The sequence below is a fragment of the Hemiscyllium ocellatum genome, chromosome 19 (assembly GCF_020745735.1).
Source record: "Hemiscyllium ocellatum isolate sHemOce1 chromosome 19, sHemOce1.pat.X.cur, whole genome shotgun sequence".
In the NCBI taxonomy this organism is placed as follows: Eukaryota; Metazoa; Chordata; class Chondrichthyes; order Orectolobiformes; family Hemiscylliidae; genus Hemiscyllium; species Hemiscyllium ocellatum.
This window is the reverse complement of record NC_083419.1, coordinates 18945121-19067016: the sequence shown is the minus strand read 5'-3', so window position 1 is coordinate 19067016 and position 121896 is coordinate 18945121. Positions and strand designations below refer to the sequence as shown.

At 43.0% G+C, this 121896-nt stretch overlaps 2 protein-coding genes across 2 annotated transcripts in view; one reads left to right on the top strand and one right to left on the bottom strand.

Annotated features, from left to right (window-relative positions):
• Positions 1-2600: 2600 nt before the first annotated feature.
• On the top strand, positions 2601-116072 carry utp20 (UTP20 small subunit processome component). The gene is made up of 62 exons (XM_060839730.1): positions 2601-2742; positions 3975-4055; positions 5338-5404; positions 7438-7570; positions 8350-8538; positions 10423-10504; positions 10989-11126; positions 14033-14188; positions 16676-16822; positions 17596-17730; positions 20351-20428; positions 21540-21715; positions 22490-22630; positions 27645-27736; positions 28337-28442; positions 28779-28929; positions 30711-30773; positions 31550-31708; positions 33513-33589; positions 34512-34591; positions 37301-37544; positions 38614-38799; positions 46725-46815; positions 46912-46997; positions 49266-49391; positions 50872-51038; positions 53529-53737; positions 55940-56083; positions 56942-57021; positions 57710-57936; positions 60471-60615; positions 62018-62105; positions 63091-63234; positions 66260-66313; positions 66415-66567; positions 67412-67567; positions 68457-68594; positions 71266-71403; positions 74377-74516; positions 75435-75523; positions 77615-77889; positions 78208-78347; positions 78912-79068; positions 79927-80025; positions 80856-81023; positions 82654-82820; positions 83687-83834; positions 87185-87301; positions 89167-89337; positions 96660-96791; positions 98512-98622; positions 99228-99307; positions 100520-100589; positions 101893-102075; positions 103077-103208; positions 104720-104852; positions 106137-106333; positions 108291-108362; positions 109273-109518; positions 110977-111103; positions 112321-112466; positions 115716-116072. Exons 1-62 carry the CDS (start codon positions 2698-2700, stop codon positions 115869-115871), a joined length of 8328 nt encoding a protein of 2775 aa, XP_060695713.1. The 5' UTR covers positions 2601-2697; the 3' UTR covers positions 115872-116072.
• A 3460-nt stretch (positions 116073-119532) lies between these two features.
• The window catches only part of LOC132824647 (thyrotropin subunit beta-like), a gene marked incomplete at its 3' end in the record, with an annotated part of 5567 nt that continues 3203 nt past the window's right edge, over positions 119533-121896 (bottom strand). Inside the window, exons 2-3 of the mRNA XM_060839274.1 lie at positions 121066-121248; positions 119533-119541 (exon numbers count right to left, since the gene is read on the bottom strand). Coding sequence (XP_060695257.1) covers positions 119533-119541; positions 121066-121248 — 192 coding nt within the window. The remainder of the gene's footprint in view (positions 119542-121065; positions 121249-121896) is intronic.

Genomic DNA, 121896 nt, shown 5'->3' with positions numbered 1-121896 from the left:
TTTCAGTGCCAGTCTGATGCTAGTTATGTAGCCTCAAGTTAAAAAAAAAGATTGTATCAAATAGCATATTCCCTGACAGCTCACAACAGGCAAGGAACTAACTGCACCTAACCAGCTTGAAAAACTGAAAACAGTGTCTATCATTACGTAGTTTTCATGATTGGACAGTAATTGCTAAACAATCTGTTATGTACCAGGAATTATGCAAATAAGCAATTTAGACTTGCAATATTATGTGCTGGAAGCTACCCCGGTTCTTTGTAGATAGAAAGAACATGTTCACATACTATTTTGTTTCAACTCAACGAAACAGGTGACAGCCATCCTCTCATTCATTTCTTGGGGCAACCTGCCCAGTTTTAAATGGAAACAAAGTTTGGCAGTTAACTGTCAATCATCATCTAAGATATGATGATGGGATTAATGTTATATTGTGTTACAAATGATGAAGAGTGTTAATCAAATGAATAGACAGAAATAGTTCAAGGCTCTTGTGGTACAATGGTAGGTCCCTACCTCGTGGTCAGAAAACCCAGGCTCATGTCCCACTTGCTTCCAAGGTGTGTGACACATCTGAATGGGTTGATTTGAAAGCATCTCAACTTTAAATATTCTTGTGATGTAGTGGTAGTGACCCCATCTTGTGGCCAGGAGCCTCCAGTTCAAATATGAACTGCTCCAGGGTTGTGTAATACCCCTCCTCTCAGTCTTTTTTCTCCAAGGAGAACACTCCCATCTTCTTCAATCTATCCTCATTACTGAAGTTTGTCATTTCTGAAACCATTCTTGTAAATCACTTCAGCACTCTCTTCAATGCATTCACACCTTTCCTGTAAGTGCCCACAACTGTACATGTTACTCCAGCTGAGGTTTAATAAGTGTCTTCACAAGGTCAACATCACCTCCCTGCTTTCTACTCTACAGCTCTATTAATAAAGCAGGGAGCACTGTATGCTTTATTAGCTGCTCTCCACCTGTCCTGCTACCTTCACTGATCTGTGCACATACACACCTAGGTCCCTCAGCTCTGGCACCCCTTTAGGATTTTACCTCCCACTTTATATCATCTTTCAATGTTCTTCCAACCAAAGTGCATCACCTCACATTTCTCTGTAATGAATTTCATCGTCATCCATTCACCTGCTCTACTTACTTGTCAATGTCCTTTCAGAGTTCCACACTGTCCTCCTCAAAGTTTATAATTCTTTCAAGTTTAGTGTCATCTGCAAACTTTGAAATTGTCACCTGCACACTAAAATCCAAATCATTAAGATATATCAGAAAAAGCAAGGGTCCCAATACTGGCCCCTGGGGAACTCCAGTACAAACTTCCCTCCAACCCCAAAATATCCTTTGACCATTACTCTCTGTTTCCTATCACTCGATTAATTTTTGATCCACATTGTCACTATTCCTTTTATACCTTGACCTATAATTTTCTTCACAAGTCTGTTGTGTGGCTCCATATCCGATATCTTCTGGAAATCCATGCATACAACTTCAGCAGTATTACATCGACCCTTTCTGTTACCCGTTCAATGTCTCCAGCAAGATAGTTAAACACAATTGTCCCTTTAGAAATCCGATGTTAACTCTTCAGAATTGACACATCTATTCCTGTGTGATTATTAATTCCATCCCAAATAATTGTTTCTAGAGGTTTCCCCACGACCAACGTAAACTAAGTGGTCTGTCCTTGCAACCCTTCTTGAACAAAGTTGTAATATTTGCAATCCTCCAGTCTTCTGGCACTTCCCCCAAGCCAAGGGAAGACTGAAAGAATATGTCCAATGCCCAACAAATGCTCTCTTCACTGCTTTCAAAATTGTTGGATGCACTTCATCCAGTCACAGTACCTTGTTAACTTTAAATACCAACAACCTATCGAACATTTTTGCCATACTAATCTTGAACTTTCTAATGCCAAGAGGTTTCTCCACTTCCATAGACTGGGCAGCAACATTCTCTTTTATGAAGACAGACGCAAAGTATTCATTTAACACCACAGCTATGTTCCCAAACCCATTTGATCTCTGAGCAGCCCTATTCCTTCTTAAACCAGTCTGTTGCTGTTTATGTAGAAAACTTTGGGATTCTAAAATACTATAAGACAGAAATGAGGCCATTCAGCCCATTGAGTCTGCTCTGCGTTCAATCATGGCTGATAAGTTTCTTAACCCCATTATTCTGCTTTTTCCGTGTGACCCTTGATCCTCTTGATACTCAAGAACCTCTGTCAGTCTTAAATATACTCAATGACTTGGCCTCCACTGTCTTCTGTGGCAATGATTTCCTTTATGGTGTCGAAGAGAATGGAGGGATACAGAGAGCAAACGGAAAGGCAGAGCTGAGGCCCTGACTTTGTTGAATGGGGAAGCAGGTGTGAAGGGCCGAATGGTTTGCCCAGACTTTGGGGGCGAATAGGGGCGGGGCGAGTGGGGTGTGTGGTGAAAGGGGGAAGGGCTGTTGGGTGAAAGGGGCGGGGCGAGAGCAGGGGCGGGGCGAGAGCAGGGGGTGCTGCGCAAGCGTGCGCGCCGTGAGAACGTGGCCCCTGATTGGTCGAGGGCTGTTGCATCCCACAATCCCACGGTGAAAATGGCGGCGCCCAGGAGTCGGAGACGCGTGCAGTCCCAGTGAAGGGAATCTCTGTCCGCCCACTGACTGTGGTAGAGGCCGTGTCCCTCCACCTCTCTCACAATGAAGAACAAACCCACCCGGCACCGGACTCAGAACACGTTCCGGGTGAGCGGCGCAGGTTGAGGGGGGCCTGGGCTCCTCGGAACCCGTGTCAGCGCCGTCTGCCCGGGGGAGGAATGCGTCTCGATTTCCCCCTCCCAGCTCCAACCTCCTTACCCCATCGGGTAATCTCCCTCCAAACCATCCCCCCCAGAATCTTCCTCCCCCTCCCCATCTCCCAGATCACTCACTCCAAGACGATCCCCTTTCTAATCCACACCCTCACCCATCTCTCTCTCTCTCACTCCGGGACTGGACTGTACAGCGAGGATTTAAACCACAGGGCGACTTAGACGCAAGAACCTCTTGCATCTTCTCAGAGTAATTTCGATAAACTTTTGCCACGGTCAAATAAACCGGAAGAAGACATTCGGGTTGGATTGCTCCAGTGAAGAATTGCCACAGATGTGGGCTGACTGGACTGTAAAAGTCTTTGTGGCTCCTTGCCTCGTGTGGATGCCCCATGATATACCAATTTCTCACAGGAATAGCAGTAACGTTTGATTGGGGGAAGTAATATAACCTGATTAAGCTAGGTTGTTTAGGAAACACGGTTTGCAACACGTGACAATCTGACAAACCAAAATAAGCCAAAGCCCATCATCTTTAATAATGTATTTATTCAGCATATATGGGGGCTGTTATAAAATGAGTTCTATTTCACATTGTCAAATGCAGCCTGAATGTGGAGTCAGGTCTAAGCTAACAGTTGAGTAGAGTTGAACTCCTGAAGAGGATTGTAGCCTGTTTGGCTTTGGAGTTTGTTAAATCTTCGAAATGCACATCACATGGATTTATTCTGAAATTAGAAAAAACTACCATGTCAATTTTATAAATGTTTGCAAACACACTCAACCTATCTCCATGCTGTCAAGCAGTATTGATGTGCAATCTCTGCAACACGCTGTCTCCAGCTGGATGCATCCCACAGTTAAGCGAGCATTGCTGCTGGTTGGCAAACTGATATACTTATGGCCACAGGGATTTTACTAGATGGTGTACAAATGAACCAAATCTTGTTAGGGAACTTTCATTCTTTTGTTTGATAACTTTGAAATAAATTAGCATGTTGATTGAAATTGTAATGGGAGATGTTGATAACTGGCAAAAACAAAATGAGTTCTTTCAACCATTTATTACCTAAGTCAGAAAAAGGGTCTTTTTGTGCTTTTGTGTGTAGGATTGATTTAGATGATGTGTGTTTGTGATTAATAAAATTAATCTTCCTCTATTTACAGTTTCTCACCTTCTCGGAACGGTTAGCGAATGTGAATATTGATATAATCCATCGGATTGATAGAACTGGGAGCTATGCTGAGGTAAAGAGAACCTGATAACACAAGCATAAAGCTTTTGATACTCAGTATGTTTTAAATTCTGTCTGCCTTAAGTGCTGCAATAGTTGGAATATTTCTCGAAAAGAGAAAGGGTTTTATAATTATTTCCCATCAAATATTATTCTGAATTGTTTTAGCTGCAAGAAGCAGTTGAGGCAAAGCTTGAAGCCTTGGACTTAGATTTTAAGGAGAAATAAAGGAGAAATGGGATCAGCTGTAACATTAGCATTGAATTGATGGGCAGAATGGCCTCCTTAGTGTGTAATTGCTGTGATCTGCGTGGTGTTATTTTAATATAAATCCTATTCTTGTATGATGGCTTTTTTTTTTCTTTTTCTAAATGCCTAAGGTTAAAGTAGCTAGTAGCACATTGTAAAAGTAAGGTATTCTTTAAATGGTGTCCTGTAAATAAATTCTTATAAGCATTAGTGAGATGAATTTTTACTTTCTTGATTCGCAGTGAAGCAATGTGACTAAATGCTAATGCATTGTAACTGAAATGGAACTTACACCTGCGTAGCAACTTTTATGTTACTGAAATGCCACAAAGCAGTTGATTTTTTTTTGGTTTGTTACATGCAGCTACAATTGTAAAGTATGAAAATGCGGCAGGTAATTTCTGAGTAGCAAACTCCCACATATAGCAGTGCTTTAAGGATTTTTGATTGTGGGTTAATTGGAGATCAGGAATCTGGGAAGAGCTCTTCCAGCTGTTCTTTTGAGTAGTGTCATGAGATTTTTTGCATCTATCTTGGAGTTCAAATGCAGTCTCAGTTTCGCATTGTATTTGAGTATGGTACTCCGACAGCATGCATTGTAAGTGCCAGCTTGGATTAATTGCGGGTGGCTTGGAGTGATACTTGAACTCTCAAGCTTCTAATGTTGACATGAATGCTTTTGAACTGAGCTATGGTTGACATTTGTAGATCTCCAGAGCAAGTGTGAATCCATGTGGATATCCTAAATGTGTCTCCAGTGACCGATTTAATTTGTTTTCCCAGTGGCTGTGATTTAACCTGCTGAACAATCCTTTGCAAAGAATCAGAGTCAGACAGAACAAGCCAAGTGAGTGAGAGGTATAAGCATAGAACGCACTATTACCTGGACTTTCAAAGCTTGTCTCCAGAATTGGAAGGTCTGCAGTTGGATTGTTCCTGTAGTAGTTCCAGTGACTAGGATTGAGATTCCAGTATGTTTTTTGTGCACGTGGTCACATACTCATTGCTCTGCATGTGCAAGTCAAAACCTGCACTTCTTTTCTCAGGAAGTTGAAACCTACTTTTATGAAGGCCTGGAGAAATGGAGAGATCTTAACTGCACGGATCACTTTGGTATGGCTTTATTTACACAGTTGCTCATTAAAATTTGTCACAGAAATTTTGCATTGGATTTGCTCCAGTTTACGTTTAATTGATCAACAGCCTAGGAAAGTACGATATAATGTGCTCAGGAGTGGATATGGTTATGAAAAAGATAAGCCTTCCGGGCTGTGGGTAAAGAGCAGGCTGAGGTCAGAGCAGGACTAGACACTTTTTAAATTCAGTCATGGAATATGGGCATCACTGGCTAAGCTGGCATTTATTGCCAGAGGGCAATTAAGAGTCAACCATATTGCTGTGGGTCTGGAGTCACTAGACCAAGTAAGAATGGCAGCTTCCCTCCCTAAAGAACATTAGTGAGCCTGATGGGTCTTTATGACAATCGACAATGGATTTGTAGTCACCATCATTATGTTTATTCCAGGTTTTTATTTAATTCAAATTCCACCATCTGTTGAGATGGGATTCAAACCCAAGTACCCAGAACATTATCGGAGTCTCTGGATTAACAGACCAGCAATAGCACCAGGCCTTTGCCTCCCCATTACTGATTTCCTTCAACTCTGTCCTTTCACCAAACCCTTGGTCCTCCTACATTTCTGGGAAGTTATTTGTCCCCCTTTTGTGAAGACAGAACCAAAGTTTGTGTTGCATTATAATTTCCCTGTGTTCTGTCTGTAAGGGAGCTACACTTGTCTTTTCTAATCTTTTACTCTTCGTATATTTAAAGAAGCTTTTTACAGTCAGATTCTACATTTCCTGAATTTTACTCGTGTACTGTATTTTCTCCCTGTTGAACAACTTTTCTTGACCTCTTTTGCTGAACTCTGAAGTGCTGCAATCTTCAGGCTTGCTGCTCTCTTTTTTTGGCAATTTATATGTTTCCTCTTGGATTGAATATTCTTCCTAATTTCTTTTGCAAGCCATGGTTTAGCCATCTTTTATGAATGCTGCAGACAGGAATGAATAACTGTTCTAATTCATGCACACGTTATTTAAATATGAACCATTACCTGTCAATAGTCAACCCTTCAATAAGATTCCCCAATCCATCTCACTAATTTGCCCCTCACGCTCTCATTGTTCCCTTTTACGATTTCAGATTTGATTACTTCACTTTCCATCTAATGAAGAATTCTGTTGTGTTATGATCATTCTCGCCCAAGGGATCTCATACTGCAAGATTTTCAATGAATCCTTTCTCATTGCACAGTACCCAGTCTAGAATAGTCTGTCTCTGATTCATTTCTCAATGTGTTGGTCTAAAAAAAAACCATCACATAAACACTCCAAGAAATCCTCCTCCACAGTACCATTGCTGGTTTGCTATGTCCAATCTAAATGTAAATTAAAGTCATCCATGATTACGGTTGTATTCTTATTACATTCATCTCTGATTTCTTGTTTATTGTGTTCCCTAACATCTCCAGTATTGTTTGGGGACCAATAAACAACCCTCTACCCCTTGATGTTTCTTATTCCATATCATGATTTTCTGAGCCACTATCATTCCTCGCTATTGCACTGAATTACTCCTTTATTAACAGGAGTTAATACTCCTGTATTAACTATCCCATCTCCTTTTCCTTTTTTGTTTGCCCTTCTTCAAACATGATTACCACTCATTGCTGAGAGTCTGGAGTCGCAGGCCAGTCAGACAGGGTAAGGACAGCAGATCCCTCAAAGGCAAGGCCAGATTGGTGTTTACAGTAATCAATGATAGTTTTGTAGCCAACATTACTGAGATGAGCTTTCAATTCCAGATTTAATTATTAAAGTTAAATTCCAGCAGTTGCTGTGGTGGGATTTGAGCCCAGGTGCCCAGAACATTAGACTGGGCCTCTGGGTGTCTAATCCATTAACATTGCCACCACATTACTGTGATGGAAATCCTCCCCATCTCCTCGACTTCTAAAATGAGCTTGTATTCACAACCTTGAAATGTGGAGACAGCCAAACTAATGAAAGGCTATGGTAAAGAATCAAAGACTGCGCAGTTGAAACTTGATTCTTGACTGGATTCTAACCTGTGTTTCTCTTTCTAGTTAACTTTTACAAAGAGGTATACGGAAAAACCCAATCTTTTAATCAGTTGGTATACCATCAGAAGACGGTGGTAGAAAGCTTGAAAAGTCATCTTCAAATCAGGAGCAGCCTGGCATACCAACCTTTACTTGAGTAAGGATTTGAAGAGGTTGATTATGTTAAGGGGAACAGTCAACGAATTAATCCACAGCTGTATAAAGATGTTCCTAAACTTCTGTCTTATTGTAGACAGAAAACCTGCAGCATACAGGCGGCATGGTGGCTCAGTGGTTAGCACTGCTGTTTCACAGCGCCAGGGGCCCGGGTTCAATTCCTTGTGCAACTGTCTGTGTGGAGTTTGCACATTCTCCCCATGTCTGCGTGGGTTTCCTCCGGGTGCTCTGGTTTCCTCCCACAGTCCAAAGATATGCGGGATAAGTGAATTGGCCATGCTAAGTTGCCTATTGTATTAGGTGGATTCATCAGGGGTAAATATGGGGGGGGGGGTGGGTTTCTCTTCGGAGGGTCGGGTGGACTTGTTGGGCCGAAGGTAATCCAATCTAATCTAATTGTGTGCTTGCTTCAGTGAGCAATCCTTTAAGATCAGCATATGATCTATCAAGCCCTGTCTCAGCCTGAGATCTGATTTGTCCAATAGTAACAGCTGCTGGGATAAGATGCTGTGATCTGTTGAAGTTTGGCATTTTTGCATTTGTCCTAATGACTGAGAGATGAAAAGCTCAGCAACATGCCTCTTTTTTTTCCCCCCATCATATTTTGTACGTATTTAAAACTGTAGTCCGTTGACGATGCCACGTATCTCTTTATTTGGCACATTGCAAAATTTTGTTCATGTTTCTGTGAAATGCAATGCTCTGTCTTTGCTATGTTAGCAAAGTGTAAAGTGACATTGTGCGATTTGTGAATTACAGCCTCGTGGTACAGCTGGCCAGAGATCTGCAGGGGGACTTCTATCCACACTTCAGAGAGTTCTTTATAATTATAACCTCCTTGCTGAACACACAGGACACAGAACTGTTGGAATGGATCTTCACCTGTCTCTCCTACCTGTACAAATACCTCTGGAGACTTATGGTCAAGGACATAACAGACATTTACAGGTGCACAGTCACTTTTTTAAGTTTGAGTCATTAAGAATCTGCTGTTAAGCTTCTACTTGGAAAGTTTTCTTAATTTTTATGTGGGAGTTGCATGCTTTACCTGAAACAGATTGAAAGTAGGGACAATGTACATTCACTTCCTATTTTGTGCTAATATATTTTCAGGTAGATATGCTGTTTTATAAAGGATTAGTAAAGAATTAAAATAGAAGGTTCTTTTGCACCAAGAACCTGACCATTTTTAAATAGTGCGGTGATGGAATTTCTTCCTTGATCAACAGCAATAATTGCTTTTGAGCTGGGGAAATAGTTGTTTGAGTACATCTGTAAATTGTGCTGATCAGAAGTTACAGCACAAAACAAGATTAAAATCAAGGTTTGCGTAAAGATTTGTAGCTCGGTTGCCATAGTTATGGGTGTGTTCACCGAGCTGGGATGTTGAGCTGTGGAGGACAGCCAGAGAATTTCTAGAAGCATGGCACTCATCCACGGACGCTATCAACAAACACATTGACCTAGACCCAATATACCGGCCACTATGACGAGCAGCTGCCAGCAGCAGGAACAGAACCAAATACATTTCAGAAGAGACAGTACAACAGCCCTTTGCAGAAGGCTCCAAAGCACTTGAAATGTCACCTATGTAGAGGATGAAATGTCTGCAAGTCAACTTCCCAGCTCGGTGAACATACCCAAATCCTACAGCCTGCACTAGCTCTTAGCATCCTATTAGTCCTTCTGTCCACTTTAGCATACCGGTTTCCTCTATTTCAATTGTTAATCCACAAATTCCACATTTCTTTCAGCTAACATCTTTCTCAACTTGTCCTACCACCTTCAAAGATTTATGTATGTTAAACCCCTGCCTCATCTTTGTTCCTACATCTCTATGTAAATCGGCATTTTAATGTTTATTTTGTCTATCTTATTCCTTCCATTAATGTACAGTAACCCTGCAAAATCATGAATGTGAATTTGCCTATCTGTTCCAAAAAACAAGTGACAGTAAAAACCGTGTACTACAATTTTTAACGTATTTTTAAACAAACTCCACAGTCACGAATTTGATAATTTGTGGGGTTCTCAGGGACAGAACCCTTGCAGACACAGAGGAACAGCTGTATCATTTCAACATCTTTCTGTGTTAATTTGTATCAGTCAATGTCTTCTAACTTATTTTTCCTGTTTAATCTATTTAATAAACTGATTCTGTTGAGACAATCAATAACTTTTCCTGACCATGAGTGTTACATTTTTACTATTATCAGCCTTAATTAAAAAACCAACTTGAAATTAAACATACTTTTCAGGATGTCCCAAAGTGTTCTACAGTTAATGAAATACTTGGTAAGATGATTAGATTAGATTCCTTACAGTGTGGAAACAGGCCCTTTGACCCAACCAGTCCACACCGACCCTCCGAAGAGTAACCCACCCAGACCCATTTCACTCTGACTAATGCACTTAACACTAGGGGCAATTTAGCATGGCCAGTTCACCTGATCTGCGCATCTTTGGATTGTGGGAGGAAACCGGAACACCCAGAGGAAACCCACGCAGACACGGGAAAAATGTGCAAACTCCACACAGACAGTAACCCAAGGCTGGAATCGAACCCAGGTCCCTGGCACTGTGAGGCAGCAGTGCTAACCACTGAGCCACCGTGCTGCCCAGATGGTGGGAAACATATCAGGAGATCTTTGCGCAGCAAAACCTCTCAAACAGCAAACAAGCAAGTAACCAGGTCTTCTATTTTCTGGTATTAGTTGGAGAATAAATGTTTTGGGAAATACCTGCTTTCAGACAGATGTGTTTTATGAAATTCACTGCATTGAATTTTTAATTTATCCTTATTATTAAAGTGTTTCTTGTTTTTTTTTGTAGTTTGTATAGTTCACTTTTGGGCCACAATAAGGAGCATATCAGACGTTTTGCAGCTGAAAGTTTTGCTTTCTTAATGAGAAAGGTGAGTTTATTTTAAAATTATTCATTCTTGGGATTAAGGTCTTCAGTTAGTGAGGCCCTTCAATTAAGTGTTCATTGTTTTCAGTGTATGAGCGGATGCACACAGAATGCAGTGTGCTAATGTAAATAACAGTTTGGAACTGAATAAAAGATAAGCTAGCTGAGCTTTGAGCTTTTGAAATCTCATGGCCTCTCCTTTAAGATGCTGCTTTCTCTCACCAAGCTTTTGGTCACCTGTCCTAATATCTCCACCCGGGTTCTGTCACTTTGTGTCTGATACCATTCCTGTGAACCTGCTTGGGATGTTATGCAATGTTAAAATTGTGTTGTAAATTCAAGCTGTTTGTAAACTGTTTTCTTGTCATGCTGAGGATAAAACGTGTGCCGGGGGTCCTTTTTTGCAGATTCAGTTTAATTACATTGATGTGGCTTTTTTTTTTGTTTCCTCAAGTACCCATTGGTGATTGTTTTCTGTGTCTTTGCAGGCTCCTGATCACAATGTCCTCTTCAACTTCATGTTTGCTGACCTGGAGCAACACTCTGAGAAGGCCGAGGGAGTGGGCCAGCTGCTTTTCGATGTGTGCAAAGGAGTCCAAAATACCTTGCACTCATGTGCAGCCAAAGTAATATTTTAATCATTTGACTATTGTTGGTAAAAGACACATTCTGTCAAAAATGTTGGCTTGCACTCACCAGGACATTTGCAAGGAATAGCAGAGTCAAAGAGAGCAGTGTTTTAGAGAGTAGATATTCGTTGGCAAGTGTTGCTATGGAGAAAGCACTTGTTAAGTGAAGACTGACTGGTTAACTGTCGAACTTTGACTCTGATTAGTCATGATGCCCTGAGGAATGAGCCAGAGGATGTCTTGTCACCTGTTTTGTTCAGTTGAATTGAATTGAGTGCAGTATATGTATGTGCTCTTTCTGCCTCTCACTGTGTGCAGAGGCGATGATATAGTTGTGCTGTTGCTGGTAATCTTTTGGGGATCAGGGTTTGAATCTAAATGTGATAGGTGGTGGAATTTAAATCTTTTGTTAAAAAAGAGATGATCAAAATGAAGCCATTGTTGAACACTGCAAAACCCCATCTGGTTCACTCATGTCCTTTAGGGAAGGAAATCTGTTATCTTACCTGGCCTACCTGGACTCTAGACCCATAGCAAGGTAAATGACTCTAAACTACCCTCTGAAATGACCACTCAGTTGTAACACTTGTTAGAATGAAAATGAATGAAACTGGACAGATGACCTGGTATTGACCTAGGCACCAGAAATGACAATGGCATAAACAATCCTATCCTCCTCACTAACATCTGAGAGAACTGTCTCACAGCCGAATCAAGCAACAGCTTGACATAGACAACTCGGAATTGTACCTCATGGATAATGTCCCAGAACCACTACCACCATCCCTGGTTATGTCCTTTCCCACTAACAGAACAGACCCAGCAGAGGTGGTGGCAAGGTGGTATACAGTTGACAAAGAATTGCCTGGGAATCCTCAATACTTACTCAAGACATCATGAAAACTTGTGGTTTCAGGTTAAGCATGGGCAAGGAAATCTCCTGCTGATTACCACGTTGTCCTCCCTTGGCAGATGAATCAGTACTCTTCCATGCTGAACAACACCTGTAGGAAACACTGAGAGTAGCAAGAATGCAAAAATTACTCTGGGTGTGGAATTTCAATGTCCCTTATCAAGAGTGGCTCAGCAGCAGCAGCAGCAGCACTACTGATTGAACTGTTTGGGTCCTAAAGGACATAGCTACTTGTTGGGTCTGCAGCAGATGGTGAGGGCACCAACAAGTGGGAAAAACATACTTGACCTCATCCTCACCAATCTACAGGTATATCTGTCCATGACAGTATCAAAATCTTGGCTTCACATTGAAGATATCCTGTGTTGTGTGACACTACCACCCTGCTGAATTGAATAGTTTTCAAGTAGACTTAACAACTCAAGACTGGGCATCCACGAGGCACTGTGGGTCATCAGCAGAATTGTACTCGAACACTGTCTGCAACTTAGGGCTGGTATACGCTCCATTTCCATCAAGCCAGGGGATCAATACTTGGACAGTGGGGCATGCCAGGAGCAGCACCAAGCACCTCCGCCTCCTCCAGAATTGTCCAGCATCACAGATACCAGTCTCCAGCCAATTCGATTCACTTCATGTGTTATCAGGAAACAGTTGGAGGTATACAATACTGCCAACACAATAGGCCCTGACAACATTCAGGCAATAATACAGTAAACTTGTGCAGAACCTCCTGACAGTTCTGTCCCAGGCCCATCTGTTTTCAGTTGCTTCATCCATGTTCTTCCCTCCATAAAAGGGTCAGAAGATCGAATTTTGACTGATGACTGTACAATGCTGAAGCAGTCCTTGTCTAAACATACGATGACCTGGACAACTTCCAGACTTGGACAAAAGATGGACAATAACATTTGTGCCACACAAATGCCAGGCTTCTCCAACAAGAAAGGAATCTAATCATTGTCTCTTGATATTCAGTAGTGGTTACAAAAATCCCCACTATCAACAGCCTTGGATTACCATTGACCGGAAGCTGAATTGGACTAAAGCGCAGCAGGTCAGGCAGCATCAAAGGAGCAGGAGAATTGATGTTTCGGGCATAAGCCTGAAGAAGGGCTTATGCCCGAAATGTCAATTCTCCTGCTCCTTTGATGCTGCCTGACCTGCGCTTTTCCAGCAACACATTTTTCAGCTCTGATCTCCAGCATCTGCAGTTCTCACTTTCTCCTGAATTGGACTAGCCAAGTAAATGCAGTGGCTACAAGAGCAGGTCAGAAACTAGGAATCCTGCAACAAGTAACTCCCCTCCAGACTCCTCAAAACCTGCCCACCATCTACAAGGCACACGTCAGGAGTGTGATAGGATACTCCTCACTTGCCTGGATGAGTGTAGCTCCAACAACAATCAAAAAGCTTGACAACCTCCAGGACAAAGCAGCTGCTTGGTTGGTAATACATCCACTCCCTCCACCACTGACGCTCAGCAGCAGCAGTGCATACTATCTACAAGATGCACTTCAGAAATTCACCAAATGTCTGTAGACAACACCATGAAAATGCACAACCACTTCCACCGAGGACAAGGACAGCAGTTACATGGGAACACCACCACCTGCAAGTTCCCCTCCAAGTCGTTCAGAACCTAGACTTTGAAATATATAGCTGGTCGTTCAAAATCCTGGAACTCTGTCCCTAATAGTGTTGTGGGTCTACCCTCCAGCACATGGACTGCAGCTGTTCAAGAAGACCTGTCGCCATTACCATGGGGACAAACAATACACACTAGCCCAGCCAGCGATGACCACATCTATGAATGGACTATGCACCTATGAATAAAAAACATATAGTGGTCAAGGTTGAATGCTTGTATTGTGTCGAATCTTAGCAGCTGATTGTGCAGCGTGCCTTCACAATGGAGACTGATGATTTACAAAACAGAATATAATGATTTGTTGTTGAGATTTATAAAGTTTTATTTCCTGTTTTATAGATCTTTCCCGCTGTCTTACAAAAACTGGGACCTGTCACAGAGTTAGAGGCAGTGTTACCATGGGATAAGGTTGGGCAAGCTGTTCACCACATGGCCAAGTCATTTGCATCCTACGTTGACAGGGAACATTTCGATTTAGTCTGGAGCTGCTTACAAGTAAGTTGATTGGTATTGAAAGATCTGACCGATCTCTCTGGCATTACCTGTGGCAGCTTGCATGATGTGTTGTTTAACATGGACGACAAAGAGCCAAGGGTTTAAAGAATTACATTCTGAAGGCAGGCATCACAGACTAAGGTGTACATTCCGTTGTATATAGACAATGAAGGAGCAACCTTGTTGAAGAGCTAATGATGTTTAGAAACATTGATGGGTTTGAAACTATTTCTTCTGATGGGGTGGGGGCGGGGGGGCGTTGAGGACAAGAGAACAGAATATTCAGTGACAGCCAAGTCATTCAAGGTGTTAGAAAACCCTTCGCACAGAGAGGAGAGTAGAAATCGAGAACTCCCTTTCCATAAAAGAGTTGTTGAGGCTGAAACTTAATTTAGGAGTCTCAAAACTGAGATTGATATAATCGGGCATGGAATTTAGTTTTATGGCAGTAAGCCTGGTAAATGGTGTTCACATGCAGGCTCCCATGCACTAGCTGGTGAAACAGGCCTGGGTACTTCATGACCTTCTCTCTTCCTATGTAATTTAGTGTAGTGTCTCTTTAAGAATGTCAGACGCTTCAGACAGAGAGTCAGAATCACAGTGATATGCCTGACTTCATTTTTGCTTTCTTTTCTGCGTATGATTATCAAGATTAGTCAGGCATCGCAGCCATGTTCTCAAACAGACTCGTCCTAACCTGCAATCCTCTTCCTGACCTCTCCGCCCCCACCCCACTCCGGCCTATCACCCTCACCTTGACCTCCTTCCACCTATCCCACCTCCATCGCCCCTCCCCCTAGTCCCTCCTCCCTACCTTTTATCTTAGCCTGCTTGGCTCTCTCTCTCTTATTCCTGATGAAGGGCTTATGCTCGAAACGTCGAATTCTCTATTCCTGAGATGCTGCCTGGCCTGCTGTGCTTTGACCAGCAACACATTTGCAGCTGTGATCTCCAGCATCTGCAGACCTCATTTTTTACACTAATTGCAGTTATTCTGACTCCTGTGTCAAGGAGATATTTCTTATTGCTGGTGTTGGTACCTATCTCTGCTGTACAGATGTGGCTGTACATCCCACTTCAGAGACTCCAGCACTCAGTTCACACTGGCAGTACTGAGATAATGCTCAACTGTTAGAAGTGCCATCTTTCAAATGGACCTGATTCTGACCTCTTGTACTCAATCCTCTTCATCAGAGGAAACCAAATCAAATCGATTAACTGAGGATCTCCCTGCCGTCTTGGGTGGATATAAAGATCCTGTGAAGAAAACCCAACAGGGTTATAGAATCATACACGGCTGAAAATGTGTTGCTGGAAAGGCACAGCAGGTCATGCAGCATCCAAGGAGCAGGAGAATCGACGTTTCGGGCATGAGCCCTTCTTTAGGCTCATGCCCGAAACGTCAATTCTCCTGCTCCTTGGATGCTGCCTGATCTACTGCGTCTTTCAGCAACACATTTTCAGCTCTGATATCCAGCATCTGCAGTCCTCACTTTCTCCGATAAAATCATACAGCACGGAAACCGACCCTTCGGTCCAATTTGTCCATGCCACCCAAGTTTCCCAAACTAGACTAATCCCATTTGCTTGAACTTGGCCCATGTCCCTCTGAACCTGTCCTATTCATGTATCTGTCCAAATGTCTTTTAAATGTTGTAACCTTACCTGCATCGTCCACTTTTACTGGCAGTCCACTCCCCGTACATACCACCTTCTGAATGAAAAAGTTGTCCCTCAGGTCCCATTTAAATCTTTCCCCTCTCACCATAAAAATATGCCTCCTAGTTTTGAACTCTCCCATCCCAGGAAAATTACCTTTGTGTTTCATCTTAACTATGCCCCTCATGATTTTATAAACCTCCATAATGTTACCCTGCATCCTCCTGCGCTCCAGTGAAAAAAGTCTCAACCAATCAGCCTCTCCTCTTAACTCAAACTCTCCAGTTCTGGCCACATCCTGTTAGAATTTTTCTTTATGTCATGATCAATATTATTTATCCTTCGGTCAACATCTCAAAAGCTGATAATCTAGACTTTCTCTTGTGCTGTTTGTTGGACCTATATCATTTCCTAGATTACAACAGTGACAGCATTTCAGAGACACACTACGTTGACTCTACAGCACTTTGGGACATTCTGAGATTGTGAAGGTCCCTACATAGAGTGATGTGGCACCATAGTTTGATGGACAGCGCAACCAGAATTAGACCCATTGATTGTGTTGTGTTAAAATTGATAAGTTCTGAGAGCATAATTCAGTCATGCAGACTACTGGTAGTCCCTGTTTTTGATGATATATGTTTTTATGTTTAGGAAGTATAATACCGAGTGTGATTTATTTTTGTAAGTGACAAGAGACAATAGCTGCAGGGTCCAGTGACTGACAGGGGATAGATTATGTTCCTTTTGGGAATGTGTGTCTGTCCCATTGTAAGAATGTTTCATCTAAGTAAAGAGCAAAAAATTAGCTTTTTTTTTCATTGGTAGAGATGTGTCCTGGGGCTCTGCGACCAACTAAACTGCGGGGACAGGCAGCAAGGCTCTGATCAAATCCAGAGGATACTGCAGATATACCTGGTGATGGTGGAAAGTGGACAGGGGTCAAAGGTTACTCATCCAGTCGAGCTTTGTGAGGTGAGTCCTGGGATCATAGTGTCGCAGACTTTTATAGGACAGAAAGGTTGCCATTCAGTCCATTGTGTCTGTATCTGCTATCCAGTTAGCTACATATGCTAGCCATTTCCCCATAAGTTTTCAGATTAGTCCTTTTCAAGCACATATCCAAATTTCACTTTAGAAAACACCGTGCAATCGGTTTCCTGCAGGTACTGTGATCAAGATCATCATTACCTGTGAAAAAAACATTTCTCCTTCCTTCATTCTTTTGCAGTTTACGTTAAAATGACTTTTTATAGAGTTACCCAAAGTGTTACAATGCAGAGAGGATTGTGTGGCCCATTGTGTCTACACTGACTCTTTAAATGAGCTTCATTACCTGGTCTTGGTTACAGACCAGTTCGCCAGTCGGGATGTTTTTCCCTTCCTGTTCTATCAAAACCTGCTGGAATTCTGAATATCTTTCTTAAATCTCCTGTAATTTCCATCCACTGTAAGGAGAGTAATCCCACATATTCTGGTCCAGAACTGTCAGCTGGTGAATCCAGGATTTTAATATACTTTTATTTATGAGGGCAAATATTACAAACATGTACCTCAAAACCCAATAAGAGGAGCACAGTGAACTCCCAGTTAATGCAAATTGTCTGATCACAAGTCAGTACTTCCATTTCTGTACAGTTACTACCATGTCTACAAACAATGTATTGAAGGTGATTTCACTCACCACACACTGAAACCAGACGTACTGTTCTAATTACCCTCTCAGCCCAATATGCTTCTTCCTTTAGACCTTGATCCAGATGCTGCAGGCTTCACAGATGACCACATCCTGCTGTGAGGCTCTTCTTGAGGTATTCTCCACCCTCCTGAAGGCTCAGAATATTACTCTGCCAAAAGCACTGATTGGAGAAGCTTCTAGGAAGGTAATTGATGCATTTTTTTTTTGCTGTACAATATACTGACAATGTGCTGTTGTTATCATGCTTGTACCTGTGGAGGGATTTCTAGTTTTAAAGATCGTTATGTGCTTTCCAAATGTTTAGTCACCTCAGGATTCTGCATTGATTGTGCAACTTTGTTTTTCTTGTGTCATAAATCGAGGTAATACAATGTCTTGCTGAAAAGTGAGACTGATGTTGAAGCTTTTCATCTTGAAGTCATCAGGACAAACACAAATACAGGTACACAATCCTTTATCTGAAACACTTGAGACCAACTGGTTTTCGGAATTTGAAAGTTTTTGAATTTCGGAATAAGTGACGGTTTGATGGTGAAATTTAAAAAATTTTTGTTGAACAGCAGATGCACAGTGAGTACTATGGGCCCTGAGACAGAATTGAGGCCTGTCAGTGCTCTGCCACGCCCCCCTACACCACATCTGAGTAACATGCATCGACTGGGTGTGGAATTGGGTTAACTGTTTGTATGCCAAACAACCTTGTTAATGAGAAAAAAACTACATGAGAAAACCTTCAAATTTTGGAGCTTTTTGGATTTTGGGATTTCTGATAAAAGGTTGTCTACCTGTACCAAATTTCTAATGATCGCTGTAGAAGAAAAGGGTGATGATTGCTTGACAAATTGATGCTGGCTGAGGAAGCAATGAGCTGAAAATGTGTTGCTGGTTAAAGCACAGCAGGTCAGGCAGCATCCAAGGAATAGGAAATTCGACGTTTCGGGCATAAGCCCTTCATCAGGAATTGGGAGGAAGAGAGCTTCTTCAAGGAAGGCATCCTTGTAAGAGGATTCGCAGTAGGTTAAAATCTTCGGGTAAAAAATGAGGTCTGCAGATGCTGGAGATCACAGTGAAAATGTGTTGCTGGTTAAAGCACAGCAGGTCAGGCAGCATCCAAGGAATAGGAAATTCGACGTTTCGGGCATAAGCCCTTCATCAGGAATCGGGAAGCAATGAGGCATTATTGACTCCTGAAGCCAGCAGTAAGTCGATAAAGGTACAGGCCTGAATAAATTCCTTTGGTTTGTGAAGAAATGCCCATTGCATACGAATGTACCACTTCCAGCTATTGTAAATAAGGCATATGACAAGCTCAAATATCTTTAAATGAGTGTCGCGATTAACACAGCCAGGATTGTTCAGCAAAATACTGCGCATGTGCAGAATTCCATCTAACAGTGGACATTCCTCAGTCAGTTGGAGTGGACTGTTAATACTCTTTTTTTTCATTGTCAAATTTCACAATATTTATTACTTTCTTGTATTTGTCCTGATGAATGTAAGCTACAACAAGACATCTCTCTATTCAGTAAGTTTCTCTTGGTTTTGCGATCAAAAAACAATGCTAGGTTATCACAATTACATGTATGTCTATGCCCATTCATCTTAAAAAAAAATGTTTATGTAATTGGGTGTCTGTCCTCCACTTGCCCTACATCCACGACATCTCATTAAGAATGCTGAAATTAGCAGGAGACCATTTGGCCCATTGTATCTGTGTTGGCTTTTTGAGAGAGAGTTGATTAATTCTACTTTCTTAATGTTTCCCCTTTTTTCCATACCGATTTTACTGTTTGAGGTATTTAAAATTGAAAATTACTGTAGAATCTGGTTCCACCACACCCAGGCAGAGCATTCCAGATTGCAACAATCCACTGTTAAGAAGGAGTTTTTTGTTAGAAAGGAATTTCTTCATGTAGTCTCTGTTTTATTTTTGCCATTTGCCTTTTCTCTGTATTTTCTGGCTATCAATCCTTCTGTCAATGAAATCGTTTTATCTTTATTTGCAAAGCTACAACAATTTTGAGCATATCAACCTTCTCAACTTGAAGGGTATTGTCCCTGCTCCTCCATTATCCATTCTCCCCAAACTGAAATTGTTCTTTCTTGGAATTGTTTCGATAAACCTTTGTTTTCACACCCTATCTTAGTTCTTGCATCTTTGCTAAAGTGTGTCCAGACATGGTCCCAATCCTGCAGTCAATGCCAGACAAGTGCTGCTTCACACCTTGAAGCATTCTGCCAATGTGTGTTTGCTATCTTTAACAGCTTCTGAATTGTGTCTCTTGATTCATATATTCAGTTTCCTGTCTTGGCTACTTTATAATTCTTCTGACAGTCCAATCCTCTTAGGTTTGGAATGCTGAAAGTGCACCAATTGTCTATGTTATACAGCAATGATGGTGAAAGCCGATTACTATTTGGGCGGCACGGTGGCACAGTGGTTAGCACTGCTGCCTCACAGCGCCAGAGACCCGGGTTCAATTCCCGACTCAGGTGACTGACTGTGTGGAGTTTGCACGTTCTCCCCGTGTCTGCGTGGGTTTCCTCCGGGTGCTCCAGTTTCCTCCCACAGTCCAAAGATGTGTGGGTCAGGTGAATTGACCATGCTAAATTGCCCATAGTGTTAGGTAAGGGGTAAATGTGGGGGTATGGGTGGGCTTGCGCTTTGGTGGGTCGGTGTGGACTTGTTGGGCCGAAGGGCCTGCTTCCACACTGTAAGCAATCTAATCTAATCTACTGAAGATATGGGGCATTTGCGCACCTTGTCAAAAGCTTATTAAAAGAAAAGAGATTTTCTGTTTCAGATTTACAGCTGTGGGTTTGAGAGAAAATTAATTCTGGAGTTCTCTGAAAAGATATTTAACATGTGCCAGTTTGAACAGGTAAGCTTGAAATGCACTTGTGCTGTGGAGAGGTTTAATATTTTATTTCAGAAGTGAATTGCTGATTCCAAATACAAAGCCAGAAATCTGTCCCATTTACACTCATTAGACAGGATTACTGATAGTGAATCTAACATGGTGAGGTCTGTATTGCTACACTCACCCAGAAACAGACGCCTGCAAAAATTTGACATTCATTCTGAGATGCAGATAACTTGCATGGTAAAATGTGCAAAAGGTACTCTGAAAACCCAGGCACTCTGGATGCTCTTTGATACACCAGACTCTTTCACAATTGAAGCCACTGGACGTCAATGTTGCTGAATCCCAGAAGTGCTGTGGTACAGAAGGAGGCCATTTGGCCCCTCTGCAGTAGAGGGTTCTATGAAAAATGGCATTTGTTTGATGATGGGAATTTGTACTTAGTGAAACAAGTGGAAGTAATGGCTGTTCTCCTTTATCTTGAGTGGTGTCAAAATATTTGATAGGGATTCAATACCATTATTTCTCTGTCCCCAAAGAAAACACTTTACAAATAGAATAAACAGCTAAGAAAGTACAGAAACTTAATGAATTTAAAATTACTGGGAAAGCGTTGCTGAGTAACCTGATGGAACTACAGGCTGACAAGTCCCCAGGTTCAACCTAGTGTCTGAAGAGGTTGCGAATGAGATAGTACATGTTTTGGTGTTAATTTTCCAACATACTTGATTTTAAATAGCTGCAAAGGAAGTTGTGATTGAATTGCCTTGGGATGGTGGGGAAACCCCTCTGACCAGCTTGAGTTAATGTACTGGAGGATGCTGTAAGCATTCACCATGATGTAATCTGATAAATGTTACTCTGGCAAATTAGGAGCATTTCTGGCAATTTACTCACTGTGGCATTGGTGACAGTGCTAAAGAGGCAGGATGCAGAAACAATCATCATTGACTTCTGTGCACAGTCGTATTTTGTCCAATGAAAAGAAAATGGGAAGAAGTGGTCTTTAAAGTTTTTTTTAAGCTTCAATGAAAATTAGTCTCATGTACTTGGAATAAGTCGATCCTGAAACTAGGATGCCATGAGAATAAACTTGTCTTTCAATAAACGTGTTTATTGTTGTTTATAGCTGTTTCTGCCAAACTTGCTGCAGTATGTGGAGGAACAGTTTGCACTTGATCTATCTGCTCGGGAAGAAACTCTGGGAATTTTGGTGCAACTGATTCTGGTCAAAGCTGAGCCTCCGACTGTCGGATCAATGGCATTTGAAAAGTATCCTCTTCACTTTGCTGGGCCGGTGCAAGTGTGAGTAGAGTGATTGCATAACTCATGGTGACATACCTTATCGAAACGGGATGAGTCAGGGATTTTCCTATTAGTTAATGAATCATCTATAAGGGGCTTTCGAGGCTGGGTCATTAAGTATCTTCAAGATTGAAATAGATTTTTAATCAGTAAGGGATCTAGGGTTATGGAGTCACGGCAGGACAACGGAGTTGAGGATTAGCAGATTAGCCATGAACGTGTCGAATGGTGGAACTAATCTGTTTGGCCAGATGGCCTACTTCAGTTCCTATACCTTGTCCAAGACTGCCATCAAAAATATGCTGTCCATGTGTGAAAAAGGCACATCAGGAAGGGAGAAACCACATAAAAAGTTCAGGCATTTTTACTTTAGGATGGGTGACATGGTGGTTCAGTGGTTAGCACTACTGTCTTAAAGCACAAGGGATCTGGGTTCGATTCCAGCCATAGGTGACTGTCTGTGTGGAGTTTACACGTTCTCCCTACATCTGTGTGGGTTTTCTCCGGGCTCTCTGGTTTCTTCCCACAGTCCAACGATGTGTAGGTTAGGCGGGCTGGCAATGCTAAATTGTCTATAGTGGCTCATGTGAAGTAAAAGCATCAGCGCAGACTAGTTTTTCAACAAATTCAGTGCAATAAGTAATTGATCGAAAGTGTAATTTTGAAATTGGTAAATGTCAGGATGCTGGGCGTTGTTGCACATTTATTCTTGTTCTATCTGCTGATGAAAAATTTTCAACAAGCATTTTCTACTTCTTGTTTTATTGATGAAAGCAATTCGAGTGGAGTGGAGAATGGTGGGCCGGTTGCTTTGGTGTTAGACTTCATCCTTTCATTGCTCCACATACCTGAAGCTGGAGAGAGATTGGATCTTGCACATAGTTGGGCTGCTCTCGTCATTCTTCCCCATGTCAGGTGAGAAAAATATTTGGTTTTGACACAAAGAATGGATGTTATTGCATTTAACCTTCATGCACTCCTTTGACAGCCCAGTTAGTATTGCTGTCATTAGTTAGATATTGTCAAGTGGAGACACCATACAATCCATAGCTGTTAGATGTTTTTAATTGGACTGCAGATGCTGGAGATCAGAGCTGAAAATGTGTTGCTGGAAAAGCGCAGCAGGTCAGGCAGCATCCAAGGAGCAGGAGAATCGACGTTTCGGGTATGAGCCCTTCTTCAGGAATGAGGAGAGTGTGCCAAGCAGGCTAAGATAAAAGGTTGGGAGGAGGGACTTGGGGGAGGGGCATTGGAAATGCGATAGGTGGAAGGAGGTTAAGGTGAGGGTGATAGGCCAGAGTGGGGGTCAGGGCGGAGAGACCACTTCCTCTGTGACTCCCTCGTCAGGTCCACACCCCCCACCAACCCAACCTCCACTCCCGGCACCTTCCCCTGCAACCGCAAGAAATGCAAAACTTGCGCACACACCTCCCCCCCCCTTACTTCCCTCCAAGGCCCCAAGGGATCCTTCCATATCCGCCACAAATTCACCTGCACCTCCACACACATCATTTATTGCATCCGCTGCACCCGATGTGGCCTCCTCTATATTGGGGAGACAGGCCGCCTACTTGCGGAACGCTTCAGAGAACACCTTTGGGACACCCGGACCAACCAACCCAACCACCCTGTGGCTCAATACTTCAACTTCCCCTCCCACTCCACCAAGGACATGCAGGTCCTTGGACTCCTCCATCGCCAGACCATAGCAACACGACGGCTGGAGGAAAAGCGCCTCATCTTCCGCCTAGGAACCCTCCAACCACAAGGGATGAACTCAGATTTCTCCAGTTTCCTCATTTCCCCTCACCCCACCTTGTCTCAGTCCCAACCCTTGAACTCAGCACCACCTTCCTAACCTGCAATCATCTTCCTGACCTCTCCAACTCTTCACCCCCCCCCCCCCCACTTCCACTCCGGCCTTTCACCCTCACTTTAACCTCCTTCCACCTATCGCATTTCCAACGCCCCTCCCCCAAGTCCCTCCTCCCTACCTTTTATCTTAGCCTACTTGGTATACTTCCTCATTCCTGAAGAAGGACTCATGCCTGAAACGTCGATTCTCCTGCTCGTTGGATGCTGCCTGACCTGCTGCGCTTTTCCAGCAACACATTTTCAGGCCTGATCTCCAGCATCTGCAGTCTTCACTTTCTCCTCGAAGATTTTAACTTACTGCGAATCCTCTTGCAAGGATGCCTTCCTTGAAGAAGCTCTCTTCCTCCCTCTACAAGGATTTCAGTGAGTCCTTCTCTCACTGCACACCCCAGGTCATCTCCTCTGCACCGGATATAGGTCAAGTGTTGGCAAATGGGACTAGATTAATTTCTGATATCTGGTCGGCATAGATGAGTTGAACTAAGGGCCTGCTTCCATGATGTACAATTCTATGACTCTGTGACGTGTCTAGATCAGGTGGGAGTTAAATCCAGGCCTTTTGGCTTAGAGTTAGGGACATTACCACTGTGTCGCAAGAACGCTATGTCTGTTGCACAGGTACATAGGATTAGGATCTTAATGGCGTGTTTATTTCAGATCAGAATTGTAGGAACATAGATCATAGATTGAATAACTTGAGCACAGATGAAAACTGGTTGAATAGGCTTAAGTACTGGATTTAGCTTCCAGTCTCAGGTGTAGTTTAGAATCCCAAGATCACAAAATTCACATTCACCTTTAAGGCTTGAAACAATGAGCCTGAGAAAAGGACCAAAGAAAGCAATAACTAACAAGTAGACTGAAAGTAAGAAGCAGAACAGGGAGGAGGGTTATAGGAAAGTGCTGAAGGGGGTCAATCCCAACATGAACATTGGCTGTTCATCCAGGTGTGTCGTCATCTCCTTCCTCATCAAAAACTTGGAATGCATCACCCAGGAGGTTTCCACCTGATCCGGTAAAGCAAATGTCAAGGCCATCTCCGCCAGGGAGACATTTGTGACCTCCTGCCCGGGAGAGCTGATCACACTGTACCCCCATGGGTAAAATCTACCAGCTGCAAATAAAGTGTTCCAACAGACAACTTTGTAAAGAGCGACAGCTGGGCACTGAGCGTTAGTGAGGAGAAAGCCAGCTTACATGATGCTGCATTCTGTGAATAAATCAATTAGCAAGGAAAGGATTTGCGTCTGCTTTCATACCTCACTATCTCATTAACAACATCGATCGCTGTCTGTCATCTAGAGTGCGATACCTGACTGATCAGAGGCTGACTTTGTCTTTAATCCAGCAGATTATGACATCTCCAACTTTTGACTCAAACGACACTATTTTAAAAGGAGAGGGTTACAGGAGTGGGAGATCTGAAGTGTATATTTATAAATCCTTGATAATTGTAGGGCAAGTTGAGAAGGCAGCTAAGAATACCAAGGGGACCCTTGGCTTTGTAAATAGCAACACTCAATACGATAGCAAGCACATCATACCAGACGTTTGCAAATCGCTGCTTCGAACCTGCCTGGAGCACTGTGTCTGCTTCCAAACACCACAATTTAACAAAGATTTCAAAACCTTGAAGAGAGTGCTGAGGAGGTTTACAAGGATAATATTAAGGTTGAGGAAGTTGAGTCATGGATTATGAAGGTGGGATTATTCTCCCTGGAGAAAAGGAAACTCAGGAGATTTATTAGAGGTGCTCGAAGCAGTGATGAGGTCTGATCGAGTAAATAGGCTTGCACCAAGTGCAAGTTAGCCTTTGGTGATTTATTGACAGTTGTACTAAGGTCTCTTTGTACATTTGCACATGTTGCCCTCTTAACATTTAAGCAGCTCTTAAATGATGAGAGATTGGAAAGTGTAAAAGTGCAAAGGAACTCTCCCTGTCAATAAGTCACTAAAGGCGTGGGTACAGCAGCTTATTAGGAAGGCTAATGGAATGTTAGTGCCATCATGGTAAGAGGATATTAATACAGATGTAAATGCTTGCTTCATTTCGGTTGGACAGCATCTGGAGGACCGTGTACAGATTTGGCCTGCCTACCTTGGGAGGAGATTATTGAGATTGAGGGAATTCCCCAACTTATTATTGGGATGGCCAGGACTGTTCTATGAAGAGAGATTGGACAAAGGGCAGCACGGTGGCACAGTGGTTTGCACTGCTGCCTCACAGCGCCAGAGACCTGGGTTCAATTCCCGACTCAGGCGACTGACTGTGTGGAATTTGCACGTTCTCCCCGTGTCTGCGTGGGTTTCCTCCAGGTGCTCCGGTTTCCTCCCACAGTCCAAAGATGTGCGGGTCAGATGAATTGACTATGCTAAATTGCCCGTAGTGTTAGGTAAGGGGTATATGTAGGGGTATGGGTGGGTTGTGCTTCGGCGGTTCGGTGTGGACTTGTTAGGCCGAAGGGCCTGTTTCCACACTAAGTAATCTAATCTAATCTAAAGGGTGGTCTGTATTCTCTACAGTTTCAAAGAATGAGGTAACCTCATTGAAATCTACAAAATGCTTAAAGGGCTAGACAGGAGCATAAGAAACGTTTAGCCCCTCGATCCTGTTCCACCTTTCAGTGAGATCATGGCTGATCTGTAGCCGAACTCCATATACCTGCCTTTAGCCCTAATCCTTTAATATTTGAAACAAAGCATTATCTATCTCAGATTTAAAATTAACAACTGAACTTGCGTCGTCTGCTGTTTGTGGAAGAGAGTTCCAAGCATCTAACGCCCTTTGTGTGTAGAAATGCTTCCTAACATCTCTCGTGAACAGTCTGGCTCTAATTCTCAGACTATACCCCCTAGTTCTAGAATACTCAATCAGTGAAATAGTGCATATTTTCTATCTTGTCTTTTCCTGGACTTCGATTAGATCATCCCTTGAACTCTTTTTGAGAGAAGATAGGCCTAATTTGTATAATCTTTCCTCAAATTTAACTCCTGAAGTCCAGGTATCACGGTAAATGCAGGTAAAATGTTTCCCCTGGTTGGGCTCAAGTTGAGAGAGGATGGGGGAGGCCATTTAGAACTAAGATGAAGAGTCTTATTTCCTTAGTTGTGAATATTTGAAATTATCTTTGCCAGAGGTGTTTGGTAGCTCAGTCTTTGAGTATACTTAAAGTAAAGACTGATAGATTTCTGACTACTACCAGAGTAAAGGATTATGAGGATAGTTGGATAAAAGGCATTTAAAATTTTCAGTTAATGATAGTGTTAAATGGTAGAGCAGGCTTGATAGGCTGCATTCTTGTCCCTAACCTGCTTGTTTTAATTTTTCTAGCACTTGAGTTGGTAGCCAGGCATCATGGATTTAAAATAATTGGGAGAATGAGAAGTGAGAAAGATTTTTTTTCGCGGAGGATTGCTAAGTTTTGGACTTTATCTCCAAAAAGAAAATAGCGGAATGACATTCCATGGGAAGTTGGGTCCTGTATATCAGGATGATGAATTTGCAGTGTTACAGGGGGAGAAAAAAAGCTGGTTGTGGAATTAAATTGAAGATCTCTGTTTAACAGAGCTGCCACAAGCTTAATGGGCCAAATGGTTGCTTTATTGCAAAAGCAAAATACTGCAAACTCTGGAAATCTGAACCAATAGCAGAAAACTTCCTGAGAAAAGGTCATTGATGTGAAATGTTAACATTTTCTTTCCTAGGTGGGTGCTGCAGATTATATACAGCATTTTCTGCTTTTCTTTCTGACTGTGAGGCTTTGTGAAGATTCTCTCATCGCTGAGTCGTTTTTAATAACAGAATGCAAGTTTTGCACAAGTCATTAGCGCGATTCATGGCTCCCAATGGTGCAGTGTTGACATTTTGACTTATTCAGTAACTCTCAGTAACACAGTGCCAGGTTAATTGGCTAATCCATTGGGCAGTGTGGGCTGTAACTTGTACTGTCTCTTTCCATCATCAGTGATGCATTGTCCCAGTTTTACTGTTTTGCTTCAAATCTGCAGTACATTATTCTTTTAACAACTGGCACCATTCCAATTTTTCTCACAGGCCTGTGCAAACAGAGGAGGTGTTGGACCAGGTTCAGTTATTTTTTAACTGGCTACTGGTAACCCTTGAAGAAAATGATTCCATTGACGAAGGTCAGTGCACTTCTCCAACAATGGGGGTTGGCTGTTTATAGCATTTCAACCATTGCTTTTCTAAAGTACATTTTTGGTTGCAAAGCTTTCTCTGAGAAATTTTGAAGGGGGTTGTATAAATCCAAGCTTTATTTCTCTGTGGCTTGTGCTCACTCTTGCTGACATAGTCTCTTCTCTTTCTTTCCCTCTTCCCCTCTCCCAATATGTCTACCCCTCTTCCACTCCATCATCCCCTTGTGTGCATTTGCTCATTTTCACACTCCCAGCTCACATTTTCATTCACTTTCCTGGTCTCTCTCTTTCCTGCTATTTCATATGCTTTCCCTGCTGTCTCTGTTTGCTATGCACTTGTGCTGCCTCTCAGTAGAATCCAATAAAATCCAACTATTTTCCCAGAACCATCAGTGCTAGGTAATAAAATCGGAGTCATCCTGGCAGAAACAGCTAATACATTGTGATGGAAGACTTCCATTGTGCATCTGGTTGGATATGCTAAGGTGGTGTTATCTGTACTGTGATTTTGAAAAACAAACTCTTTGGGTAAGGGGCCATTATTTCTGAATAAGTTGTCAATGACTGGAGCCTTTCTTATTTTGATAGGATGGATGTATGTTGCTCGTCAAGCAGTCAGCACCATTCTGAGTCTAACTGAGTCTTCAGATGTTCTCAGCATTCTTCCAGTGGAATGTGTAAGGAATTTGATTAAGTAAGTATTTTTTCATAAATTGTGACGTGGATTGAAAACCGTACAATGATTTGCATTTTGTGATTGAGAATTTATGGAGTCCATCAGCAAAGTGAGCAGTGATTACTTGTGGTAATGTGCTGCTTCATATCTCTGCTGGAGCTGCTGGGAGGCGAGTGCAGTATTTGCATAACTTGATACTTCTCATTGCAAAACAAACACAATAACAAAGTGTTGTCACAGTCCATTGAAGTGAATTGCACGTTGCAGCAGGACATTGTTTAGGATTTCTCAAAAGCTGTGTTGCTCTTAACCCAAATGAATTGACCATTTTTAATGTTGGTTTCATGTTTGCAGGAAGTCACCATCTAACCCCTCTGCTCTTTTGCTGGGTGATCTGTACTATACTCGGTTAGCATTATGTGGCTACAGTGATCTCCTTTCACAAGACTCTCTGCTTGACCTGTTCACAGAACTTCGGCCAAATCTTTCCACATCTGTTTCCAAGGTATTTTATGTTTTTCAATTTTTTTAGTTTGACTGTCCATGTTAGAATCTTCTTTGTCCCTGATATGTGATTTTGCATTAATATGATTAAACAAACAACCACTTCACTTCTACAGGGCAATCCGAACTGCCTCGTAGCGACTGAAAATTCTTTTGAAGTGTAGTCATGACAGATTGTAACTACAAGAGTCTAGAGTCAGTATTTAGATAGATGGCCAATTTACCTCCACCTGTCTTGGTGAGGTGAATATGCGAGGAGAAAGTGAAGACTGCAGATGCTGGAGATCAGAGCTGAAAATGTGTTGCTGGAAAAGCGCAGCAGGTCAGGCAGCATCCAAGGAACAGGAGAATCGACATTTCAGGCATAAGCCCTTCTTCAGTCCTCATTCCTGAAGAAGGGCTTATGCCCGAAACGTCGATTTTCCTGTTCCTTGGATGCTGCCTGACCTGCTGCGCTTTTTCAGCAACACATTTTCAGAGATGAATATGTGGCATGATACCAGGGAGAATATCCTGCAGTTTGAATCACAATATCCAGGGAGATGCAAATGGTTATTCATTTTTAATGTCTTGCCCAAAATACAGCAGTTCTGGTAATGAAGTACTGCAGTGGACCATTAGCTTGATTAATATTCATGTTAAACTGAGGGGAATTCACATAATTTCTGTGTTTTAGAAATCGTGTCCTGTAGCTTATCTTAAACATTTACTCACTCCATCACCGATGCACTGTGGCAGCAGGGTGTACCATCTACTAGAGCGAATTGTTAAGGCTTTTTTGACAGTTCCTTCCAAACCCAGGACCTCTACCACCTAGAAGGACCAGAACAGCAGATGTGTGGGAGCACCACCAGATGCAAATTCGTCTCCATGTCCCACACCCACTACCCTAACTTGGAATTGTATCATTGTTCCTTCAGTCCTGATTTCTCAAAGTCCTGGACTGCCCTCCCTTAACAGCATTGTGAGTGTTCCGACACTAACTGGAATGGTCCAGGTGATGGCTCACTATTACCGGGGCAGTTAAGAGTGGGCAGCAAAATATGTATATCCCAAAAAGAAGTTTTAGAAAAAAAAAACTTGACCTTTAGGTTAGGAGGTGGCAAGTTTATTGAAAATATTTATAGCTGTTACCAACCAGAGCAATCCTTTTGTCATTTCACTTTCCTGTGAATTCCACATTTTTAAAGGCATCGTTTTTTTCAAACAACCTTCAATTTGACCATGATCTGACAATATGAAAGTAAAAAAACTGTTAGAAGTTTGAAATTAAAGCAGACGCTGCTGCAGAAACACATCAGGTCTGATAGCATCTATGGACAGAAAGACAGAGTTAATATCAAAGCAAATGACTGCGAATGCTGGAATCTGAAACCAAAAGAGAAAATGCTGGAAAATCTCAGCAGGTCTGGCAGCATCTGTAAGGAGAGAAAAGAGCTGACATTTCGAGTCTGACTGACCCTTTGTCAAACAGAGTTACTATTTTGGCTCCAAAATGTCGCCTCTTTGAAACGGTCAAGAAGTGTGACTATTATGGATTCAATGCCATCGAAACAAAGCTGCAGTCAGATAAAACAAAACTGAAGGCGAGAGATTTGTTCAAAGACAGGAGAGATTAACTGACAAACTTGTCACTAAAAGGAGAAGGAATGGCAATAGCTGTTGGTAAGGAAGCACAGGATTAGTTTCTCTCTGACTAGCTTAACTGACAGCTTTTTTTATTTATATTGCTCTTGCATTTTAACTGTTCACTTGATTGTCCATAAACTTTCTGTGAAATAGGTGCGACTTCTCTCACTGAGGATTATGAATCACTTTAAAGTGCAGCTACGCGAAAGAGTTGAGGTATGGCATTTCTGGCATTTTCCCTGTGTGCAAAACAATGGTGGCATTATGTTTAAATAAAAAGTGAAGCATAGGAATTAGTCACTTGGGCCAACCGGTGGTTGAATTTCAAATAAGTCTCCTCCTGTCTCCACCCAACCCCCTCCCCACTCTCTATCATAAACAAATCCCTATCATTACAATTCTTCCTTGAGACTTTTCCCTGTCTGCTTGATACTCTGCTGAGAGAGCTTTAAAATGAAATATTAAGAGCTTCCATTTTACTGAGAAGGCTTCAAACTGATCCGACAACCTGCTCTGAAAGCTCTGCTGATATTTTGACAGATGTGTCAAATTCCACAGCAGCTGAGACAATCCACGACATTCCAAACAAAGCATTGCTCGGAAAAAAAGTTTTGAAAAATCTTCAATCTCCAATTTTAATGATCTGTTTAGAAGAAACTATCCTGGATTTGAATTTGCATGTTTGCCAAAATTGAACCAGTCCTTCCTTGGGTCATACTCTGTTGGTACACTGAAATCTGCCCAGTAGTTTTTGAGGTATATTGTTTACAGAGAAACAGACTGACATATGGACAAAAGAATGGCCTGCAGTTCTCTATGGCAGTGGTGACTATAGTGTGATTTATGTACCTGCATGATTTCAATTACAGTTGTGGAAATAGGAGTTTCTGATGGTGAAAGATGGACAGAAATTGTGACAGAAATAGACCCTGGAAGTTGAATTGCAAGAGTACTATCAATGTTCAAGCTTTGCTATTTGTTTATATTTACAGGATGAGAGTGATGGAGATCTTCAGTCTGTCTTTGCCATCTTACTTCAAGCTGAACTTGTCCCTGCCACTGTTCATGACTACAGAGAGAAGTTACTGCACCTGAGAAAGCTAAGGCATGATCTGGTGCAGCCGTGTCTCCCTGAGGGGCCGTATGACGAGGTAGGGAATAGGGCAACTCTTTTACATTTCCCAGTGTAAACAATAGCAAGGGTTGAAAATCATTGGACTGAAAGCAGCAACAGAGTAAGCATGGGATGCTTGTATTGCCTCAAATAACATTTGTAGCTGCTTGAGCTAATTTGAGGTTTGTCCTGTGCTGAATTTTTTTTTTGGAAATAATGAAATGCATTTTAGAGACCTCATCAACCAGAAAGATAAAAACGGGTGAGCATTTTGACCCTAGACTCTGTTGGAATTGATGACGAATTATACTTGATGCATTAATGTGTTTTTTCTCTTTAATGATATTAAGTTGACCTAGTTAGAATCCTAGCATTTTCAGCATGTGTTTCCAGTTGTGTGTTTGTTCTGTTTCATTTTTGGACATTTGCTTCAGAAGTGTTTTATTTTAACCCAATGTTAATTTTAGTTTTGGCATATCGAAGATCACAATACAAAGTGTAGTTGCTGGGTGGTACTGAATTTAAATCTTTCTGTAAAGAGAGTCGTGTTGCCAAAGCTTACCTTCATCGAAACAAACTTTGGCAATCTTTGGTTTTATTCTGGTGAATGCAAGATGAAAAGCTTTGTGTAAGTAACATTTGTACCACACAATTGTCCGGCAAACAAGTGAAAACCTAACCATCTGATTTTGACACTGAATAACATCACTGTTGCTGAAACCCCCACTATCAACATGCAAAGGGTTACCATTGACCAGAAACTGAACTGGGTAAAAACAAGGGCTGCAGATGCTGGAAACCAGATTCTACATTAGAGTGGTGCTGGAAAAGCACAGCAGTTCAGGCAGCATCTGAGGAGCAGGAAAATCGACATTTCGGGCAAAAGCCCTTCTTCAGGAATAGCGACCAATATTGTGCCTACACAGAAAGGTTAGAGACTGGGGCTTGTACATTAATTGATACACTAAGTGATGAACAGAGCCTATTCACCAGCTATAAGGCATAAGGCAAGAGTGTGGTGGAATATTCTCCTTTGGGCACAATACGTGTAGCTCCAACAATACTCAAGCTCAACACTGTCTGGGATATAGCATCCCTCTAGACTGGTGTCCAACCATCACCTTCAATGTCCACTCCCTCCACCACTAGCATAACAACAGTATGTACCATTTAATTCATGCACTTCAGGCATTCACAGAAATTATGTCAACAGAATCTTCCATACCCTGTGACTTCTCTCACTTAAAGGACAAGGGCAGCAAATTCCTGCAAGTTCCCCTTCAAGCCACTCACCATCCTAACTTTTAAATGTAACTGTTCCTTCAATGTCACGAGGTTAAAATGCTCAGTCTCCCTCCTTACAGCACTGGGAGTGTTACTTGAACTACTGAGACTGCAGCAGTTCAAGAAAACAGCTCATTGTCACCTTCTCAAAGTAATCAGGGATAGGCAAAAAACACTGGCTTAATTAGTGAAACTGCTCTGAAGAAATAACAACAGTCTCGACTTCACCAGTTTACTTCTTTCGTTAAATGCCTAGAAGGTTGGTGCATAAACCCAAGTTTCAGAACATGGGAAGTGGAAGTGGGAGCCCATCAAGAATGTTATGCCAATCAGCTGGGTCATGGCTAATCTTCTACCTCATGTCATTACTATCCCTGTATGTCACAATATGCCTAATATCCAGAAATCTAGTGATCTCTGACAGAGCCTCCACAACACATTGGGGTAGAAAGTTTCAGAGGAGTTCTTCCTCAGTTTGTAATGGATATTTTCAACAGGTTTGTGGCTGTGCTGAATGTTCAGTGCTCCTCTTCTCTGGTTTGTGTACCCTTTTCCAGGTTCCTCTTCAACATTTGATAGGAATGCTTTATATAAACTTCAGTGCACTGTGGGACCCAGTGATCGAATTAATTGTGTAAGTATCACCTAAGTTACAATGTACATGATAATAAGAGGGGAAAGATTTTAAAAGAAACAAAGGGACAACTTTTTCATGCAAAGGGTAGTACTTGTATGGAATGAGCTGCCAGAGGAAGTGGTGGAGGCTGCTACAATTGCAACATTTAAGAGGCGTCTGCATGGGTATGTGAATAGGAAGGGTTTAGAAGGAGTTGGGGCCAAGTGCTGTCAAATGGGACTAGATTAATTTCTGATATCTGGTTGGCATGGACGAGTGGGCTGAAGGGTCTGTTTCCGTGCTGTACACCTCTATGACTAAATGAATAACTCAAACTGAAAAATAATTAGTCTCAAAGGTTTTACATTTAGTAAAAAGTAAAGTTTCAATTTTCTCTTCAATACTGAAAATGGGTGTCTGAAATTGGATTTTGCAGGTATGGTAGGATAATATGAAAGTTTATATTTGTTCAGTTTCTGTTTTACCCAAATTAGTGTTATCTTCATGTGTATTATTTAATTCATTATGCGATATCAAGTTTGATCAGCTGACTTTGAAAATACTTAGTATAATCTAGTGTGTTGTACAATCTTAGAGTCAAACAGCATGGAAACAAACCCTTTGGTCCAACTCCTCCATGCTAACTATGTTTTCCAAACTAAATGAATCCCACATGACTGCATTTGGCTTGTATCCCTCCAAACCTTTTCTGTACATGTACTTGTCCAAATGTCTTTTAAATGTTGTAACTGTACCTGCATTTACCACTTCCTCTGGCAGTTCATTCCATATACGAACCACTCCCAATGTGAAAAAGTTGCCCCTCAGGTCCTTTTCAAATCTTTTTCCTGTCACCGTAATGATATATCCCCATGACCTCGAGATAATCCCAGAATAAATTAATTTTTATAATTTTAAAACTTTGTGCCTTTTTTTCCAGTTCTCATGCACGTGGAATGGAAAACAAAGCATTCTGGTCTATCTATTATGAACATCTGGACCAGGCAGCTCGTTTTACAGGTAAATAAAACTAAAATATTTTGCAAATTCAAAGTAATCAAAGTCATAGAAAAGTCACTAAGTTAGTCCGACCCTCAAGGAGAGTTGGAGAGAATCTAATCTGGTTTACTGTTTATGACATCTTTCCAAATTGTCTTTTTTTTGCCTTTTGTGTGATGAACTTGTACCTTTCTGTAAAAAGTACATTGGCAGGCTCTTGTAAACATAGTGACTAACCACTATGGTAACGAAATTGCACGAATGAAGCCTATGATCTATCAAAACAGGTTTCACTCTGGGACCTGGCTTGTCCCAGTACCACCAACTGGGATTATAGCACTTTCTAAACCCCCAGCATGTGCATTATTGTGGCCTTCTGTTGGAGCAGACTGACTTTATTGTTGCTAATATATAACTTGATTTCTACAAGTCAGAGAATTTCCAAGTGTTTTGTAAAGAAGAACATCACACCATAGATGTTTTTCTCCAGCACCTCTTGCCACGTCAATATGTCCAAAGTGTTTCAAAGCCAATGAAGTGGTTCTGAACTTTGTGATGGCTGTTGTAACGTAGAAACTATGGCAACAAGTTTGTGAAAAGCAAGATTCCACCATCAGCAATGTGGTGACGATCAGATAGTCTGATCAGGATAGGAATGTCTTAGTGCATTTGTACACGGCTTTGTTAAGACCCTACCTGGAGTATTGTGTGCAATTTGGTCTCCTTATCTAATGGAGGAGGATATTCTTGCCATAGTGGGAGTGCAGTGAAGGCTCAGTAGGCCTTTTCCAGGGAATGACAGTACAGTCCTACGCGGAGAGACGGGTTTGATTAGGTCCATAGTCATCTGAATTATTAAAATGAGTATGGATGTGAATGGAACTTATAAAATCCTAATGGGGCTAGGCAGACTAGATGCACTGAGAATATTTCCCCTGGTTGGGGGAGTCTAAAACCAAGGGTCTCAGGATATGAAATCGATCTGATTCAGTTGGAGGGTGGAATTCACGACCACAGGAGATCAGGATACTGAGTATATTCAAGAAAAGCGATTGGTAGATGTTTAAATTTTAAAGGTATGAAGAGGTCTGAAGAAAAAGTGGGAATCTGACATTGAGATAAAGGGTCAGCCATGATCAGAATGCATGGTGAGTAGGCATAAAGGGCTGAATGGCCTACTCCAGCTCATAATTTCTGTGTTTCTATTCTGTTCTGGTTGTGAGATGAATATTGGCTCTAGCAACATACAGCACTTCCTAGTTCTTCTTCAGCAAAGATGTTTTCTGCAAATGAGGCCCTTGGTTTAACATTGCAGCTGAAAGAATGTTATCGCTGGTGGGTGGTAAATGGCATTGTTTTGCTACTACAGTGAAATGATCCATTTATGGTTAACAGCCAAATTGAGAAGATAATAATGGGTGAGCTCATTTGAAAGTTAGTTATCCAGCCAGTTTCACTGGGGAACACTGATGCCACCTCTCTCCCCTCACAGCATCTCGAAGTGCATCACACTTGGTGGTCATTGTGTTTCTAATGCTCTTAATCAGTAAAGGTCCAAAGCTGCCAAGATCACTTAGAGCTGTAGCTGCTCTAGGCTCCAGCTGATTGCCTAGTTTTCTCACTTTCAAAAAAAAAAGCCAACACTTGACAAGTGATAGGTGGAATGGAATAGGTGTGTAGTATGGTGTAAGATAACATCAAACTGCCATTTTTAAATTCTTTGATGGTATATGACCGTTGCTGGCTAGACCAGTATTTTGTTGTCTATCTCTAAATTTCCTGGAGATGGTGGTGGGTGTGTGCGCGTGTGCGCGGTTACACCCACAGTTCTGGTAATGGACTTTAGTGGTTTGATAGAGTTGAGATTACCAAGCCATTTCAGAAAGCACAAATTCACCAAAGATCCTCACACAGCACCTTCAAAGCCCACAGCCACTTCCATCTAGATGGACAAGGGGAGCAACATCGACTCCCTCCAAGCCACTCATCATCTTGACTTGAAAACATATCATCGTTAATTCACTGTTGCTGGGTCAAAATCCTTGACCTGCTTCCCGAAGGGGATTGTGGGTCTACCTGCAGCACATAGACTGCAGCAGTTCAAGATGGCAGCTCACCACCACCTTTTCAAGTGCAACTAGGGACGAACAATAAATGTTGGCCCAGATAGCGATGCCCATGTCTCACGAGTGAATTTTTAAACAAAAAGTTGAGTCAACCACATTGATGTTTACCTCAAGTCACATGTTGATAGAACAGATAGGGAGAGTGGTTTGCCTTCACGAGAGAACATTAGTGAATGAGCTGGGTTGACAATGATTATCTGGTGGTTTCACAGTCATCATTACCAGCTGTCAAGGACCAATTTGATCCCATTTCCCCGGAGTTCATTGACATTATTGCACACCACTCTCCTGTAATTATCGAGTTGCGATTAATTAAACTTATAAATGGATATGTCATAGAATATCCACTCAGTTGAGCTTTCTAGACATGCTCATGACTTTGAATACATAATTATCCTTAAGCATGGACAAATGTTAATTAATGATACGATGCATATCCACCAGTCAAAGATAAATTAATTAAAAGAAAACAGACAGCTGGAAAAGCTCAACAATTTTGGCAGCATCTGTGGAGAGAGAAAAACAGTTGATATTTTGAGTTCGATATGGCTCATCTACATCTTAGAATCTGTGTTTAATATGATCTACCTTGTGTTTTAACCAGAGAAGGAATTGAAATGTGAATTGGGAGAGGAAATGAAAGACAACATTACATCAGACACTCCGAATATTCTGCCAGATATAATCAGAGGATTGTACCAGGATCAGCTTAATTTGGCAATGAAATCCAATGAGAGGACAGATCGCACCAACTTCCGCTTCTTGCTTTGGAAAGCAATGGGTGACTTCGCTGACAGAGTAGAACCTCGGTCACGGGAACTCTCTCCTTTGCTTCTAAAATTTATTAAGTAAGTCAGGGTACAGCTTTGCACGTCTCAATGCAGTTAGCATAGTCCCAGTAGATTTATCTTTTCAAATTCATTGAGAGCTGGGAATCAGTTTGTGGTTGTAGAGAATGTGACCAGAACATGGTAAGCTACTGTCCATTGCTAGACCAGCAAGGCAGAGGTTCAGGGATCAGAAACCAATGTCACATCAGGTTTAATAAAATATATAACTAAATATGGGCCTTAAAATCCCAACTGGTTCAGTGACATCCTGCCTAGAAGGCAATGCGCTATGCTTATGTATATTCTGTATGTGACCTAAGTCTCTTGTTTACGGGGTTGTGGTCTAATGACCTTAGGGTAATTGAATATAGGCAATAAATGCTGTCCTATTAAATGCCTCATGCCAAGAACAGATAGTTATAGCAAAAGGACAATAATTCTTTTATGTTAGCAAACTTTGGACATACATTTTGCTGCTGAGGACGGTTACTAGCTACTAGTTTAAGTTAAGTTACTAGGTTAAGATTTGGCAGCAATTTGGAGCAATGCTGTGAAAGTTGAGGCTGTGACGGCACAGTTTTGTTCACTTGTCTCCCGCATTCCAACGAAATGGTGTTTGTAAAAGTATATTTACTGGAAAAAAAACAGTCCCTCTAGTCAGTAACCAAGGAAGTAAAATATTCAATAATCAAATAACACTTGCACACTATCATCTCGACATTTTGCAGTGAAACAGTGAAAACCTCAGTTTGCTTCCATGCACACACGCACAAGCTCACTCTCCAATGTGAACACGTGCCATGTTAATAAGCATTGATCACACTAACAGTGTTCAGTCACATTTAGATTAGCAGCATATGGTTGGTGATTAATTTGTGACCACACTGATTTGGAAAGATTTAGACCCATGAACACGTTTTCAGTGCGCAGAAATTTCTTTAAATGCAGTTTAGTGAAATCCCTTTAACTATTTTATGCACGCACATTTATATAAATGAACCAACTTGTGCGCTATACACTTGGTTGCTGCTTGACTTCCACACAGGAAACATTGTTCGCAAGTGACCTGTCTCTTTGCTTGGTTTAGCAATGAATATTACCCAGCGGACTTGTTGGTTGCCCCAGCTGAGGACATCAGGAAGAAGCAGGGGGCTGATGAGAAAGTGACTGCTGTCGAACTGCAGGATGGGTGCAGTGCAGTCGCTGATGGGATTGAAGGTCCTGACGAACTCCAGTTTGCTGTGGGGAAGAAGCCCAAGAGGGCAGCTGTAAAGTAAGTACCAGACACTTTTCCTAAACTCTGAACTCATCCAAATCTCTGTTGCCTATAGCTGATTGGAGTAGATTGTTCCCCCATTGCCAAATTACCTGTGGCATTTTCCTTTAGCTGGTTGTAAGTAATTGGGTGTTTAATTGTATTCAAGTGATGGACAGTAACTGCAGATTTAATTGTGTTCTGTATCAACAAGCAGATTGATTGTTGGATTTGGGAAGTCTATGCTTATAACTGGCGTCTTTGTCAATAAGTAGTTTCCACCGTTTAAGCATAGGCACCCATTCTGTCTTTGTGGCATAGTTGTTTTGAAGTGTGACCCCCATTTTCTAACTTGCACCAAGTTCCATTTGCATCAGAGGCTGAGGGGGTGACCTTATCGAGGTTTTTAAAATCATGAAGGACATGGATAGGGTGTATAGCCAAGGTGGTCTTCCTAGGGTACATGTGTCTAAAACTAGAGGGCGTAGGTTTAAGGTGAGAGGGGAAAGATTTAAAAGGGACTTAAGGGAGATTTTTTCATGCAGAGGGTGGAATGAGCTGCCACAGCAAGTGGTGGAAGCTGATACAATTACAACATTCAAAAGGCATCTGGATGGGTATGTGAATAGGAAGGGTTTGGGGGGTGATATGGGCCAAGTGCGGGCAAATAGGACTAGATTAATTTAAGATATCTGGTTGACATGGATGAGTTAGACCAAAGGGTCTGTTTCCGTACTATGCAATACTATGACTATGACTGCATGATACCCATATTAAAATCCTCCACCTTGACCTTAAGGCCCTTTGTGGCATTGTCCATGCTGATATTTGTATCTTGCTCGAACCATGTAGCCCTCTAGATGTTTGCTGTTCTCTTATTCTGGCATTTTGCACATTTCTGATTCTGATTTTGGTGCCTTTAACTGCTTGGTTCCCATCTCTGGAACTCCCACTCCAATTCTCTCTGCCTTTAAGGCAATGCTTTGAATCTGTTTGACCATGTTTCTACTCTGATAGTTTGTTTCTTAAAAGATACAGTGTTGTATTTCATTTGATAACCCTGTTTTATTGCATAGTATAAATGGAAGTTCTTATGATAGTACTTCAGTAAGCCATCCTTCTCAGATTGCAAGAACCTGCATCTGTTTTGCAACTGAACTGGTCTCCAGAACCTCCCCAAGTTCTGTGCAGCAAATGTAGTATCTTTGAAATACAGGAAATTGAGCAGCTCATTCGTGTGCGCTTCAATCACAAGAACATGGTGAACCAAGACTGGGTTCCTGCCTATGAATATACAGTATGTCACTTCCAGCAAGTATAAATATGCAATGTTATCAGCTCGACTGATTATCTTAAATTGGTTGCTGGAGTAGTTATTGGCAATTTAAAACGATCAAAGACCCTCCTTCTACAAGCAAATGGAATTTGTTCAAGCCTTGCTTTTTTTTTAAATTCCCCAGAAGCTTGGGATGCCTCTCTTTTATTTGCCATGATAGCGCCTCAGCCAATCAGAGCCAACTTGTCAACCAATCAATGTCCTGTGGTCACAGAACATAACATTGAACATTACAGCCCAGTACAGGCCCTTCGGCCCTCGATGTTGCACCGACTTGTCATACCCATCTGACCTATGCTATTCCATGTACATCCATATGCTTGTCCAATGATGACTTAAATGTACTTAAAGTTGGCGAAGCTACTACTGTTGCAGGCAAAGCATTCCATATGCTTACTACTCTCTGAGTAAAGAAACTACCTCTGACATCTGTCCTATCTATATCACCCCTCAATTTAAAGCTATGCACTCTCGTGCTCGTCATCACCATACTTGGAAAAACGCTCTCCCTGTCCACCCTAACTAACCCTCTGATTATCTTATATGTCTCTATTAAGTCACCTCTCAACCTCCTTCTCTCTAACGCAAACAGCCTCAAATCCCTCAGCCTTACCTTGTAAGACCTTCCCTCCATACCAAGGAACATCCTAGTAAATCTCCTCTGCACCCTTTCTAAAGCGTCCATAACCTCCTTATAATACGGTGACCAGAACTGTACACAATACTCCAAGTGCGGCCACACCAGAGTTTTGTACAGCTGTAGCATAACCTCATGGTTCCAGAACTCGATCCCTCTATTAATAAAAGCTAAAACACTGTATGCCTTTTTAACAACCCTGTCAACCTGGGTGGCAACTTTAAAGAATCTGTGTACCTGGACACCGAGATCTCATCTACACTACCAAGAATCTTACCATTAGCCCAGTACTTTGCATTCCAGTTATTCCGACCAAAGTGAATCACCTCACACTTGTCCGCATTAAACTCCATTTGCCACCTCTCAGCCCAGCTCTACAGCTTATCTATAACCTACAACATCCTTTGTCACTATCCACAACTCCACCAACCTTAGTGTCATCTACAAATTTGATAATCCACCCTTCTACGCCCTCATCCAGGGTCCGCCCCCACCCCACTCCGGCCTATCACCCTCACCTTGACCTCCTTCCACCTATCCCACCTCCATCGCCCCTCCCCCTAGTCCCTCCTCCCTACCTTTTATCTCAGCCTGCTTGGCTCTCTCTCTCTTATTCCTGATGAAGGGCTTATGCTCGAAACGTCGAATTCTCTATTCCTGAGATGCTGCCTAACCTGCTGTGCTTTGACCAGCAACACATTTGCAGCTGTTTATAAAAATGACAAACAGCAGTGGACCCAACACCGACCCTTGCGGTACACCACTGGTAACTGGACTCCAGGATGAACATTTCCCATCAACCACCACCCTCTGTCTTCTTTCAGCAAGCCAATTACTATTCCAAACTGCTATATCTCCCACAGTCCCATTCTTCCACATTTTGTACAAAAGCCTACTGTGGGGAACCTTATCGAATGCCTTGCTGAAATCCATATACACCACATCAATTGGTTTACTCTCATTTACCTGTTTGGTACCTTGTCAAAGAATTCAATAAGATTTGTGAGGCACGACCTACCTTCACAAAATCGTGCTGACTATCCTTAATCAAGTTATTCTTTTCTAGATGATTATAAATCCTATCTCTTATAACCTTTTCTAACACTTTACCAACAACTGAAGTAAGGCTTACTGGTCTATAATTACCAGGATTGTCTCTACTCCTCCTCTTGAACAGGGGAACCATATTTGCTATCCTCCATCCTCTGGCACTATTCCTGTAGACAATGACGATTTAAAGATCAGTGCCAAAGGCTCGGCAATCTCCTCCCTGGCTTCCCAGAGTATACTAGGATAAATCCCATCTGGCACAGGGGACTTACCCATTTTCACACTCTGCAGGATTTTGAATACCTCTTCCTTGTGAATCTCAGTCCCACCTAGTCTAGTAGCCTGTATCTCCGTATTCTCCTCAACAACATTGTTGTTTTCTAGAGTGAATACTGTTAAAACATATTCATTAAGTGCTTTCCCTATCTCCTCTGACTCTTGCCACAACTTCCCACTACTATCCTTGATTGGCCCTAATCTTACTCTCGCCATTCTTTTATTCCTTAAATACCTATAGAAAGCCTTAGTGTTTACCCTGATCTTATCTGCCAACAACTTCTCATGTCACCTCCTGGCTCTTCTGAGCTCTCTCTTTAGGTCTTTCCTGGCTACCTTGTAACCCTCAAACGCCCTAACTGAGCCTTCACATCTCATCCTAACATTAGCCTTCTTTTTCCTCTTGACCAAGGATTCCATTTCCTTCATAAACCACTGCTCCTGCGCTCTACAGCTTCTTCCCTGCCTGACAGGTACATACGTATCTAGGACACTCTGGAGTTTTCCTTGAATAAGTTCCACATTTCTAATGTGTCCATCCCCTGCAATTTCCTTCCCCATCCTATGCTTCCTAAATCTTGCCTAAATGCATCATAATTGACTTTCCTCCAGCCGTAACTCTTGCCCAGTGGGATACACCTATCCCTTTCTATCACTAAAGTAAACATAACAGAATTGTGATTGCTATCACCAAAGTGCTCACCTGCTTCCAAGTCTAACACCTGGCCGGGCTCATTACCCAGTGCCAAATTTAATATGGCTTCGCCCCTTGTTGGCCTGTCTACATACTGTGTCAGGAAGCCCTCCTACACACACTGGACAAAAACTGACCCATCTATAGTACTTGTACTATAGTGTTCCCAGTCAATATTTGGAATGTTGAAGTCCCCCATGACAACTACCCTGCCTCTCTCACTCCTATGGAGAATCATCTTTGCTATCCTTTCCTCTACATCTCTGAAACTATTTGGAGGCCTACAGAAAACTCCCAACAGGGTAACCTCTCCTTTCCTGTTTCTAACCTCAGCCCATACTACCTCAGTTGACGAGTCCCCTAACATCCTTTCTGCAACTGTAATACTGTCCTTGACCAACAATACCACACCTCCCCCTCTTTTACCATCTTCTCTGTTCTTACTGAAACATCTAAATCCTGGAACCTACAACAACAATTCCTGTCCGCGCTCTATCCATGTCTCCGAAATGGCCACAACATCAAAGTCCCAGGTACCAACTCATGCTGCAAGTTCACCCACCTTATTCCAGATGCTCCTGGCGTTGAAGTAGACACACTTCAAACCAACGTCTTGCTTGCTGGTGCCATCTCGTGTCCCTGAAGCTTGATTTTGGACCTCTCTACTCTCAAACTTTTCTATATTCGAACTACAATTTTGGTTCCCATCCCCCACTCCAATAACTTTTAACGAATTTCCCCATAGGATATTGGTACCACTCTGGTTCAGATGAAGACCATCCTGCTTGTAGAGGTCCCACCTACCCCAGAAAGCGCCCCAATTATCCAAGAATCCAAAACCCTCCCTCCTGCACCATCCCTGTAGCCACATGTTCAACTCCTCTGTCTCCCTATTCCTCACCTCACTAGCACGTGGCAGGGGCAACAAACCAGAGACAACAACTCTGCTCATCCTAGCTCTAAGCTTCCATCCTAGCTCCCTGAATTTCTGCCTTAAATCCCCATCTCTCTTCCTACCTATGTCGTTGGTGCCTATGTGGACCACGACTTTGGGCTGCTACCCCTCCCACTTAAGGATCCCAAAAGCACGATCAGAGACATCACGAACCCTGGCACCTGGGAGGCAACACACCAACCGTGAGTCTCTTTCATCCCCACAGAACTCTTATCTGTCCCCCTAACTATGGAGTCCCCAATGACTACTGCTCTGCTCCTCTTCCCCCTTCCCTTCTGAGCAGCAGGGACAGACTCTGTGCCAGAGCCCTGTGTCCCACTGCTTTCCCCTGGTAAGTCATCCCCCCCCAACAGTATCCAAACGGTATACTTATTGTTGAGGGGAATGGCCACAGGGGATCCCTGCACTGCCTGCCGGTTCCCTTTCCGTCCCCTGACTGTAACCCGTCTGCCTTTTTCTTGTACCTGAGGAGTGACTACCTCCCTGTAACTCCTCTCAATAACTCCTTCTACCTCCCGAATGATCCGAAGTTCATCCAGCTCCAGCTCCAGTTCCCTAACCTGGTTTTCAAGGAGCTGGAGTTAGGTGCACTTCCCGCAGATGTAGTCAGCAGGGACACTGGTGGTGACCCTTACCCCCCACATTCTGCAGGAGGAACATTCAACTGCCCTCGCCTCCATTCCCACTATTCTAAATTCCCAAAGGGACTGTTGAAAAATAAGGAATAATAAAAAAAACCATTACCGTACCAGTTTGGCGCACAGAACTTTTTTTTTGGTTAGAGGAGGAGGAGGATGGGTGGGATACACTACCCGAGTAGTGTTTCGGGTAACGCAACCACACAAATATATGACTTTCCAGAAGTCCTTCGCTCCTCTCTCGCACCTCTCAGCAAATGGAGACCCGAATCCCGCGGTAAGTCTCTTTTAATGCGGGAAAACTCACCCTTCCCGGCAGCCCTCGCATGTGTTTGAAATTTGCCATTCTTGCATTGGTCCTGAAATGTGTGAGAGCTCAGCCAATGTGTTGTTCTCTTCAGCAAGATTCTCCTTGCTTGCTAGTTATTTGCACATCAAGCATAATAATGTTCGTCTGGATATATTTGAAAGGGATGAAGTTAAGAGGGCTGTGAAGATGGGGCTGGAGGATGGGACTAGTGGGGTAATTGTTTCAGGAACTGGTATAGACACAATGGGTGGAGTGGCCTCCTCCTGGCTGTAAATTTCTATGATTCTGTAATTTTTGCACTTTTTCTAACTGCACCATTTGAAGTTCTGCCAATAGCAGTCTCATGTGATGTGAATAGCATTTTGTAAGCATGCTTGGAAATGGTGTAGATAAATGCAACCCAAGTAAATCACTTCTTGTCACTCTGGAGTTAGGAAAAATAGCTTATCCCTTTGACTTTATTGCGTGATTTGTAATCAAGCTGGCATGGAATTGTTTCAACTGTACTCGTAACTCCAACCAAATATTCTCTCGTAGAGATGTGGGTGTAGTCCATATCTGTGCAGTTAGGGCTATAAGAACTGCCTGATAAGAGAACCCAGTGAGTCAAGGAGGCTCCTTATCACCACCATCATCACCTCACTATTAGGGATGGGCAGCAGACACTGGCTTTGCACACATCCTGAGAACAGATTTAAAATCAATGCAAAATAGTTACTAATAAGATTTTTTTTAACCTAATGAGTGGTGAGAATTGTGGAACCTGCCACTAGATAGTGTGTTTGAGTTGGATAGCATGGGTATGTTTGAGAGGAAGCTGGAGAAACAGGAGGCTATATAGAGAGAGAGAAAATGGGAGGTGGTTTATGTGGGGCATTAACATTATATAACATTAATTGTATGGAATAAAAACAGTAATGCCACAAAATTTGCCATTGCTTATCAATTGTTTGAAAATAGAACTCAGGAGCCTATTATCCTCTCATGAACTCTTTCAAGCATATGCCCACATTCTCCACAATGCTTTGTGGGCGGCACAGTGGTTAGCACTGCTGCCTCACAGCACCAGAAACCTGGGTTCAATTCCCGCCTCAGGCAACTGTCTGTGTGGAGTTTGCACATTCTCCCCGTGTCTGCGTGGGTTTCCTCCGGGTGCTCTGGTTTCCTCCTGCAGTTGCTCTTCGGAGGGTTGGTGTGGACTTGTTGGGCTGAAGGGCCTGTTTCCACACTGTAAGTAATCTAATCTAATCAAACCTAATCTCCTGAGATCTCTGTGCTCAATTTCTGATGTCTCAAGTAGTCTGATTTTAATGCCTGTGCCATTGGTGGTCCCCTTTCAACTATTTTCCTGGTTTAGCTTCCATCCGCCTGCCCCAATATCTCCTTAAATGACACTGCCTAATTTCACATTTTAGCATTTCTATGAGGGTTCATGGAGTGTATTTTAATGTAAAAGTAGCTGTATAAATGCATGTTGCGGTTGTACTGAATGATCCTCCATTTAAGTTTATCAGTATGCAGAAATCCAAAGCTAGTGTGTGGCAGCACCTTCCAAGACTGGAAGGCAGTGTGTCTGCATGCCCACCATGGTGATCAACGTGTGGAGAACCTCGGAGCGGCTGCGCAGCTTTCAGGGAACTGGGCCACGCACTGGGGCTTTGGTTTACCGTCTCATTCAGAGAACGGTACCTCTGGCAGTGTGGCACTGCTTCTGTGTTAAACCGGAATGTCAACCAAGATTATTCACTTGCTCATGGACTGGCACTTGAACCTGCAAATTTGTAGCCATTACTGTTTAAGCCGAGCAGTTCTGTAGCAGCACGGTTCGGTGAGTAAAAAGGCTGTTGGGCAAAATGAAAAGGCAATGCATTGGAGCATGTGAGTCATCACAAGATGAGTTTGTGATGTTGCTGTGGTCCTCTGGGACAATTTTGGTGATAGAATGCAGGTTGCATTGTAAAGATTATCTGGGACTCCTGTTTTGATATGAGTTACCTTGACCTTGTTTCATGTCCTGCAAATTTTAACGTGTTCTGTGTCATTACAGGCAATTGATCGCTCACCTGAAAGTTTTCTCCAAGTTTTCCAACCCGAGGTCGCTATACCTGGAACCCAAGCTGAAGGAATTGTACATACAGGTAACAGTCGCGTGTATAGCTGTGTTACCTGTCTCTTTCTCTGCCTGTCTCTTCCTGTGGTTCCTCTTTTACACTGTTCTTTCTCCCCCATTTTAGCTGCTGTGCCATCATTGCCAGGATGTGCAGAAAATTGCCTTGGAATGTCTGCTCACCTACAAGCACCCACACATGCTGCCCTACAGGTAATGTTAATCTGCTCCATGCCTTTGTAATAAATCTCTGTAAAATGTGTAATTGTTTATTTGGCACAAATTAATTACCATTACATTGCTTACTGCCAGCAATTAGCAAAATGTTGAATCTTTGCAGACAGAGTTAGTCATGCACTGTACTTGTTCCCCGTCCTAAAAATAAGTGAAAGCTATTTGCTGGTTCAATTTTCAGGGCAATGTCTTGACCAATCAGGGTCATCCTGCCTGGTTTAAAATTTAACCAAAGCCTGACAGTTAACTGTTAATCTGCCACCTTCATGGCAATGCCTCCACCTATCGGTGCCCACTTGCCAACCAGTCCGCACTCACCTGCAGTTGGGTCTTCCCTTAAATTGGTTATGTGAATTGTCCAGATGAGTACAAGGTGAAAAACTTGGAAAAAATAATATTTTTTTCAGTAATGTAAAGATAGCTGTGTAATTGTGTCTTTCCAGATTTTCTGGCAGTTTGTCTCTATCTCTGTCCCTTCTTCATTCTGTTTATGAGAGCTGCTGTGTTGTACTATTGTGTTCTGCGCTCTCATGCAATCATCATAGAATCCCGACAGTATGGAAGCAGGCCACTTAGCCCATTGAGTCCATACCATCCCTCTAAGGTGCATCTCACCCAGACTCCCCTCTCTATTCCGGTAACACTGCATTTCCAATGGCTAATATATCTAACCTATACTTCCTTGGATACTACAGGCAATTTAGCATGTGCCAGTCCACCTAACCTGCATGTGTTTGGACTGTGGGAGGAAACCTGAGCACCTGCAGGAAATACATGCAGACATGGGGAGAATGTACAAACTCCACACAGACAGTCGCCCAAGCCTTGTATTGAACCTGGGTCCCTGGCCCTGTGAGGCAGCAATGCTAACCACTGAGCCACTGTTTGGCCCATATCCCTCTGAACTCTGTCTATTTATATACCCATCCAGATGTCTTTTAAATGTTGTAATTGAAGCAGCCTCCACCAGTTCCTCTGGCAGCTCATTCCATACACGCACCACCCTTTGTGTGAAAAAGTTGTCCCTTAGGTCCCTTTTAAAACTTCCCCCTCTCACCTTAAACCTATGCTGTTTAGATTTGGAATCCCCTACCCTGAGCACCTTGTCTATTTACACTATCCATGCCCCTCATGATTTTATGAACCATCCCTCAGGTCACCCCTCAGCCTCAAGGAAAACAGCCCAGCCTATTCAGCCTCTTCCTATAGCTCAAACCTTCCAACCCTGGCAACAGCCTTGTAAATCTTTTCTGAGCTATTCAACTCATTGTGTCTGAATTATTGACTAATCATGACTTGGTACCTTTTCCCATTACCCTATACATTATTTCAGGTTAAATAAGCATCCAATTCCCTCTTGTTTGCCTCAGTGGAATCTACTCATTTCCAGGCAGCACATTCCACACTTTAATGACATGGATGCTTTGTGAAAATGCTTTTTCTCATCTCACATTTGCTTCATTTACATAACACTTTAAAACTGTGCTGTCTGGTTCTTAACCCATTTGCGAGTGGGAACAGTTACTCCCCATCCACTCTGTCTTGACCCATCATATTTGGAAAACTTCTCTCAAATCTCCTCTTTCTCTTCACCTTAGTTTTGACCCTAGTTTTCCCCCTGATTCCCATGGACTTTGAGATACTGTATCGAATATTAAGAAATCATAAATTGTAAGAAATAAGCACAAAAACTGGAAATTTAAACCTCAAAGAATATCAGCGCATTCTACATCTAACGTTGCTTCTCCATGTGTTAAAGAGTATTTAAGCAGGATTGAACTGTGCTGTCTCATGAACGACTGGAAAATTACTCAAATGAATTTGACGAAGTGAAAATATTTTTGAATCAACATTTTAGCACCTTAATTATTGCTGAAAAGTGAGATGTTTTGTCAAAACTTTTTAACTTGTGCTTATGCGGACAAATGCAAGAATTACTAAATTTCATCCAATCACAGTTTACTCTCCAGTGAAAAGGATTCTGATTGGTTGGCAAGTCTACTCTCGTTGGTCAAGGCACTACTCTTAGATTCAAATATTCAAATGAGCATCTAGTCTAAACCACGTTTTCTGGACCCGAAGACAGAACCTGCCTTTAAATATTTAATCCACTGACTGCAATGTACATGATTCCAATTACTTTTTACAGAAAGTTTACAATCCAATTTCTGAAGTCAGTGTAGAAATTTATGTTTTCATTGACTTTTGTGCATCTGTAAAAAACTGAATCTTGGTTTTTTGTTGCAGGGAAAACCTCCAGCGACTGCTGGAGGACAAGAGTTTCAAAGAAGAAGTCATTCACTTTAGTATTGCAGAAGAAACGACCATCGTGTCAGCCGCACACAGACCTGAGCTCATCCCAATTATCATGAGGTAGGAGTAGCAGAGCTTGTAACTTCTGTAAATGATCCCAAATGGTACAGCATCGAACAAGTACAAAGTGAAGACTGCGGAGTCTAGAGTGCGGCGCCGGAAAGGAAAGCAGGTCAGGCAGCATCTGAGGAACAGGAGAATCGACGTTTCGGGCAAGAGCCCTTCATCAGGAAGGGCTCCTCCTTGGATGCTGCCTCACCTGCTGTGCTTTTCCAGCACCACACACTCAGCATAGAACAGGTGTTAGGCGTAATGCTGGGTGAAGGAGAGAGAGGGAAATGGATATTGTGGGCTGTCAAAAAGTTGCTAAGCTTGACTAAGCCAAATTAATTGGGCTATGCTGCTGGACTACGAGTGGGGAAATAGATTCACCAGTGTTCCCATTCTTAAAGGTAGCTCATTGACAGCCTGTTCAACATTGCTCTGTGAGTATGCTAAGTGGTCAGTCAGCTGCTGTTAGTGCTAGGTATAAGTGCCCCTTAACATACTTGATAATTGATTTTGTTGCCTAATTAAATATTGGCAGGACAATGGGGAGCACTGACCTGTCTATTTCAAAATAGTACCGTGGAGTCTTTTAGATTTGTCTATGGGACTCCAATTTGGTGCCTTATCCAAGTAAATGGCATCTCCGACAGTGCAGCACTCCCTCAGTACTGCATCAGTGTAAAATTTTCATAGTCACACCAGATCATAGGCTTGTTCTGTCAGTGGAGAGAGACAACTGATGGTGGTTTAACCTGAGGGTTACCACATTTCAGATTACAGTAAAGGGCAGTCCGTCATAGTAACTTCTCCTGGTGTGGGAGGTGAGCCCACACTGTCAGTGTCACTTTGCATTGTAAACTGGCTGACCAGGCAACTGGAGTAAGTTAATGAGTGCACTGACTGAGGGGACAGTGTCATATAGTCATACAGCAGAGAAATAGATCCTTCTGCTGAAGTCTTCCATACCGGCCATGTTTCACAAACTAAACTAGTTCCAGTAAGCTGTGTTTGGCCCATATCTCTCTAAACCTTTCCTATTTATGTAATTCTCCAAATGACTATTAAATGTTGTAACTACATCTGCATCTACCACTACCTGTGCTCAAAAGGGACTTGTCAAATTTCGGATTTGGCCAGCAGGTGTAAAGATGAGTGCAGGCAGACCTGGGGATCTTTGGAGCTGCCTGGTTTATCTGCTTCCAAAGATAAAGGTTTAAGCTGCAGATGAGAAGAGATTGGAAACACAACTGGATAGTTATCACCTGAGCAGGAAATTGGCAACTTTGTTATTGTAGCAGAGGCAAAGACTTTGTAGGAAATGTGGATATTATCATTTTGAGGGAGTTTGTTTGATACACAGGTGGGTGACCTGATTAGAGTTGAGCTTTTAATTAGTTGCTATTTCCTGTTTAAAAGTTGTTGTTATGTTCAAAAACTTCAAAAGAAAGTTAAAATTCTTCTTTTTAAAATTCCCACTCCTTTTGTTTTTAAGGATTCTTTACGGACGCATGAGGAGCAAAACAGGGAGCAAAACCCAAGGCCGAGCAGCAGCAGGGACCCGCATGGTCATTGTTCTAAATTTCCTGGCTGGCTCGTTACCTCAGGAGATACACCTCTTCCTGGATCTGCTCCTTGAACCAGTACACCATTTTACTCAGGGTACGCACAGGGGAGACTCTGCAACGCTTATTGTTTACACTGTTCGCTTTCCCTGCCTCTGTACTCACTTAGGAACTGTTGTCATTGCACAACTTTCTCCAGCAGTAATGGATGGTCTTTAGCATGAAAGGTTACTCGTCTCTATCTTTCTCTTGTGACCTATTGAATGCTTCCATTATCTTTAGCTTACATGTAGTGAGTTCCAACTGCCTCAGTACTTTCCTTTAGTTGTGCTGCTCCTATTGCCAAGTATACAAGGAAGTCTTCAGTCTTCATTCCTTTCGTATAAAGGGAATATAGTATGCATGTGTTTTAATTATTTCAATCACAGGCTTTGCAAAACAAATTTAGGATTTCCAATTTAAAACCATCAAAGCTGATATGTGTTGCCTTCTTATCTTTTATTTTCTCTTTCTCATATATCAAAATCATGATAACATCAGATAATTGCACTGATAATTATCTAGTGATCTGCTGTGATGTTTGTGTTATATTGTTAGGTATGGACAGCTTAAGCTTTAAAGGTAACATCCCATCAGACAAATAGTTAATGGTGGCTTGTCTCTACTGATGAGAATCCTGCTTCCCCTTCTCCCCATCAATCCCAAACAAATCCTACTGCCCTGCTTTCAAACAAAACCACGTATCAATCCTGGACTTTTCCCAGTGTCCCTTTCTCTCTCTCTTCTGATGTTTGTCCACATCTTTGTGGGAGGCACAAAGTGTCTTGTTCACTTGATAAAGTCTCTGATTTATTCGTTAAAAGCCACTCATTAAAGCGACTAGTGAGGGAAAATTGCTTCAGGCTTTGGGTATATTTTTAAACTGCAGAGAAAAGGTCAACCCCCTCCACCTCCAGTGGTCCGAACTCTTCTGGCTACATCATTTTCAACCACAAACCATTTAGCTACCTGGGAGCCAATCGTGTAGTTGGTGGCAGGCAGAAAGCCTTTGTCATCAACAACTAGTCATCAATTCACAGTCCAATAGCTATTTATTGCTGGATGAATCCCACTTTTGAAAGATCTTACAATAAGTGCTCATAGCCTATGTTTAAGGAGTGCCACAATCCTTAATTTTTAAAACAGTCTTTTTCGCCATTTCAGTCCATAATCAAAAATAAAGAAAAATAAATAGTTACAGTCTTTACACAATCCCAGACTAGTGCCCTGCGCTCTCCCAATAGCCTTAGGTCAGTCTGATTTTAAATTCGCTGTTCTGACGTCTCTCCACTCTTTGGATTGAAATTGTTTGTTGGATTGTGAGTGCCACATGGACTGCAGTATTTCTTTACTTTCCCTGTCACATGGTGTAGAGCTGAAGCAAAGGAAGTCAGACTGGGGGAAGATACCAGGCTTCGTTCACTAGCTGACGTTTGTGAGCCAGGAAAGTTTTGAATGGATGTGAAAGCCTTTGTCATTAAATGTGGCTACGGCCACAAAGTGCCATTTTTGATTAAATTTGCTGCCCTGATGGGACTGGAACTTGTGACCTTTAGATTTCAAGTTGAATGTTTTTCTATATTGAGTTTGAGTGGTGTGAAAGCACTGTAGCAGCATTAAAGCTATAACATGCCTTAGGCTTTAGCTGCATTGTGTTGTCCACTCTCCCTGGAAAGTTTGGATTGTAATGTTCAACTACGGGCTCAAAGATTGATGTGATTGCAAGAGAGGCCAATCTAAAAATGTGAAAACTAAAGCAAGATGCTGGAAATCTCAAATTAGGTGAAAATACTGAAAGAACTCAAACAGGTAATACAGATGTACAGCACGGAAACAGTCCCTTTCGTCCAACTCGTCCATGCCAACCAGATATCCTAAGGTAATCTCGTCCCATTTGCCAGCATTTGGCCCATATTTTTCTAAACCCTTCCTGTTCATATACCCATCCAGATGCTATTTACATGTCGTAATTGAAGCAGCCTCCACCACTTCCTCTGGCAGCTCATTCCATACACGTACGGCCGTCTGTGTGAAAAAGTTGTCCATTAGGTCCCTTTTAAATCTATCTTCTCTCACCTGAAACCTACGCCCTTTAGTTTTGGATTCCCCTGCCTTTGGGAAAAGACCTTGGCTATTCATCCTGTCCACGCCCCACGTGATTTTATGAACTTCAAAGGAGACAAATCTACTAGTTGTTTCAGGTCAATTATGTTTTGTACTTATTTACTTAAAAACACTGTTGTGTGACCTCAGGAGAAAATGTGATGGGGTATCTTGAGCTTGGGGGCGAAAGTGAGGATTGCAGATGCTGGAGATCAGAGTGGTGCTGGAAAAGCACAGTATGTCAGGCAGCATCCAAGGAGCAGGAAAATCGACATTTTGGCCAAAAGCCCTTCATCAGAAATGAGGCAGGGAGCATCCAGTGTGGAGAGGTAAATGGAAGGGGGTTGGGGCTGGAGAGAAGGTAGCTAAGAGTACAATAGGTGGATGGAGATGTTTGGAGTTTGTTTTGTTTGTATGAGTAATCATTTTATCAATCTTGTTTCAGGATCCTGTCTATGTGCAGTGTTACAGTCGGTAAAGACTTTGGATATGTCAAAGATTTTACCCCTAGGACGTCAGCAAAGTCTACTGAACGGCATTGATGTGGTGATGAAAAAGCTGGGCCATCTAATCCAAGACTATCTGTCGAAACTGCTCCAGATCACCTTGTGCATGTGTGCGTCAGTGTCTCATATTCTTCAGCAGCGAGACCAGGTAGGTGTAACTGCGAGGTTAATGCACTCTAACCTGAGTCAGAAGATGTGTGTGTAATCCAGGCTGACATTCCAGTACAGTGCAGAGGAAGTGCTGCATTATCAAATGGTGCTACAACTCCAATAAGACAATAAACACATCTGCACAATAGTCAAAGACAACATTCCTACTGTTTTCTGGCTAATAGTTATTGCTCAACCACAATCACAGTAGTCGTTATTATTTTCCCAAATCGTTAATTGTCAAATTGCTGTTTGTAGAATTTTGCTGTCTAGAATTTCCCATGTTTCCTACATTGTAAACAGTGACCGCACTGTTTTTCATTGGCTGTTGAATGTCCAGAAGGTGGAAAGAAAATTCCTTTTCAGTGTCACCAAAAATTGAGACAACTGTTCCTAAAACAGGTTAGTCTCCCTTCCCTCACATTCTGCTAATTCCCACACCGAGATTGAAATTTCTTCTGGCATATTTAGTGGTTTCAGACTTGTCACGATGTTCTTGTCTGCTGTGAGTCAGGTACTGGCTGAACTCTGTCTCTGGTTACTTGGCATTAAACTAAAGCTCAGGATTAGCATTGCAGGCGTATGCAGCAACCAACTGCTGGGTGAATCCTGAGAAGGAGCACTTCTGTGAGGATTATGGAGTAGAGAGAGAGGAGCCGTGGGGATAACTTGATAGTCACAATAGATAAATTGAACTCTGTCCTGCTTAGCATGGTGACAGTGCCACACCAACACGATGGAGGATATTCTCAATGTGAAGGTGGAACTTTGTCTTCACAAGGATTGTGCAGTAGTCACTCTTACTGACACTGTCATGAATAGATGCATCTGCAGCTGACAGATTGGTGAAGATGAGGTCAGGTGTGTTTTTCCATCTTGTTGGTTCCTTCACCACCTTCCACAGACCCAGTCTAGCAGCATTATTCTTTACACCCTGATCAGTTTGATCAGCAGGGCTGCTGCCAAGCTACTGTTGGTAGTAGACATTGAAATTCCTCACCCAGAGCACGTTTTGCACCCTTGACACCCTCAGTGCTTTCTCCAAGTGTTGTTCAACATGGAGGAATATTGTTTCATCAGCCGAGGGTTGATAATATATGGTAACCAGCAGGAGATTTCCTTACCCGGGTTTAACTAGAAGCCCTGAGACTTCCTGGGGTCCAGAGTCATTAGTGAGGACTCCCAGGGCAATTCCCTTCCAACTGCACCCCACTGTGCTACCACCTCTGCTGGGTCTGTCCTTCTGATAGGACAGGTCATATCCACTGGTGCTTTCTGGGATATTGCCTTACTGAACCATTCAAGATTCTGAGGGTTTTTTAAAAATTCATTTATTTGTGGGGTACAGGTGTTGCTGGCTGCGTCAACATTTATTCCCTACCCCTAACTGCCATTAAGGTAGAGGTAAGCTGTCACCTTGAATCAGTACAATCCCTGTGCTGTTGTTAGACCCACACTGTAACATGGTGGCTCAGTGGTTAGCACTGCTGCCTCACAGCGTCATGGATCCGGGTTCGATTCCCGCCTTGGGCAACTGTCTGTTCCTCCTGCTCAGCATCTTCATTCCTTTCATAAATCACCCAGATTCGATTGACCTCACAGTTTACTGCGGCAGAATAGGAGCATAGGTCTGCTGGGGCTCAGAGGGTAGCGTTCTCGCCTCTGACTCAGAGGGCTTGAGTCTTGCTTCAGAGACTTGAGGGCAGAAATTGGAGGTGACCAGAACTGTTCTGAGAGAGAGCTGCACCATCAGAAGTATGTCTTCTGGGTGACCTATCAAAACGGGATCTTGTCTGTCCTTGCAACCAGTGAAAAATCATGTGGCATTGCTTTGAAGAGCAGCAATGGAGGTACTCCAGTATCCTGGCCAACACTTCTCCCCTCAGTCAGCATCCCAAAACCGATGCTCTGACATTATCTTGCAGCTGTTAGTGTACTCTCTCAGGTTAAAAGTTGGCTGTCACATTGTCTAAATTCAACCAAGATGATGCATTTAAGATACTTTAAAACACTTTGGAGTATTGTGAAAGGCATTATATAAATGAAGTCCTTGTCTTTTCATTTTCTCTTGGCATCTCTTCAGGAACAGAAGTATAGTACTGCTGAACCCTTTGTTTGTGATGTGGAATATTGGTCAGAACTGGCAAGTGTTACAATTAAGGATTTACATTATTTTTTGTTTGCCTTTTCTTGATTTCAGATCCAACCGCGGTGCATAAACCAGCTAAAATATTTGAGACGTCTGGGAATAAATCAGATTGCTGCTTTCTTTTCTGACTTTGAGTCCTACGCTTTCACAGCGGAAGAGATTGACGCTTTGTTTCACAGTGTTGTGTGGCCACAGGTAACAGTCTCTCCATTGCTCTCTGCTTTCACCCTGCCCATTCACACCAAAGACATGCCAATGTGACCCTTACAAGTTTTTGTTAGTGTTTTACGAAGAGACAGGTCATTTTTCGACTGTCCAATTGTTTTTGCCTTTATTCTGTCACGGCATGTCGGTATTGCTGGCAAGGCCAGTATTTGTTGTCAATTCTAAGTATCTATGAGCTGATTGGCTCTCTCGGATGTTTCAGGGAGCAGTTACATTGCTGTGGGTGTGGAGTCATGTGTGGACCAGATCAGTGAGGATGACAGATTTCCTTCCCTGTAGGGCATTTGTGAACCAGATGGGTTTCTGTGATAGTCAGGACTAGCTTTATCATCCAAAGTGAACTTCAGTCCCAACATGCTGGCACAGGAATCTGAGCCTGTGTCCCCAGAGCATTAGTCTGGGCCTCTGGATCAATAGTTGAGTGACACATGCCTCAGTGGTTAGCACTGCCACCTTAGAGCTCCAGGGACCAGGTTCAATTCCACCCTCAGAAGACTCTGTATGTAGTTTGCACATTCTCCCCAAGTTTGCACGGGTTTCCTCCCACAGTCCAAAGATATGCAGGTTTGGTGGATTGGCCGTGGTAAGTTGCTCATCGTATCTAGGGATATGTATGTTAGGAGGATTAGCCACAGGATTTGCAGGATTACAGGGATAGTTTGGGGAGGGTGGTTCTGGGTGGGATGTCCTTCAGAAGGTCAGTGTGGACTCAAGGGGGTGAATGGCCTGTTTCCACACTTTAAGGATTCTATGATGTCACTATATTGCCAACTCTGCAACTGTCCTGATGCATTGTCTGTTTTCACCTTCACCTTGTCTGATCTGCAGATCGGGAGACTCGCTTCTGAAGGGCAATATGCACCAACCCCTCTCCTGAAACTGATTCATATCTGGAGCAAGAATTCCAGGTGAGGAACGCTTCAAAAACTTTCTGCACTTTGTTCATTGGGCTGCTGTGCATCGGTTTACGTTGTGGACTGAGCAACCCTTAGGAGTTCCGATATGATACTAAAATACCTCAAAATTTGCAAGGGAACAATATGACTCAAGTTATACTTGCTAGTTATTTGACACTGTTGTGTGATAGCTCCTCATCATTGGGTATTCCTGTTTCTTGCTGCCAACTGAATCTGGAATCTGTGGGTACTGCCAACTCCTATGGTAAATCAAATGTCTGATTTTAAAATCAGCTCATCTGGAGTTTAATTAGGGCATTGCTCCTGATCAGCAACTAATGACCTATCCTCAATGGAGGCCTCTCCTGCTTAGTAACTAACTGATGACTATAATTGTTGGTAACTAACTGTCACATCAAAGCCTGTTCTCAGAATATAGGAATTCTTACAGGAACATAAGACTTTGGAGTAGCAGTCGGACAGTCAGGGCTTCGAACCTGTCCCACAATTCAGTAAGATCACGACTGAGCTGGTTGCAGCCTCGACTCTAATGTCCTGTCTGTACATCTACTCTCAGATTCCTAGTACTTTGAATGTTGTATTCTATTTTATTGTAAGTGGGCTGGCAGCTCCCCCAGCTGGTGTGCTGGCTACACTGCACTATGTAGTTGAACAGCCTTGCTCTATGCGTATTTTCCAGGTTCTTCCCACTCCTTGCAAAACAGCTTCCTGATCACCCACAGTTGGATGTTCTGACCAATGTCTTTGCCTTGCTGTCATCTAAGAGCATTGCAGAACCCACGGCGGCGGTTGTCATGGATATCGTTGACAGCCTGCTGAGCATGCCTGACTTCTCGCCAACAGCGCAAGCAAGCGTCCTGACTGTGAACGACACAGCCTTTCCAGAACCTTCCACCTTTGCAGGAGGTACTACAATTCCCGTTTGTTGTGTTGTCATGTTTTATTGTAGATGTTTGCGTTACTGGGGTTAATCATGCAGAAAGCACGAATTCAAATCCTGCCATTTGAGTTTGATTTAAAAACTTGAAGGGAGCTCTGGAAGCTGAAATTTGGTTTCAGTAACAGTAATTACGAAGTTATTGTGTTCTCGTGTAACCCACACTGGTTCACTAATGTCCTTTTTAGGAAAGGAAGTCTGCTGTCCAGTTCCACACCAATATGATCTATTCTGAAATGCTGGCTGAGTCAAGCCACTCTGTAATGTCAAACACACTGTCAGGGGCTCAAGAAAACATCCCCACCCCTCGTCACTCCTCTGGATAACTTGAGAGGAATTTAAATGTTTTTAGCCCTTAGCTCCCTTACTCCCATCTTCTGAAATGATTCAAAATGAAAAGCTTTAGTGGCAAGAGTGGTAATGCTGTACCCTGTGAACAGCCGGAATCTGAACAATAGCGCAAACAGCATCGTTGTACCCTAGGCACGAGAGCGATCTCTAGGTTACTACACCCTGGTCATGCCCCAGGTATTGTTGTGTCAGTCAGTGTGAGGGACAGATGAAGGACCCTCTTCCAGGCTCCATGTGCAGGATGGGTTCAAACCTCCTCTGGCCAAGGGGAGGGAATTAAACACTTTGTCTTTCCAGGGAATTGCTTATGTTTCCTTTTCAGGCATCATTGCCAATGAAGGCTGAGTCAACCTAATCACTTCATGTGCCTTGACTTGACTGACCCAATTATAAGATATACAAGTTTCTGATTTGTCCATTAGACCCATGTCCACCTCTCTGGATTTCCCACACTTGGCCACCATCAGCTGGTAAACTCGTTGGTGCTGAGAGCTAGCCAGAGCAAGTGGCCCCAGCAGCCTGTTTGGTCATCTTGACTATGTCTATATCTGAGCCTCTAAGATCCCACTCTGGTGGTGATAATCTCTTAGCTCTCACACAGCAAGCTGCTGGTTTACAAACTTGTTTAGATTTCTCCTGAAGGTTTCCTTCAGTCACTGTCGTACAGCACAGCAACAAACCCTTCAGTCCAACCAGTCCATGCTGACCATGATCCCAGTCGTTGAGTTCCTCTGGGCCAACAAACACTTGACCAGACTGGGCCCAGACCAAATATGTCACGTCTTAGCAAGCTTTTACCCAGAGCATCGTGCAAGTAGGATTAAAAAATTATACTTCAGTATAAGCAACATTGTATCACAATCTGTGAAAGCACGAATTTACAATTGATTAGTGCTTAAGTTAGTTTTTTGTTCATGCTTTCTAAGGGTTGTTTGCTCATGTGAGAGAATCGACAATTAGTGGTCACTGTTTAAAAGCAAATGGTCACCCATTTTAGACAGAGATCAGAATTTCTTTAAAAATCTCGCAGAGGGTCATGAATTCCCTTCCTCAAGGGGCAGTGGAGGAAGAGTCTCTTAATATTTTTAAGGCAGAGGTGTATAGATTCTCAAGAAATAAGGATGTGGAAAGTTATTGAATGGCAGGAACATGAATCAACCCTGACCTAATCGAGTTTCAGAACAAGCTCGAGGTCATGTGACTTATTCCTGCTCCTAATTTGTATATTTGAATGTAAGTTTGTAATTAGCAAGAAAACTTAATGTTGCACTTTTCCAAATTCCATTGAAGTCGACATCACCTGATTGTGTTTAAGTGTTTCATTGAATTCCATTCGCAGAGTTCAGAATGTAAGAAACTGGAGTTAGATCGGGGCCTGGCAACTCTGTTCCACCGTTGAGCCAGATCACATCTGATCTCCCTAAACTCCGCATTCTCACCTGATCCCTGTCAAGAGCAGGAAGAAGCCTGTGTCCAGTTCTCCAGATGTGTTTTCCCTTTCTAATCGATTCAACCTCACTGTGTTGTGTGTCGGCTAACTGAATGTTTGGGCAGGAGACGTCTAAGAAGTCTTGTTGGTTTTACAAGATAAAGGAACAGGTTCTGTCAGAGAATGTGGTATGGTAATGAAGCCCCTCCCCCCCCACGTTCAGTAATGCCCATCACAACCTGAGGACACCCCACAGTATCTATATGAAATCGAATATTTCTGAAGAGTGATCGCTGTTGTAATAATGGGAACCACAAGAGCCAATAGCATGATCTTACAAACAACACAGAAGTGGCTGATCTTCACACCCAACCCCTACTCCTGCCCCATTGTAACTTTTTATTTTGTTGATAAAGATTGCTTTATAAATCAGGTGTCCCACTGTCTCCCTTCATGTTAGAGTCGAGAGTGTGATGCTGGGAAAGCACAGCAAGACAGGCAGCATCTGAGGAGCATGAGTATCGACGTATCGGGAATGAACCTCATTTCTGACGAAGGACTTATCCCCGAAATGTTGACTGTCCTGCTCCTCGGATGCTGCCTGACCTGCTGTGCTTTTCCAGCACCACATTCTTGACTTTGATCTCCAGGCACCTGCAGTACTCACTTTCTCCTTCATGTTAGAGCCTATTAACTTAAGTATCCTCCCACTATTTGTCATAGAATCGGCAAGCATGGGGATATGTCTTATTCTGCCTCATATTTCCACCATCCTCCGGCATCTTAACAAAGCTGTTGGAAATACAGAACGAATGAAGAAGAAAAAATTCCAAATACAAGTCAGTAAAGATTTGAGCATCCTTTCGAGGTACAGTTTTCTGTCTCATTTACACTTTTGTACATTACAAATTATTACACTTCCATTTCCTACAAGAAACTTATTCTTGGGAGAGCCATGGACCTGACCAGCATTTATTGCTCACCTTTAAGTTTTTTTTAAATTAGATTCCTTACAGTGTGGAAACAGGCCCTTTGGCCCAACATGTCCACACCGACCCTCCAAAGAGTAACCCACCCAGACCCATTTCCCTCTGACTAATGCAGCTAACGCTATGGTTAATTTAGCATGGTCAATTCACCTGACCTGCACATCTTTAGACTGTGGGAGTAAACCGGAGCACCTGGAGGAAACCCACGCAGACACTGGGAGAATGTGCAAACTCAACACAGACAGTCGCCCCGCGGCTGAAATCGAACCTGGGACCCTGGTGCTGTGAGGCAGCAGTGCTAACCACTGAGCCACTGGTTGAGAAAGTGATGGTGAACTGCTGTGGTCTGTTGGTGTCAATAGATCCACAATGCTGTTAGGGTGGAAGTTCCCAAACCGAGTGACACCAAAGGAATGGTGATGTATTTCCAAGTCAGGATGATGTACGCCTTGGTGGGGAACTTGCTGATGCTGGTGTTTCCATGTATCTGCTGCCCAAATCCTTCTAAGTGGTAAAGATTGCAGATTCAGAAGGTACAGTGTTGGTGAATTTCTGAAGTGCATCTTGTAGATGGGCCGTTCTCCTCTCCATTCATGAGCTCAAGGCTACTTGTCTTCCTCATGCCTCTCTGACAGACATCAGCAAACTTCACACAGATCAGGAGTCAAATTGAGGAGTTTTTAGCAGTGAAGACAAACTGCTGTCTGCACCCCAAGGTGAGGGCAGTGTGTCTGTGCACTTGCTCTGCCTGCACACTGCTGCTTTTGTCCATCACCAAATTTATCTCATTGCATTTGAGGCACTGATTGATTTCCAGGGGAATTAATCTGAATGTTGAGCTAAGATGCCCCAAAGCAATTCCTCAGTGAATTTTCTAAATTACATTCCTAAATTATTTTCATAAATGGTGTGAGTAGTCCATTTTGTGAAATTACATTGTGTGTTGTGTTGAATTCAAAAATCTTTGATAAAATGGGCATGTATGGTTAAAAAAAACTCATCAGGTCTTGGAGCATCTGTGGAGAGAGAACGTTTTGAGTTGATTATGATTCTGTTTTGAAAGATCTCTCTCCACAGATGCTACGTTCACTTTTCATAGATGCTATTGGATCTGGTGAGTTTCTCCAGCATGTTTCTGTTTTTATTTCACATCTCCAGCATTTTGCTTTCATTTTAGAAATCCTAAACTTTTTTATAAACCTGTGCAAGAAACCTTGATAAATATGCAGTTTCGTGGAGTTAAGTTTTCCACATCATTTCTATCTGTTGGTTGCTTTCCAGGATAAGTCAGTTTGTACAGGATAAGGAACAGAGCACTGTTCTGATCAATCTCCTGATGCCGTATCTCTTTAAGCCAAACACACCACAGGTAAATGATGTTAACAATGGACTGCTGTGTTAAAATATATCTATATATATATATATATATATGTGTGTGTGTGTGTGTGTGTGTGTGTGTGTGTGTGTGTGTGTGTGTGTGTGTGTGTGTGTGTGTGAGTGAGATGTGGTGTATTGTCAAAGCCTACCTAGGAAAGGACATGAAGACAACCAGATAGACTATGAAAGAGACTCAGAATTGCCTTTCTGTTCAGGATCTTTAATGACTGTGTAACAGCAGTGCTGAGGGTTCGGAGGAGGTTGTGCACTTCCAAGGGGGACTTTGAACAAGTCCCTTAATTCTTCTTCTTTTGCCTACATGTCAGTATGGTCAGGAGATACAGCTTTAATGTGACTGGAAAATGAGCCAAAGGAAAGATGAGTATTGAAAAAATAAATAGGGCTTTAAGTTAAGATGATCAGGAATGGACAGCCTTAGAAGACAGTGGAAGCAAATTCAGCAATGACTTTTGACAGAGAGTTTGATAAACACTTGAAAAGAAAAGATTTCCAGCAGCAGTGGGAAGAGAGTAAGGAGGTGGGGCAACTTTGATAGCTCTTGGTGGGTTGAATGGCATCTGATTGTGTTTGATTCTCTAAATTGGTGGCGCGATTTGTAACTGAAAAATGTATTATTGGAAAAACGCAGCATCCAAGGAGCAGGTTTTTAACTGGTTTGGAATGGATAGGATTTCTGTAACCAGTTATTGATAAATGGGGCCAGTCTCCTGGACAACTAAATAGTGTTAGCTGTACGCTTTTGTACCATTGCATTGGCAAGTATTTGGTTCTGATTTCTTACATTGGACCAGCTACTGGTGATCAATATTTTCATTGTGATATCTGGCTGAGAACCATCAGCAGCTCCAGGTGATTGACCAGGGGAATGGGGTACAGTAAAATGTGAGTTGTGTGTAACAAACCTCCTCATGGAGTAGAAAAATATAGAGTCTCATCATTTTCTGCACTTCCCAAAGGATACTGAGATTGACATCCTGAAAACCATTCAGAACCTCCTGCAGCATTGCTCTGAGCCCGCCACGTTCATCAAGCCACTGGCTGCCCTTTTCTCTGTCATTCAGAACAGGCTGTCTCGGCAGACTCTCTGCTCCATCTTCCAGGTATAGTTACACAGCAACTAAGTAATGGATCTGGATGATTGTTTGTTTTTCAAAGTTGTTTCTCCATTTCTTTCGAAAAATTGACTTTGTGTCATTTTGCTTTTATAACTTTGTCTATATTCTGAACTGCTTAGGTATCAGTTATGTCTTGGAGGGTATGCCCTCCTTGAGGTCAAAGGCCATGGCTCAAGTTCCCCTCTAGACACTTGACACTAAGTCCAGGTTAACTCAGCAGTGCTGAGGGAGAGCTACACAGTCAGAAATACTGTGAGGTGTTAAACTAGGACCCAGGCTGTTTGCTTGGGTGTGTGTTGAAGATCCCATGATCACTATCCCGAAGAAAAGTAGGTAGATGTGCTGGCCAATAATGATCAGTCAACAGTTGTCACTTTTCGAAAACAAAATGCTCTTTATCTAGTGATATTGAATTGCTGTTTATGGGATCTTACTGTGTTGAAAACTAGCTGCATCTTTTTTCTTAAATGTCACTCACTCTCTCCTCTTGCCTTCTCCCCCTCTCTGTCTCTCCCTCATTGTAATTACTCAATGGTTTTGTCAAACAGTGTTGTGTATTATGTTCTTTCTCCGTCTCCTGCTCAGAGTAAACAACACTGCTTCCTGTTAAGGTAATAACATTCACGTAGGGAGGAAATCCATGGGCAGAGCTCTGAGCCGATGTTGGGTCTAGGCTGTGCAGCTGCTTTCAGGTTGTCAGTGCTGTTTGATCACTCAGTGGTAACAGTTCACCTGCTCGTGAAACTAGTTACGCAATTCCAATTAATGTGGAAATTGAAATGGATTAGCTTTGATGTTGTTATGTTGAGTAATAAAGAATGAACAGATTAAAGAATCACCATTCATACTGCAAAGCAGAAAACAACTGCGGATGCTTGACATCTGAAGCAAAAGCAGAATTAGCTGGAGATGCTCAGCAGGCCTGACAGTATCTGTTCTGGACTCAAAATGTAGACTGCTTTCCCTCCGCAGATGCTTCCTAACCGCTCATTTTCCCGCTTGGTAAATTAGTTATTTCTGGGAAGAGGTATACAAAAGTCTGAAGCTGAAACCCCGATATTATTGAGATTAGACAAATGCCAGTTTCCCTTTGCAGTGGAGTCCCCAGGCATTTGTTGTCCACAGTGTCCCAGGAGTGGCTCAGGGGCTGTGATGTTGCAGTCTGTGCTCCTGATCTGACTCGGGAGTGCTATTGGCGTGTGCCAGGCTTCCAGCTCCGTTTTGTTCAGGACCCGGCTTGCTAACCGGGAAGGGAAACATCTTCACTTTGGTGTTGATAACGAAACCATAGAAATGTTCTGGTGCAGAAGGAAACCCACTTGGCTCATCTTGTCTGCACCATCTCTTCAAAACTGGCATCGTTAGCTCATGCCAATCTCCTTTTTTTCCCATAACCTTACGCATTGATTCTATCCGAAACATCATCCACTCTCTGCTTTTTCTCACAAGTACAGTCAGTTCTCCTATGACGCGATGGTTGCATTTCTGAACTTTAGAAACAGTGCTTAAAGTGTTGGCATTATAATCACATTACAGCCAACACACGTTTTGAAAGTTCACGCTTTAGAAACAGCGTCCCTAATTCATCAATTGTGTTACATTGACTTCGTGTTGCCAAAATGTGGGTTATAGCAGAACGACCTGTAGTTGCAAGTCAGGATACTGTGTGGCTTGGAGGTGGTCATACAGGTGGCATTCCCATGCATCTGCTGCCTGTGTCTTCTGAGAGAAAAAAATTCCTATCATCTGTCTCCTAAAAGGATGATCCTTAAGAGTCTCTTTAATTCTGCACTTATCCACAAGAAGAAACATCCATTTCAATTTACTTTGTTAATGCCATTCAGGATTCAGTCAAATTATCTCTTGCTCTTCTAAACTCCAGAGAAAACAAACCCTGCCAGTCCAGTTTTTCCTCATAAGGCAACCCGTTTATTCCAGGTATTAATCTAATAATCCTCTGAACTGTCCTTGGCATGTGCATTGTAGATGGTGGACAGGCTCAGGAAGTCAGGAAATGAGTTACTTACTCCAGGATTCTTAGCCTCTGGCCTCCTGTTGTAGCCTCTGTATTTATATAACTGGTCCCAATGGACTCAATATCTCAAGTTCCAAGATGAAAGAGAGCTTAAGATAGATTTGCCATATTTGTTCATTAATGATGTTTGAAAGGTGTTTACAGAGTTATTCCTGCAGTTTTTAGTACTTTATGGCATTTATAATCTTGTTTAGATGAATCTTGTTTTTAGTGAGTGCGCTATTTAGATGTCAGATCCAGGCTTTGGGATCTTCAGCCTGCTTATCCACAGAATTAGACCCAGGAGTAGTTAAATTAGATTAGATTAGATTCCCTATAATGTGGAAACAGGCCCTTTGGCCCAACCAGTCCACACTGACCCTCTGAAGAGTAACCCAGCCACACCCATTTCCCTCTGACAAATGCAAATAACACTACAGGCAATTTAGCATGGCCAATTCACCTGACCTGCACATCCTTGGCCTGTGGAAACTGGAGCACCCGGAAGAAACCCACACAGACACTGGGAGAATGTGCAAACTCCACACAAGACAGTCACCCAAGGCTGGAATCGAACCCAGGACCCTAGTGCTGTGAGGCAGCAGTGCTAACCACTGAGCTGCCCCAAAGGGGGAAAGCACTTTCTCACTTAACGGGTAGTGGAAACTTGAGGGACCCCATACCACCTCAAAAAAAAAAGCTGTTGACGTTGGAGAAAAAAAATGGGCAATTTCAAGCCTAAAATGTATACTTATTTGTTAAATGAGAGTATTGGGGTTAGGGAATAGAGACTGATCAAAGACGCAGACTGGATATGATATAAAATTAAATGGCCGAATTACCTTAAAAGGCTGAATTGTCTTTCCTGTTCCACGACATTTCAGATTATGTTGAATCTCATTTTGCACTGAGAACTTGCCTGATTAAATGTAAAATTATTAACTCTGTTGTACTTTATTTTATTTGTTTATTGCCTTTTCTTTATTTTAAACAAAGACCTTGGCTGAACTGGACAGCAGACTGGTGTACATTACAGAAACTGTCACTAAGGTAAGATGAAGTTTACCCCAGACTTTCTTCACTAGCTAGCAGAAAGCTTATGTTTCTTTATGCACACTTCCTAGTTCTGACCTAATCACTTTTTGTTTCAGTTAAATGCCTTTGATCGACAACATCTTGACGACATTGATTTTGATGAGCGCCTGTCTGCATTCCAACTTACCACTAAATGTATCCGAGAGATGGGAACATTGGATATGGAGTATCTGATTGCAGTCATGCACAACTGCTTCCATTCCATTCAGGTTAGTATAGACCTTCCCAACGCGCGTTCACTTAGACACATTCTTCATTACACAAAGCCAGAAGCTTGAAGTTCATAAATCTGTTGAGTAAATTTATGCAATGAATTTTTCTATAACATGGAAAATGCAAAAATAACTCAGTGATATTTAAGTTCTCATTTTCTAGGGTGTTGACTTTCTCTGTCCTTGTAATCTCCTCCACCTCTATTACCCTCTGAGATATCTATACTCCTCCAACTCTAGTCTCTTTAACCTCTGATTTATCACGGTCCATGCCTTCAGTTGCCTGAACCCCCAAAGTATGGAATTTCCTCCCTGCACCTTGCTTTTCCCCCTTAGATGTTCTTTAATGCCTCCCTTTTTAACCAAGCCTTTGGTCATCTGTGTAATAACTCCTTATGTAACTCAGTGTTGAATTATGTTTGATTATGTTCCAGGGAAGTACATAGTCATGAACTGTATAAATTACAGTGCTTTGAGCAATTAAGTCACTAAAATCCATCCAATGTTCACAAAACCACCACATGCTTGAGAGTTTGAGCGTTAGAAATGATGTTTTTACTCGTTTTAGCTAGGTCATGAAGAGCAGAGGAATCTGATTGACCTGATCAGCAGATGGAGCTGGGATTTAACGGTCAGCTGTGCTTGTCAAAAACTTTAAGCTGTTTTCCTTGCAGCCAAACTCTCCTCCATTCAAATCATCAAACATTCCCCAGACACAAAAGCCAGGAACATCAGCAACACCCCCAGCTCCAATGTGCCCTATTTGTACATCAGTAAGACAGTACTGACTGGTTCTACAACAATGTGGATGACAACTATTTGCCTCTAATTTTTCTTCTAGCTGGGGGAGATGACTCTTAGTGACAGTGCGACACTTTGCTTGACTGAGATTATCCGAAGAGTGGCTTCTGTTGACTGCTCAGAGGAGGAATATAAGGAAGTAATCAACCGCACTTTACTGGAGACCTTACGGAATTGTCTCAAATCAAAAATTGAGGTAAAAGATTGTAAAGAGAGTAACCTAACATGAGCATTATGGCCACAGCGTCGGATGTGTCCCATTATTCACATGAGTGATTCCTGGCCCTTGTTCCAGCATGATAGAGGAAACAGCTGTTGAATAGATTAAAATAAAATCAGAAGAATCTGGAAATACCCAGCCCTGGCAGCATCTGTAAACAGTGAATCTGAATTCGTGGTTCAGATTGATGGCCTTGCGTCCCCATGGAAATTCACAGACCTGAGAGGTGACCTGATAGAAGTTTATAAAATAATGACAGGTTTAGATAGAATTGAAGGCAGTTGTCTTTTCCCTAGGATGAGGGATTTCAATACTAGGGGGTACATTTTTAAGGAGAGAGATTTAAAAAAGACAGAAGAGGCAATTTTTTTTACACAGAGTAGTTCACATATAGAATGAACTTCCTGATGAAGTGGTAGATGTTTAATTACAATGCTTAAAAGACACTTGGATGTGTACATGAACAGGAAAGGTTTGGAGGGACATGGGCCAGGAGCAGGCTGGTGGGATTAGTTTATTTTAGAATTACATGTGGAGCAAACTGGTTGGACTGAAGGGTCTGTTTCTGGCTGTATAACTCTGAGTCTAAATGAATATTTTAAAGAAGAACAGTATCTTTATCAACTTTATTGATCCACGATTTATAAAGGGACGTTAAGATTCTGGAGCCAAGATGAATAGACTCCGATGCATACAGCTCAGTTATTACCTAATTGAATGGCAGAACAAGGTCAGAAAGGGGCTGAATGACCTCCTGTACCTACATGTGTGTATTTTGACAGAATTACACCACCGTTGTGCTGAATTCACTTTGCTCCATTTCAGGCCTGCTTCCCTTGCTCCATTTCTGTTTGGTTTATTGCAGAGTGTTCAACAGGAATACACAACGCTACTTTGCTGCTTGATCCGGACATTCCCCCAAAGACCAGAATTCCAGGACCTGGTGCAGCTAACAGACCATGATCCGGATATGGACTTCTTTGAGAATATGAAGCATATACAGGTGGGTAATACAGAGCATTTATTTCTATACGTTCAGAAATTGGCAGTAAAATCTACCCAAGAATGGGGTCTTTATTGTGGTTGAGAATTAAATTAAATAACTGAATATTAGCTGTGATTTTAAATTAATTGGGCATTGAGGTTAAATAGTTCGAATGATAATGGCAATTAAAATAAATTGAGAGGTGTGCCTGGGCAGCAGGTATTTCATTAAACTTGCCTTTCATCAATTGACCTTTATGTTAGCATGAATATTGCAGTTCCTAAGAACTCTAGCATTTGACTCTGTGACTTTACATAGTCAATGCTTAATGTATCTGTAAAAATCTCACCTCTTGCAGTATTGAAATGGGTAAAAATTAAATGAATGTGAAATGGTGAATGTTCTAAATAGAAGTAAGCTTAACAATTTCCAGACTTAAAATACAAGAATCCTGTTTGAAGTTGTACAGTTCTATAGAGAGGTTTGTTACGCTGCACAGCAACATGCAGAAAGTGAAATAGTGACAATACGTGAAATATTTAACTCTGATATTAACCAACTGTGGACTTCTTCACTTCAAGTTAATGTTGCAATTGTTAAGTGATGACTTGATCATTTCCTAAGAGATACATTCACCAAATCCCATACATGTGTATGTACCCCTGTATATGTGTGTATGTGTGATATATATAATATATGTAAAGATATGTATAAAATATAGAGATAGAGAGGGAAGACTGATGGGATTATGACCCAAAGATGGATACTATAATTTTGCCCTGTAATGTCTGCTACTACCAACCAAAGGACAACTGTTTAGTGTTCTAGTAGTGCTCCAGCAACTTAAGCAATTTACTGTTCAAATCCCATAAAGGGAAAGTTAAGTGGAAACACAAGGAAGCTATAGTAGGGAAGAAGGCCATTCACCCCAGCCACGCAATGATGTCATTTACCCCAAACAAAACCTTCTGCTCCCATCTTTCTTTCTCTTTGCACAAGCTTTCAATCCCCTTTTCTCATTTTTACCTATCCAATCGAATCTGAATGGTTGACAGTGTCTCTGTCTCAATCATTGGGCCGGATTAGATTAGATTAGATTACTTACAGTGTGGAAACAGGCCATTCGGCCCAACAAGTCCACACCGACCCGCCGAAGCGCAACCCACCCATACCCCTACATTTACCCCTTACCTAACACTACGGGCAATTTAGCATGGCCAATTCACCTGACCCGCACATCTTTGTGACTGTGGGAGGAAACCAGAGCACCCGGAGGAAACCCACGCAGCCACGGGGAGAACGTGCAAACTCCACACAGTCAGTCGCCTGAGGCGGGAATTGAACCCAGGTCTCTGGCGCTGTGAGGCAGCAGTGCTAACCATTGTGCCACCGTGCTGCCCACAGGATTGCAGCATAGCTGTCTATCTGTGTGTGTGTGTGTGTGTGTGTGTGGTCTGTCTGTCCGTGTCTGTGTGTACACGTACGTACATGAAGGTATTTCTTTGTCCTGAAGCTTACCTCATTGCTACCTGATAAAATGATCATGGAGCTTCTGGATTTTCATAAAATACTATCAGCAATTGGTCCTGTTCTCCTTATATATGCTGGATTTATTTCTATCGGACACAGTTCAGAGAAGGTTCACTTTCCTGATTGCTTGGGTGATTGAGGAAAAGTTACACCCACTGAGCCAAATTTATTGGAGTTCAGAAGGAGGTGGGTGCTGAGTGAATCATAGAGTAATCCAGAACTAGGAGGCCCGATGTAAAATTCATGATGGAAATGAGGAATGTCTTCCCTCAGAGGGTCCTGAATCTGCAGAATTCCCTCCCCCAAAGTGCAGTGTGGAATGATTATTGATTATACTCAAAGCTGAATTTGTCAGAGTTGCAATCTGAAAGGGAATTGAGGATTACTGAGGGTGTGGTGGGAACTGGAGGTAGGATATAAGGCTATGATCAGATCAGCTATATGAGAGGCTTAACAGCCTATTTTTGCTCCAGTTTCCTGTGTTCTTATATTATGTTCCAAGACCCAACTGCATCACTAATATCCTTCAGGAAAGGGGAACTTGTTATCCTGGGTGTCATCTCAGTTATGTGCCAATACGACTGGTTTTTAATGTTCAGAGGACAACGATCATGATGTTACCAAGATCACACCAAACAGCAAAGCAAAGCTCTAGGTGCCATCATATCAGCTAATACCATTTGAGTTTACAATGAGCAGGATTTGGCAAAGTATAGGCTCACCTGGTCATATTTCTTTCCTTCTGTCAGTTGTGTTTCAGTGGGTCATGTTCTCACCTCAGATTCAGGGTTCTTAGTTTGAGTCCTAATCCAGGTTTTGAGCACCCAAAACAAAACTGATTCTGCAGTGTAAAAGGGAGTACTGTATTGTTAGAGGTGATGCTCTGTCTTGGTGTGGAAAATCCCGTAGCATTGTTTCTAAGCAGGCGAGAGGGTTTTCCCTGAAGTCCTGGCTAATCAACTTCACAGAAATAGATTATCTCCTCATTATCAGATTACCATTTGTGGGAGCTTCCTTTGAGCAAATTGACTGTCACATTATCCACACAATACATAATGACCATGCTTCACAAATATTTAATCGGCTGTAAGCGTGTGGGATGTCTATTGATCATGAAAGGATCTATATAAATGCAAGTCTTTTTCTGTTCGGTATTCAGATCCACAGGAGAGCTCGTGCCCTGAAAAAACTAGCGAAGCATCTTGATGAGAAAAAGATTACGTTGTCCTCAAAATCTTTGGTGAATTACATCCTGCCATTTGCTACTTCAACACTGTTCAGTGAGAACATGCTGAAGGTAAGAACTGCGTTTATAAAACATTGGGACTTGAAGAAGCTGATTGGAACCTGGTCTGTCATGCTGCCGAGACCAAGGCAAAGTAGTAATGTCATTAGTAATTAGGAGGACCAGGTTAATGTTCTGAGGACACTGGTTTGACTAACAGCTGATACATGGGAACACCATCATCTGCAAGTTCCCCTCCAAGCCACTCACCATCCTGACTTGGAAATATCTCGCCATTCTTCAGTGTCACTGAGTTAAAAACCTGGAATTTCCTCCTTAACGGAATTGTATGTGTGTGTCAACACCAAATTGTCTGCAGTGTTTGATGAAGGCAATTCCTCACCACCTTCCTTAGGTATGGACAATAAATGCTTGCCCAGCCCAGCAATTCCAGGTCATATGAATGAATTTATTATTTTTAAACATCTCAGTCCGATCCTTTTGGGAGGAACTAAGTCAATTCAAACTCCCTTCATTTCACCTTTTCAGCCCCATTGTTCTTATGATCATCTGGATCTAAATAAAGGGATCTGTGAGAATATGAAGTGTGAATTGGTAAAGATAGATTGGGGCACCTAACTAAACAGCTGGCTGGTGTGTAGGCACTGTTCATACTTAAAGAATGTGTGTGTGAACAATTGTTCATTCCTAACAAAATCAGAAGTTGCTGGAGAATTAATGTTTCTGGCTCAGTGACCCTTCTGACCTGATGGTAGCTAGGAGAAGGTTGATATGCAAGACTAAATGATAGGTCCCAGAGAGAGAGAGAGAGAGAGAAAAACAGTCAGGCAGACAAAGAAATGGGTACTGGTCGGCCTGAGAGAATGACTAACTGCTAATGAGGAGCATTAGTCGCTGGCAGTAGGTTATTTGTGTTAGCAGCCCATGTGATGACAAGGCCTGGTGTGTGGAAGTTGGGTTAAGGAAATGGGAGAAAGTGCTCAGGCCCTAAAATTATTATAAAGGAAAGTTGGGGCAACCATGAGTTACAAAAGGAATTGGGAGTAATATTAGATTCAGAGAGGAGACATATAAAACTCCCAGATAAAGCTGCAGACCTGAGGATGGAGAGCATTTAGAATTGAGGAAAAGAGGGTGAAACGTTTGATCAAAAAGAGGAAAATAGGCTTGAGAATTTCAGGGAACATAGGAACTGACTATAATAGCTGATATAAAAATGTGAAGAGAAAACATTAGTAAAGCCAATTGTAGATCTCTTACAGTCACTCTTTATTGGAGAAATTATAATGGTGAGCAAGGAAATGTTAGATAAATTGAGCACAAAAGAGTGCAGAAAAAATCTCCCAGAAATGTTTGTGCAGAGTTTAGTGAGAGGGATGTATTGAAGGAAATCAAGATTGATAAGGAAATGGTTCTGGGGAAATTAATGGGGTTGAAGGCTGATAAATTACCAGGGCCTGATTATCTACAGACTAGCGGGTCGGAAATGTAACCCCACTCTTTAAAAAGGGAGGAAGAGAGAAAACAGAATTGCCTTCCAGTTAGCCTAACATCGATAGTGGGGAAAGTGCTAGATTCCTTTGTAAAAGACATGATAGCAGAACATTTGGAAAGCTTTAACTGGATTAGACGAAACCACTGAGTTTATGAAAGGCAAGTCATGCTCAACTAATCTACTGGAGGTTTTTTGAGGGTGTAGCTCTGAATTGATCGGGGAAGCCCAGTGGTTGTGGTGTATTTGCATTTTCAGAAGGCTTTTGATCAAGTCCTTCATAAGTACTTAGAAAACATAGTTGAAACTCATAGGTTAGGGGATGATATATATTGACATAGATTGATAATTATTTAACACAGAAACAGTGAGTGGGAATAAAGGGTCTTTTTCCGAGTGATAGGCATTTAGTGACTAGTGGAGTACCACAAGAGTACTTGAGCCGCAGCTGTGCACAATATATGTCAATGACTTGGATGATGGAAACAATGCAACATTCCCAATGATGATGGCACAAAACTTGGTGAGATTGTGAGCTGTGAGGAGGATGGAAGGAGGCTTCAGTGCGTTTTAGACAAGTTGAGTTTGCAGGTGAACTTGGGGCTGGACAGTCTAAATGTAGGGAAGTTGTTTTCCCTGGCTGTGGAGTCTCGAACTGGGGACACAGTCTCAGGACAAAGGGTGTGCCGTTTCAGACTGAGATGAGGAAAACTTTCCTGTGGAATTCTCTACCACTGAAGTTTGGAGGCTAGGTCACTGAATGAATATATTCAAGAAAGAGATCCATTTTTAGATTTTAAAGACATCACAGGGAATGGGAAGAAAGTGGGACCAGCATACTGAATTGGATGATCAGCCATGATCATATAGAAAGGTGAAGCAAGTGCAAATGATCTTGCTTTAGTTTCTGTGTTCCTACGTAAAATAAATAGGAGCAAGATTAGGTCATGTGGTTCATCAAGCCTGCTCCAGTGTTCAGTATGATCACAGCTGATCTGGTTATGGTCTCAACTTCACTTTCCTATTGTATCCTTTGTTGATTAAAAAACTATCCAACTCAGTCTTGAATGTATTCAGTGACTCATTCTTCACTAGACCCCATGGAAGTGTACTCCACACAAACCCCTCTCAGAGACCCAGAGAGCAAACAAATCTCTTATTTTTAAACTGTGACCCTACTTCTCGACTTGGAAAAATCATTCTCAGTTTTCACTTTCTCAGAATGTTGTATGTTGCGATAAGATTATCTCTCATTCTTCTGAACTCCAAGCAGTATAGGCCAAACCTGCTTAATCGTTCTTCATAAGTCAAGCCGTTTCATCCCAGGAATCAACCTTCTCTGTGCTGCATCCATTGGAGGTATGTCCCTCCTTGAATATGGAGATCAAAAGTGTATACAGTATTCTAGGTGTGGTCTCACCGATATCCTGTGCAGTTGTAAGAAGACTTCAACTAAACGTGAATTGGCTTAAATGGGTTTGTTTCAATTTTGTTTCACTCTGCTCTGCTTATCTTTCCATGACATTCTCTAGTACGAGAACATGACCACGGCATCTGTGGAACTTGTTGGAGCTGCCTGCAAGCATCTCTCATGGTCACCATATATTTATTACCTTAAACGATATATTCACGTTCTGCAAACTGGACAGATCAACCAGAAACTTGCAGTCAGGTGTGTATGTGGAATAGTGTGCAGTGATGATTGTGCCAGCAAGCTAATGATTGGTTCTTCAATTAGAGTCATAGAGATATACAGCACGGAAACAGACCCTTTGGTCCAACTCATCTATGCTGACTAGATATCCTAAACCAATCTAGTCCCACCTGCCAGCGCCCGGCCCATCTCCCTCCAAACCCTTCCTAGTCATATACCCATCTAAATGCCTTTTAAATGTTGCAATAAATACTTTTTTTTTACACAACACGCCAGCTCTCACTCAATCTGAGGCTCATTCTTTTTAAATATAGTAATCAAGATCCCAAATCCTGTCCAGAACAGAGCAGCCTATTGATAGTCCCCCCACGCTGTCTGTTTGCATCCTCCTCCGTGGCAGCAGTGTGTATTGTCTCCATGATATATTGTCGAAGCAGCTTTCTAGACAGAACCTTCCAAACCTGCACCATCTCCCATCTGGAAATGATGAGAACACCACCGTCTGCACATTCCCCTCCAAGCTATTCTCTTGGAAATGTAACTCTTTTCCTTTGGTGTCACTGGTTCAAAATTCTGGAACTTCCTTCCAACAGCACTGAGAGTGTCCTTTCGCCCCAAGGCCTGCAGCTGTTTAAGAAGACAGCTCACCACCACCTTATAATCCCTGCAGTGCAGAAAGAGGCCATCAGCCCATCAAGTCTGCACCCACCCTTTGAAGAGCATCCCACTCAGAGACAACTGTTTGGAGGCCACTCCAATCCTAAATGTTAGTCCACTCCAATGTTTTGCCAAAGACGTGTGACACTCTAAACTGAAGTTCCGTCAGTGCTCTGCACTGCCCATAACTAAGGATGTTAAATCTTGATCATTTTCAGTTTAGCTTTTGAATCTTTAAAATATTGCTGTTCTTAGCGTTGTTTATTTGCTCTCCTACAGTTTGCTACTCTCAGTGTTGCAAGCCTTTCACTTTGACCCAGAGAGCCTACGGAAGGAGTTTGAAGCTGTTCAGGCAATTGAAAATGCAAGTAAGTGCCTAAACTCTGCCTTTTAGGATGGAGTTCCTGCAAAGAGTACACGTGGTGCCACACTTGAGCTGCATATTGCACTACTGGACGAGAACATCCTCATTCTCTTATTACTCTGTCACATTCCATGCGAGTCGGCACTCCAATTTCCCCATGCGTGTTTGTGTACCCGCAGGGAAAACCTCCCGTGGGCGAATGTAATCGCTTGATTGGTGGCTGGAACAGGGTACCCACCTAATTCGCATCGAGGAGTGGGACTGTCGAACACTCAGCCATTCTTCGGCTAATTGGTCGATAAGCAGAACAGGGTAGGGCAGATCAGATGAAAATAAAGTACTTGCAGCACTAGCAGGAACAATAGACCTGGGCCACACTTCACTTGACTGCCCCGTCAGTGTAAGTTGTCATGAATGCTATTTGTGATGATTCTGGGTGAAAGGTGATAAACTTCTCCGAAATGCAGCAAATGGCAGAACCTGGTCATTTCAACCCAAAGGGGTGACCGTGTGATGCCTTGTCCACAACCAGGATTCAAAAAATTGTGCAAACGCCAGTGAAACTGGTATCTGTAATTCATGACCTTAAAATCATGTAATTTGTAAGCACAGTTTTCACTTAATTCTGCCTGGACTGCAATAGTATTTTGGTGGAAATTAGGGTTGAATCTCCAAGCCATGCATAAAGAAGTTAACCTCAGTAATGCTGACCATGATACTACTAGACTTATAAAAACCTACTGATATCTTGTAGGGAAATAAACCCACTGTCCTTACCTGGCTTGTCCTATATGGGACTGCATTCCGATCTGGGGATGAACAAGCCCCTCAGTTACATTCAAGAATGTGTTCCTGAGATCAATTAGAGATGAGCAGATCCACAAAGAATCTTGCTAATGTAACTCAATGGTGCACAGAGTCCGTGATGAATCTTTGGAGGATATAAATGTGGCGATGAAATGGGCAGAGAAGTGGCAGGTGAAGTTCAAAGCAGAGAAATGTGGAGTCACTCGTAGGTTGCTAGGAAGAACGTGTAGAGAGAATATGAAATAAAGGTTGCAACTCTATTGCGAATGCAACCTGGGTGTAAATGTACAGAAGTCATTGAGGATAGCAGGACAGGTTGAAAGAGTGGTTAATAGTGTACACTATACCCTGGGTTTATTAATAGGGGTTAATGATGCACACTATACCCTGAGTTTATTAATAGGGGTTAATGATACACACTGTACGCTGGTTTATTAATGGGGGTTAATGATGCACATATACCCTGGGTTTATTAATAGGGGTTAATAATAAACCCAGGGTATAATGTGCATTATTAACCCCTATTAATAAACCCAGGGTATATGTGCATCATTAACCCCCATTAATAAACCAGCGTACAGTGTGTATCATTAACCCCTATTAATAAACCCAGGGTATAATGTGCATTAATAGGGGTTAATGATGTACACTATACCCTGGATTTATTAGTGGTGGTTAATGATGCACACTATACCCTGGGTTTATTAATAGAGTCTCAGTACTGCCTCCTGGGATCTCCGCCACAAGCCTTCCTCCATCTTGACTGTTTCCTGTCATCCAACCAATTACCACATCAAAACTCTCCAGCAGATTAGTTGAACACTGTTTTTCCTTAACAAATCCAGACTACGTTTCCTTAATTATCTTGAATTTGTCCATCTGACTCTAACTTTACTCCCAAATTATTGTTTCGAGATGCTCCCCCTTCTCTTTGTCGAAACTTGGACTAGTTTTCCCTCACTGTTGCTACAACTGTGTGTGGTTGAGTGGATAGCAGAGATGGATTGAAAGTGAAAAGGATGAAGAGGGGCAAAGGTTTAGAAGGATGTGTTGATGGGATTGAATGAATCTGTGTGGGAGAAGGTTCATGTGGAAATAAATAACAGACAGATGGACAGAATGGCAAATCGCTCTGATTTTGATTGACTGTGTTGTCTTGCAGTCCAGATAATGCTGTTGTAGTTTTGTAAGCTCGTTGTTAAGTTGACCCGACAACTGCATTGTTTTTTTTTGTTGACTGCATCCTTCAACCTGTGTTGACCATTGATAATCTCGCTGTATCCTGTAGATATGGAGAAAGGAGATGAGGGAAATGTGGCTGAAGCCATGGAATTGGAAGGTGATGTCGATGAAGAGAAGGAACAATCTGCAGAAACATTAAATGAAGGTAGCACAGTGTGTGATGAAGGTGCAGAGGGAGAAGATGTCCCTGTGAAGCAGGTGAAGAAGCCTGTGACCCCTGAACCCAAAAACAACGAGGAGCTGCAAAATCTGATTGAACACATCCAAGTGACTGTCACCAACAGCATCCTACCTAAGCTGCAGAAATGCTTGATTGCAAAGGTCTGTAGGTGAAACCCTCTGATAAACTTGCATTCTCTCACTCTTTACCCATCTCTACATGTTACTGTCTAACTTCTTCCCTTTCTCACTTATCTCTGTCCTTCTCTCCTCTCCTCATTCCAAGCCCTTTTTTCATCCCCTCTGTTTTCCCTAAACCTACCCTCACCCCTCCTCTCCTGTTGTCATTAATATCTCTCTTTCCCTGCTTTCTCTCTCCCCTCTACCCTATTTATCTCATTCCCACTTATTCTTGCCCCTCTCCCTTGAGCCCCCTCCACCTAACTCCTCCATCACTCGAGTTTATTTCATTGTAAATAGGTGCAAAGAGATGAACAACACAAGTTGGTGAGATCAAAAATAGTCAATGATGAGGAGTTGGTGCGTATTCCGCTGGCTTTTACGATGGTTAAACTGATGCAGACTCTTCCCAAGGAAACCATGGACTCCAATTTACCAAGGTATTGCAATACAGCAGTGACTGAGAACCGTTGTATTCACAGTGGCACTTTGGGATTAGGAGGGGTCTTGTCTATTCAGTGAAGTGGCTATTTCTGCATTTTATGGGTTTGTTTTTCCTCTCTGTCTTGAGTCAGCTGTGTCTCAGTTGCATTCTCGCTTCTGATTCACAATGTTCAAGTCCGAGTCTGGGATTTGGGTGTAAACTCATCCCCTGACACTCCAGTGCAGTAGGTGCTGTGCTGTCAGAGATACATCGTCCGGATGACACATGAAGCTAAAACCCAGTCTAGCCCCTCAGTCAGATGTAAAGATCCTGTGGTACAATTTTGAATAAAACCTTAAGAACTATTCCCAAAGTCCTGACTAAATTTACCCACGACCCATTCTCAAAAAAACTGTAGTAATATTTTTGTTTGTTAGAGCTTATTGTGTGTAAATTGGCAGCTAATTTTTCCTACACAATAGCTGGGACTAAGTCTCATTGACTGTAAAGGATATTGAAGCATCAGGAGGTCATGCAAGGAGCTACATTAACACACACCTTTTTTGTATCCTGTTCGCAGCATCCTCATCAAAGTCTGTATGCTGTTGAGAAACCGAGCGCAGGAGATCCGAGATGTTGCTCGCAACACCCTGACTAAAATCATTGAGACTCTGGGCCCAGAATACCTTCTGTATCTCCTCAAAGAGATGCAGTCAGCTTTAACCAAGGGCTATCAGGTAATTTGCCACAATTGAATGCCATTGAATATCAAGGCCAGGCAATAGTTATATATTTTTCTTGGTGGAGATGGCCATTGCCTGGCGTTAGTGTGGCGGGAACGTTACTTGCCACTTACATGCCCAATCATGTGTGTTGTCCACTTTCGTAGTATTTGTTTTTGCACCCCAGGGTCAGGTCATTCAGGGTGACAACTCGATGCTGCTGTTTGTGCAACACATGAACCACTCCCAGACCTTTTCATCTCAACCTACTTCCATATTATTACATTCATTTCTCCCTTATTTTTCTCTAGCTTGCCCTTAAATGTATCTGTCACCCAGCTCAACCACTCACTGTGATAGGTCAGCATGTAAGAATCGACTGCCCAGATAATGTGCCAAGTTCAGTTTGGGGTTTTCCAAAGATTAACAGCAAAGTTTTCTTTTAATTGGGATGTATGTGTTACTGGTGAGGCCAGCGATTAATACCCATCCCCAGTTGCTGTGGGGAAAGTGCTCTTGAGCTCTTAGTTTGAACCACAGTGATCTTTGGGGTGTAGGGACACCTACAGTACTGTTAAGGTTCCAGGATTTTGACCCAGTGATGTCATTCCAAGTCAGAATGATGTATGATTTGCAGGGGAACTTGCAGATAGTGTTCCCATGTTTCTTCTGCCCTTGCCCTTCTATGTGGAAGAGATCGCTGCTTTGGAAGATGCTGAAAATGAAAAGAATTAGAATGATAAAATAGTAAATTTTGCTTGATATTACTAAAATTCTCACTTGTGTTGACTATTGCGCGATAATGTACTCCCAGTTCCAAAACGCTTCTGGGTAGTTTCTGTTCACTGAGCCACCTCCTTATCACCTTGCTAGGTTCATGTTTTGACCTACACGGTCTACATGCTGTTGAAGAGTCTCGTACCCAGACTTAACAGTGGAGATTTGGACCCTTGTATGGACATTCTCATTGAGGTAAGGGTTTACCGTCTGAAATTATTAATGATTTACAGATCATTGTTTGCAAAAGAAGGAAACCAAACCCACCCTTTTCACCCTCCGAATATCGGAAAGTGCTTGAGAAGCAGTGAAGCAATTCTTTTTATTGTAATGTAGACAAAGAGCAGTAGCCAGTTTGTGCTCAATTGAGTTGCAACAATGTAATGAATGACTAGATCATCTCTTTTAGGTGCTGCTTGAGGAGTAGATATTTCATGAGGACGTAGGGAGGAGGGATTACCCTAGTGCTTATCGCAATAGGTCATTTTATGTTCATTTGAGAACACTGTAAGCCTTGATTTAACTCCGTGTGAAAATCGGTGGCAGTATAACCCTCCTTCAGAATTGCACTGAAGTCTCAGCTTGGATATTTTCGAAGCAACCTACTCAGATGTTATGACACAATGTTGGAGCATGTGAGACTTGAACCTGGGTCTCCTGGCTGAAAGATAGGGACGCTGCCAACATGCCACAAGAACCCTCTCAGTCTCAATATTTATCATGGCTTGAATATCTGGTCTGGGACTAGAACCCATTTGCTAACTGGGTGAAATGCTACCGACTGTACACCACCTCCTTAAGAATCAGTCCTAATTATAACAAGTCTATTTTTATAAGATGACAGTGTTCAGTCCGTTATTCTGGTGCTGATTCTAAGCTCCATTACCCCTTTCCACCAATGTCCTTTGAATCTTGTTTCTTCAAATATTTATCTATTTCTTGGTGATGCTATTAATTAAAAATAATATTATGCTGAATTGCAACAATCTTATCAGTGCAAAATAATTCTCTCTCTCTCTCTCTAGATTTTTAACCATGAACTGTTTGGTGAAATTGCAGAAGAGAAAGAAGTGAAGGGAATTATAAGCAAAGTGATGGAAGCGAGGACAAGCAAGAGCTATGATTCCTATCAGATTCTGGCTCGGTTTGTGGGAAGGGCACAAGTTACTAAGCTGATCCGTCCACTTAAAGAGGTGAAGTCAATGCCCCATTCAGTAATACGCGCCACTAACTTTCAAGAAAGCTAGCCACTAAGATCTAGCAATCTCTAAAGCACTTGTGTTCCCTTTTTTCCCGGCACCATTCCGAATCTGCTGCCAAGTCAGGCAGATTTCCAGGTGTCCGACAACATTGAGGCAGGTTAAGCAGCCAATTGTAATGAAGGACTTTCACAGCAAACCAGCGAGTCTAAGCCACCAAAACCCTTTTTATTTTAAAAACAATTACAGATAGTGAAATAAATGATAGGGAGATCCATGTAGGATTAAAATGGCTAAAAGATTGTCAGTAAACATGTTAAACAGTTTTAATACTTCAAAAATATATGGATTTTATTGTAATAATGGAAGAATCTGACATTCAACAAATTTATAATAATATCTCAGGATCAGTAAAGATGTTTTAAGTAATTATGAACTTAGAATGCGGTTTATAAAACTGAAACAAGAAGCAACTTTTCAAGGGTTTTTTTAAAAAAGTGAGACAGTTGGCTGAAGTGATGTTTAAGTGATTGCACAGTGTGGGTCTTCAACAGCAACATCCTTACCCAGGCTGTCCGACATGTGACTCCACACCCACAGGAATGTGGATGTTTCCTAACGGCCCTCAGAAATGTCTGAGAAAGACACTGTCTTTCAAGGCACTTAGGATTGGGTAACAGATGCTGTCAACTGATTTGCCAGTAGACCAAGAAAATTAGTTTCATAGACTGATAAACATCTACAGCACAGAAGATGGCTATTAGCCCCATCTTGTCCTGGCCAGTCTACAAAGATCTATTAATCCCATTTTTCAGTTCTTGCTCCAAAGCCCTGGGGCCAATAGCAATGTAATTAAATATCTAAAAGGTAAGGTCATCATTGTCCTATCAAACCATAGGGTTGCTCACTCATTAGAGGGAGAAACAACTGGGGAATGGTTTAATCTAAGAACCAGCAGAATTCAGGCAAGGGGAGAGGTTGAGAAGGAGAGTCTTTGTGGTAGCCTCAGCCAGAGTGGGAATTGAACCCATGCTGTTCCAATCACTCTGCATCATTAACCTGCTGTCTAGCCAACTGAGCTAACCAACCCCATGTAATTATCTAAATAGGGCACTCAACCACTTTTCCAGACAGTGATTTCCAGGTTACCACCAATTGGATGAAAAGCTTTCTCCTCAGCTGTCCCCTTCAGCTCTACCTCTTAACATAAATCTGTGCCCCAATGGTATTGGCCCCTCTATAAATAACGAAAAAGCCTTCCTATCCACCCTCATAACCTTATTTGCCTCCAGCAGATTCCCTCTCAACTTTTGCTTCTCCAAGGAAAACAGACACAGCCTATCCAGTCTTTCCTCCTAACTCCAGCCCTCCAGCGAGGGCAGCATTCTGAGAAATCTCCTGTGCAATGTCTAGTGCAATCAAGTTCTCTCTATAATGCAGTGACCAGTACTCCAGCAGTGACCTTATGCTGTGCCTCAACTAATGAAAGCAAGTCTTCCAACTGTCTTCCATTGTTTTCTGTGTTCCTATGGAGCATGTGGGGGAATTTGATGACAGTGTAGGTGTGGTATAAATGGAAGCTGCTGTTGGTGCAGTATGGTTAAGTGCCATTTTACGTTTTCAGATATTAGAGAGTACAACCATCCTTAAGCAAGCTCGCAAGGTTCAAGAAGCATTTCGTCGCATTGTGACTGGTCTGTTACTGAATAAGGAAATGACAGCCGACTCCATTCTCTTATTAAGCCACGGTCTGGTGACAGAGAGCTTGCCATTGATGACACAGAGAACCAAGTGAGCAGTCATTCATTTGGATTACTATCTATTGAAGTATGGCAGATTAAAATTTATATTGAGACAGTATTTTCCACTGATCAGGTAGAATCTGGTATTGGTCATGAGCAATCAAAGACTTAACCCTCTTCTTCTGTACCTTCCCCCGTTTCAGTTTCTTATCCAGTTCACAAGACCAAATGATCACTGCCTCAGTCACTCCCTGAGGCAAAGATTTCCACACTCTGAATGGCTTCTCTGTTAAGGTTTTTCTTTTAGTCCCCCATTCTGTAGCACTGCACCTTTGAAGAAATATTTACTTAAGTCTTTGCAACTAATGTTCTGAACTAAGTAATTGTTTTTGCTCCTAAACATTTGGTTAGCTTTTCAGTATCACTGCGTAAAACCTGGTTTGGAATATTAGGGGTCCTGGGGATTTCCCACTCTTTACTTAGCACCGACAGTGCAAGGTTTAGTCTGTGCCGCAGCTGGGGACCTGCGTTTGTGCGGTACCCAACAATCTTAAATTGTAACTGCAGCAAAAGTTAACCAGAATATGATCAGTCAGCCCACAACTCACTAGTTAAACCCATCCCTGCATTTCTGTGTATTTCATGAGTCGATGTTTTATCCAGCTGGTTTTGGTAGATGCTGGTTGGTGGTTCATGGTGGGAGTGTGGAATGCACTATTGTGTGGGCTGGACTGAGGTAAATAGCATGGATGTCCTTAACGAGAAGTTAGGTAACTGCATGAGGACGAAAGAAAGGTGCCTGATGGGGTGAGATGGGAGGAGGCTTGTCTGGAGCGCGGGCCTGTTCAGTCGAATGGCCTCTTTCTGCGCTGCATTCTCTGTTTCTTTATAATGCTGCCACTTGTTACTTTAAAGAGGTCAACACAAGAAACCTGAAGCATCCCGTGTTGGACTGAAGCCCCAGAGTTGCCTCTTGCTGCCCCCCACCCCAAGCCGTACGGGTGAGAAAGCAGCTACCAGCACCAAGACCAACATGCACATTCTGGTCAATACCGGGTTGAGGGTAAGTGATCAGAGTTTCTGCTCATTCATTGATTTCTGAAATGCCTTATTTTTCTGTTTGGACACATGGTTACAGGTGTTGCTGGCTGGGCCATTTATTGCCTGTCATTTGTTGCTGTTGAGAAGGTGGTGGTGAGCTGCTTTCTTGGACAGTTAGAGTCCATTTGCTGTGGGTTCACCCACAATGGTGTTCCAGGATTTGACCCAAGGTCACTGAGGGACAGATGATTTATTTCCAAATCAGGATGGAGAGTGGGGCTGGGTGTACACGTGTTTAGGGATATGATCATTCACAATGGCCTTTGAAAAATCTACAATTCCTCTTTGCTTTTTTAATTTGCCAACGATTGCAAGGCCACAGATTTTGCCTATCCCAGCTTACACTGAGGATGTGACATAGACTTTCTCAAGCTTCTAATATTGTTTACACAGTGAGGTCAGGCAGCACATTTCCAAACGTTTGACTCAACTGGGACGAAGAAATAAGAGCATATGTTCAAGTCAGGCTTGGTGGTGATGATCCTTCATGTTGTAGTGGTCAAGGGGCTTAGGTGCTGGAGCACTTGGAAATGCAAAGGACGATGTTTGGAATTATACTGAGGCCGTAAGGATTAATGTAAGAGCAGTGGTTGGGAAGACGAGGCTTGTTTAACTTAGATAAATATGAGATGCTCCATTTTGGAAAGGGATATCAGGGTAAGACTTATATGCTAAATGGTAGATTGCTGGGAAGTGTTGCTGAACAAAGAGACCTTGGAGTGCAAGTTCATAGTTCCTTGAACGTGGACTTGCAGGTAGATAGGATAGTGAAGAAGGTATTTGGTGCGCTTATCTTTGTTGATCAGTGCATTGAGTATAGGAGTTGGGAGGCCATGTTGCAGCTGTACAGGACATTGTTTAGGTCACTTTTGGAATACTGCATGCAATCCTGGTCTCCCTGCTTTTGGAAGGATGTTGTGAAACTTGAACGGGTTCAGAAAAGATCTCCAAGGATGTTGCCAGAGTTGGAGGGTTTGAGCAATAGTGAGAGGCTGAACAGTCTGGGGCTGTTTTCCCTGGAGCATCGGAGGGTGAGGGGTGACCTTGTAGAAGTTTATAAAATCTTGAGGGGCATGGATAGGCTGAATAGCCATTGTCTTCTCCCCAGGGTAGGGAAATTCAAAACTAGAGGGCATAAGTTTAGGACGAGAAGGGAAAGATTTAAAAGGGACCTAATGGGCAGTGTTTTCATGCAGAGGGTACTGTGTGTATGAAATGAGCTGCCTGAAGAAGTGGTGGAAGTAGTTATAGTTACAACATTTAAAAGGTGTCTGGATGGATATATGAAAGGAAGGGTTTAGAGTGATCTGGGCCAAATGCTGTTAAATGGGACTAGATTAAATTAGGATATCTGGTCAGCATGGATGAGTTGGATTGAATTGTCGTCTTCTGTGCTCTACATCCCTAGGACTCTATGTACATCCTAGGCTTTAGAAAATTCAGGGGTGATTAAACTGAGTCGCTTATGATGATTGCACATTTGCCAGAGTAGCTGATTTGAAGAAGTCCAGGTTGCTTGTATCCATTTATGATCTGCCGTTCTTGGCTGCCTGCTGTTGGCAGGAAGTTAGCTGGGGAAATTGTAGCATTCAGGTTATTATGATTACTCCATGCAGTACTTCCTTGGAATAAGGGTGGGCCTGGTTGTGAGATTTTCGATAGTCACCTAGAACAATTCTGTGGACACTGATCAGTTTCAGATAGTTGGAGTCAATTGGATAAAAGTAATGGAATAGACTCCATGTTGGAACAATGGTGCTGTTAGCTGTACTGATGACAAGGCGATTGAAAGGCACTGGCTATGTTTAGTTAGGGTTCAGGAAAACGTCCCAGGATCCATTTTTTTGACAGCTCCGTGTAGGTAGGATTGATGAGTCTTGGGGAAGCAGAATTGAGTGATCAGCTTCAAAGAGTCAAGCTTCTATCCTAAAAAGGGTGCTGCTGTAGGTAGGCGCTGAAGAATTAGGACTCAGTACAGCTCTAGGAGTCATTAGTTGCTGCTAAGTGTTATGGCTGGGCCTTGAAAAGTCCGGGGAGCTGAGCATGATTGGAACTTTGAGAACCCCATGGGGATTACAGTCTTATTGGCAACGACCTGTCTGCAGACAATCTGGAATTGTGCCTAAAAGTGCAGTTTGAAGAATCCAATCCTGGTTGTCCCAGGAAAGGAGCTTGATGTACCAGAGCATGAACAAGTACTGAAGCAGTCCACAACGGAGTGGCTTTCAATGAAGTTCTGAATTTAGATAAACTTTTGCTGGTGAAGAATTGAAATTTCTTTTGAAATTTTAGTGTGATTTGGAGACCTACAGACTAGATGGTTTTCTGAAAAAAATCTGTGGAATCTATCTTGGCTATTTCATCTGCTCTGCGGGGTGTTTGACCACTGTTAGTCCATTACCCATACTTACCTCCTGTTACTTCTGGATGTTAGAGTATAAGTTGCATTGACATTGTAGATTGTTTTGTTTCTCTGCTAACTTTGTTTAGTAATGTTTATTGTTGCTCATTCAAAGCAGTGGAACCTTGTGGCTTTATTTTCTGAGTAGGTAGCTGAGGTCTTACACTTTTGCCTACTCTATATGAAAAAAATTATTAATCTCCAGCCAAATTGTAAATCAGAGAACGGTGGAGGTATGCAAATAAAAATTTGGAGTTTATATGGATTTTTGTTGGGCAAGAGTTTAAGGATTATGGAATCAAACCAAGTGAATGGAGTGGAAGTATAGATCAGCCCTGATTTATATATACTACAGGAGTTGATTGGCTCCCTCCTATTCCAGATGCTGAAAGGGTTATTGAATTATTCTTGGAGGATTGCTCTGGTGCTTGCTGTCAGTGGTACACAGTGCAGCATCAACAGCTGTAAGTTGGGTGCTGCTTGAGCAGACTCACGTTTGTTGGGTGGAATTGTAATTCTTGGGTGGTGTGCTGAAGTGTGAAAATGGAAATCAGTAAATTGGATTGTTTTACTGGTGCCAGGCCACAAACAACCTCGAAATCTTCCAACTTGTTGGGGGAAATGGATCCAATGGCTCCAGTGTTACCCATCTGGTGCACTCACTGTTCTTATCTCGTTGAAAGCCACTCTGTTGTGGACTGCTTCAATACTTGTTCATGTTCTGGTACATCATCTGGTCGCCATACATGACTCCAGTCTCACGCCCATTGTGGTTGTCAACATATACTGTGTTCTGTAGAAATCTTGTAGTCTGGGTGCTTTCATATGTGTTTGTGGTGTAAGGATGGGCTTACCGTTTCGTTTGTATGAAACAGCTGCACACAAGTTTATTTTTGTTAATCTTCTCCCAGTTGCTGCATATGAGCTTGAAGAGATCGAAGGTGAATTCTTCAGAAGATCACATTTTGGGAATGCTTGACCCATTTGTGCAGCTATTGATTGACTGCCTCCAGTCCATGCATGTAAAGGTGAGCACCGTCTACATCTTTACAGCTTTACCTTCTGATGTTTAACATTCAAATCGACAAGCTAAGTAGACTATTGTTATTGAAGATGGACTAGTAGTACTGTTCCAGCTAGCAACTTTGCTGTGAAAGTTTTTTTCCAAATTCTCATTATTTAGGTTTTCTTTATAACGGTTTAAATATTTTACCTGCAATATTAAAAAAAAATTTAAAATCCTTTCAGTGAGGCAAAGCTTTCCTGCATAAAATCTCACAAATTCTGTGTGGCATGGTGATTTTTTTCAATTTTAAGGCAGAACGATATCAAAAGTCAAGAGTCTAAGATAGTCACCAATAAATCCAGTTAGGCATTCATGAGGAACTTCTTCAGTTTTTGGAGAGTGGTGACAATTGGGAGCTCTCTCTCCCAGGGAGTGGTTGAGGTACATAACATACGTTTGAGGGAAAACAAAGTTGACACAAGAGAGAGTAAGGTATTGAAGATTTAGAAAGAGGATTTTGAAGAAGAGCTAAACATGAGCATCTGTAAAAATCAGAATTTTTTAAATGGTGAAAATATACTCAATTCATCCCACCCCCCCCCCCCGAAACCTCCAACCTCCACCGCAGCTGCTTCGAGACAAACCGGACGCCACATCCAGATTTCTGGTGAAGGCACCAAGTGCAGTGTAGATACACCTGGTCAATGCTAGACGGGCCTAACCACTCCAGGATAGATTTCCTGTTTGTGTCTGGTGTGTTCTCGGTCAGATTCACCAATGTCAAACTGGTGTTTTCTCTGACCGCTGCCTCCTGCTGGCTGACTGTCACCTACAGGATGACCAGCGGGCCGGCAAGAGTACGTGGAAGCTGAATATGAAACTTGACCCCAGAAAATATTCAGGCACTCAAAAAGGAGTGACATGAAACCCCTCTTTGAGTCTGTTGCAGACTAGTGGGAAAGTCAAGGGGAAAGGAGATGTGGATAGAATACTCCAGACAGTACAGGAGAGGGTTGATCATGTAGGGTGGTTTCTTGAGCAGACTGTCTGAGTTATTTGGCAGAATGCCTCATGGCCAGAACTTTCCAACAAGCACCAAGACGTTGCTTGGCTGGTGGTGAGAAGGACACCAGCTAGCAGAACCTTCATTGGCATCCAGTCTGTGTTGTCCACTGCAGACCTGTAAGAAGACGAAATCAGCTGGAGTGATCTGTTTCTGTACTGTTTTATTTCCTCTGTTTGATAAGTATTTTTCATTCAGCAGAACATTCATGTGTAGATTTTATAAGAACACAAATTTATGCTGACTGATCCTGATGGCAGTACTGAAGGACTGCTGCACTGTCAGAGGTGTTGCCTTTCAAATCCAGCATTCAGCACAATGTCCTCTCTCCCCTCCCGGGTGAATGCAAAGGGATCAAACAGCATTATCTCAAAGAAGAGCCAGATAAGTTCTTGCTGGTGCACCCCTCCTCCACCATCACCCTAAACCCAATTGTATGATCACACATTGCATTGCTGTTTATGGGAGTTATCTGTGTGTGAAGTGGTTCACATGTTTCCTCCTTTAACACATCAAACATGGTTCATTAGTTGTAAAGTTCAGTAATGAAAGGCACTCAAGTCTTTACACAGCAGAGTTTAACACTTTGTTTATAAGGAAGACACATTCATATCCTAAAAGTGCATCTCAGCTGGAAATCACTTGAAAAAAATAATTTGATATTTCCTTCCAGCATTGTAATAATGTGGACAGGATAGGCATGGTTTACTAAGGTTCCATCAGTGAAATTGACGTTATTGCTTGCACATTCAGTGCGCTGGGTGTGGTGTTGAGGTTTCTGCATGAACATTAATTGCTGAGGTGTCACTTCTTTTTGTCTACAGGTGATCACTTCTGCCTTGCAGTGCCTCACCTGGATATTGAAATTCCCATTGGTGTCCACGGAAACTCTGGCTGATCAGCTGACCCAGCAACTTTTTGTGTTACTGAAGGATTATGCTAGGGCTGGAGCAGGGAGGGGAGACAACTTCCACCTGGTGGTGAATTGTTTCAAGGTAACAGTTTAAATCATTAACATCACCTTCCGGTGGTTGTGCCAGTCATTTTAAGTTATTATCCTGCAGCCATTGGAATATCCTTCTCCCAAGAGAAAGTGAGGACTGCTGATCTAGAGATCAGAGTCGAAGAGTGTGGTGCTGGTAAAGCACAGCTGGTCAGGCAGCATCTGAGGGGCAGGGGAAACCCTTTATCAGCCCTTCATCTCCTCCTAGTTGATTTCATCAAACACCTCATTGATTGGATCATTCCTGTTGGATCTCCTGAGCTTCTCCGTTTGAAGGAGAACATGTGGATTGGGTTGGACAAAGTCAGAGGTCGCATGACACCAGGTTATGGTCCATCAGGTTTATTTGAAATCGCAAGCTTTCGAAGTGTTGTTCCTTCACCTGACAAAGGAGCAGTGCTCTGAAAGCTTGTGATTTCAAATAAACCTGTTGGACTATAACCTGGTGTTGTGTGACTTCTAACTAAGGAGAACAATCTCATTAAGGATGTCAGACAGGCTTTCAGGGAGCTAGGTTGGAAGCTCAGAGTTAGAACAAACAGAGTTGTAGTCTCTGGTTTGTTACCCGTGCCACGTGATAGAGAGTCGAGGAATAGGGAGAGAGAGCAGTTAAATGCGTGGCTACAGGGATGGTGCAGGAGGGAGGGATTCCGGTTTCTGGACAACTGGGGTCCTTTCTGGGGAAGGTGGGACCTCTATAAAAAGGATGGGCTACACCTGAACCTGAGGGGCACCAGTGTCCTTGGGGGGAGGTTTGCTAGTGCTCTTTGGGAGGGTTTAAACTAACTCCGCGGGGGCATGGGAACCAGGACTGTAGCTTTAGGGTACAGGACCTTGAGTGTAGGGAGGTTAGGAATAATGCAGCGATCTCTAAGGAGGGTGCCTGTAACCAGAAAGGTGGATTGAAGTGTGTATACTTCAATGCCAGAAGTATAAGGAATAAGGTAGGTGAACTTGCAGCGTGGGTTGGTACCTGGGACTTCGATGTTGTGGCCATTACAGAGGCGTGGGTAGAACAGGGACAAGAATGGCTGTTGCACGTTCCAGGGTTCAAATGTTTTAGTAGGATCAGACGTGGGGGTAAAAAAGGGGGAGGCGTGGCATTACTTGTCAAAGACAGTATCACAGCAGTGGAATGGACGATGGAAGAGGACTTGCCATCTGAGGTAGTTTGGGCTGAGGTTAGAAATAGGAAAGGTGAGGTCACCCTGTTAGGTGTTTTCTACAGGCCTCCTAATAGTCCTAGAGAAGTAGAGGATAATATTGCGAGGATGATTCAGGAAAAGAGTGAAGGTAGCAGGGTGGTTGTTATGGGGGACTTTAACTTCCCAGATATTGACTGGGAGAGCTATAGCTCGAGTTCATTAGATGGGTCGGTGTTTGTACAATGTGTGCAGGAGGGTTTCCTGACACAATATGTCGACAGGCCAACAAGAGGGGAGGCTATATTGGATTTGGTTCTAGGTAATGAACCAGGCCAGGTGTTAGACTTGGAGGTAGGTGAGCACTTCGGGGACAGTGACCACAACTCGGTGACTTTTACTTTAGTGATGGAGAGGGATAATCGTGCGCCGCAGGGCAAGAGCTATAGCTGGGGGCAGGGAAATTATGATGCATTGAGGCATGACTTAGGTTGTGTGGATTGGAAAAACAGGCTTCAAGAGAAGAACACTAATGAGATGTGGGGATTGTTCAAGGAGCAGCTACTGCGTGTCCTCGATAGGTATGTACAAGTCAGGCATGGTGTAAAGGGCCTTGTGAGGCAGCCGTGGTTTAGTAAGGAATTGGAGTCCCTTGTGAAAGGGAAGAAGGCGGCATATGTAAAGATGAGGCGTGAAGGTTCAGTAGGGGCGATTGAGAGTTATAAGGTAGCCAGGAAGGAGCTAAAGAGGGAGCTAAGAAAAACGAGAAGGGGACATGAAAAGTCTTTAGCTGGTAGGATTAGGGAAAACCCAAAGGCTTTCTATAGGTATGTCAAGAATAAAAGGATGACTAGGGTAGGTATCGGTCCAGTCAAGGATAGTAGTGGGAAGTTGTGTGTGGAGGCGGAGGAGATTGGAGAGACATTAAATCAGTACTTTTCATCAGTATTCACTCAGGAACAGGACACTGTTGCTGATGTGAATATGGAATCACAAATAATTAGAATGGATGCCCTGGAAATATGCAGGGAAGAGGTTTTGGGAATATTGGAAAGGATGAATATAGATAAGTCTCCTGGGCCTGATGGCATTTACCCCAGGATCCTATGGGAAGCTAGGGAGGAGATAGCAGAGCCATTGGCCTGGATTTTTATGTCGTCATTGTGAACGGGAATAGTACCAGATGACTGGAGGATAGCGAATGTGGTCCCATTGTTCAAGAAAGGGAGTAGGGATAGCCCTAGTAACTATAGGCCAGTGAGTCTGACTTCAGTGGTGGGCAAAGTCTTAGAGAGAATGGTAAGGGATAAGATTTATGAACATCTGGGTAGGAATAACGTGATCAGGGATAGCCAGCATGGTTTTGTGAAGGGCAGGTCGTGCCTCACAAACCTTATTGAGTTCTTTGAGAAGGTGACTATGGAAGTGGATGAGGGTAAAGCAGTAGATGTTGTGTATATGGATTTTAGTAAGGCGTTCGATAAGGTTCCCCATGGTAGGCTAATGCTAAAACTTCGGAGGTATGGCATTGAGGATACATTAGAGGTTTGGATTAGGAATTGGCTGGCTGGAAGGAGACAGAGGGTAGTAGTTGATGGATTATGTTCATCTTGGAGCGCAGTTACTAGCGGTGTACCACAAGGATCTGTTTTGGGACCATTGCTTTTTGTTATCTTTATAAATGATCTAGAGGAAGGACTTGAAAGCTGGGTAAGCAAGTTTGCGGATGACACGAAAGTCGGTGGAGTTGTGGATAGTGAGGAAGGAAGTGGTAGGTTACAGCGGGATATAGATAAGTTGCAGAGCTGGGCGGAAATGTGGCAAATGGAATTCAATGTAGCTAAGTGCGAAGTCGTTCACTTTGGTAGGAATAACAAGATGATGGATTACTGGGCTAATGGTAGGCTACTTGGTAGTGTGGATGAGCAGAGGGATCTTGGTGTCTATGTACACAGATCTCTGAAAGTTGCCACCCAGGTAAATAGTGCTGTGAGGAAGGCATATGGTGTACTGGGCTTTATTGGCAGAGGAATTGAGTTCCGGAGTCCTGAGGTCATGTTGCAGTTGTATAAGACTCTGGTGCGGCCTCATCTGGAGTATTGTGTGCAGTTTTGGTCGCCATACTATAGGAAGGATGTGGAAGCTTTAGAACGAGTGCAGAGGAGGTTTACCAGGATGTTGCCTGGAATGGTAGGAAAATCTTATGAGGAAAGGCTGAGGCACTTGGGGCTGTTCTCATTGGAGAAGAGAAGGTTTAGGGGAGATCTGATAGAAGTGTATAAGATGATTAGGGGTTTAGATAGGGTAGATACTAAGAACCTTTTACCGCTAATGGAGTCAGGTGTTACTAGGGGACATAGTTTTAAATTAAGGGGTGGTAGGTATAGGACAGATGTTAGGGGTAGATTCTTCACACAGCGGGTTGTGAGTTCATGGAATGCCCTGCCCGTATCAGTGGTGAACTCTCCTTCTTTATGTTCATTTAAGCGGGCATTGGATAGGCATTTGGAAGTTATTGGACTAGTATAGGTTAGGTAGGACTCGGTCGGCGCAACATCGAGGGCCGAAGGGCCTGTACTGCGCTGTATCCTTCTATGTTCTATGTTCTATGTTCTAATCCTTGCTTTTCCCATCTCCCCCATGTGACTGAATTATCTCGGTTAAAATACCTTTTTGCAAGTTGCTTCTGCACCTTTTTATGTAAAGTATGCTTGTCATACTTTCTAAAGTCTGGAATCCAGTCTTGGTGATACCTATGCATTATTTTATGAGGATTGAATGTAATTTTGTTTGTGCTGAAATTTATTTATTCACTCATTGTTCAACATTGATTGCCCATCCTTAGTGGCCCTCAAGACGGCAGTGGTGAGCTGCTTTCTTAAAATGGGCGAAAGTGAGGAACACAGATGCTGGAGATTAGAGTCTAGATTAGAGTGCTGCTGGAAAAGCACAGCAGGAGAGGCAGCATCCAAGGAGCAGGAAAATTGCCGTGAATTCTGATGAAGGGCTCCTGCCTGAAACGTCGATTTTCCTTGGATGCTACCTGACCTGCTGTGTATTTCCTGCACCACTCTAATCTTGACTGCTTTGTAAAAATGCTGAGTCCAAGTAGTGTAAGGTAGAACCATAATGCCACTAGCTTCAGGATTTTTATCCACTGACACTCACGGAGCAGCAATATATTTTCAGGTCAGGATGGTGAGTGGCTCGGAGGGACTCTTGCAGGTGGTGGTGTTCCTCTCTAGTCAGGTCACAGGCACGGAAGGTACTGTTGGAGGGACCTTGGTGCATTGCTGAGTTGCATATTGTAGAAGTTGCACATTGCTGCTGGTGTCTCGTGCTACTGGATGAGATACTCCATCAGCCAGCTGAGCAGGGTTGTTTCACTAGCTGCTGATGGTGATAATTGTCCACCTCTACCTGGTGACTTCAAGGATCACACCTCACCTTGATTGATCTCTTCATCAAAGTGAGTTTATAAAGTGTGATGATTGAACCCATTTCCATACCTCTGCAAAGCCAACCTAGGCCCCCACCTCCTAACTCCCCAGAGCCTGCCAGAGTCATAGTCCTAGAGATGTACAGCCCAAAAACAGATCCTTCAGTCTGACTTGTCCATGCCAACCAGATATCCTAACCTAATCTCGTCCCTTTTGCCAGCACTTGGCCCATATCCCTCTAAACACTTCCTATTCATATACCCATCCAGGTGGGTGTTTTAATTGTACTAGCCTCTACCACTTCCTTTGGCAGCTCATTTCAAACATGCACCCCCACTACATGAAAGAGTTGCCCCTCAGGTCCTTTTTAGAATTTTCCCCTCTGACCCTAAACCTATGCCCTCTAGTTCTGGACTCCCCCACCCCAGGAAGGAAAAGACTTGGTCTATTTAACCTATCCATGCCCCTCCTGATTTTATAAACCACTATAAGGTCACCCCTCAGCCTCTGTCACTCCAGGGAAAACAGCCCCAGCCTGTTCAGCCTCTCCCTATAGCTCAAATCCTCCAACCCTGGCAACATTCTTGAAAATCTTTTCTGAACCCTTTCAAGTTTCACAATATTCTTTCAACAGAGGGGAGACCAGAATTGTACGCAATATTCCAAAAGTGGCCTAACCAATGTCCTGTACAGCTGCAACATGACCTCCCAACTCCTGTACTCAATACTCTGACCAATAAAGGAAAGCATTCCAAGCACCGCCTTCACTATCCTATATACCTGAGCCTCCACTGTCAAGGAACTATGAACCTGCACTCCAAGGTCTCTGTTCAGCAACATTCCCTTACCATTTAGTGTATAAGTCCTGCTCTGATTTGCGTTTCCAAAATGTAGCACTTCACATTTATCTAAATTAAACTTCATCTGCCACTCCTCAGCCCATTGGCCCATCTGATCAAGATCCCATTGTACTCTGAGGTAACTTTCTTCGCTGTCCGCTGCCCCTCCAATTTTGGTGTCATCTGCAAACTTACTAACTGTACCCCCTACGTTCACATCCAAATCATTTATATAAATGGCGAAAAACAATGGACCCAGCACCGATCTTTGTGGCACACTACTGGTCACAGGCCTCCAGTCCACTCTCTATAAGTCAGAAGTCAGAAGCCTGATGGAATAATCCCAATTTGTGTGCAGCTCCAACAACTTTCAAAAGCCTGTCAACACTATCAAAGACAAAGCAGCCTGCTTGATTGGTATCGCACCCTTCACCTTTACCAGTCACTTCCTCCATTGCTGGTGCATTCTGGCAGCAGTGTCTATCATTTCATAGCTGCATTGCTGAAATGAACCATTGCTCCTTCAGCAGCATCATCCAGACTCATGACCTCTACCACCAAGAGGAACAAGAGCAGCAGGTACATGGGAACACCACCTTCGGCAAGTTACCCTCTAAGCCACTCACCGTCCTGACTTGGAAATATGTCTTTGCTATTTCAGTGTCGCTGGGTCAAAATCTTGAACTCTATCCCAATAACCCTGTGACAAGCAGTGCATCCGGCTCATACTCTGTGACAGAGGAGGTTGAAGGGAGGTTTTCAATGTGATGGATTTTGTGGGACGTCTGGTAGAAACTTACTTCCACAATAGTTAGTGCGTTGGCAATAATAACTGACAGTTCTCAATCAGAAATTGAACTTGTTTTCAGAGATTGAAAGAATGCTGGAGATCACAGTGAGTCAGACAGCATCCGTGGAGAGAGAGCAAGCTAATGTTTCGAGTCTAGATCACTCTACATCCATCCAGGACAAAGTATCCCATCCACCAGCGACAGACACTAGCAGCAGTATCTACCATCTCCAATATGCACCTCAATAACTCACCAAGGCTTCTCCAACACTATCGCACATGCCTGTGACATCGGCTATCTGGAAGGACAAGAGCAGCAGATAGAAGGGAACACCACCACATACAAGTGCCACTCTAAGCCACTCACCATCCTGATCTGATGAAGAGTCATTTCGACTCCAAATGTTCGCTTGCTCTGTCCATGGATGTTGTCTGACTCACTGTGATCTCCAGCATTTGTTGTTTTCAGTACAGATTCCAGCATCTGCAGTAATTATGTTTTCAAAGATGATCTGAATGGTTAGTGCCTTACCACCAGGGGGCAATGCAACACAGACCGGAATGCCACTTAAAATAAGAAGTTATTAAATATTTCTCAAAGATATGGGAAACATGCAGTGAAGAGAGTTAATGTCCATGGTCCAGGTGAAGAGCTAATGTTGTGACAGACACCCAGTCGATTGAAAGGTCATCCCGATGCCAACTTGTGCCAATTTCTCTGCATGTGGCCTACAGCACACAGAGTGGGCATGTTGATGCCAGTGTGATTTGCAGAGGCCAAAGAAAGCTGCTCTGGACTCTGATAAGCTGCTTGCAGGCTCCAGTGAGTGAGTTCACATCAGCCTTTACTGCAATGTCCTGGTTCAGTAGGTTTCTCTGTGGCCCTAGCTCTGGCTCTGGTACAGTCTCTGTGCGTGTTGCTGATTGGATCCATCCATTTAAAGAATTGTTCTCTTAAAATAACAGTAAGTATTGAATCAAATGAAATGGGTAGTGAAATTGATGCTTTATAAGTCTTTAATATCAGTATCACTGATGATGGGAAGTAGTTTGCACCCTTTCCCAGTCTGTGTATTAATATTTTGTTTTCAATCATTCCACAGTCAATTACTATCCTCGTGAAGAACATGACAGGACACATGATAACTGGCAAACAGTTGCAGATTCTGTTGGGATATGCTGAGGAAGATATTTATGACTCATCACGTCAGGCAACAGCATTTGGTCTTCTGAAAGTGAGTAAAGGAGGCAACAGCTACCTGAGTTTTTATAGCACCTTGAAGCCAGATGGGGAGATGATAAAGAGTAGTAATGCTATTGGACCCGTAATCCAAGATGAGAATTCAAATCCCACTCCTCAGCTGGTAGAATTTAAATTCAATTAATTAATCAAATCTGGAAGCAATAACCAGTCTTCATAACAGTGATCACAAAGCTACCATTGGTTGTCACAAAAGTCAATGTGTTCAGAGAAGGAAATCTGCCATCCTTACCTGGTCTGGTCTACATGTGACTCCAGAACCGCAGCAGTTCAATTGACCCTTGACTGGCCTCTGAAATGGCTGAGCAAGACACTCAGTTCAAGGGCACTTAGAGATGGGCAGTGAATGCTGGGCATCCTATAAAAGAATGAATTAAATACCCCAACACACATCCCATGAGAATAATCAGGCAAAATATGATACTGAGCCACTTGAGATATTGGAAATGAAAGTTTGAAGGAACAGTTTCGGGAACAAAAGAGAGGAGGAAGTTCTAGAGCTCCGGGTCTGGGCAACTGAGGGCACATGTGCCGGTGAAGGAACCTGTGAAATTGGGCAAGTCAAGAGGACCATTGGCGGAGCACAGAGATCTTCAACTGGAGCTGAAGAAGATTTGGAGATTAGGGTAGGGCCGAGGCATTAGGATTTGAAAATAAGGAAAGGAATTTTTCAATCCAGGAATGTGTTGAAAGCAGTTCAGGGAAGATTTACCCTGGAATGTGAGCAAGGATTAGACAGGCGCAGTTTGAGTTGGATCTTTTGAAGCGTAAGAAGCAAGTGGATTGAAACATGTGATGTGAAGGATGAAAATGAGAGGAAATCTCTCTCTCTCTCTCTCTCTCTCTCTCTCTTTCTCTCTCTCTCTTACACACTCTCTCTCTCTCTCTCTCTCTCTCTCTTACTCTCTCTTCCTCCTTCTCTCTCTCTCTCTTACTCTCTCTTCCTCCCTCTCTCCCTCCCCTTCCCCCTCCCTCTCCCTCAGAGTTTAGAATATGGTCTCCCTAGGCACCACTTGTTGAATCAGACTCAATGCCTTCCCTTAAAGGTGACTTTGTGTGAGAAAGGAATGTTTAAAGTAAGACTACATCCAAATGGCATGTCTCTCAGCCTCGCGTTATCCCACGGAGCCTCAGGATATGGGACAGTACTGAAGGAGGCCATTTGGCCAATAATGCCTGTGCTGCCTACTTGAAAGAGTTTTCCATTTAGTCCTACACACCCTGCCCTTGTCTCTAATTTAGCCCCGTATCTTTTGCCTTTTGAGCGGAGATCTGATTGCCTTTTAGAAGTTGCTGATTCGGTTCCCACCTCCCTTTTCTTTTGTCAGAAGTTGGTATTTCACTACTGTGCAATGTTTTCAACTTAAATTGTGGACCCATCCATGTGAGGGCTGCTGGGTTAGCAGATCAATGCCTCTTTGCTGCATTTGCTATGGCAACATGACAATCCAACTTCAAACCCTTGTTACCCAGTTCCCCCTTACCCTTCCTTCAGACTCAGCAAAGACACAGCCTCTGTGATCATCTCAACCCTCAATACCCCTAATCTACTCCGTCTTCTGTGGGTGTCACCTCCAGTTTCCCAAGTACTCCAGGAAGTCCCTTCTGCCCATTCAGAGTCATGATACATGTTTCAACTCCCTTCATTCAGTTTTTGTGGTTCAGACATTGCCTGCTGCTTTTTATCCTCACAGGCAATTCTCTCAAGAAAGCTGCTTGTTCCAGAGATGGACGAAGTGATGCAGAAAGTGGCCAAACTTGCTGTGACTGGACAGAGTGACCAGGTCCGAGTGCAGTGTCGTCAGGTCAGTGTCAGGCCCAGCACAACCAGGTTTGGAGTTTCTCCATCCTTTACTACGGTGTATGCTGTAGATCTCAATCCGTTGCGCTTGTCATTCCCATGAACCCAAGTGTTTTTTAATGTGTTGGGATTCTGTATCTGTGCATCTGGGACTTCCAAGTCAAAGCAAGATCAAACTCGCTCTTGTTCACCTTCCAACATTTTGGTAATCACATGAAGCAACGAGAATGGAATTACTGACCAATCAGAGTGATCAGTTTCTATGACTGGTTCTCTTGTAGACTCGGACATGCGGTGTGGTACAAATGAAAGTGTATGTTGGTGTTTTTGACGAGTGCTCAGTGTACAAGTGTGAGTGCGTCAGCGTATGCATGCAGGTGTCTGTGTGTATCGGGGAAGTGAAGATATGGTTGGTTTGAACTGCTGTGCTCTTCCAGCACCACTAATCCAGAATCTGGTTTTATTACATGTGTGGGCATACATCTATGTGTGTGCCTTCCCCTTTGTTTTTCTGTGTCTCAAATGTGTTTCTGCATAAATGTTTTTTTTAGTATATTCAGTGCCCCCATTCTGTTGTAATCATTTTATCTGTTTGCTTCTTTGTGTCAGGTTTATTTGAAGTTTGTTCTTGATTATCCCCTGGGAAGTAAACTGAAGTCTCACCTTGAGTTCATTGTGGCACAGCTTTCGTAAGTCATGTTTCATCTGGGACTGTTATTTCCTCAGAAATTTGTTTCTTGAAAGAATGGAGTCCATTGCAACAGATCCATGAGGATGGCATCCCAGTCCAGGGATTGTTGAATTGTGGCTCAGTGGTTAATTCTTAAGCTTGGAGATTCAAGTCTCATTCCACAGACTTGGAACATACGATCAAGGTGGCCAGACTGGAGTATTAAGCACTTGCAGGGCATGGAAATGGAACCAGCTTAGTCAGAGTGTGAATACTGAGGGAGTGCCACACCGTCAGAGGGTCAGTACTGAGGGAATGCCACACCGTCAGAGGGTCAGTACTGAGGGAATGCCACACCGTCAGAGGGTCAGTACTGAGAGAGTGCCACACAGTCTGAGGGTCAGTACTGAGGGAGTGCCGCACTGTCTGAGGGTCAGTACTGAGGGCATGCCACGCTGTCTGCGGATCAGTACTGAGGGAGCGCCACACTGTCTGCGGGTCAGTACTGAGGGAGTGCCACGCTGTCTGCGGGTCAGTACTGAGGGAGCACCGCAATGTCTGAGGGTCAGTACTGAGGGAGTGCCACACTGTCTGAGGTCAGTACTGAAGGAGCACTGCACTGTCCAAGGGTCAGTACTGAGGGAGCACTGCACTGTCCAACAGTCGGTGCTGAGGGAGTGTCACACTGTCAGAGGATTAGTACTGAGGGAGTGCTGCATTGTCTGAAGGACTGTTTTTTGATGAGATCACAAAATGAAGCCCTGCCTATTCTCTTGAGTTTGTGTTCAAGATCCTAAGATAATATGTTCGTCTCAATGACATGGAAACGAATTAAACTTTTGGTCTTACTGTTACTTGTTGTGAATTGGCTGCTGAGATTACAGCAGGCTTTACTGCAGTGCCGATGTGCATCTTTCTTGAGGGTCTTGTGATGCAGTGGTAGTGTCCCTACCTTTGAGCTACGTCCTGGTTCAGGTTCCACCTATCTAGAGGTGTGCTATGAAAGATCCGAGCAGGTTCATTAAGGAAGTAATTGTGCGTTCACTGGGCGGGACAATGCTGTTCTATTCAATCCACCCTCTGTGTACACTAAAAACAGAATGGCCATACATGGTGGTTGGCTTGGAGAAATCCGGACATAATAATTTAAGAGAAAGCATCTTGTAAAATAATAGTGAATGAAAACTGTATTAATGTTTTAAAAAATCTTTTGCTTCTGTCCTGTGTTTAGCTATGAACATGATATTGGAAGAGAATCTGCATTGGAAATGCTAGCTTACATCTTCCAATCCTTTCCACAGGTTGGTTCATAAGATATTAAACATATATTTTATACCGGGCATTGTGTGCTGATTAGTTGGCAAATAAACTCTGAGGGACTGAGACGTTGCTAAATTGAACGCAATGGGATACCGTAGGCTTCCCAAGCTCAAAAAAGGCCAAGATGTGAACCTATTCCTTTTAGTTACAGAGAATGGGTCCTTGTATATCAATTTGTGTCATTTCTTGTGAACCTGAATGAGCCATGTTAAATTGGTTCTTAGTGTAGCTATTGGCACATTCTGGATTATTCAGCATGTGTTGACCATTCCAATAAACCCAATGAAGATTTCAGGAGGAACCCCTTCAGTCATAAGATGAAAATGTGAAATTTCTGATCACTGCGGCACAGTGGCTCAGTGGTTAGCACTGCTACCTCACAGCACCAGGGACCCAGGTTCAATTCCTGTGTTGGGCGATTGTCTGTGTGGAGTTGGCATATTCTCCCCATGTCTGCATGAGTTTCCTCCAGGTGCTCCGGTTTCCTCCCACAATCCAAAGATGTGCAAGTCAGGTGAATTGGCCATGCTAAATTGCCCATAGTGTTAGGTGCATTAATCAGGGGTAAATACAGGGTAGGGGAATGGGTCTGGGTGGGTTACTCTGCGCAGGGTCGGTGTGGACTTATTGGGCTGAAGGGCCTGTTTCCATACTGTAGGGAATCTAATGTAATCTAAGAAGTGGTTGTGGTGAATATCAAAAGATAAAATGAAGGCAAAGCCAGTTGAAACACAAGGGGGAAAGAGATACAGGGATACGCTGACAAGGCAAGATGAAGAGGGTCAGGGGGACACTTACTGTTGAAGATTGTCACTGTTGGATCGAATAACCTGTTCCAAACCTGATGAATCTCTCTGAACTCTGATTAAATCTCCTCCTTAATGTTCCCAACTCTGAGAGGATCTTTCGCAGCTTTTCAACTCAAAACTGAACTTGTTGCATCTTGAGCATTGCAACAAAATCAGAAATAGCTGGAGAAACTCAGCAGATCTGGCAGCATATGTGAGGTGAAAGCGGGGTTAATATTCCAAGTACTCGAACTCCTCATCAGGCAGTATCTGATACTGAGCTGCACGAGGTTTTGGAGTTATATGAGGTGCATTCTTCTGATGGAGTCACTTGGCTCAAAATGCTAATTCTGCTTTCTTACCACAGATGCTGCCAGACCTGCTGAGATTCTCCAGCTATTTCTGTATTTTGTTTGAGAGCTCGAGCATCGGCAGTTCTTTGTTTTATTAAATCCACATCTGACATGTTTCTGAATGTCTTTTTGTCTGTCGGCAGGGTCTGCTTCATCAGCATTATGCCCTTTTCTTCATCCCTGTCACTCTGATGATTGTGAATGATGATTCACCGAGCTGCAAGAAGATGGCAGCTCTGGTAGCTCAGTCGTTGTTGAGCAAGGTGGACGAGAAGCACAAGGACCTGATGTTTTCGTTGGTCTTGACGTGGTTCCAAAGTGAAAAGGTTGGAGCTTGGGTCTGCAGCAGTTTGAGAGGATCATTAATGTTTGGGATTCACTTCCCTAGGAAGAGGGTTCTTGAATTTATTCAGAGCTGAGGTGATGTTTGCTCATATCCTTCTAAACCTTTCCTATTAAAAGACATTTGGAGAGGTATTTGAAATGTTGAAACTATACCTGCATCAACCACTTCCTCTGGTATATACACACCACCCTCTGTGTGAAAAAGTTGCCTCTCTCAACTTAAAATTATGCCTTCTAATTTTAAACTGCCCCTACCTCAGGAAAAGACTTTTGTTGTTTGCCTTACCTATGCCCCTCATGATTTTATAAACTTCAATATGGTCACCCCTCAATCTTCCTATGCGCCAGGGAAAAAAGCCCCAGCCTATCCAGCCTCTCAAACCCTCCAGTCCTAGGAACATCCATGTAAATTTTTGTATCCATTCCAATTTAATAATATCCTTTCCAGTAGCACAGCAACTAGAACTGTATTCCAAAGTGGCCTCACCAATATCCTGCACTGCCACAACATGACATCCCAGCTGCTGTACTCGATGCTCTGACTGTTGAAGGCAAACTTGTCAAATGCCTTCTTCCCTACCTGGTCCACCACTTTCAAGGAACCTAGGTTTTTCTGTTGGACAACACCAAGAGTTTCAAAGAGGGAATTGCAAATCTTGGGCCAGTGCTGACTCATGGAATAGCTGTCTGTAGTGAGTCTAGAAGGCATGGGAAATATGCCAGGGGCTAGACCTGGACAAATTCAGGATTGCGAGAGTTCTTGGCCTGAAGGATATTGTATATTTGGGTGCGTTGGCAGGCTTTATTTGAATGCAAAGAGATTTTTTAAATGTGACAGAGCAATGCCGATTAGTGTGATGAGAGCAAAATCTGAAGTAAAACCAAATAATGCTGTCTCACAGTATCTGAGAGAACATCTGAGTTACCATTTCAGCCTATGACCTTTTGTCAGAGCACTTTTTCAGTTCTGTCCCTGTTACAGATCTCTCACCGTCGACTGGCTGCCCATACTTGTGGGCTTTTCGCTGAAACTGAAGGAATCACCTTTGAGAAACGTCTTGGGATCATTCTTCCAATCCTTGAAGCCGCAATTGATCCTGGAAATTTCCAAGATGTGAGTCCTGCTCATGCACCGTGCAGTTTTTATTCAAACTCCGTGTTGGATTTGGGGATGGGGCTGGTCAGCTCACACAACAAACTTATTTTCTTAGCGAGTTTTGAGAAGATTTGTAGCTCAGGCTGAGGTTTTGGATTTAGGTTTGCTCGCTGAGCTGGAAGGTTCATTTCCAGATGTTTCATTACCATACTCGGTAACATCTTCAGTGGGCCTCAGGCGAAGCACTTATTGATAATTCTAGCTTTGTATTTACATGTTTGGGTTTCTTTGGGCCTTCCAGTTCAGCTATATCCAAAACTTATTTTCTGTGTAAATGCAGAATTGCAGTACTGTCTCATGAATTGAGCTCTAGCAGTATTGATCAAGAGGAGCTGTGTTAGTGTCTTGGGTTTCGACGGTCAAGGTGTATCTGTTAAAGCTCACGGGCATTAATGTGGCACACAGTTGCCCCAGTATGCGCTCTCATCATTCAGGGCTCGATACTGGGGGAGTCTGGCTGTGTTTCTCTAAGCCACTCTCGCATGAAGAGAATACAAGAAACAGAGAGATGTAGACAGGTTAAATAAATGCACAAAAGAGTGCCAGATGGAGAGGAAACGTGAACTTGTCAACTTTGGCAGGAAAAGTAGAAAAATGACATATAATTCAGCTTGCAGAGCCGAAGTACAGAGGATTTTGCGTGAATCTTGCGAATCACAAGAAGAATGTAAGTGCAGCACCTGATTGTGAAGTGAAATTAAATGTTGTTTATTGCCAGGGAATTTGAGTATAAAAACAGGGATGTTTTGCCATAGTTACATAAGATGATAGTTTTGTGAGCAGTTCTGGTCTTTTATTTTTAAGCAAGGATATAATTGCCCTGGGAACAGTTTGTAGGGGGCGAAGAGACCGGGCACTGACGAGAGTTCTATTTAACGGTGAGATGTGGTGATCTGGAATACACAGTCTGAGAAGGGAGGAGGAGGGAAGTTCCGAATAGAAATTGGATAAATAGTTGTGAAGGGGATTACTTGCAAAGCTACGGGGAAAGAGCAGGAGATTGGGACTAAATTCCAAAACTGGCTGCCCCCCCGGCTTTGCTGGATAAAGTGTGGAGATGAGACAAGTGCAGCAGGTCAAGGAGAAGGGGAACCGACATCTTAGGTCGGAACCTTTCATCAGGGCTGGGGGAGGGGAGTGCGAAATAAATGGGGGGGTGGGGCTGGGGGAAAGGTGGGTGGGATGGCAATAAATGGGTGCAGGTAGGAGGTGGATGTGATTGGTCAGTGGGAAAGGTGGAGCCGATAGGTGGGAAGGAAGATGGACAGGTAGGATCAGGTTACGGGGACAGAGTGGAGAGGAAGGGCTGGGCCTGGGATGAGGTGGGTCTCCAGCTCTGCTGTGCAATTCTGATTAGAACATTTACATCTCTGACCTTGCTCCTGACAAAGACAAATCTGATCCTGGATTCATTTCCGATCTAAGCTGGATAGCCATGAGTTTACAGTCTGTTTCTGGTCTTTGTTCAGATCCATGAGGAAGTGGAAGAGAAAGCCACGGACCGTTTGCTGTTCAGCCTCTTGACTCTGATTGTGAAACTGGTGAAGAATTGCAACTTGGTCCAGCTGCTCAAACCAAGCCCCGTTCTCACCACTATCTGGGGTAGGTACAGTCCTTCCACTGCTGGTTAAACACCGGGCACTCCTCAAAAGTCTCATTCCTGATGAAGGGCTTATGTCCGAAAAGTCGATTCTCCTTCTCGGATGCTGCCTGAACCTGCTGTGCTTTTCCAGCACCACACTCTCGACTCTGATCTCCAGCATCTGCAGTCCTCACTCTCTTCCCCCTGCTCAGGAGTGGCGAACAAAGTAGTGCTGCTGTCGTCACGTTTGTGTGGGGCTGGATGCGTGGGAGGGAGCGTGAGGGTGATGATGTTTAACTGTTTAGGCCATGTCTCATCTGCTCTGAACTTTTAGAGCCCAGATCTTTGTGATAATGGCTAATCTTTACACTCGAAAGAACCTGATAAATGAGATCTGGGCATTTCGCCCCTTGAGGCTGCCACTCCATTCGGATATCCTGTTGGTACTGAACCTCAGTTTCGCTCTCCCACTTAATTCTCTTGGTGTCTAAGAATCTGTCGACCCCAACCTCAAATGTACTGAGTGATCAACCATCAACACCCCTACATTTTGGAGATTGACAGCCCTCTGAGTCAAGATTCCCCTTATCTCAGTCAAAATGGCTGACTCCCTCGGAACTGCAGGTACCCGTTTCCTTTGGTGGTAGGTTAGCGGGTGTAGTGATAATATCTCTGGATTAGGAGGCCAGAGGACCAGCTAAATACTTTAGAGACATATCATTAAATTGTACCATGGCAACTAGTGGAATTTAAATTCATTTAAAAGTAAGGTTCAATTAATAATTGAGTGGTAGTCTTGTAGGGGGTGGGTTAGCTGATTTGGCTGGATGGCTGGTTTGCGATGTGGGTTCCATTCCTACACCAGCTATAGTTACTGGGAAGAACTCCTTCATCTCCCCTCACCTGAGGCATGGAGGTACTCAGGTTAAACCACCTACAGTCGTCCCTCTCTCCCGAATGAGAGAGCTACCCTAAAGCAACTTTATCTTTAGATTTGTTCTGGTGAGAATGAGACTATCACTGATTGCTGTAAAAGGCCATCTGGTTCATTATAATGCCCTTCACAGGGGGAAATCTGCCATCCTTACCCAGTCTGACTCCAGATCCACAGTAATGTGGTTGACTCTTAACTGCCCTCTGAAACGCCCGAGCAAGCCACTCTGTTCAAGGGCAATTAGGAACGGGCGACAAGCTCTGGCCTTGTCGACAATACCCGCATCCCATCTAAGAATTTCTGAAAAGTACATTTGAAGGGTTCATAAACTAGGACCCCACCAAACTCGAATCTGCTAACTCACCACCAGGTCACATCCAAGCTCACCTGTGGCACCCTCACTCCTGGGTGTGGCTCACTTCCGCCCAGCTGTTCGGATTGCTGTTCGCCTCCTATCAACCTGAAGAGCTGGTGGCCAAGTGGAACACTGGCAAGGCACTGATCACGGCACAGAGTTCCATGGAGACGCCAGCGGCACAGTTCCTGCTGGAAGAGCTGGGCAGAAAGGTAGGCCCCTCCCGGAGAGGGAAGTGCTTTGATTCATGCCGTCCAGGCAAGACTGCAAATGTTGGTGAAATGCTGTCCACTCATTGATTCTCCATAAAGGGGCTAAACCTCTTCTCCTGTACAAAAGAGAGCTCAACAGTTGCCTGGGGAGATTTGGAAATGAAGGATTTGACAAAAGAGTCATAGAGACCTTCTCTCCACTTAATGATGACACCAGGTGTACAGGCCTTAAAAAGTAGAGGGTCACAAGATAAACATCCTTGCCCACAGAAGGAAGGATATGTGGTTCATTAAATGAGGAATGCTCTTCTTCAGCACTGGCATTCTGACACTGAGGCACTCCCTCTGACAGTGCAGTGCTCCTTCAGCGCCAACCCTCCCACACAGCGGCAGTCCCTCAGCACCGACCCTCTGACAGGGACCGCTCTCTCAGCACCGACTCTTTGACACTGTGGCACTCCCTCAGCACTGACCCTCCGACACTGCAGCATTCCCTCAGCACCGAGAGTGCGGCACTCCCTCAGCACTGACCCTCCGACAGTGCAGCGGTCCCTCAGTACTGACCCTCCGACAGTGCAGCGCTCCCTCAGCACTGACCCTCCGACAGTGCAGCGCTCCCTCAGCACTGACCCTCCGACAGTGCAGCGCTCCCTCAGCACTGACCCTCCGACAGTGCAGCACTCCCTCAGCACTGACCCTCCGACACTGCACTGTCTCCTCAACGCCAACCCTCCGAACTCCCTCAGCACTGACCCCATGAAAGAGTGGAGTTCTCCTTGGACTGGTTGCTTCAGTTGTTTGATGGACTGATGTCCCTGAACTGAAACCACAGCCTTCTGGTTCAGCCAGTTGTGCTTCACACGGAACCAACTGCACTGTTGGTTACAGCTCATGTTACTGATCTGAATGATCTGAATATTAGTACACCTCTCTGTTTACCACATATGGGAAAGTGGTATATTGCGACGTTACTGTACTTGTCATCCAATTTTATCAGATTTCTCTTGCTGTTCTTATTTAGCAACACGCTGAACAGTCAGTTACATTGTCATGGCAACAGGTGACCACTATGCAGGATGCAGTTGTTTCCTGTCGGTTCTGATATAACGCGATAGTTTCATTCTTGTGTGACTCCGGGTTATAAGAAAATCACATAAATGCAGCATAATTTAAACTAATGGGGTTAGAAACACATTATAACTGAAACAGGTATGACAAGTTTGCGTTCCACAAACAATGATCTAAATTCTCGAATAGCGTAGCCAGTTTACGTTGAAGAAACTCGCGTTACTGCAGAACCGAGTGTAATTTGGGAATGTAGTCCTTGGTAACTACTGAGGTGGCTAAAAATGAGCCTTTGTGGTTCTGTTGCCTTTAACCAATGGCACAGTGTGGAGGTTCATGTTACTGAAGTTTGGCCTCCAGCCTTGTGCTGAGTGCGAGCAGGAGGGGACCAGCGCGATTGCAAAGTGTCCGTTCTGTGACAGGTTCAGGAAGACCTCCTCCTAAACTTTGGCTGCTTGGAGTTGAACTCGATGCACTTATTGCATCCTCATGACATTCCAGAGAAAAGTGCTTTCTGAAATGCAATTTTAAAAATCTTACAACGCCAGGTTATAGTCCAACAAGTTTAATTGGAAGCACTAGCTTTCAGAGCGCTGCTTCTTCATCAGATGGTTGTGGATCCAAATCTCCAAATCATGAAATGCAATTGTTCATGCAGGAAATGCAACAGCCACATTGTGCATAGGGAGATCCCACAAACAGCAATGTCTAGAGATAGCTGTAATAGATAGGCCAGCGCGGGAGCAATGGGCTAAATAGCTTTGTTTGCTGCTGTTTCATCCTAGATTTGTTGACTGACTGAATGGATTATCCTTGTGTGTTTTGATTTTCTGTGAAGCGTCCCCTTGATTTTACATCCTAAATTTCTCAACATTGGCAATTTGTCTTTCAGACCAAACTCTTGGCTTTAGCCTTTTGTCATCAGCTGCAGTCCAAGTTCCTGGATCTCACGCTGGGTGAACAGGTATGAAGAGGTATTACTGTTACATCACAAATGCAGAGAAGACTGAAGAAGTTCAGCAGATCTGGCAGCATCTGTGGAGAGAGATGCAGATAATATTTCGAGTCCACATCCTACTCTCCACAGATGCTGCCCAACTTGCTGAGTTTCTTCAGCACTCTCTGCATCGATTTCTGATTTCCAGCTTGCACAGTATTTTGCTTTTATTAATGTCCTGTTACCTGGGACTGCAAGACTGGGTCTGGTTAGAACTGGAAACAGTTATTGAGTCACCAAAGGAAAGCATCTAATAGCCCGGGTTACATTTTCTCACAATCATCATTAAATGTTTATTCTGCTGATGCCAAATTTCCTTTAGCTGCACTGCTCACATCCTAACATCTCCTATTACTTCAGAATGTTTTTTGTCAGTTTGAGAAGCCAGTGAAGATGGAATTTTTAAGGGAAGTAAAGACCTGTACATTTAACTAAATCTTATACCTTGCACCTGCCAAAGCACTACAGCTTTATTCCGCACCTCAGTGAAACACAGCCACTGTTGCAGCTTGGGAAATCTGGCTGCCATTTTGTGCACAGCAACACAGCAATGACCAGGTAGTCTGGCTTCACGAAGTTGGTTGAGAGTTCAACAGGGCACTGAGGGGTGGTCACCTGTCTCTGCATAATAACACAGAAACTTTCATTTATATCCACCCATGAGGATAGACCTGAGCTTCAGTTTAATCTCTTATTTAAAAGATGCCCCTTCCAACTTTGCAGCATACATTCAGCGCAAAGTCTTCTCACCACGTAACATTTAAGTGCGTTAATATATCAGTGGGTGGGATCGTTTAGTTTGGCTCGCACTTGCTTGCACATCCCATTTGAGAGTCAAACACAATCCTTGACATTCAGCCCTCTCGTTGCCAAACAGGTGATAAAGAACTTGCTGTTTGTGGCCAAAGTCATCTTCCTCTTGGAGTCTGTTGACTGTGGAGATGGAAAGGTGGATGAAAAGACAGAGGAGAGCGAGGATGAAATGGGAGCCGAGGAAGAGACGGCAGGAAAAGTTGTGTCTGATGGTGCCAAAGGGAAGAGAGCAACCCTGATGTGGCTGATCAGGAAGCTCTGTACTCTTGCCAAGAGAGAAGCAGCTCATTCCCCGAAAATACCTTTGAAGGTACTGATGGTCTCCTGTTTGCGTTTCTGTGGTGGTCCAAGTCATAGGATACCTCAGGCTGTTTCACAACAGACACAATGGTGATGGAACGAATGGTGGGGAGGGATTGTTGATAAAGAAGAACGTTAGAAAATAAGACTTAAAAACCCAGAAAGGGGGCATAATGGGGTTTTGGAGGGTAAATGAGATTACAGAATTGGGAAGAACCCATTTACATCTCTAGTTTGTTCCATGATTCACCAAAACATTGGCTGATCTCTCTCCTATTTACCTTCCTTTCCTCCAAATCTTGTAATACCTTCGCCTAGTGAAAATCTAATATTTAAAATGAATAGGTTTATTTACAAAATGCAACATTACAGAATTTTACCTCTTCCTTACTGCCCTTGTGCCCCAGCAGTATGTCTTTATAAATTGTTTACTGAGTTGTTTATGTTTGCACGGGCTGCTGGTGTTTGTGGGAAGTGCAGCACTTGTTGCCAATCCCAATTGCTCTTGAACTGAGTGCCTTGTTAAGTCATTACGGAGGGTGGTCCAAAGTGAGCCACATTGCTTTGGGCCTAGACAAGGTAAGGGTAGCAGATTTCCCTCCCTAAAGTATGTTTGAGGGCAGCACGGTGGCACAGTGGTTAGCACTGCTGCCTCACAGCGCCAGAGACCCGGGTTCAATTCCCGACTCAGGTGACTGACTGTGTGGAGTTTGCACGTTCTCCCTGTGTCTGCGTGGGTTTCCTCCGGGTGTTCCGGTTTCCTCCCACAGTCCAAAGATGTGCGGGTCAGGTGAATTGGCCATGCTAAATTGCCCGTAGTGTTAGATAAGGGGTAAGTGTAAGGGAATGGGTGGGTTGTGCTTCGGCGGGTCGGTGTGGACTTGTTGGGCCGAAGGGCCTGTTTCCACACTGTAAGTAATCTAATCTAATCAGATTGGCTTATATGGCAATTGAGAATGGTCCCTATTAGATTAGCTTTTATTTCTAGACTTTATTGTATTGAAGTTTTGCCATTTACCACGGTGGGTTCGAATCCGTCTATCTGGAACATTGGATTACTAGTCCAGTGACATTACCACTATGCCACCACCTCCGTTTAGGATTCCAGTTGGTGAACAATGCCCTTCACCTTGTGAATCTGAACGCAGTTAACATATAATTAGCAAACCATCTCAAAATCCTGAAATGAATCTCCATTAACTCACCACTTCTCCTACAGGACCACAGTAGACTCCTCTGGTGTCTTTGTACTTGGGTGAAGTTAGCAAAATAAACATTTATTGCCATATTCCCCAAAGCTGTGACTGGATGCATCAGTAATTCCCATTTGGAATGTGTATGTTGTGGCCTTTCAGGTAAATGGTCTCCTTGACTTTACAAGGTGAGCTCTTTTCAAACTCCACCTGCCTTAGGCAGCGGGGGTGGTTAAGAGACTAATATTTACTTTCATTCTTTTTTTTCTCTCCAGAGGACATGCGTCTTTAAGTTCCTTGGAGCAATCTCCGTAAACCTTGGAATGGAAGGAGTGAAGCCTTATCTCCCAGTAATTATTGCACCTCTTTACAGGGAATTGAACAGTACTTATGCAGAGCAAGGTAAGCTTCATTATTGGAGTTGACCAACCATTCCCGCTTATCCGGGTATTCAATCTCTGACAGTGTCTCTTTACAAAACTCCCCAACTGGCTCCGTTGCTAAAGAGATGGTTGAACTCTTGGTGATCTACAATTTCATGACACAAAGAGACCATTCAGCCCATCATGCTTGTGTCAACATCCAGTTGATCCCAATCCCTTGCTCTTTCCCCATGGTTCTGTAAATATTTTTCCTTTTCAAACATCCAGATTTAGCTGTTAGCCTCAGTTGGGTTAAATTTCATACGGTGAAATGGATAGGGTGAGCTGGTATCAGCCTATGTGATAATGCAAATGTGTGAGCTTATGGTGCATCTTTTAACATTTTACACATCATTGGAGGTGACACTTAGCACTGTGAAATGCAGGTCAGGCTAAGATTGGAGGTAACTTTTTAAAAATTTACGCAATAAAGGGAAACTAACAACACATCTGATCAGCATTTGCAAAGCATGAACTCCAGCTTAACCAATCTGCCTCGTAGAACGTGCAGCTAGGGAGCAGGCTATTCAGCCCCTCTGTTCCATGTTGGGTGTTGTGCTCCTCTCAGGCCTTTCTTCATCTCCCATTCCGTAAACATACTTTTCTCCCTCATGCACCTATCCACCTCCTCTTAAATGTATTTGCTATTTTCCCCAGCCTCTCTTTGAGGTAGTGAGTTCCACATTATTAATTGCTACAAAAGGAAGAATTTCAGTCACTTATTGACTGATTCCCTGAGTTAACCCAAAGCCTAGTCAGTGACTTTTAGAAGTTGAACACCAAACAAAAAAAAGCACAAAAAACTGCAGATGCTGGAAATCAGAAACAAAAACAGAAATTTCTAGAAAAACTCAGCAGATCTGACAGCATCTGTGGAGAGAAAGCAGAGTTAATATTTGGGCCCAATGACCCTTCTTCAGAACTGAAGAAATGTTAACTGTGCTTTCTCTTCACAGATGCTGTCAGATCTGCTGAGTTTTTTCCAGCAATTTCAATTTTTGTTTTTGACTTTAGTGAGTTAGTTGCTTCATTAAGGTGGGAATGCTGTGGTTTGTTTTTGTTGATGTGTTCCTGGTTTTGAAAATGCCTTTAGGTTCAGTGAGCTCTGTCCCTGCTACATACAGGGCCTGGTATTTACAGTTTAGTCTTTGGAATGACCCAGCCTGCTGCTGCTGCTTTGTCCTCTTCCCCTTTCAGACTCGACATTGAGGAACCTTTCCCAGGAGATCATCGAGCTGCTGAAGAAACTGGTCGGGTTGGAAACGTTCTCTCTGGGCTTTGCAGCCGTGCAGAAGCAGGCCAGCCAGAAGAAAGCTTTGCGGAAAAGACAGAAAGCTCTGCAGGTTGGGACAGAGTCAGGGCGGGCTGTGAAATGGCTGCTTCCTCATACTCCCTACAGCGGAGGATTTCCTCAATTCTCACCTTTCAGTCACTTATTAAAAGTTACCTCCTTCACCAAGCTGAAGGTCACTCCTTGCTGTTGAATCTCTTGTTGACCTCACTACATCCTGTCTTTGTAACCACCTCTAGCTCCACAGCTCCCTTTGCTTCTCTGATTCGGGCCTCTTGCATAGCATTTCCAGCAGAGAAACAGGTCCCTCAGCCCAGCTGCCCTGCCTCAGTGCTATAGCACACAGTCCTAACCCCGTCCTCTCATCTCATTCTACAAACACACAATTTTATTCTCTTTGTCTTGTGCTGATCTATTATCCCCTGAGTCTACACTCTTTCTGAGTTAAAAATCATACAACACCAGGTTATAGTCCAACAGGTTTAATTGGAAGCGCACTAGCTGAATCACCTGATGAAGGAGCTTCACTCCGAAAGCTAGTGTGCTTCCAATTAAACCTGTTGGACTATAACCTGATGTTGTGTGATTTTTACCTTTGTACACCCCAGTCCAACACCGGCATCTCCAAATCATGACTATTTCTCTGAGGTGGTGAGTTCCACATTCGAACTAATAAAAACGAAATTCTGCGTATGCTGAAATTCTGAAACAAACACAGGGAATGATGGAGTGACTCACCGGCTCTGGAAGCATCTGTGGGAAGAGAAACAGTTAAGGTTTTGAATCTGATATGTTCTGAAGAGTTATACTGGACTCAAAACCTTAACTATTTCTCTCTCCGCAGATGCTGTCAGACCTGCTGAGCTCCTCTAGTGTTCTCTGTGTTTCAGATTCTAACTGTTGACCTGAATTTTCCTTTTCAGAAACATTAAAGCTCTCTTTCAGGCCTCACTGATTTTTACATAGCTTCTCACTTTCTGCCACTCGAGGAATGAAGGAAAGTGCCTCATTGGCTCTTCTTAACTTGTCATTGTTATTTTCAGTTGTATATTTGGACCCCCCGATACTGTACTCCCACATCCTTTTGACCATCTTGTTTTCCAAGAGAGAATTTGGCTTCATACCAGAGTGCACCACTCCACATTTAACTACATTGCACATTCCCAGTTGTCTCCTTTCTACCGTTGCACCACGCCTTTAGCTATTTAAGCCCTGAGCTCTAGAATTTTCTCACCTCATCCCTTTCTTTCATCTCTTAAGATGCTCCATAAAATCTACCTCTTTGACCAAGCTTTTGGTCAGCAGCTCTAAGACATCCTTTGTTTCTTTATTCTGTTTTTATTTATAATTAAAACAAAAGTTAGCCGCATGATGATCGCTGTCAACTGTTGTTTTAGCTAAGGCAATCTGCCACACTCACCTGGTCTGTCCTACATATGACTCCAGACCCACAGCAATGTGTTTGACTCTTCACTGCCCTCTGGGCAAATAGGAATTGCCCGTTAATGTTCACAATGATGTTCTCATCCTACAAACAAATATAAACATTGCCCACCACTGTACACTGTTGCATGAAATCGTGTTATATAATCTCCCCTGGTCTTCCCCCTGTTGTAGACCTGCCTTTAGTTCATGCTACTCCCTTTCACTAACACACAATTACTTGCATGTATACCTATTTTCAAATCTGAGGAAGGAATTCTTTCTCTGCATCGATTCTGCTGACAAGAATTTTGCTGTTTTTTTTTGTTTTTTTAAAGTCTGTTTCTTTTTTAAGTCATCTGTTCTGACTATTTCAAATGCAAGATTAGAATCGTAGAATCCCTAGGGTGTGGGATCACCGAGTCCACACTGACTCTCTGAAGAGCATCCCACCCAGACTCACCCTATCTCTGTAACCCTGCATTTCCCATGGCTAATCCAAGGCCTGGATGCTGTGGACAATTTAGCCTGACCAATCCACCTAACCTGTACATCTTTGGACTGTGGGAGGAAACTCACCAAGACACAGGGAGGATGGACAAACACCACCCAGGCTGTCACCCAAGGGTGGAATTGAATCAGTGTCCCTGGTGCTGTGAGGCAGCAGTGCTAACCACTGAGTCACTGCTGCTGTTAGAGGTTGCCGTTGGCGAATATTTGTTTTTGCTAATTTATTCTTATCCCAGGATATGGTCTCGCAGTTCCAGCATGTGTTGTCCATCCCTAATTGCCCTTGAATTGAGTGTCTTGCTCAGCCAGTTCTAAGGGCAGTTAAGAGATCACCACATGTAGGCCAGACCAGGTAAGAACAGCAGATTTCCTTTTTAAAGGACACTAGTGGCCCAGGTGGGTTTTTATGGTGATCAGTGATTCCTCAGACTAGTTCGGATTTGTCAGTTGAATTTAAGTTCCACCAGCTGACATAGTGCCATTTTAACCTGTGTTTCCAGCGCATTAGCCTTGACCCTGGATTGAGGTGGTTGTGGCATAATGGTAGTGCCACTGTTCTGTCTGGGGGGGGTCACAGGTTTGAATTCAATAAAGTCTGGAATTATAAGCTAGCCAGCACTGTAACCATTGTTGCTTGTCATTAAAAACCCACCTGATTCACTGAAATCCTTGAGGGAAGGAAATCCGTCCTTTCCTGTTCTAGTGGACGTGTGACCAATAATGTGTTTGTTTCTTAACGACTCTCAGAAATGGCTCTAACAACTCCTGCTCTGTTTAAGGGGCAGTTAGGGATGGACCATGAACACTGGCCCAACCAGTGACCCTCCTTCTGATGAATGATTAGAAACAGTTACACGTCCAATAACATTATCGCAATAGCACCATTCAGACGGTAACTCCGCAAAGATGCTATCAATATTCCTCCATCTGTCATAATCATTGAGCCATTATTCTGTTTGTTGGAAATGGATGAAAAGGCAGAGGAGTACATTAACATGGACACATTGTTGGCACGGACCTGGGTTAATAATATATGCAATCTTAGGTAAAGTCCCTCCATGGCAGTTTGAGAATTTAAATCTACAATGAGGTTTTATGAATAAAACACTGGTGCACATGAAGCTGTTGTAAAAGATTAACAAGTTCCACTGTGTCTGTTTAAGGAGGTTTTGGTGGTTCTTACCAGGTCAGAGCACCTATAGGGGTTCAGGCTATGGGGTGAATAATATATGAAGGGTTTGCCTGTGGCGCCCAGATAGATTGAAGCTTGAATGCCTGCTGACATTTTCCGATGTATTAAGGGGCTTTGCTGTGTAAACCTGATGGATAGTCTCCATGTTAATACTCTTCATATTTTCACTCAAAACAGACGGTGGCAAACCCGGATATTGCCGCAAGGAAGAAACTGAAGAAGCACAAAAATAAAGCGGAAGCCAAGAAAAGAAAAATTGAAGTCCTTCGACCGGGCTACAAGGCGAAAAAGGCCCGAAGCGGCACGCTCAAGGACTTGGCCATAGTGGAGTGAAATGTTTTAGTTCAGTCGTTTTGTACATGATGATTTTATGCCAGAAACTAAAAGATCACTTCTGATAGCCACATTTTTTTTTGTCTCCCATTCCCAACAATCCCTTTGCAATGTGGCTCAGGAGTATTTAGCATGAAGTACAGTTTAATGTACTGTTTATCTTGGCAGATTGTCAATAAATGGTGCTTTGTGATAGCGCCTGTTCTCACAATAAGCTGCTGTTATCTATCTGTTACCTTTCTGGGAGGGAAGAATGAAAGTTTTAGTGCCATAAAAATTGCACATTTCAGAGCCCTCTGAGGCAGAGGGATCTCAGTGTGCTAGTGCCTGAACCACAGAAGGTTAGTTTGCAGATACACCAAGCAATTAGGTGAAAGTTTATCAGGGATTGACGTAACCAGATCACCTGTGATCTTATTCAATGTCAAAGCAGGCTCAAGGGGTCGAATGGCTGACTTCGACTGTTTGTTCATCTGTTGTAAATCAATTGATAATAATCATGACTTTGATATGAAGCAAAATGCTGTACCTTTGAAATGTACTGCTGTATGGAGTCTGAAAGACTTGGCTGTTCACAAATGCACCTTTATTTGCCAGTATTTCCATTCAGATTTAAAGCCCAAGGTGGATGTTTCTATCTCTTACATGTGCTCCTCCTTTACCTGAACTCCTTTAGTAACACCTTTTCCACACATCCCTCAAAACCTGGACCAGGTTTAAGTCCACTGATGTTAATCTTAAAACTCCCAATGCCTCCACAGCCTTTAGTGAAGAAGAGATTTCCTTTCCCTTCCTTCAAAAAAATGTTTGCTGAATTTGCTCCAAAATCACTGAGAAATCTTTTTTTAAGGTAGTGGTTATTTATCTGGATTTCATTCTCTCTAGGCAATAAAAATCTGTTTAATAATTTGACACTTCGGTTGGATCAGCCCTCAGTCTTCTACAGTGGAGCACAAGCATTGTGATTCTAACTTTTAATTTAACCATTTCCATTTCACTATCAATCTGTGCTATTTCCTTTCAAAGGCTATTCTATCCTTCCTGATGTGTAGAACCTCAAACTAAATCCAGTGACTCTGATAGGGCCTGACCCAGACTCTGTATAACTTAAGCATTACATTGCCATCCCTACCAACCACCCAGCCTTGCTCCATGTGTATTCCAAGCTGTTTGTGATGACCGACTACTTAATATTGATTGGAAATTATTAACCATATCTAAACCTTGCTCCTGTCCCATTTTCTGCCCAAACAGAGATGTATATCTCATGTCATTTATAGAATCATAGAATTTACAGTACAGGTGAAGGTCATTCAATATGTGATGTCTACACTGGCTCCAAAAACAGCTACTCAGCTAGTCCCACTTTCTAACCCTATCAGTCCTTTAAATTCATCCCTTTCAAATATATATCCAGCCCTCTTTTGAAACCTCCTGTGGAATCAGCCTCCCCCCCCACTCTCCCATGCAGCACATTCCAAATCCTAACAACTTTCTCCTCCTCTCACTCCTAACTCTCTTGCTGACCATCTTGAAGTTGTGACCCCTTGTTACTGATATGATACCTCGTGCAAATAGAATATTCTTCTTACCCCTGTTAAATTGTTCATAATTTTGACCACTTAATAATGCGACCTTAATCTTCTCTGCACCAAGGAGAATAAGCCCAATTTCTCTAATCTTTCCCTGTATCTGAAATCCCTCATTCCTGATATCTTTCTAGTAGCACACTCTCCAGAGCTTGAGCATCCATTTGTCTAACTATAAAGTTGTTTTTATTGAAAGGTGTCTGTTTAAATTGGGCAAAGCTCCCAACTGAAGGGAAAGTAGTTCAATGGTCCTGCTTTGCTGAGATGATTCTTGTAAACACTAGAACGTTGACTCACATTCTTCCTCCTCGGGGTGCTTTCGCTTGTTTGTAGGAGGGACAGGATGACTGGTTCATACGTAAAATAAACGGCGCTGATGTTGAATTAAAATTCACATTTTACAGCAATTGCTGGAAAAGTAAAGTGGTTTTCTTCAGACTTAAAATTGCAGAGAACAGAGATAAAGTTAGAGCCCGTGGCAAGATCTGGTGGCTTCTCACTATCTTCATAGAATCCCTGCAGTGTGGAAGCAGGCCATTCAGCCCATTCCGACCCTCCACAGAGTATCCTACCCAGACCCATTCCCCATCTTTGCAACCCTGCATTTCCCCAGGCTAACCCACCAAACCTGCACAGCTTTGGACTTGGAAGGAAACCGGAGCACCCGGGAAAAACCCACATAGACACAGGGAGAACGTGCAACTTCCTCACAGACGAATGCCTGAGGCTGGATTGAACCCAGGTCCCTGCTCCTGTCAGGCAGCACTGCTAGCCACTGAGCAGCCATGCTGCCCATACACAATCCCAACCTGTTCAGCTATCTGATAATCACATAGTTGTTGGCAGAAAAAAGGCCTTTGTCACTGATACCTGGTCACTAGTTGACAGACCAATTAGCTACAACTGAATCTCCATTTGTACACAGCCTTTGGTTCCAATTTGTCTGCAAACTGTCTAGTAATGCTCGAACCCGCCGCTGTGTAAACAGTACTTGCAAAGAGCAGCATGTTGCTTGCTTTCAAAACTCCAGTAATCCCTTGAACATTCTTTGGTTTTTAAAAGTGATCCTATCCCATTTCAATCCACAATTAAAACCACAGAAAAATAAAAAGGCACAGTCTTTACAAACAACATGAACCAGAATGCTATTGATGTGCGAATGTGTCCAGTTCCAGTCTGAAATTCAAGCTAATGGGAATTAACAGCAATTTTTCAGAGTTTATTTTTCATTTGGACGTTGTGCAATTGGGTGCGAAAATTGCCTCTGGGATCAACAGTAAGAAGTTAATGTGAACACAACGGAATTTCAGGATGTTCGATATCCCTGGGCAGAGGAGAACAATAAGAAATCTGGAAGCAAGAACCGAGTCTGGTAGGTGGGCAAGACACTGGCCTTCAAACTCTAGAGCCTTGTACGCAACCCAGATTTGAGAGTTGGGGAATCTTTTCAAAGTAGTTTGTAGATTCACAAAGGTTTACCATGAATCATTCTGACAGAGTTAAGTGAGACAGAGTTAGTATTCTGTCTCAGGTGAATGAGGGGAATAATTTACTTTGGTTCTCTGGTTCCCAGAGCTCCATCACTGTGTATTTCCCTCATCTCTTACCTGAATTTGTTGTAGATACTTTGCTGAGATAAATTACAATTCGTGATAACCTTTCTGGGGCTAAGAAACTCTTAAAACAAAATGCCAGAGTGGATATAGGTAGACTGCTGAGTCTAAGAATAAAGTTAAGACATTTAAAAGGGGGAGGGGGGGGATGGTTAGGGGGAGGGGGGGAGGGGAGGGGGATGGTGAGGGGGAGGGGGAAGATGAGTGTGTGGGGGGGAGGGGATGGGGATGGGGAGGGGGAGGTAGGAGGAGGAGGGGGAGGGTGGTTGGAGGGTAGTGAGAGTTCATACACCCATCCATGTACATGGTACAATTTGAATTTAATAAAAATCTGAAACTAAAATGCCAGTCTAATGGTGACTGCGTACCATTATTGTTTTAACCCAAAGATGGTTTTCAAATGTTTGTTGGACTGTCCTTACCTGGCCTGTGACTCCAGACTAACACCAATGTCATTGACTCTAAGGTGTCCTCTGGGCAATTAGTGATGTACAATAAATGGTGGCTGAGCCAAGAAGGAATTATTTTTAAAAATGACTCCCTTGGTGCATTTGTATTTCCCCCAAATAGCACTCCCTTGTCCGTTTGATACTGATGGGGTGCTTCTGATGCATTTGCCTCCTCAATGCCAGTCACCTGACTTCTTTGCTACCAAAGTCATCCTGCACAGCAGGGATCTTTCCCCTGGATTTCTCCCAGAGTGACAGACATTATTCAGTGTATTATGCCAGTGGGCCTAATTGGTTGTGATCTGATGAACAGTCATCTTGAGTCAAAATGTTAGCTTGCTCTCTCTCCATGGATGCTGGCTGACCTGCTGTGATTTCCAGCATTGATTGTTTTCAGTACAGATTCCAGCATCTGCAGTAATTTACTCCTAATTGGCTGTGTATCTGATTTATTCAGGAAGTTCACAAATGATACAGTAGATTATTCTTTGTTTTTGAAATTCAGTTTTTCAGTTTATTGGGAAAGTCAGAAAATTTTGAACAATGACAATTTTGAACAATTCATTTAGTTTGAAGCATGTGAAATATCTGTTCAGAGGAGTAATAAATCTAAGAAACAAATATTGGAACAATACATTGAAGGGATTAGTATAATAGCTGCACAAACAGACAATGTTTCAATTGACAGTCATCTTTGTATTCCTCAGGCAATCACCCAGAGTCAATATTGTTCTTTGAAAATAACTATAGTTTTATAAACTAAATTCCACTGCCATTCTCAAACTGTGTGGACTGGATTTAAATAATCTTAGCAATTCCTCAAACTACAAGAATTATTCATCTCTTGAAAGTACAAATGGGTACATTGATTTTATTGGTATAATAAATCTCTTGTATTGCTGAACAGGGTCCCATTGGAAGCAGCAGTACAGGGAGAAATGGAGCTGTACAGTTAGCCAGTGACAGCAGCTGCTTGTACAGAGCCATGGGGAATTGTTTAAATAGGGAATTCTCATTATATAACGATTCTCCGTGTTCAATGTTGCCATGATTTTTGGTGCTAATGTATGAAGTGCAACAGCTTGTAGACAGAAGCTGTGAATATACAGAATTTGGAAATGTGTACCATTTTTATTATGTTAGAGATTTGGAGTGATTCACGACAGTTGACTAGACATCAAGATTTGTGTTTTATTTGGTGCTGGGGAATTCTTGAACACAGGATATGACCTTCGAAATAGATGTCAGGAAGCACTTGTTCGCACTAAGGGAAGTGGAAATCTGGAACTCTCCTCTTAAACCTACTGTGCGGGTTCGATGAAAAGTTTCAAAACTGTGATTGATAGATTTTCTTTCTGGCTATTTTGTACTATGGAATTGATGTAGGTAGATGGAATTAAGATACAGGGTGGCAGATGTTATAAAATGGAGGAGCCACCTACTGCTCTTATACATTGCCTGAGAGGGGGAGGATGCGAGAATGTGAGATGGGGATGCTCCATCGTGGCTTGGTGCAATCGAGGGAAGCATCAGCTCCATTGATGCAGTCCGTGGTATCGGTTGTGCACTGGCTACACACACAGCTGAGGATAACTGGGAACCTGTAGAAGGGGTCAACGTTTGGGGGACATCCAGGAAGTTTAATGGAAATGTACTTGACATCTTGATAGGTGCAGACACTCTGGACCAGTGCAATCTTCGGTAGTAGGGACTTTGTGTTGACATCCTGTAAAAACACGTTGTTCATTATCGATGGCAATGCATCGGACCATAAATAGACCTTAACATTGCTTTAAAAAAAATGCTTTGAAATTAGTTGCCAGCTCCACTCTTTAGATCACAATTGGCAACACTGTCAGTTTGGATGTGTATCAGCCTAGGGCTCAGTGGGTTGCATTCTCACCTTGAGATCAGAAAGTGACGGGTTTGTGTTCTGCTGCACACATTCTCACTGAGTGAAAACTGAAATGTTTCTGTACTTAAGAAAATAGCTATTTGATGCAAACTGATCGTGTTTATTTTCTGAAATTGGTTAAAAACTAATTGCTAAAGTCTCTAAGGTTTAAACTCGGCGGGGTGGCACGGTGGCTCAGTGGTTAGCTTTGCTGCCTGCCAGAACCAGGGACCTGGGTTCGATTCCAGTCTCTGGCGGCTGTGTGAAGTTTGCACATTCGCCCCATGTCTGCATGGGTTTCCTCCCATAGTCTAAAGATTAGATTAGATTACTTACAGTGTGGAAACAGCCCTTCGGCCCAACAAGTCCACACCGACCCGCCGAAGCACAACCCACCCATAGCCCTACATTTACCCCTTACCTAACACTACGGGCAATTTAGCATAGCCAATTCACCTGACCCACACATCTTTGGACTGT

Bases quoted from the DNA above. Each gene is read 5' to 3' on its own strand.
- utp20 (XM_060839730.1), top strand. From the start codon at position 2,698: ATGAAGAACAAACCCACCCGGCACCGGACTCAGAACACGTTCCGG. The intron at 51,039-53,528 runs GTACGCACAGGG...ATCTTGTTTCAG, and splicing joins AGTACACCATTTTACTCAGG to GATCCTGTCTATGTGCAGTG. The intron at 80,026-80,855 runs GTAAGGGTTTAC...CTCTCTCTCTAG, and splicing joins GTATGGACATTCTCATTGAG to ATTTTTAACCATGAACTGTT.